We start from the raw sequence: 144,179 nt of genomic DNA on the forward strand, positions 1-144,179 counted from the left end.
ACCCAAATTTAAAAAGAAAGCCACATACATAATTTTGCATGTGCATACAGATTTGGTACTATGGGTTACTAACTTTAGGCACAGCCTTAAAGAAGGGGTAGTGGTTAAACTGCATTAACAGAGAATTTTGACTCAGACACGTCCCTTGTTGATTTTATCCATGCTTCTGGAGGGTAGTAATATATTCCGAGCCCATGTTATCAGTAACCTACTATTCTTTCCAACCACTACACTTTCCAACTACTGTACTGACCCCTAACCATTTGAGTTGCTCTTCTCTATACTTTTTTCCAATTCTAACGTATCTTTTTTGAGATGTTATCAGAACTCCACACAGTATTCAAGGTATGGGCATACCATAGATTTATATAGAGGCATTATGATATTTTGAATTATTTCTTATCTATATTCTAATGCTTCCTAACATTCTGTTACCTTTTTGACTGCTGCTGCACATTGAGCAGATGTTATCAGAGAACTATCCATAAGGACTCCAAGATCTCTGAGTGGCAACAGCTAATTTAGACATAATCATTTTACATGTAAAGTTGGGATTATTTTTTCCCTGAACATACATAACTTTATATTTATCAACATTGACTTTCATCTTACATTTTCTTGCCTACTCCTCCAGTTTTATGAGATCCCTTTGTAACTCTTCACAGTCAATTTTGGACTTGACTATCTTAAATAATTTTGTATCATCTGCAAACTTTGCCACCTCACTGTTTACCCTTTTTGCAGAGCATTTGTGAATATGTTGAACAGCACCAGTCCTAGTACTGCTCCTTGGTGGACCCATCTATTTATCTCTCTCCACTGTGAAAACTGACCATTTATTTCTACCCCTTGTTTCCTATCTTTTAACCAATTACTGAACCATAAGAGGACTTTCTTCTTATCCCAGGGCTCCTTACTTTGCTTAAGAGCCTTTGGTAAAAGACCTTGTCAAAGGCTTTCTGAAAGTCCAACTACACTATTTCCACAGGAACACACTTGTCCACATGTTTGTTGACCTCCTCAAAGAATTCTGATAGATTGGTGAGACATGATTTCCTTTTGCAAAGGCTTAGTTGATTCCTCCCCAACAAAGCATGTTCAACTATGTCTCTGATAATTCTGTTCTTTTCTATAGTTGCAACCAGTTTGCCTGGTACTGAAGTTAGGTTTACTAGCCTATAATTGCCAGGATCATCTTTGGAGCCTTTAAAAAAAAAAAGGTGTTGCATTAGCTATCCTCCAGATATTGGATACAGAAGCAATTTATGTGACAGTTTACATACCACAGGTAGTAGTTCTGCAATTTCATAGTTGAGTTCTTTTAGAACTATTGGGTGAGTAACATCTGGTGCTGGTGACTGATGACTGTTTAATTTATCAACTTGTTTCAAAACCTCTTTTACTTGACATCTCAGTTTGGGAGTTTCTAAGATTTGTCATCTAAAAGGAATGATTCAGGTATGGAATCTCCTTCACATCCTTCGCAATAAAGATCCATACAAAGAATTAATTTAGCTTTTCCAGAATGGCCTTGTCTTCCTTGAGTGTTCCTTTAGCACCTTGATCAACCAGTGGTCCCACTGATTGTTTGGTAGGCTTCCTGATTCTGATTTACTTTAAAAAATTGTTGTAAGTTTGTGTATGTTTTTGCTATTCAAATTCATTTTTGGCCTGCCTACTTGCACTTGACTTGGCAGAGTTTATGCTTTTTATTTTCCTCAGTATGATTTGACTTCCAATTTTTAAAGGATGTCTTTTTGCTTCTAACCACCTTTGTTACTCTGTTGTTTGACCATGATGGCATTTTGATCCTCTTACAATTTTTTATTTGGGGGTATACATTTAGTTTGAGCCTCTATTGTAGTGCTTTTAAATAGTTTCCATGCAGTTTGCAGGCATTTCATTCTTGTGACTGTTCTTTTTCATTTCTGCTTAACTAGCTTCCACATGTTTGTGTAGTTCTCCTTTTTGAAGTTAAATGCTACTGTGGTGGGTCTCTTTGGGATTTCCTCCCTACAAGACTGCTAAATTTAATGATATTGTCATCACTATAACCAGCAGTTCAACTATATTCACCTTTTGGACTGGATCCTGTGTGCCACTTAGAACTAAAGCAAAAATTGCCTCTCCCCCTGTGGGTTCCAGGACTAGCTGCTCCAAAAAGCATATTCCTATGCACCCAGACCTAATATGTGATTAGTCTTAGTAGGGGTGAAAGGGAAGCTCTTATTCCCCTGTACCAAAATCCCAATCAACTCCAGCAACTTGCACATAATAATTATAGATTGAAAAGAGCGCACATTTAGTACAAATATGGGCTAACAGGGTTTGTGCATATCCATCCACATCCTTTGTATGCACAGATGATGGAACATATTTTGCATATCAGTGATAACTGTCATATTCAAGGTGTTCAAGTAGTGGGGAAGATGGCAAGTAGGTTTTGAAATCTAAGGTTTAAATGCATTTCTGTAAATGGACTACACTATATCAGTGTTATTCTTTCCCCTTCAGAAACTTGAGCTTTGTTTTAGCATTTGATCTTTTCATACACAGCATGAACTGTTTTTTAAAAAAATGTTCTTGTAATTTTTGAAAATTACCCTTTCCACCTCCTTTTCTCCCTCCCTCGTCTAGAGAGAGAGAGAGAGAGAGAGCGCGCGCGCATATACTCAGATGCAAATTCTGCTTTCATATAATTCACATATGTAACTCTACTGGAGTCAAAGAAGTTGCACATGTGTAACCAAGAGCTAAATTTGATCTCATGTCTATAGCAGGTGCACATGGCCCTACAAGAATAAACTTTATTCTTTGATTCTCCTTTCAAAGGTGAACATAAACAACAAAGTAAATTTAAGTCCTGAGGCAACTTCATTGTGCTAGGTAGGAATGTAGTTGTGTAATGCTCATAAAAATTGAATGTGATATATCAGTCTCGCTTTGAGTGTCTTTTCCTCCCCTAGCCCTCTATTTGCACTTTTAATCGCCTTAAATAGGAAGGGACATGTTTCATTCCAAAGGTTTTCACATATGGTAGAAACTAATTAATTAGTCATGATATATGAATTCTGCACTGCATTGTCAGTGCAATCACCCAGATGGAAAAAAAGAAGTGTTGATGAAGCTGAAGGTTTTATTTGGATCTTTCCTTCCTGCAAAGTTCAGAGGGCTGATATTTTCATCAGTTTAACCAGACATATCATGGATAAAATATATCCTCTCTGATGATCTAGGATTCAACACGGTCATATTCATCCTCATACAATCATGCTGTTGATTTTATTTATGAGATGCACTTGCAAATATCTGGATTTATTATTACATGTCTTTTCAATTTTAACGGAGCTAAAGCCCAAACCACCATGACCAAGTACTCCCATTGACATGATCTGACAATGTAATTAGCAGTTTTAGAAATTCATTCAAAGCTCCCCTTAGTCTCTCTAGTCTTTAAATAGATTGTTGCAAGGGGGGTAAAATGGTGATACTTTAGACCAACACAGCCTGAATTGCAGGGTTCATGCCATGTAGGGAGCCAAGAGAGACTAGCCAGAGGTTGCAGATAAACTGTCAATTGTTCTCCAGAATCTCAACTTTCATTTTAAAAGAATTTAGCTGCCATAGCTATGAAGAAAACACTGAATATAGGACTTCAGTTTAACAGATGCAGTGATGCCTGACAGAAGTAGGCGAGAGCCTGACACAATACCTGTAAGGTAAAAACTGCCTATTCATTTCAATAGATATTAATGTGGATGCCGGTGTTGATATTTTTAATTATTGGGGTTACTTTGTATTCTAAGCCACTAGGGTGCCAGCAGCATGCCAGAGATTAAGCACTGGAATAAATTGCTTAGAGAGGTTGTGGAATCTCCATCATTGGAGATTTTTAAGAGCAGTTTGACAAACACCTGTCAGGGATGGTCTAGATAATACTTAGTCCTACCATGAGTGCAGGGGACTGGACTAGTTTTGAGGTCTCTTCCAGTCCTATAATTCTATGTATCACACTTTGGAGGCAAGCACTGTAGGTGTTTCCATAGCTAGATCTTGTCAGTTCTAGGCAGTTATTTTACAAGCTTCTGAGAGGAAAGAGAAAGGTTGCAAATACACTAGATACAGAGACATAGTTACAGTTCAACCTGAGAAATAATGTTTCTTCTTTGGCTCCTTGCAACAGCCCAGTTGAGAGTTCAGGGGTTGTCTTCAGATCTATTGTCTGGGGGGCCCTTTCCAGTCAAGTCTTTATTTAAGCTCTTAGAGGCTTGCAGGATTCCAAGCCAGGCTCAGTTAGCGTCTCCTAGTGGGGCCCCTCTGCACTGGCTCCATGCCCAGCTGCTGCTGCTCACTCATAAGTCCCACACTGACTTGCACTTGGCTATAATATCCAGCAGTCCCAGCCTTTTCCATTTGCGGCTCTAAATCCACTCCTGCCTGCAGCTTCTCTCCCGCTCTGCTTGCCACTGCTTCAGCTTCCCTGCAGCTCCTGGTTTACCATGCAGCTGCCAGTCCCAAACAGATTCCAGCCACTTGCTGGTTTGGGAGCTTTCCTCTTCTATAGGTACAGGAAAGCGTCGTGAAGTGGAGGCTCATGGGAGTTGTAGTCCCCTGTTTTTGCAGAGCCAACACACATTAACTATTTCACTGATCAAAGAATGTAAGGACAGGATCAGATTATGTAGCTCTACACAAACTACTTTGGTTAGGCCTTTAACATTAGTACTTTTAAGCTAGTGTTGCAGTAACATCCACAAGGCAACCAGCTCTAGGTCTGATTGTGCTAGGTTCTGTACAGACACAATAAATTACAATTCGTTCCCTAAAAAGGTTACAATGTGAAATCTAGACTGTAGGCTGGGACCTATCACCAGCCATGGCAAAACAATTGACCACACCTAGTTCATTTTATAGCCCTTATGCCAGGTTCCTGTTTATTCTTCAGCACACAAAAAGGAAACATGGAACAACAACAACAACATAAATTAAATGCCATTCCCAACCAAGACTATGGGGCCCTCTGACCTCCAGTAGTTGATTGGTCATAATATTCCCCAGATGGCGGGGGAAGAGGTAGTCTACAAAGCCTGCTCAAACTCTTAGTTTTCCACTGTAGTCACAGGAGACTAATCCCAGCATTCTCTAGGTCTGGCCCAGGCTCCCTTGTGGAACTGGGACACTCATTTAATATCCACTAGATGGGAATCATATGATCCAATAACTTGATGGTATCCAGTTCAGTCAGATGACTCCTGGCACTGTTCTGCTGCACATCTCTCCAGAACAGGGCTGGCTGCTCCACAGCCCTCATTGCCCCTAAAAGGGGCAGATCACCCTATTGCAGAGACAAATGGAGGAGACAAATAGGTGCATTGGGCAGGAGCAAAGAAGAAGTTGGGTTGTGCACAATTCATAGCTACTTAGAAGCAATAAGAATATGACAAGGCTGGGGGGAGTGTGTTCGGTTTCAATGTTCTGAAATGGATCTCAATTTTCAAGAGATTGGAAAAAATGGTATATACATAAAGATTGTTTGCACATCACTTATCAAAGAATTAGATATAAAGGGATGGACTAGTTGTTGGTAATCGTGGTGGCATTTCTTGGTCTAATCAAATCTAATCTACCATCATCATATCTTAAAACCTATGGCCTGTATCATTTTGAGAATGACAATAATTGAGAATGATTGATTTCAGTTTCTTTACCCAAATAGAATTTTACACATCGGGGATTATCCTACTCAATACAATGCTCTCCACACATTTCCTGACTCTTGGATGAAAAGGCCATACAGTTCCTGCCAAGTTTGCATGCCTCACTGTGCAGATTTTAGCTTTTACTCTATTTCTTTTGGCATGTGTCCATTATACTACCCCACAACATCTTCAATTGCCATTAAATCAATAAAAGTAAGGAAATGTTTAAAATACATCATGTGCCTTTTCAATATAACCTGTAAATTTTTAGTCTGTTCATAGTTCTTGTCCTTTCCCAGATATTAAAGTACAAACAATTCACTGTTAATGTGATTTCCTAGAATTTGAAAAAAGATAACCAGCTCTTCCGGGGGGTGGGGGGTAAGGGGGGAGAGAGCCACAAGGAAGCAAATTGCAAACTGATACAGCAAAAGCAACAACAGAAGTAATTTCTGTTTAATAAGCATTGGTAACATTTTTCAAGCAAAGTATGTTTCCAGTAAGGGGGTGGGGAAATCAGCACATGAACCAGCTTGACACTAGTTTCTTTCTGGTGTGTATTTCCTCCCCTCCCTCCCACACACTTTCCAATCACACGCTCAGATTCAAAAGTTTGGAGCTGTTCAGAGTTTTTTGGATTGGCCCATTTTTAAATTAGGGATCAAATGCATATGTTTCAGATTTTTAAAATCAATTCAGATTTATTTCTTCATTTAGAACTATTAAAGGTATGAGAAACATAACAGGATGTTACTTATGCGTGGTAAAAAACAGTAAAATATTTCACAAAAATTTGAAATTTCAATGAAAGATTTAGAGGGCAGGTGCTAGTTCCATCAACATTTGAATTTTCAATGAACAACTTCAGCAAAAAAAGTCATAATTGGAAAAATTGACAAGATTTACCTATGATATTTACAGTCAAAGTTAAGTAAAAAAAAAATACAGCAAAAAGCACTTATATGTTGGAAAATTCAAACACCTCTTAAGTGTTTAGATTCTCAGATAACTAAGCAGAGAAGAGGAATGCCAGGTAAAAATATATATGTTGGGGAAAAATCAACACCAATTTTAAATCATAGAGCAGGTCCTCAAAAGCTCTAACTGCTGACACAGATTGATATTCCTTGTGGCACTCCAAAGATCCTTGAGAAGTGAGGGTGGCTAGTTTGAGAGAAGACTAATTTCGCTGGGTAAAACATCTTGTTGGGAGGAGAAAGATCTGTCTGTATAAAGGACTGATGAAAACAGCTAGGTATGGAAAAATTGAATACATCAAAGAAATGAGACGGAAGAGGTTTGGATCAGTTCTGTTTCATCCCTGATTCAAATTTATTCATTCCTGATTCAGTATACTCTTTATTATACTATATATTATATATGATATGATATATTATTGTTACATTCCCCTCTGGTGTTATCTGGACCAGTGATCTGCTAGGCCATTCCAATCCTTGACTCTGGGAGCCAGGCTCACCCTGCTCTGCTGTGAGAACCCCCCCTCCTGAGCTGTTCACACACAGCCTCTAGCATGTGAGCTGCTCCCAGCTACCTGCAAGCAAATGACACTAGCCAATATCTCCTGTCCCAGAAACAACCCTAGGAACCTCTGTCTTGCAGTGTCCAGTTATGCCTGCTGGACACTGCAAGCTTACATAAGTTCATCAATTTAACAAAGAAATTGATATAGAATGTACCAGACTTGTTATCCCAAGGGGAGCCTCTGACACATTTCAAACCAAACACACTGCTTCAGGTAGAATAAACAAATTTCTTAACTATAAAGGTAGATTTTTAATTGATTATAAGTCAAAGCATAACACGTCAGATTTGGTTGAATGCAATAAAAGCAAATCACATTCTAAGCTGATCTTACCACTTTCAATGTCCTTACAAACTTAGACATTTCTCACCACAGACTGGCTGGTTACTTTTCAGTCAGGCTCTCCCCTTTGATCAGAGCTTCAATCGCTTGGTGGTGGTATTGTCTGTAGATGTAGGTGGACGAGAGGGAGCATGGCAAAATGTCTCTCCTTTTTATCATGTCCTTTCTTTCCTCTTGGCTTCCCCCCCACCCCCACGCCTTCAGAGTCAGGTGAGCATTACTTCATCACAGTCTCAAACTGACCAAAGGAAGGGGCTGACTCCCTCAAGGGTCTAACAGATCCTTTGTTGCTTCCTAAGCCAGTGTCCATTGTTCCTGTGAGGCTGGGCTGGGCTTGTCCCATCCATTCCCTGATGAGGTGTGAACTGCCTCTCTGTTCTTGGAGAGTTTTTGCATTGGCTTGCTTTAAGTCATGAGGATACATTTTCAGCCTCATAACTATATACATGAAATTATAACCTCTAAACTTACTATAACATTACTGTACAAATTACTATGACATCACTGGGCAGCACAGCATGGGGAGGAGGTGACCAGCCCTCTGTAGAGAAAGAAGTGGTTCGGGACTATTTAGAAAAGCTGGACGAGCACAAGTCCATGGGGCCGGATGTGCTGCATCTGAGAGTGCTGAAGGAGTTGGCGGATGTGATTGCAGAGCCATTGGCCATAATCTTTGAAAACTCATGGCAATCAGGGGAGGTCCTGGATGACTGGAAAAAGGCTAATGTAGTGCCCATCTTTAAAAAAAGGGATGAAGAAGGATCCTGGGAACTACAGGCCAGTCAGCCTCACCTCAGTCCCTGGAAAAATCATGGAGCAGGTCCTCAAGGAATCAATTCTGAAGCACTTAGAGGAGAGGAAAGTGATCAGGAACAGTCAGCATGGATTCACCAAGGGCAAGTCATGCCTGGCTAATCTAATTGCCTTCTATGACGAGATAACTGGCTCTGTGGATGAGGGGAAAGCGGTGGACGTGTTGTTCCTTGACTTTAGCAAAGCTTTTGACACGGTCTCCCACAGTATTCTTGCCAGCAAGTTAAAGAAGTATGGGCTGGAAGAATGGACTGTACGGTGGATAGAAAGCTGGCTAGATTGTCAGGCTCAACGGGTAGTGATCAATGGCTCCATGTCTAGCTGAAAGCAGGTATCAAGCGGAGTGCCTCAAGGGTCGGTCCTGGGGCCAGTTTTGTTCAATATCTTCATTAATGATCTGGAGGATGGCATGGATTGCACCCTCAGCAAGTTTGCAGATGACACTAAACTGGGAGGAGAGGTAGATATGGTGGCAGGTAGGGATAGGATACAGAGGGACCTAGACAAATTAGAGGATTGGGCCAAAAGAAATCTGATGAGGTCCAACAAGGACAAGTGCAGAGTCCTCCCCTTAGGACGGAAGAACCCCATGCACCGCTACAGACTAGGGACCGAATGGCTCGGCAGCAGTTCTGCGGAAAAGGACCTATGGGTTACAGTGGACGAGAAGCTGGATACAAGTTAACAGTGTGCCCTTGTTGCCAAGAAGGCCAATGGCATTTTGGGCTGTATAAGTAGGGGCATTGCCAGCAGATTGAGGGACATAATCGTTCCCCTCTATTTGACATTGGTGAGGCCTCATCTGGAGTACTGTGTCCAGTTTTGTCTCCACAGTATAAGAAGGCTGTGAAAAAATTGAAACATGTCCAGCAGAGGGCAACAAAAAATGATTAGGGGACTGGAACACATGACTTATGGGGAGAGGCTGAGGAAACTGTGATTGTTTAGTCTGCAGAAGAGAAGAATGAGGGAGGATTTGATAGCTGCTTTCAACTACCTGAAAGGGGGTTCCAAAGAGGATGGATCTAGACTGTTCTCAGTGGCAGCAGATGACAGAACGAGGAGTAATGGTCTCAAATTGTAGTGGGGGAGGTTTAGGTTGGATATTAGGAAAAACTTTTTCACTAGGAGGGTGGTGAAACACTGGAACGCGTTACCTAGGGAGGTGGTGGAATCTTCTTCCTTTCAAGTTTTTAAGGTCAGGCTTGACAAAGCCCTGGCTGGGATGATTTAGTTGGGGATTGGTCTTGCTTTGAGCAGGGGGTTGGACTTAGATGACCTCCTGAGGTCCCTTCCAACCCTGATATTCTATGATTCTATGTTCACTATAACAACCATGCTCAGTGCATTATGCGCCATCCAAAGACACCCAACATGACAAACTTTGCATTGGATACCACACAGTCATTTTATAAAGACGAACATGGGAGTGTAAGGTTTTCCCTGAGGTACAGAGCGTCACAACTATATATTATATACTATATAGTATAGTATTTGTTTATTATAGCTTTAGATCTGCGGTTTCTAGTCTATGCATGTGGAAACCAAAACTGTAGAATATGCCAGACTTGGTACATTCAAATTAGATTGAACTGACTCGTGTACCGAACCTCTTGACTTTCTAGAATGAATTAGATGAGTGAATACCGAATCTGTAATCAAACAGTTAAGAAATATGTAAAACTTGATTATGAAGGAATTCCCAATCCACCATTATATAAAAAATGAATGCTAAATGTTATGGCTCCAAGGAAGGGTGGCATCCTGTTACAATCTCAGCTGACTTCTGGTGCTAAAATCTAGTTTCCAGGATGACACTTTTTGGATAACACCCTCAGCAAAGCGATGTTGAAAGTCCCAGAATATGTTTGTGCTGAAATTAATGTTTAAAGGCAATCATTGCAGAACAAAGTCACTCATGAGAAACAGGGTATCTGAGTGTTAGCTGATAAAGAAGACTATGGGTTGTCAATCATACACACACAAAAAAAAGGACCTATGCCCTACTCCGATTGTGTGACCAAGCCAAGGCAATCTCCACACCCAACGCAAATACTTTCACATTCTACCCCTGATGAATCTGAGTGAACTTGCAAATCACCTCATGGTGCCCACTCTTTCCAGCTGCATCAGGAAGTTTTCCATACCTTAAGGTTGTTTGTCATGTACTTGATGGTATAAGCAAAACCATGAGATCTTCTGACCAACTGAGAATAGAAAGCCTAGGCAGGAGCAACAATTCTGCATGCTAGTTTCAGATGCCCCACTCAGTGATGGCAACTGGTGCTGTTTGGCTTTACACGTTTTGTATATATTTTAACTGTGACGGTAATTAACCATTGGAACAACTTATCTAGGTGTGATGGCTTCTCTATCACTTGGTCTTTAAATCACAATGGGATGTCTTTCAAAATGATCTGATTTAAAGTAGAGCATAAGTTTTGGGCTTGATGTAGAAATCAGTTTTCAAGTCATGTTGAAAATAGGCTAAAAGATACTTGATATGCTTCCTTAACTGAATAGCCCAGAGGGGAAAAATGTCAAAGGGACATAAGAATTGTCACCCAGCAACTGAACAGAGCTCAGACAAGTGTTGTAAGATGTTTCACAAAAAAACAAAACAAAAACAAAAACATTTACTGAACAAGAGATCTTTGAATGTTGAAATACTTTGAATTTAAACAGTCTCATTAGGGTTGCACCACAATGATGCATATGTATGTGAAAGCACCAGCAGTTGGCACAAGATTTAAATAATGTTTACCCTCTTACTATTCAAAGTAGTAGTATTAAATTTAAGGTAAATACACTTGCAACAGCAGAATATCTCAGAATCATAGTATTCAAGGAGCTAAAACAAGTGGTAGCACCAAAAGTGTGATATTAGATACAGAATATATGGGGACAGATACCATATGGACCCAGTCTGCAGTCATTAATCAACAAGACACACAAGGTGGGTGGGGTAATATCTTTTATTGGACCATGTTCTGTTGGTGAGAGAGACAAGATTTTAAGCTGTACAAAGCTCTTCTTCCCGTCTGGAAACTGTCAGTACCTTTCCCAGACCTGAAGAGCTTTGCGTAGCTCAAAAGCTGGTCTCTCTCACCAACAGTACTTAGTCCAATAAAAGATATTATCTCATCCTCCTCGTCTCTCTAATACCCTGGGACTGACACAGCTACAACACTGCATACTGAAATCAATAGACTGGGGCAAGGTCTGTCACACTGAGCCCCATGGAAGTTACTTGTCGTTAATGTCAGGTGACACAGATAAAGAATACAAAAAGTGTTATTTCTTCCTAACACAGAAAAAGGAACTTTATTCAAAGTAGGATAATATTACTCTCTTTAGCCTTTTACATACAGAAATTTGTGTAGTTATATGTTCAATTCTAGTACCTTTTTGTTGTTTCTGTTTTTTAGAAGTATTGCTGATTCTAATAGTATTCTCCATTTTAAATATAAGAATCCCTCATACTGGTGTTTTTTATAATGGAAGAGCTTTTAAAGTGCAACCACCGTGTAATACACATTCGTTATTCAAATACATTACACATACTGGTATTTTCAAAAAGTTAGAAGGGTGCAAATATAGGCTCACAATTGCACATCTAATTTAGGCACACAAACCACCCAGTGTGTACATGCACGTCAAGTGTTTCTGTGGTTGTACCACTCACTGCTTGTCTGGTGCCTCCTGCTGCTCACTCTGGCGATTAGATCTCAAGGTCAACAACCCTTCCCATGGTCACATGCTGTCACATCATCACTCTTTCAGGTCTGTATCTCCTTTCTTGTCCCAGGAACCACAACATCCTCTTCATGACTCAGCCCTCTAATTAGTGTTACCAACTGTCTAATCGCACAAACCCAAACACCCTTGCCCTGCCCCCTGTCCCTTTCCCAAGGCCACAACCCTGACCTGCCCCTTCTCTGAGACCCTGTCCCCCGCTCACTCCATCCCTCCTCTCTCTGTTGCTTGCTCTCCCCCACCCTCACTCACTTTCACCAGGCTGGGGCACGGAGTTGGGATGAAGGAGGGTGTGTGAGCTCTGGGCTGGAGTCAAGGGGGTTCAAAGAGAGGGAGGGAGCTCCAAGCTGAGCCTGGGGCAGGGGTTTGGGTGCAGGAGGCAGTGAGTGGTGCAGGATCTGGCCAGGCAGCGCTTACCTCGGGTGGCTCCCGGAAGCAACCAGCATGTCCCTTTGGCTCCTAGGTGGAAGGGCGGCCATGCAGTTCTGCGTGCTTCCCCTGCTTGCAGGCACCACCCCCGTAGCTCCTACTGGCCGCAGTTCCTGATCAATGAGAGCTGTGGAGCCGATGCTCGGGGCAGGTGCAGCGTGCAGAGCCCCCATGAACCTAGAAGGCAGAGGGACGTACCAGTTACTTCCAGGAGCTGTGCAGAGCCAGGGGAGATAGGGAGCCTGCCTTAGCCCTACTGCACCGCCAACCGGACTTTTTAGCAGCCTATTAAAATCTCCCAGATTGGTTTCAGTATCCACTGGGAGATCGATTCCAATTCTAGGAGACTCCCAGACAATCCAGGAGGGTTGGCAATCCTACTCTCGCTACATCACTCAGAGGTTCCCTCTTCTGGGGTACAGTGCTTTAACTATCTGTCACTCCCACAGTGACCCAGGCAGTCTTCCAGATCACTGCCCTGCTAGTCTACCTTGGTGGCTAGTAAAGGAACCCAGGCCAACTCACTACTCTGGATTGTAGTCCAGGGACCTTGCACCCAGCAGCTCTAGGCTTTCCTCTCCCAGTCCTCACTGCTCCTTCCCTAGACTGCTGCCTTCAAATTTTGTTTCCCCTCCTTGCTCTGGATAAACCAGCTCCACACCCTTCTCTGAGGAAGTGACTGCAGCCTACACAACTCTATTATCTCCAAACACTTCTCCCTCTTCCCAAGGAAAGACTATCCTTTCCCAGCAGCAGCCCTTATCTGTTGCCTGGTGTTATAGACCGTGCCTGTTCCTGCCCAGCTGAACCTGCTTGCACTTTGCTCTCTGGCTTTTCCTCCAGGTGCAGCCTGTGGAGTTAATCGGTCTACCTGGTCACCTTAACTCTTTCCAGTCCTGTGTGGGGTGGACACCTCATCATAGTGGGAACTTAGGGTCTGAGCCTAATGAAGTCAATGAGAGTCTTTGATAGACTTCAGTGGGCTATCGATCAGGCTCAGGGTTTGTTAGGCAACTAACTGGCCATGTGCACATATAAATATCCAGACTTTATGAGAAAATGAAGTATTTCCACACATAATTAGACATGCACAAATGCATACACACATACCTAACTGAAAATTGACTTCAATGGGGATAATATTTCACCCCAATGTGAATTTTGCCAGTAACTTCAGTGGGGATAGGATTTCACCCTGGTCCACAATCTGCAGCTACAGATCCTCTGAAATATCCTTTTAATTCAAAACAAATAAACAAAGAAAAACCCCTCAAAGTGAAACTATGGCTACAGAATGTGTATGCTTGCCCTATTTTGTTAAAGACTACATGCAGTTCCTGCCAACTTACACAACACTGAATCACACACAAGGATCTTGTCTTTCAAAGTAAATGGACATTTTCAATGCAAATAGCATAAATTGGGTATAGGATAATTTCAGATGTTCTCCAAAGCTACATCTCTAATGAACTCTGCTCATGTGTCCAAGAGGTTTTGGTGTCTTAGCAAAAGTGCAACCTAATACCTTTATCCTAGTTTTTCTGTTTGGGGAAATGGATGGTAAATGACAAGAAGATACTAAACCTTCATAACACAAAGTCATGATATTTATTAATTCACCTCAAAGCTGCTGGTGTTTCCATACATAAGAGCTTTCAAGTAATAGGGAGAGTACACTACATTACGCACATTAAGGTTGTTGTTTTTTATTAAAAATTCAATGAAATATTTGTAACTCAGTTACAAATCCCTGATGCTTAGATGAATGCAGCCAAAGCATAGTGATTATCTAATACAAGTTAAAAAGAAAAAAAAAAGTTCATGTTTTTTTTTTCCTGGCAACTGAATGGGTTTTAATTTCAGATATATCAAAATTCTCAGGCCATCAGTTCCAAAGGGGCTACTTGGCTATTCTCAAATGTCCGTCTCCTTCTAGTGAAGTATGAAATTGAATAGCAAGGGAATCTCCTTAAGGGTCTTTTTAATATTCCCCTGTGAATTTAGAAATAATTACATTATCTCTTATAATGCAGCAATTTATAATAAAAGGAAAGTGAGACCCTATTAGATTAAAGCTCGAGGTGAGCTCTTTGCTTCCTAGTTACTATGTTTTAGTGCAGCTTCATTGTATGTTTATAAAAGCAAATGGTGGTATTCACTTAGATATCTGTATTAGAAAGAATGGGAGGAGTTTTCACACACGGTAAAGACATATGCCATGTGAAAAGAGTTATAATTGTAATGTACACTTAGCAGTTTTCCCCTCTCAACAAGGCATAGTTGGCTAGTTTGAGTATAGTTTTTAAATTGTTTAAATGCCTGTATCTCCCAACAAGTGCCTGCAAAGAACTTAGAGTTTTCACATGAATAGCTTTAAGTCTCTATAAAAACTAGAATACAAAAGTATTTCCCACCAGTTTTATCTTACAAGGAAAGCTGCCTGTCTGCACTGTGCAGGTATTCATTGGTATTATTAGCAGCATTTTTACATCTAGCCTATTTTTTACAGTAGATCAAGAAGGAACCAATAATCTGAAGTTATTTTTTTCAGTTGCTATTTATTTCTTCTTGAAATTACTGTATGAACAGCAGGTGTCAGTTATTCAGGAGAGCACTACCAGTATGGAACCAGGAAAGGAAGGAACAAGCACTGGACAACCATATGTGTATATCTTATGTAGCTGGGTTGTCAGGCTTTTCAGGTTTTACACACACACAGTAATTTAGCTTGAGCCAAATTGATTCAATGCCTTAGTGTGAACACTCTTAAATCTGTTTAAGCTTGGCTTAAATTTAAGCTTGGCATTTTAGTAACTCTTTTTTCTCCATCTTACTTCTTGTTTTGTTCTTTTTTTTTTTTTGTTGGAGGGGTGGGACAGAGAGGAGAAATTGTCTTGCTTAATGTTAACTGTTAAACAGAGTTTGGGGAAAAAAATGTGTATCACAAATAGTGTATCACCAGAAAGGCAATTTTGGTCTACCCAAAAACTATTCACAAATTTCACCTGATTGTTCTGGCATTATATTTTTTTCCAGGACTTAACTGTGCAAGGGCTTGCCAGAGCTGAGGCCCAGCACCTCTAGGCTTGCTAAATCCCTTATGAATGTAAAAAAATTGCTTGAGCCCCAGCACCTCTTTCATGACAAATTAAGCACTGGTTTGTTCCCCCTTAATAATTTTTAGCCCAGTGCCTTAAAGGCGCTCACCTGGGATGTAGAAGACCCTGGTTTTAATTCCCATGCTAGAACAGGGACTTTAACCCCTGGCAACTGAGTATTCTGGGATGGATTGCTCTCAGTCTTCTGTTGAAACTGTTCCATTTGTATAAATACTTAAATATTCATTTTACCAAAGATAGAGTGAAAAAAATCAATCTGCTACTTGATGATTAAGACACTCATCTGGGAGGTAAAAGATGTGAATTCAAAGCCCTCCTCTGAATTAGGCAGATGGAAGATTTGAATCTTTGTCTTACCTCTCAGGTGAGTGCCTTATTCACCAGGCTATAGAGTCATTTTCTCGCTTTGGCCTAATGAATACTTAAATATTTACACAGAGTGAAAGCAACTGTCCCTGGAATAGTTTACAGTCTGCTAGTTAGGTAGCTTACCTTGGAGGAGGAAAGGTCTGAGTTCACATTTCAGCTCTAGTATAGGGATTCAAACCTGGGTCTCCCACATCCCAGGCAAGTGTCTGGGAAAAAGATTATAAAGCACGGGATGGACAGATCACCAGACACCCACAGTTTGTTAGCCTAAAATGGACTTTTCCAATTTGCTGACAATTTTTAAGCATTTCTGGAGCTGAACCAAATACTTTCCCTGATTTTTTGGTTTGCTGGCTGAACCAAAACCAAACACACAAAACACCAATTATTCACCTGGGTCTGCTCTTAAACAATACCAATTAGACTTTTCTATACATTGATAGAAGGGGCCATTGTAGTCATCTAGTTTGACCTCTTGTATAACACAGATGTGAAGGCAAATACACACCAACTGGTGCCATCTAGTGCAGGATGTGGCAGATCAGTTTCCTCATGGGTATTTCCCTTTCTTACTACCATTCTGCCGTGAGTGGTCTGTCATTCCAGTGACTCAGCCCTCCAGCCAAGTCCCATTTTCAAGCCCACCCCTTTCCAGAGTCTAATAAAAGGGAAGTCTTCATGATTAAGCAAGAGATTCAGGCCTTCTCCCCTGGTCAGGGTCTCATGGTTCAGATACTTGGCATCCAACTAGATTCCTCACCAAGGGATAGACTTTCATAGTTGTCCTTCTTTACAGGTTGCTAGGGCCCTCTCCACCAGACTCCATCCAGGACCCATTGGTAAGCAGCTAGGTCCTGTACTTTGTGGTGATATGAAGCTGCTTCCCTAGATCAGTTCCTGTTAGTGACCTCTCCTCCCACTGGCTAAAGAAATAGACACCAAGATAAAGTCTCCAACCTTCAGAGTGTCTCAGGTCCCTTCTTTGTAGAGGTGATCAGGTCTACCCCAGGTAGTAGGTGTCAGTGTATTGTATAGACCAGGTCGGCTTGCCTCTACTGTCTACCTTCCTTTCAGCTACTTTGCTCCATTTTTTAAGCTCCTCCAGCCTGTGTAGGCTTTGCAGATGCAGTGAGGCAGGGCTGTCTGGGCCCAGAGAGTCTCTTAACCCTTTCCTTTCCAGTATGGAATTTGTATTCCCCATCAAAATAGGCTGTAGAACTTACTCAAATTAATTCCTAGAGCAAATCTTTTAATAAAACATTCAATCTTGATTTTTAAATGATCAGTGACAGATAATCTACCACAACACAAATTGTACCAACAGTTAATTATCCTCTTTGTTCAAAAACTGTATCTTATTTCCCGTCTGAATTTGTGTAGCTTCAGTTTCCAGCCATTTGAGTGGGTTGTACCTTCCTTTGCTAGATTAAAAGGCCCATCATCAAATATTTGTTCCCTATTTCCATACTTATAGACTATAATCAAATCATCCCTTAAAATTATCTTTGTTAAGCTAAATAGATTGAAGCTCCTTGAGTCCATTACTAAAGCCAGATTTTCTAATTGTTTAATCATTTTTGTGGATCTTCTCTGAACCATCTCCAATTTATCATCATCCTTCTTCAGTACTGGATACCAGAACTGGACAAAGTATTCTAGCAGTAATCATACCAGTGCCAAACACAGAGGTAAAACAAAACTCTCTACCCCTACTCAAGAGTCCTGTTTATGCTTCCAAGGATTGCATTAGCTTTTGTCCACAGCATCACACTGGAAGCCCATGTACAGCTAATTATCCACCCCTATCCCCCAATCTTTTTCTGAGTCAATGATAGACTCCCCTATCCTGTAAAGATGGGCTACATTCTTTGTTTCTAGATGTATACATTTACATTTATATTGAAACACATATTGTTTGCTTGCTCCCGGCTTATCAAACCATCTGGATCGCTTAGTATCAGTGACTTGTCCTCTTCATTATCTACCACTCCCTCTTTTCATCTGCATACTTCATCACTGATGATTGAGGATACTATTCTGTCGCAAGATCATGCATTCTGTGACTTTCTGGAACCTCCATGACTTCTTCCATTGCAGGGCTGGAGCAGCTATCAGTCCAGGAGCCACTGGAACAGCAGCCCCAGGGCTGAAGCAGCAGCTGGGTTTGGATCAGCCTCCCTCAGGCTGGAACAGGGCTGGAGCAGCTGTCGGCAGTCAGCCCCAGGGCTCCTGGAGCAGCAACTGGCGGTCAGCCCCGGGGCTGCCAGAGCAGCAGCCAGTCCTGGGGCCTCGACAGTGGCATCCAGCCCAGGGCCACCGGAGCAGCTGTCTGGTGGTTGGCCCCAGGGCCACTGGAGCAGAAGTGGCCAAGCCCACCAGAGCAGCAGTCCCCGGGGATGCTAAAAATATTTTTTCCTGACTCACATTCTTGCCCTTCCCCCACCTCCCCCCCGACACAGAGAAAATATCTGGAAATTTTTCCTGGTGTTAAGACAGTTTTTATTGGAGGGCTTTACAATGTGTGGTTTAAGTCTGTGAGCTACAGTCTGTGACATGTAACTGACCAATCAGCAGGTTGAAAGCAGCAAGGCTTTGAGGTTGGGCAAGGAAAATATACAGCTTTTCCACCCCTTCTGTGACATCATTAGGTTTGGCTAAAATCCAAGCAGATGCCCAGTGAGCATTGTCAAATAATATTTTTCTATACTTATAACGGGCTTAATAGTTGTTTTCTTGGTGCAGTTTCATTTTATTTTTTTTCCTGCTTTCCACTTCCCCTTTCTCGCTGTCATGGAATACAAACTGCATTGTTTTTAAGAGGTTATGAGTACATGTGAGGCTGTCATGGAGCAGTCCATCACAGAGAGCATTGGGGCTTCATATATAAGTTTATAAAAAGATTACACTGGAAATATATCTTATTTATTTTTAATTTCTTTATGTAGTCCTGAGTAGAGATTAAAGGGTAGAATGCCACTGCAGGGTTACTTTGCCCTTTCCTCTTTCTAATTGCTTTTAACCTGATGTAATAAAGATGTAGGTATTTTTACCTCAGAGTAATATAGTGTTGGATTATTTTTTTTTTTCCAGCTGGGCAAAGCTGGTAGCTGTGAAACTCCAATTTGTGTCAGGTGGTGGAAGCCAATTGGTCAGAACACATCAAGGGTGCAGCTACAGGAATATAAAGCCTGTTTCTAGCCTCAGGGTTTCATTGAAGTTTAGGAGTACATTTTAGACAGAGGCCTGGTTTAGATTTTAGGAGTTGATTTCAGTTGGGGGGGGGGGGCTTGATTTAAGCAGGGCCTTGCTCCAACCTTTTGGAGTTCATTCTAGCTTGGAAACTTAATATAGCTCAGGAGCTAATTTCCATCTGGGAGGATAGCATAGCTCAGAAACTCATTTCACCTTAGAGGTGTGCTGTATCTCCTTTGTTTGTTTTAGCCTAGGTGTCTAGACAGCTCAGAAATACACTGTAGTGGTATGAGTTAACTCCAGACCTGAGATTAGGTAGATTTCCGTTAGAAACCTTCTTATCCCTAATGGGTGGAGAGGGGAAGGGGAATGAGTCTTATGAAGTTGCTAGTGGAACTCTGTAAATTACACTAACCTGATTTGCTTGGAATCTTAAATCTAAAAATCATTTATTTTTCTTCTTTCTTTTCACTGCACTGGCGTAAGTTGTAGGGCATAGAATGACTCAACACCTGCAGTATTACAGATGGGTAGCTCTATATCTGACTTTTTACCTGTAAATGACAGAATCAGATGTTCAGAAAGACACAGTGAGGGTATTTATTTCTTGTGATATATGCACCCCAAAGTATCTATCCAGTAACAACTCAGTTTTCTTTTGCTCTGTTTTTTCCTATGTACAAAATCAAAACACATTTTTCAGTGCAGTTTATTTTTCATAATCTAAAACAAAATAGAAAAGTACAACTATATAATATCTGTAAGAAAGAGAACATAGTGACTGGACTCTAACTGAAACATTCTGCATTTAAACTGGAATCCAAAATGGCACCTGTAAGAGACATAAGGCTGCTCAGTATTTAAAAGAACACTAAATAAACCAGAATGGAAATATCTCATTTTGGGTGCTAAACTACATATAGCACAATCCCCAGTCTATCACTGTACATTGTAAACTCCAGTTCAGGCCACACACTGGGTAATGCCGCAAACTATGCCAACACAGGGATTACCCCAAATAGGCATCTGAGATGAAATGGTGAGGATTAAAAACAGTTTTTTAAAGACTAAGTGCACTTTATTTGTCTGCAAATACTGTGATTCTGCCTGCAAAACAGATATTTGCACATCAGGTGTCCAAATGGTCATGTGAGCATGCAAAACCTCACTTTGTTCATACAATCATGGCAATGGGAGGAGAATTTCAAAGGCACAAATAGGATTTAGGTGATTTTCCCACTGATTTTCAATGGGAAGTAGGCTATTGTTTTTTTTATCATAGTACCTAGGAGCCCTAGTCATGGATCAGAATCCCATTGGGTGAGGTGCTATGCAAACACAGTACAAAAAGAAAGGCCCTGTCCCAAGGAGCTTACAATCTAAGTATAAGACAAGAGATGATAGATGAATACAGACCACTGTAGGAATACAAGTGAACAATGAGACAACACTGGTCAACATGACAGGCATGGGTATCTGACTGCTAGTAGCCTAATTGTTGTCAAGTTTTATGTAGGCATCATGACAAAGGAGAGTTTTGAGGGGGGATTAGAGGGTGGATAATGAGCTGGCTTCCCATTTTGCTTTTTGAAAAATCCCCCTCATCTACATTAGTTAGGCTTGTGGAATTTTTAATAATTTGTATAACTTTTTTATGAAGAACTATATGTGAACACATGAGAACAAGTGAGTTCCTCACGTAGTTTGTCTCAGAGCTGTGCTTCACTGTCATAAATGTTATTGTCCTAGGTGCTCACCGTCCCTGATCTTCTTTGATTCCACTACATTAATATAGTCATTCCTTCCCAAATTTACCTATTCACAGATTAGTTTTATACACAACAAATTAGTTAGAAAGTAAGATGGTCAAAACCAGTTTTGATGGAAATGGATTTGACTAAATGGAGTTTTGTCATGCAATTGTCTGCTTTCTGTAATATATGATATATATAAAACTTTAAATATTTCAGTTAAGATATGCTGCTGCACTTCAGGCTTGCTGCAGGGGGAGCATAATTAAAGGGAAAAGGAGTTCTGGAGAGCTGGCACTTTCCAAAAGAGATTAATTCTAAGGTACAACAGCAGACTATCCTGGTGGGGACGAAAGAGAGAAAGAATAACGAGAAACCAGTATGGCTCTTTAATTACTTAAAAATCAAAAATGAATTCTAGAAAAAGTGGAAACAAGGACAAATTGCTAAGGATGAGTATAAAAGAATAGCACAAGTATGAAGGAACAAAAACCGGCTGGGCACATAGTGTGTCATGACCAAGGGACATAAAAGATTATAAAAAGAGGTTCTATAAATACATTAGAAGTAAGAGAGCAAATAAAGGATGGCACAAAGAAGTCTAAGTTTTTAATGCCTTTTTTGTGTTAGTCTTCAAAAGGTTACTTGTGGCTAGATGCTTAACACAATTAATATTAACAAGGGAGAAGGATGGGGCCAAAATAGGGAAAGAATAGATTAAAGAATACTTAGATAAATTGGACGTAGTCACATCCACAGGACCTGATGAAATTCATCCCAGGGTATTTAAGGAATTAACAGAAGCAATCTCTGTTACCATTGGCAGTTATCTTTCAGAACACATGGAGGCCATGGAAAGTCCCAAGGACTGGAGAAGGGCAAACATAGCACCTATCTTCAAAAATGGGCAAAAGAAGACCTGTAGAATGATAGATTAATCAGCCTAACTTCAATGCCTGGTAAAATACTGGAACAAATTAATAAACAATCACTTTTCTCAAACCTAGAGTATAATGTGGTGATAAGGAATAGCCAACATGGATTTGTCAAGAACAAATCATGCCAAACCAACCTAATTTCTTATTTGACTGGATAACTCGCCTCCTGGATAGGTGTGTAAGGTCTGAGGCCTTTTTCTGCAACCACATTAAGAGAGCAGCAGCCAAGAAGCAGCAAGTCACATCCTCACATTCCATCTAAGTTACTTTAAAATAATGGAATATCGGGCTGTCCTAATAATACCCACCATCATCAGATAAAGAGACAGATCTTAAGATGTTTAAAGAAAAGTTTGTTTGACAGCATTCTATCTGGTAAGGAGTCACTTATCAACAGTTATGGGTACTTCTTTATTGTTTTGGGTGTATGGTCCGTACTTCTCTATTTATCAGTATGGTTTCTGCCTGGTTCTTTGATTGTTTCTGTCTGTTGCATAACTAATTTTACAAGATTTACATCAACTAAGGTGATGGGCTATGATTGGGTGAAGAATTGTTCTGCCATATGTTTGGATTGCTCCAAGAATTATTTTATAATACTTTAGTAAAATAATTGATTAAGGCACAACTAAGCAGTACTCCAGTTTCACTATATAAACTGGGATCCAAAAGGAAGTTCTTTGGAACAATCTCCAGGACACAGCCAAAGATTGGAGCTGCCAGACCTCAACACCTTGCCAACTATATTGTGCAGGTGCTGGAGACCCCAAACAACCTGATCCCCACTGGCCAGCAGGAAAAGTTCATCTCCCTTCTTGGGAGTGGTGAGCATTGCATGCTTAGTGTGTGCATTCTATTTTGGTGATTCTTAATAAATAGAGGTTAAGAATATTACTGTGTAAGGCTCTTTCACTGGTAAAAGACCCTGCAAACCTGCAGAGTGTAAGGTTACACCTTGAGCCCTAGGAACTGGGTAAAGGTGGGTGCCCCTAGAGTGTGCGGCTAACAGGGGGAAGCAATGGACATGATATATATGAACTTTAGCAAGGCTTCTGACACAGTTGTACATGATATTCTCATTAGCAAGCAAAGGAAAAATAGATTAAATTACTAGATGGGCACATAACTGCATGAAAGACCGTTCCCAGAGAATAGTACTCAAATGAGGTTCTGCAGCTGTCTGTCTATCTGTCTGTCCTGGGCTTGGTATCAGTCAATATTTTCATTAATGATTTGGTTGATAGAGTAGAAAGTGTGCTTTATAAAACTTGTAGATGTCACCAAGAGGGAAGGGGTTGCAAGCACTTTGAAGGACAGAATTAGAATTCAGAATGATTTTGATAAATTGGAGAACTGGTCTGAAATCAATAAGAAGAAATTCAATAAAGACAAGTACTATACTTAGGAAGGAAAAAAATCAAATGTTCAAATACAGAATGAGAAATAATTGGCTAAGCACCAGTGCTTCATAAAAGGATCTGGGAGCTATTGTCGATCATAAAACGAACAGTGTCAACAGTGGTGATAGTGTTGAGAAAAAGGCTAATAACATTCTTGGATGTACTAAGAAGAGTGTCATATACAAGATACAGGAGGTAATTGTTCCCCTTTATTTGGCACTGGTGAGGCATCAGCTGCAGTACTGCGTCCAGTTTTGGGAACCACACTTTAAGAAATATAGGAACAAATTGGAGAAAGTCTCTAGAGGAAAACAACAATGATAACATGACCAGTGAGGAAAAGAAAGGAATTGAGTATGTTTAGTCTAGAGAAAAGAAGGCTAAGGGGTATATAAATAAAAGGTTGCTCTAAAGATCTCCAATCTCTGTGTCCACCAAGGGAAGGATAAGAAATAATTGACTTAGTTTATAGCAAGGGAGAACTATGTTGGATATTTAGAAAACTTTCTAACTGTAGGGATAGTTAAGCACTGAAACAGATTACCTAGGGAGATTGTGGAATCCCAAACATGGGAGGTTTTTAAAAACATGTTAGGCAAACACTTGTCAGAGATGGTCTAGATCAGGGATCTCAAACTCAAATCACCACGAGGGCCACATGAGGACTAGTACATTGGTCTGAGGGCCGCATCACTGACACCCCCCCACTCTTCCCCCTGTCCCGCTCCCACTCTACCCCTTCCCTGCCCCCATTCCAACCCCTTCCCCAAAGTCCCCACCCCAACTCCGCCCCCTCCCTGCCCCTATTCCAGCCCCTTCCCCAAATCCTCGCCCCTGCCCCACCTCTTCTCCGCCTCCTCCCCTAAGCGCTCAGCTCCCCGCTCCTCCCTCCTGGAAAGCGCTAAGCACCACCAAAGAGCTGTTTGGGAGCGGGAAGTGCCTGGAGGTAGGCAGAGGAGTGGGGACATGGTGCGCTGGGGGGGCGGGGGAGGGGGGCTTGGCGGCCGAAGGAAATAACTCGGGGGGTGGGGGTGGGGAGAGCTTGGCAGGCTGCAGCAAATAACTCCACAGGCTGCATGTTAGAGACCCCTGGTCTAGATATACTTAATTCTACCTCAGGACAGGGAATGGATTAGATGACCTCTTGAGGTCTCTTCCAGCCCTACATTTCTATGATCTTATGACCTCCTCTCATCAAGAGGAGAAACTGGTGTCTCATGGGAGATGTAACCTGACCAGAGAGCTTGGCCTATGGAGGAGAATGGAAGCATGAGGTGTCCAAACTATATCTCTCATGAGGAAGGCTAAGACTTTCTCTCAGTTATTTTTAGTAAAAGTCTGGGACAGGGTCATGGGCAAGAAACAAAAATTCACGGGGCCAGTAACTTTTACTAAAAATAACCCTACAAGCTGCTGCAGAGGCGCACAGCCCCAGCTGCACCGCCTACCACAGGGCAGGGGCGCAGGGGTCCAGTAGCAGCCCCAGCTCCAAACTACAGGGCAGGCCACGGGGCCGGGGTACACAGCTCTGGCGGCAGCCCCCATTGCAGAACTACGTGTGGACCATAGCCCCGGCTCCAACCCCAGCCATGGCTTAAGCTGTTGACAGCTGAAGCTGAAGAAGTCAGGGAGGTCCAATGAAGTCACGGAATCCGTGACTGCTGTGACCTCCATGACTAAATCATAGCCTTACTGAATAGGTATCACAGTTCCATTTCCAAATCAAAATATTTTGCTTGTTAGCAAAAAGTTTAACTTTCTGTAGAAAGAAATCCTATTTTCTGACCAGCTCTGAGACCATCGGTATATACCATTGCCACAGCATCTGATTCCCTCATAATATTTCAATATGTTTATTCTCTCTCTCTCACACACTAACACATTCAGGAAAGGACTATTATCCCCATTTTAAAGGGGAAATTGAGTCACAGAGAGACTAAGTGACTTGCCCAAGTCACCAGTTATTTTGACCTAAGAAAAGAGGAAAATTCCCTCAAATATTAACTTTACTGAGTACTCCAGAAACTCTCAGATCTTTATAGTCTCAAACACTGAAATAATCAAGCATTAAATCACACTTTCCTGCACTTGAGATCTCATGGTTTCTTCAGTTTTCATTCTGTTCTATTCACTGTTTTGCTAATCACTGCCATAGGCTATAACATGTGTGTAGCTATTATTGTTTTGTTTCATTATGCAGCCTAATCCTGGTAATTTTCTGTACTTAACATTTTATCTTAAAGCTACAGCTACATTCAGATGGTAATTTAAAAACTTTATAGAAGCTGAACTTTTCCAATGCTCATTTACCACCTCTTTGAAAGTGAGTCTTCCAGAAATGATATTTCATTACTTAAAATGCCAGTTAATTGTCATTCAAATGATACTGAGACTTGATAGACAAAAGTGCACTGAATCCAGCTTCACTCAATAAGCTTTCACAAATGGCACCATCAGTTTCACGGCATGTGTTGAGAGTTTTCAGGATATTCATTCTTGACAGTGAACCAGAACTCTGGGAGTGAAAGTTGAGCATACGTTCCTCACAAGAACCAATCAAGGGTAACTTCGATGAGCTGTTTGATTTCAGCTGCTGGCAAATCCATAGCATCAGGCTTGAACTGAAAGGAGTTTGACACCCAGTCATACTTTCACATCCAAGTTGGGGGGGGGAGTTGAAAACTGTTCCTGCAGCCAGCTGAGATGCTCAGCCATCACCTGACAATTTCATTGTCAGGCAGGAACTTGAGAAGGATTCGTAGTTGGTCTTGAATAGATTGTTCTTTCAAAAAACTTTTTGTTTTTGCATGACTCCTATGCTTTGATCACTCAGCTGAAGGATGTGGGTGTTCTTTCCTTGCAGACCTACATCCAATTTATTGAATTTTCCAAATATGTCTCTGACATAAGCAAGAGGCACATCTTCCTCTGGTGACATAGAAAATCAATCAATTCATTTTTTGCAGTCCATTGAATAGGCACACAGCTCGTCTCTCTCAGATCACAAATCGTCCCAGTACTTTTGCTCTCAAGAGCCAGCAAGATTTAGTGTGGAACAAGACTTCATGATCGGACCATTTCCTCGCACAGTTTTGCAAACAGACATGTGTGAAGAGGGTAAGTTTTGATGCAGTTCACAATAGATTAAACCTCCTGCAAAACTTTACCTAGCTCTGGACTTTGAGCTTTAGATAACAGTTGTTCTATGAACCATGCCGTGAGTCCACACAGCGGATGGAGCAACTTTCTTTACTGAGGGATGCAGACCTGCTTTGTGGCCTGCCATAAATAGAGTGCCATCTGTGCAAAAGGCCACCATGCAATCACACTATATTTTTGTCTGGCAAGTAGCCATGTAGCACACTGAACGTTACTTGTGTCGTCTAGTATCTGGGAAGAGGGAGACAGAACAGAATGTCTTTGAGAACTGCCCCCTCCCATGTGTATTTCACAAAAGCCAAGAAATGTGCATCACAGCCCTCAGTGATCACATCAGCTGGAAGAGCAAAAACGTCTGTGGCTTTTCATACCCTCCACCAGTGTGTTTTACTAATATGCGATTGTCTCAATCCTTTGCTTCATTGAGGTATTGGAGAATGGTAAGGCTTTGCAGTTCTTTGCCACAGTTTCCCTACACATCATGTTCACCATACCAGTTTCAGCTGGCAAAATCAAAGTGTCTCTCCAATTGTGTGAGGCTTCTTGGCCTGTTTGTTCTGGTAACTCACCTCAAATTATTTCTTTTCAGGTTGGTCAGAGATGGACATGGCTTTCCTGAATTGCAGTTGTTGACATTAAAGTTCTTCTTTCCAAATCTGGAAAAGTGACCTTGGTTTTCCTATGTTTTCCATGTGAAGGGTTTCCAAGTGTCCTTTACGTTTGTAAGGCTTCATGCTTTCACTGAATAACATTGTATGACACAGCAAGCATTTTGGCTTTTCTTTGTTCTTGACCAAAACACTGCAAAGTCATATTCAAAGAAAGCCATGTCATAACTGCATGCATGTTTCTTGGAATCTCTGACATAGATGATCTCATTTGCATGAGCACACCCATGCCGCCTAGCATGATGGGACTGCTTGCCAAAATGGTCACTTTGTCTGCTGTGGGATCCCCAGTCTCTTTGTTATTGGGGGAGGAGTAATAAAGTGTTGTTATACTGGTTATGTGAATCAAGGACAGTAGAACAGTACCTGGCATTTTATGATGGAGGGCATTTTATGATGCCCTTAACTAAGTAGCACTAGGCAAGGGACCTGGGTTCTGGAACCCAGAGAGTTGAGAGAGAGGCTGGGGACAGGTATGTGTACCTAGCACCTTCTGAGGGTGCTAAACACCAATTTCACCCCCTTCTCTCCTACTCTCTCCACTGTGTAATATCAGAGCTAATTTTGATTCCATTAGGAGTCCGGTTACAGGCTGCTGAGCTGAATTGCTTTGAGCTAATGTTGCACCAGTACTGAGGCTCCCCTACTATGAGCTGAAATCACTGAAGAGCTAAAATTACTAAGAGCTAAAATCACTGAGTGCTATTAAGTAGTGGGGAGGCCTGAAGATATATTGGGAAGTCGCTAGCGGGATGTCTGCTGGAGATGAGCGGCTCTTGGGACAGTTGGTGAGGTGGAGCAGTGCGGCTTGCAGGACGGCTGGTGGAGCAGAGCGGCTTGTGGTGAAGGCTGCAGCAGACCCCTGCGGAAAGGCAGGGCAGTCACCCATTGACATGAGCAGCGGAGCACGTAAGGTGCCCCCATACCTCCCCCCTTTTTCACCCAGGCTGGGAGGTAAACTCTGCAGATGAACTTTTGAACTCTGGGGCTGCGCTGGACTTTTGGGACTCTGGGTGACTTTTGGGTTGCTGGGCTTTTGGGACTTTGAGTGACTTTTGAGTTGCTGGATTCAAGAACCAAAGGGAAAGACACAGCCCAATCTGCTTGGGGGTGAGTCTTCTGGTTCATGGTTTTTGTTTATGAACCCTAGTTGTGGTGTTTCCCCAACATAATGCCTCATTGTTTCCCTCCTTTATTAAAAGGTGTTGGGTTTTTTTTGCTACACTCAGACTCTGTGCTTGTGAGAGGGGAAGTATTGCCTCTTAGAGGCACCCAGGGGGGTGGTATGTAATTGTCCCAGGTCACTGGGTGGGGGCTCGAGCCTGTTTTGCATTGTGTTATTGAAACAGAACCCCTAGATACTGAACCCAGCCCTTGTTGCTGCCAACTCTGACGGGCAGAAGGGTTATGTAGCAAAGAAGGCACATTCATAACTGCATCACTAGACTCACTGCTGGAGGTTGAAGCATATATACTACATAAAAATGAGCCCATTGTACCTTTTATTACAAATCAGAAGGAGGAATTCACTGTTAGGCAAATGAGGCCAGGACTTAGGAAGGCCTTATGTGCTGATACTCAGCACAGAGCCAGTGACTTACAATGATTCTTTATCGAGTGCCAACAGAGCACTCAGGGTGGCATGAAAGAAGATGTGGGTTCTGCCTTAAGAAGTTTACAAGCTACAGCAGAGTCCAGTCTCAGAAAAGGGTATTACAGACTCATACGAGCTTCAACAGAGAGGATGTTCTGTTGATAAGGCTGAGGCCTACAGGAAAGGATCTTCTAGATTCAAGTCCCTCAACTGGATGCTTGTACATCTAGATTGTGCAAATGGACAAACTGGCATCTGCACAGCCACCTCGACACAGCCAACGTATCTGGACCTGCTCCACAAAGGCCATACCAGGAGGCCACTGTTTAGATCTACAAAGTGGCAGCCTCTCAGCATGATTTCACATGCACCACTCAGACCAGCAACAACAAGACAGTCCTCCAGAGGATTAGCAGGGCCAGCAGGAAATATTGACCTATCAAGAACCAGCAGGCCAGACAAGAAGGCTTTCCAGTGTTTGCTCAGGGGCAGAATTGGGTGAGACTGGGACAGAGAAGTTGTTCTTCAGAACCCAAGGCCTTGCCCTAAGCATTGCAACTAAGCACTTGCAGTTGAAGGTTTATTTGCTTGCTTGCTTCCCCTGCCCTTTGTTTAAAGGCACAGACAGCTGAGTTCTTGATTGTTTAGAGATTGATGCCAAGCTTAAAGCACAGACTACCTTGCACCATGCAGGTGGCCAAACCTTGCAGACTGAGACAGGGAGCCACTGCAGTACCACATGTGACCCTGAAGGGGCACTAATGAGCAGCCCAACTCCCACAAGTATAACAGATGCACAGGGACTATTTTAGGAAAATAAGAATTTTTTTGAAGGAAACAAAAGTATTCTTTTTTTAAATAAACTATACTGTCCATGTCCAGAACTTTCTATCTGAACATGACATTTTACAGTGATGTTTGTGCCAAAGGAGTATTTTTTTTTCCATTTGCAGAGTCAAAAAATTGGTTCAGTCCCTGTTCAGTTCAGACAAATTTTTGGAAAACAACAAAACAAAATTAGATATAGAAAGCATATTTTTAGCATGCAGTAACTCATTCAAAGAACAGATGTAAAAACTTCCAGGCAAAACAGAAGGCCATAAAGTAAGATTCCAGTATTCAGTGTTCCAGCATCATGGAGCAGTCACAGCAGCAACGATAGATAATCTATATTAAAAACCACTAAACAAAAAATAAATAACTTTATAACACAAAGCCACCTCTACATCTTATATGGTAAAACTTAAACCAAATATGTAAATCATTCCATAGGGAAACTTACATATTGATCCTTGAAGAATAGTGCAGAGCAAAGACTTAATGTCGAGTGCTGACAACAGCAGAGGAAATCAATAACAGCCAAGGAGCTGAATGCAAAAAGCTGCTAAAACAATGATACCGTTAAACCAACTATCATCAGCTAATGTTCACAATTTATTGATGAGGCCATAAGGAATAAATACCGTGTGGCTCTGGCTAACTTAGTTCCTGGTTTCTATATTATCTCCACCAATAAAACTCAAATGTGTCACAAGTAAAATATGCAAAATAGAAGCAAACAATGTGAGCATTTAACTTGAAAGATGTATGTCCTCCTTCCCAATTTACACTTCAGCAATACAAAACAAGATTGCATAGTCCCTGAGGAAGAGAGGATAGTTCATGAGTAATATTATGCCTTCAAACAATCTTTTTGTATACAAGCAGGGTTGAATAACCTCTTAAGAGAGTCAGTTCTCTCCAGGTAGAACCAGAGAATGAGCAGTGCTTGGTATGTCCTTAGGAAATGGTGTGGAGGAGGGGGGAACCAGTCAGTAGGATCACATGTTCTTGGCTCATGCACTTAGCTGAAATGACCTAACCCAAAAGGGTGCGGAGGGAAGTCTGTGAATCTAAAGAATGCAGACAGTTATTTACTCCTATCAGTAAGAGGTATTTGGCTTTGCATAGCCTAGAATGTATATAAAATATCTGTACATCACTGTAAGAAATTCATTGGCTTGAAAGGAATAGAGACTAGAACTGTGGGTGCGATGGGGAAAAATCTGAGACTGTGTCCCATTTTCAATTCCATAGCTCTTTCACATGGACCTTCTGTGAACACTTAAGGGTTGAGCTCTGCTAGTGTGAATACTCCTAGAAAGATTGTTGTGCCTCAGATGCTTTGTCAGTCACTGAAAGCAGTTTTTTGATGTTTGTTTACTTGTAATATTCAGAACTTGCAATCTGTGCTCTGACTGGAAAATTAACCAACCCACCACAAATTGCGAATATTACAGTCAAACTGAAATTTGAAATACACCGCATAGTTACATAATCTACTTCTGTGAGCTATGGTTAGACAAAATACTGATAATGGTATGTAAATTAGTTATGGCCAGCAGGATTCTGAAAATCTAAATTATGCAAATCAACTTAATTGTCCCTCTTCTGGGCCTACTTTCTTTTTCCTCTTACTCCCCACTTCCCAAGAAAAATGTTACTTTATGATGGAGCTGTTTTTACTCTGTGCTGGTTTCAGAATGAAGCCTCCAGAAAACATAGAGGATAAAGAGGGAAATACAAAAGGGCAATAATATATGTTAAATCTCATGTTCAGATGGGACTAGATCCAAAGCCCATTAAAGTCAATAGGATTTTTTTTTTCAGTTCACATAGTCTGACCAATGAAGAATACACACACTTGGCATACTGTACAAACAAAATTAAAGAACAAGGCCTAAACTGTGACAACTGAGCACTGCCCAATGTGGGGTTCAGTGCTGAGTTACACCATCTCTATAGGCAACTAGAGCAGGCTGCATGACCCTTTCGAGTTCTGAGTGTAGGAGTAGGGTAGAGTGGCACAAACAATAAGATACAATTTTTATTTTTGCAAAAATTGTCATGAGAATCTCATCCCTTTTTTCATCAGTTTAGATTTTTATAACTGATTGAAAAGCAAGATAAAATGTGTGCCCATCTTTCTTATCCAAATTTGAAATATAAATGAAACTTTCATTTAAATTGTGAATTTTAAAACATTTTTGTCCATTGATTTGTTCTTCCTTCTGGCCCAGGCAAAGACTAGGCACAAACTGTCCCCAACACCTAACAAGATAAATTTTGCACTTTCATCAGAATAAGTACATTTTCATTGCACTTCCTTGTTGGGGAGCGAGAATTGCAGCACAAAATTGTTCTGTTCACCAGTAAAAACTAATACTTTTAAACAGGAAAAAATTAAAAATAAAATATTGAGAATTAATTTTGCATGAATTATGATAAGGAAAAATCTAGAAGTTTTGGCATGTGCAACTGTTATAACTATCTTTTAAAAAGATAAGAGGAGAGCAACATCCTCATTATACCTCAGAAAAATTATTTCCTGTGATTTGGAATTCGGCTAGCTATCTCAAAGAAAGATTTAGCCAATAAAAATGATCTGTGGTACAGAACAGTAGCATTGACAAAAAACTGCACAAACCAAGACTAATAACAGCAGAGTTTTAAGTTAAGGCATGTTATATTTCCAGGAATGTTGTCCATTTTGATTTTATCCAGTGGCAAGCAACCCTACTTTTAAAAACTTTTTTGCATCACTAATATACGGGAAACCATATTTTAATGGGATTTTTGGTGCAAGCTACCTTGGACTACGGGTAGATAACTTAATATTCATTCTTTATCTAGCGTTGGCAAAGAAAATGCTTTTGTGACAAATTTCTGAGGTATGGTGCAGTGAGGTGTGGGCTGGGTGCCAGTGAGGTGAGGATACTCTAAATGTCCCCAGTAGAAATCATGGTGGCAGATTTTTTTTTTTTATGTCCACAGATCTACCTTAAAGAAAATATTGAGCTGTGCAGTACGCTTGTGCTAGTCAGTTCATTCTGCTTGAACTGCTGTTTTCTGCCACAGTAAAAGATACATTAGATGAGAATGTTTACACCCTATATTGCTCTGCTCCTTCATGTGATAAAACTATATCCCACCCTATCAGGCTATGCAACAGTTTAGTTGAACCAAGTGATCTTCTTCAATTTGTCTTGTGGCCCATTTCAATTGGAATAATATGAAGTCAAAAAGGTAGATGGTCCTTGCTGTTTTCAGTATCTCCTTTCTGAAGAGATGACCTTTCCATTAGACATGGTGTAGCGACCTGCACTGTGGGAAGCCTTTCAAAGACAGTTGGTTTGCGATTTACCAAATGGATTTGTTTGCCTGGAAACCAAATCATTAGCTGTCTATAAGTCAGTGCTGCTACATTCCTATCAAAAGCTTCAAGCTTCTTGAAATGTTGGAAATCAGCCAGCTAGGATTTTATGTTGGCATACAAATTCTATTTCAGAGCTGAGGCCTCAATTCTTTATGGAGGGGTTACGGATATCTCAAATTCTGTCTCTGTGGGGGTAAAACTCTAGTCTATTCCAAGGGAAGGGAGGGAGGAGGTGATCCTAACAGAGATTAACCATCTCATTTCATAATAAATTGGAGTCTTATATCACCATATTCACTTAAATGAGACCATTTTAACTGCCTCATAGCTTTATCACTCCTTGTCTTTAGTCTCTCTTTCAAGGTCCCTTTTTTAAACTGGATTCTAGATAATTATAAAGATTTTCTACATAAAATGCTTCAGGGTGTTTAATTTTTCCTGTTACCATTGATTTCCTGCCTTCCTCTTGCTCTTACACTGACTGAGAATTTTAATAACTTGTTAATTCCTCCTATTCATATTCTTAATTTCACAAAACTAAAAGGATCATTCGTGTGTAGAGAGGTGGGAAAGAGCCCCTGAAAAATTCACAGAGTGGCTGTAGAACTAATAATGGTAACGATTCACCATCCCTTTGCACTGGTGTATATGACTGCACACAGAGCATAGTGATGGATATTTTCAAAGTGCTATACAAACAAATAGTTACAATACCCCAGTGAGGTAAACTGATGGTGGCTAGCTGACTTTGTTTTGCCTAGCCCTGAGAAGTTAGAACAGCCTAGGGCCTGATAACTTAACTAGTTCTGTTCTGCTCCACCTCTTCTTCACTTCTGACACACACACCCTGTCATAGCCCCTGTTTCAGTGTGAGGGGAACTGTGAGCTTTACTCCAGTGGGAAGTTTCCCTCTGCAAGGAGAATTCTCCGCTGCCATTTACATCCGTGATCTGGCCATTTCCGGAACAGGGCAAAGTGGCTAGAATAGAACCAAGGATCTGGCCTTAGGAGATGTCTAATATTTAAGAACATAAGAATGTCCATACTGGGTCAGACCAAAGGTCCATCTAGATCAGTATCCTGTCTTCCGAAAGTGGCAAATGCTAGCTGCCCCAGAGGGAATGAACAGAACAGGTAATCATCAAGTGATCCATTTCCTGACACCCATTCCTAGCTTCTGGCAAACAGAGGCTAGGGACACCTTCCCTTCCCATCCTAGCTAATAGCCATTAATGGACCTAGCCTCTATGAATGTATCTAGTTCTTTTTTGAACCCTGTTATAGTCTTGGCCTTCAAAACATCCTCTGGCAAAGAGTTCCACAGGTTGACTGTGTGTTGTGTGAAGAAATACTTCCTTTTATTTGTTTTAAACCTGCTGCCTATTAATTTCATTTGGTGACCCCTAGTTCTTGTGGTATGAGAAGGAGTAAATAACACTTCCTTATTTAATTTCCCCATATCAGTCATGATTTTATAGACCTTTATCATATTCCCCCCTTACTCGTCTCTTTTCCAAGCTGAAAAGTCACAGTCTTATTAATCTCTTATCATATGGAAGTCGTTCCATACCCCTAATAATTTTTGTTGCCCTTTTCTGAACCTTTTCCAATTCCAATATACCTTTTTTGAGACGGGGCAACCACATCTGCACACATTATTCAAGAGGTGGGCGTTCCATGGATTTATATAGAGATAATATAATATTTTCTGTCTTATTGTCTATTCCTTTAATGATGCCCAACATTCTGTTTGCTTTTTAGACTGCCACAGCACATTGAGTGGATGTTTCAGAGAACTATTCACAATTACTCCAAGATCTTTCTTAAGTCGTAACAGCAAATTTAGACCCCATCATTTTATATCTATAGTTGGAATTATGTTTTCCAATGTGCACTACTTTGAATTATTCAACAATGAATTTCATCTGCCCTTTTGTTGCCCAGTCACGCAGTTTTGAGAGATCCTTTTGTAGCTCTTCACAGTCTGCCTGGGACTTAACTATCTTGAGTAGTTTTGTATCATCTGCCAATTTTGCCACCTCACTATTTGCCCCTTTTTCCAGATCATTTATGAGTGTGTTGAGTAGGACTGGTCCCAGAACAGACCCCTCTACTGGTCTAAATGGTATTCTAAAGGTCTAAATGGTATTCTTATATTTTAGGGAAAAATAAATAGATACATATCTCATTAATACACGTTACTGTACATGTGTCTCTCACTAACCTTAAAGGAAAAAGGGTTTACTGTATTCAGATGCAAAGGGTGGGATTATGTAATATTGCCACAAAATAAGTGTGAACAATATTGTATCTCCAACATGGAAATCAATTTGCTAAATCCATTCTTTTCATGTTCTTAAGTATTTTCACTTTTAGAAATACCAAGATTAATTAGCCTCATTTACCCTCCATGTGGCAGCATGCAGAACTTCAAATATATATACATTTTTCAGTTGGAGTACAATCATTTCTTCACAGTGAGTTTGGAACTCCTCCTGGCATTGAGGGTATATTCTTAAATAACAGAACTGTGCAAAAAAAATTTGTTTTAAAAAAAGAATGTAATAAAAGTAAGAGCATAAGGTTACATTCTTTATTTACTGAATTTAAAAACTTACATAATTATGTTAGCAGAATCCCTGTGATGTAGCTGCACTATGAAATTGTTCAGGCAACTTTGAAAGGTTTTGAGAATGATAGTATTTGCTTACAGTTCTGAAATTGAGATCACAGAATTTCTAAAATACCACAATGTATTGACTTTTCATTTGCAATCTGTGCAATAGTACGTGGATACTGGAACATAACTAGTAATGTGATTTTGCATTTTAGTTGTGTGGAAGTCTGTACAGTACGATAGTTCCCATGCACTGGGGATCCAGATATTTTGGTTCACTAACCTTTCACTTCTGGTGCTATGGGTTTAATTCTCTGTTAGCTCACATATAGAAATTATCATAGTGGTTTTATCTTACTGGATGTTTATCTTCCTAAAATGCCATTCATTTTAGCATCATTCTTAATCTCTGCTCTAAAAAAGACCTAGCACTGGAATATGTGGTATTACCAAAACCATCAATAGGGGCAAGAATGAAAGATCATTTAAAAAGTCAATATTTATGAAGTCATGATTATGATATCATCATTTTCCATCTCTGTCCTATTCATCAGCACTTCTAAATTATCAATCACCAGGCTATCTAGCAACCATATATCAGGCTACAGAGAGAGCTGTCCAGAAGAGACAGCCAATTCTTCATCCTACTCTTTTGTTTATTAGTTTCTTCTTCTGAGCTCACTGCTGTTTTTCGTTCTGCACAGGGTCTTTGGGAATAATTTGGCCAAGAAGTGTCTTACAATATGAAGTGAAGCATGTAAGGGTTTGGCTTTTCCTAATCAATTTTGAGAGCATTGTCCAAAGGTTTAAACCTGTTCAAAATATTCTACTTCCCACTCCATCACTATGCAAGGACTCTCATATTTGAGTGGGCTGGCTAATCATAGGTATTGTGGCACATTCTGGAAGAAGAATCAGTGTAAGATATATAATGGGTTGGTCCTCTTAATGACTTTTTAGAGTCCAGAGACTCGATCATCTGTAGATTCCTTGGTAATTTCTTATTGAGACTCAAAATGTATTGTAATAGCCCAGCATAGAGGTAAAGAATGCGTGAACTACTATACCCAGGTCATTGTGTGTGAGGACTGGACAGAGTTGTCCTGCTAGCCAGAAACAGAGGAATACACTTTGTCCCAGACACCACAAGAAGAAAGACAAGGAACCAGGAATGACTTAACTAGGCAGCAAATTTATTAAGTAACACATCAGTCCGTGAAGTATCCAGTAATAACTCATCCACTGCAGATCATCCTTCCTTTGCAATCCATACCACGTGGCATAAAGCTGCCTTTCAGGGGGAACTGACCACTTTCCTGTGGGCCACATGCCCAAATACTGTGATTATACATCAAGATGCCAACTCCTGTGACCCAGTCTCTTGATTCCAAAGGAACAGATAAAAGAAAAAGTTTAGCATAGGTACACCACTAAATTATCATCCCTGACAGGGGATCTCCATTCCCATGTATTCTGGATACCACTCTGACAGCCAGAACTTCTTGGGCTCCAATACCTAGCTATGCTGTTGATGTAGCCACTCAAATCCTGCAAAAATGGGAGCCAATTCACCAGAGGAACCTCAAGAATATGCACTCTTTGACATCACCATGAACTGAGATTCTCTATTTTTGAGGTACTCCCTTCCCCATGAAGAGTGCCCTGGCACCAACAGGCCTTCTCAGTACACCAGACTGGGCCAATCTCCCCACTCTTGTAGTACTAGGACTCACTTCTCAGAGAAAGGGTGACAGATCTCTCCCCCAAAACATATTGCAGATCCCTAAACTCCAAAGCCCTATCTGAAGCCTCTGTTGCTGATCCCTTAATAGCCCTGATCAAGACCACCCCTTCAGCAACCTAACTAAACCCTGCTGTCAAGGTTCTTTCTGATAACTTCTTATCCTCGTGCAAAATGTGTTGCTCAATAAGTGACCCAAAATAGCATATGATGCCAGCCCAGGGCATATCCATGACACCTGACTCTGAAATAAGTGAAGTTCTGAGAGGGCTCACCCCTGCCATAAACTGGAATTGAGCATATTCCTCAACACCACCAATATAAAACTGAACGTGCATGGCACTAGTCGATTTCTACTAAAACAAAATTGGTCAGGAACCAAGGTTCCAGAGGTCTAGCTGCACCTGAATGAGTTCTTCGCTGACTCCCAACACCCAGTCTCAAAATCTGCCCACCTTAAACTCAGCGCTTAAAGAACCTGCAGATATAAGCATTGATCACCACCTGGCTTTTACTTCAGAATCTTCTCTTTGTTGCTCTTAATCTCATCCCTGAGGTCATTGCCACTAGGATGGGAAAGAACTCCCAGAGACTTAGGTCTTTTACTATCCCCTTTGAGATCCATTCACCACTACCTGACTTGGTGGAAACCTCAGACGCAATGCCCCTCACCACTACCACCCCCCCACACACACATACACAATACATCCAAATTAGCTCAGATCTGACTCTGGCATCCAATCTTCCCTTCAGAAAGAAATACTATTGAACTCATTCAGGAACTGTCCCACACTCAACAAATACTTAATTTCTTGATTTGCCCTTAATAAAAATTGGTGCCTGCCTATCCTTGAGGAGGCAGCTGACTGCCAAGTGCAATATGTCCATCCCAAGTGGATCAAAGTAATCTTCCTGGATGCCCCAGACCTCCTAGTAAGTAGAGATACCTATCTCTGTATCTAATTCAGGCCCCAGCCTAGGGAGGAGGGCTTTTTGTTTTCTAACCTGCTAGCCAACCTTAAGTTGGTCCAGCAAGTTTGTGTACTATCTTGCTGAAAATATTTTTTTTATCCATGTGGCCCACCACCCGCAAGTCACAAACCTGATCTGTGCACCACTATCCACTCAGACACTGTACTGAACCTTAAAGACTGAGCACAATAATGAGCATCCATGGGGTTGGTCTGTGCACATGACTTGACTCTTGAGATAAAAACCCATAAATTAAAGTATAAGGCGTGTCGAGAATAGCCAGAAAGATTCTCAGTATTGCTCCTAATCTGTAAGCCCTCATCATGTTTACAGCAGGGTAAGGGGAGAATAAGAGATTGTTATTCTAGGTCTTTCCCATCATTCACTAAATTTTGCCACATCAAAGGCTCAAGTGATATTCCCCAGGGACCTCAGGCACCCACCTCAAAATACACATTTACAGGGTAGTTATCTTGAAATGCCCTGTTACTTTTATTGCTTATTATTAAATCTTAGCTCTTGCTCTATGATGTAAATCTTCTAAGGACTTAAATTTGGAAACAGTCTATCAAATCTACCCTTTTATATGATCACTTTAATCCTACTGAATACCTTTCCCCACTGCTCTACCTTCTCATGGGAATCCCACAGGAGAACCCTTATCCCTTTAAGTTCAACTGGGGATGAAGCCACCCGCATACTCCCACTGCTGATTCAGTACTTTTCTGGAGCAGCATCTCTTGTTTAAGCCTGTGTCACTGATAGATTGGGACTCAGTACACTGTATGTCCCCTGCAATGCACACCCTCTTTCAGTTGCATTCAAAGGTGTTTAATCTGTAACCTTCTTCCTGATTAAAGGACCCATGTCCTCAAAAGTTTATGGGCACCATAGCTTCAGGGCCATCCACCAAGTTCCCTGAGAAGGAGCCTCCTGCTCTGTAACAGATCAGTGTTTTCATCCCATGGGAAATCCCTTCCTCTCCTCCATATCACCTTCCTGCCCCTCACAGCACTGAGGAAAGTGGGTGAAGAGCACAGCCAGCATATGCAACCACCCTGCTCCACCAAGGCCCACTCTCCCACCCTTGGCTAAAGAGAGAGCTCCACCAGAGGCAACACCCACGCTCACAGCCATTCTCCTCTGCATCTCCCTGGGAGGTTCATGTCACCACTCCCACAAAAGAAAAGTTCTGTGTCCTCCTGTGTGTTAGGTAACCAGCCACTGTGCCAACACCCCCATAAATATTCTCCATTCCTGCTTCTCCTGCACCCCAGGTGTGATTTCAAGCCTGTCCTTGCTGGAAATTCACTGGTCACTGATGCTCCTGGGGATCCCCTTCCCATAAGGGTGGGGAAGCCCCATAACCATGTGTTACCATAATAGGTTCCACTGCAGCTTACCTGTGTTGTCTGATCTATTGGTTGATTATTAATTTAGTGCCCCCAGTTAACAATCTGAAATTTGGTTGGTTCTTCATCCAAGATCAGGCCCAGTATTATCAGAGTTACTGCTTTGGGAACCCCATGGGGCATGGCAGTGACAAACAACACTTAACCTCAGGGAAGACCTTCTGTAACTAAAAGTTTTATTATGACAGTGATTAGTCCAATTAAGCAAAGCAATCCAAACAAGTAAAATGATATAACACTGTAAGAGTAACAGACACCATTACATCTATATACTCTCTCTGTCCTTGGGGAGAGTTCTAAAAGTTGACACAGATCCTAATCCAACTCTGTCATGCCAGTGAAGAACTCCAATGGGTGTACCTGAGACCAGATGTTTTATAGGTCTCAATGTTCCCCTTGCATATGTATTCATAGCTCTTCCCTCCTTTACCATATCTTAACTTCCTTTCCCTCATAATGTTAGTGTGTCCTTATCCTATAAGTTAGTATATCAATTACTTTAAACTCATTAATATATACATCAATTGAATTACTATGGTTACCTGCAATTAGACGTCTGTTGATGTTCCCTTCCACAAATACTCTAACTGGTACAAACTGCTTTCTTGCAACACTTGTGCTTTTTGCAAAATAATAAACAAAGCCTTGTGCCATCTTGTGACTTTAAGGTCACTATTAGTTTATTTACTTATGCTAACTTATTGAGCAACTACTCCTATAAGGCTATAATGCCTTATACTTAAGCTATTCTTATAGGTCTAGGCTTATAGTTCTCTTGCATTTCAGGATCAGTTTCTTACCCCTTACGGTTTTTACATGGCTACATCTGCTAGCCCCAGCTTTTCCTCAAAATGTGGAATGGCACCACAGGCAGAAGGAAGGGTTTATAAACTCTCTCTTGGGTATGTGGGAGCCAATAGGCTTATGTTTCACCCTTCTGTCCAGTCAATCAGCCATAGAGCCTCCTTCCTCAAGTCTATAAGGAGGCTGATTGCCCATGAGGAGGGAAAGGGGGAGACTCCTTAAAGAAGCCAACAGTTTGCTTTTCCCTCCTGGCCCATTGTGAGGCAAAGTATGCCCACCTGTGAGACTCGGGGAGATATGGGAATGCATTTTGTTACTGACATTATTTGAGAATCAAGAATGAATGGTGAATCCAGCATGACCCTAAGATAACAAAAATTCCTTGCACAATGCACGTACATGATCTATCACTAATCCTACTGCATCTCTACTGCAAAATTTGGAAAAGATTTGAACTCTGGCAAAATGCAATTAATAAGCTATTTAATACGTTAATCTTATTCATTCATCTCATGGAGCTACTCAACTGAGAAACTGGCACATTCATAAGTTATGTTTTAGTAATTAAATAATTCACTTGAGTATATGTGTAAATCAAATTAACTATAGCAAATTTATAGGATATCATGTATTTCTTTGCCTAATAATAGCTGTATTAAAATGAATATCTTGTGATATGAAAATAATGGGTCACATTTGAGTTCTTATTGTACACTGAAGGGAAGTTACCTTTCAGGTGACTTAACTGCATGGCAAGTTCTTCCATACCAGATAGTCTAGTGGGCATTCAAAGATGACCATTAATATTATACACTGAATATTTCAAATGTATATAAATTATATGATTCATAAATAGATCTGATCAGCCCAGATTTATTTCACCTTTTAACCACTGAAGGTTTTGAAGGCTAGGCAGTCAGAGAGGGTCATTTATTTTGGACTATATTATGAGAGAACTCCTCAACGGTGACAAAGAAATGGATTCTGCATTACCAGTGTCTCTCCCCGTGATATAAAAAATGTGTAGAGATACATGGAGATGCTGTAAAATTTAAAAACTATGTACTGACTTTTTGGGAACATGTGAATTAAAAAACAAACAAAAAACCCAACCAAACCTCTGACCTATGGAATGTAATAAAAAGACCTAAAGTGTGTAGGGAATTCAACTGCAAGTGGATGCATGTTACTGCTGCTTAGAGTGACCAGAGAGCAAGTGTGAAAAATTGGGATGGAGGTGCAGGGTAATAGGCACCTATATAAGACAAAAGTCCTGAATATCAGGACTGTCCCTATAAAATCGGGACATCCAATCACCCTACTGTTGCTTCTTTTCCAGATTTACTGTTCATCAAAGCAGGTAGCATATTAACACTAATGGATAGACATGTAGGCTGCAGGAGAGATAAAGTGCTCAGTGTTTCCTGGCCTGCTGCCTAGGCACTTGTTACACGTCCTGACTCTATCTAGAGTTTTTCTTTTTATGTCCCACATGCAAAATTCAAATAAGACTAAATTTCTTCTTGTCTTCCTGTGGAAAATACATGTTTCTTAACATTTAATGCACCTCAACTTATCCAACTGATGGCTTGTTTCTTTAATTGTCAGTACATGTATGTTTTGTACAAATGGGAAGTTTCAATATTCCTTTAACAGAACAGGGCAATTTCAAGTGATCCATCCCCTGTTGCCCAGTTCCAGCTTCTGGCAAACAGAGGCTAGGGACACCATCCCTGCCCATCCAGGCTAATCAGCCATTGATGGGCCTATCCTCCATGAACTTATCTAGTTCTTTTTTGAACCCGTTATCGTCTTGGCCTTCAGAACTTTCTTTAGCAAATAGTTCCACAGGTTGACTATGTGTAGTGTGAAGAAATACTTCCTTTTGTTTGTTTTAAACCTGCTTCCTATTAATTTCATTTGGTGACCCCTCATTCTTGTGTTATGAGAAGGAGTAAATAACACTTCCTTATTTACTTTCTCCACACCAGTCATGATTTTATAGACCTCTATCATATCCCCGCTTAGTCCTCTTTTTTCCAAGCTGAGACGTCCCAGTCTCATACGGAAGCCACTCCATACCCCTAATAATTTTTGTTGCCCTTTTCTGAACCTTTTCCAATTCCAATATATCTTTTTTTAAGAGGGGGCAACCACAACTGCATGCATTATTCAAGAGGTGGGTGTACCATGGATTTATATAGAGGAAATATATGATATTTTCTGTCCTCTTATCTATCCCTTGCTTAATGATTCCCAAACTTCTGTTTGATTTTGTGACTGCTGCTGCACATCGAGTGGATGTTTTAAAAGAATTATCCACAATGACTCCAAGATCTCTTTCTTGAGTGGTAACAGCTAATTTAGACCCCCATCATTTTATATGTATGTTTGGGATTATGTTTTCCCATGGGCATTACTTTGCATTTATCAACAATACATTTCATCTGCCATTTTGTTGCCCAGTCACCCAGTTTTGCGAGATCCTTTTGTAGCTCCTCGCAGTCTGCTTGGGACTTATCTATCTTGAATAGTTTTGTCTGATCTGCAAATTGTACCACCTCACTGTTTACCCCTTTTTCCAGATCATTTATGAATGTGTTGAATAGGAATGGTCCCAGTACAGACCCCTGGAGGATACCACTATTTACCTCTCTCCATTCTGAAAACTGACCATTTATTCCTACCCTTTGTGTCCTATCTTTTAAACAGTTATCGATCCATGAAAGGACCTTCCCTCTTATCCCATGACAGCTTACTTTGCTTAAGAGCCTTTGGTGAAAATCTAAGTACACTAGATCCACTGGATCTCCCTTGTCCACATGCTTGTTGACCCCCTCAAAGAATTCTAGTAGATTGGTGTGGCATGATTTCCCTTTACAAAAAACATGTTGACTCCTCTCCAACAAATTATGTTCATCTCTGTGTCTGACAATTTTGTTCTTTCCTATAGTTTCAACCAGTTTGCCCAGTACTGAAGTCAGGCTTACCGCCTTTTAATTGCCAGGATCACCTCTGGAGCTCTTTTTCAAAATTGGCGTCACATTAGCTATCCTCCAGTCATTTGGTACAGAAGCTGATTTAAATGATAGGTTACAGACTACGGTTAGTAGTTCGGCAATTTCACAAAACTCTTGGGTGAATACCATCTGGTCCTGGTGACTTATTACTATTTAGTTTATCAATTTGTTCCAAAACCTCCTCTAATAACACCTGAATCTGGGACAGTTCCTCAGATTTGTCACCTAAAAAGAATGGCTCAGGTTTGGGAATCTCCCTCACATCCTCATCTATGAAGACCAATGCAAAAAATTAATTTACTTTCTCTGCAATGGCCTTAGCATGCTTGCGTGCTCCTTTAACATCTTGATTGTCCAGTGGCTCCATTGGTTGTTTAGCAGGCTTCCTGCTTCCGATGTACTTAAAAACAAAATTTGCTATTACTTTGTGAGTCTTTGGCTAGCTGTTCTTAAATTGTTTTGTTTTTTTTGGGGGGGGGCCTTCCTAATTATATTTTTACACTTCATTTGCCAGAGTTCATGCTCCTTTCTATTTTTCTCACTAGGATTTAACTTCCACTTTTTAAAGGATGCCCTTTTGTCTCTCACTGCTTCTTTTACTTTGTTGTTTAGCCACGGTGGCACTTTTTTGGATGTGTTACTATGTTTTTTAATTTGGGGTATACATTTAAGTTGAGTGTCTATTATTGTGTCTTTAAAAAGTTTCCATGCAGTTTGCAGGGATTTCACTTTTGGCACTATATCTTTTAATTTCTGTTTAACTAACTTCCTCATTTTTGTGTAGTCCCCCTTTCTGAAATTAAATGCTACAGTGTTGGACTGCTGTGGTTTTCCCTGCCACAGGGATGTTAAATTTAATTATATTGTGGTCACTATTACCAAGCAGTCATCAATATTCACCTCTTGGACCAGATCCTGTGCTCCACTTAGGACTAAATCAAGAATTGCCTCTCCTCTTGTGAGTTCCGGGTCTACCTGCTCCAAGAAGCAGTCATTTAATGTGTCAAGAAACTTTATCTCTGCCTCCTGTCCTGAGGTAATGTGTACCCAGTAAATATGGTGATAGTTGAAATCCCCCATTATTATTGAGGGTTTTTTTTTATTTTTATAGCCTCTCTAATCTCCCTGAGCATTTCACAGTCACTATCACCATCCTGGTCAGGAGGTTGGTAATATATCCCCAGCGCTATATTCTTATTATTAGAGTATTATTACATACAGAGTATAATAATACTGTTATTATTATTATATTAGACATCATATTATTATGATGTCCCATGAAAAAGCCTCATGCAGTCCTAGAATGCATCAAGTGAGGTATTTCCAGTAGAACAGGGAAGTGTTAGTACCATTATACAGGCACTGGTGAGATCTCATCTGGAATACTATGTGCAATTCAAACCGGAACAGGTGCAGCGAAGGGCAACTAGAATGATCCAAGGAATTGAAAACCTACTGTATGAAAGGAGACTCAAAGAGCTTGCCTTGTTTAGCCTAACCAAAAGAAGGCTATGTGGAGATGTGATTGCTCTGTATGATCAGAGGGATAAATACAAGGGGGGAGAGGAGTTATTTAAATTAAGCATCAATGTGGACACATGAACAAATGGGTATAAATTGGCCATCAACAAGTTTAGGCTTGAAATTAGGTGAAGGTTTGTAACCGTTAGAAGAGTGAAGTTCTGGAACAGCCTTCCAAGGGGAGCAGTGGGGGGCAAAAAACCTAACTGGCTTCAAGACTGAGATTGATAAGTTTATGGAGGGGCTGGTATGATGAGATTGCCTACAATGGCATGTGGCCCATTGGTGACTGCCAGTAGCAAAAATCCCCGACTTCTGGAGATGGGACACTAGATGGGGGTTGGAGAGCTCTGAGTTATTACAGAGAGATCTTTCCCAGGTATCTGCCTGGTGGTTCTTGTCTACATGCTAAGGATCTAACTGATCACCATACTAGGGGTAAGGAAGGAATTTTCCCCCGGGTCAGATTGGCAGAGACTCTGGGATTTTTTTTTGCCTTCCTCTGCAGCACGAGGCATGGGTCACTTGCAAGTTTAAACTCGTGTAAATGGTGAATTCTCTGTAATGTGAACTCTTTAAACTATGATTTGAGGACTTCAGGAAATTAAGGCAGAAGTTAGGGGTCTATTTCATGAGTGGGTGGGTGATGTTCTGTGGCCTGCAATGTGCATGAGGTCAGACTAGATGATCACTATGGTCCCTCCTGACCTTAAAGTCTATGAGTCTTAAGCATTGGCACTATAGTCATCCTTATAGCTATATATCTATATAGATATCTATGAACTAAGAAGTGGACTGAGACTACAAATTCCCTTTTCACACAGGCCACTGAATAGCTATCAGATGGTAAGTACTTCTGGTTACTATCAATTCAGACTACCTTTTAGTGTGAGTGTTTTAAATCTATACAGGATTAGTGAAACTGAGAGTAAGATCCTTCAAATAAAAATGTCCCTGATGATAAGCCTCTTCAAAAAACAAAACATGTTTGGTGTCTGTGCTATTTTTGTTATTGTCTTATTCTGGCACTAGAAAGCCCTTTTAGCTGAGAAAACATTAGGGAATTAAAAAGAAAGGGAAGACACTGTAACATAAATAATACAATGTCTCTGATTATGACTGTTGAAAAATGGGCACCATATTGACTTGAATGACCTGCAAAGAAAATGCAATCTCCCTAGCAATCAGTTTTGTAAATACTTGCAGATTAGAAACTGTAATTTCAAAAAAATAATTTGGCTCTTATCTTATTCCCAAGAAACCTGTCTCAGTATCCTAGTTGAAATGTAGTTACAGTTCAGCTGTATATTAATATGGCCTCAAATTCAGCTCAAACTTTATTAGATTTGAAAAAAACAAATGGAGACATAGGCACAAAACCATTTTTATCCCCTAAAGAATGGCATAACAGGTAATGAAAACATCATAGCACAATCAAATGTGTCTCTGACTTAAAGTTCTTTGTATTTTTGGTCACTACAAGTCATAGGGACTCCTGTCAAGAAGTGGATAGATAGCTTATCAAAATCTAATTAGATATTAAATGTGACTGCTCACATCACACAGGTCAGGGTAAGTGATGTCAGGCAGGGGTCTGTTGCCCTTATCCCTCTAAATTGTCCATTTACTCTACCCTTGCATTTGGATCACAACCAAAACGTTAGAGACAAGACAGACCGTAGCCTAAATTCTAATACCTGTTCAACTATTGTAAATTCAGAATAACTCCCAAGACTTCATTCATTCAACTAAGATCAAGATCTGACCCATTGAGTTTGTCTGTATTAGTACGCTAGTCAACTGGTATTACAAAAACAGTTTTAATAAAAGCACAAACATGTTGAGAACAGCAGACATCAAAATTACTCATCAGTGGATAAAGTCATCTCACTTCAATGTCAGCCATTTAATACATGTACCCAAACAGGTTAGACATTTTAAGTAAGATACAAATTATCCTAAATTAAATGGTAGGATTTTCAAGAGTGACCAGTGATGACCTTACTCTTATTTTTGAGGTCTGTGCTCCCAATTAACTTAATTGAGAGCAAACCTAACAGAATGCTGCACAGTTATGAAAATCCCATCAACAAAGGCTGGGAATGTCAAGCAGTAGGAGATGACAGGGGCCTTGCATATTGGTTTCAGTGGAGGAGAGATCAGTAATGTGGAGTCTGGTTATAGTCAAAGTGTCATTTATTTTATTTACTCATGTACACCAGTCCTGGAACAGAGGTGGTCACAAACAGAATGGAGGGCTGCCTCTTCTTTCAAAAATCACAGCTCTACACCAATGCCCAGGGTCTAAGGAGCACTCTATCTGAAGAATTGATTCCAATCAAAGAACCCAAGTCAGAGAGCAAACTCTACAGCTGATTGAATCACTCCCTCCATGCAGAACTTTGCATAACAACACTAACAACACCAGTGTGCCTTTCCCAGGCTAAAAATTTGCGTGCACATTAAGAAAAAGAACTTGAACAACAACATGTAATAGCAACACCTGGTGATTTCTTCCTTAACAATACTTCTAATAACAAATTGTGTAATATGTTATCCTTTTATTTACTATAATCTATTATTATATATTTAGTATAATTAGGCATCCCACCTTTCCTCTTCCCTCTTATTTGAATCACATAAATACTCAATAAAACATTTTAAAATTTAAGTACTAGTATGATTATCGTATTGATCTGAAGTAGAAGATACAGCCCATCCAGATTTAATTTCAAGTGAGCAGAAAAGTTTATCTGAGGCCATCATAAATGCAATTCATTTAACTTAGCTTTATTAACTTACTTATTTATCCATAGCCATGTTTATGTCCCTAGCTTTTGAGTGCTGTAATTTGTTAATAAAGGGCCCCATCATGCAAAGTGCTGAGTGCTCTCAATTCCCACTTAACACCTTGCAAGATCAAGACCAAATGTTGAATTTGTAGTGATGAGTAGTGAGTTAAAGGTGGTAATTATTTGACATAAGCATGGCAAACAGCATTTGATTTCTGGGTTGAATTCTGAAATGGACTTTGGGAACCAAGGTAACCAGTAAGAAAGCATGTGGAGTCTAAAGGAAGGACAGTATATTCTCCAGTGATCCCTAAAATCCAGCAGGATCCAGCAATCTCTAACAATGTATCACTGCAGGTCCTCCAGCCCGTCAGTAGAAAAGACCTCACCTCAACTTGGATGATTTGGTCCGCAGTGGAGATGTGTTCATTCTACCTCAAATATTCATTCACATACTGTCTCCACTGGCATATGAGTAGAACCAGAAACCACCTGACAGAGGCCCATGGCTCTCATGTGGGCTGTGAAGCTCTGGGCCAATGAACTAGGCTCATCTACATGTATGTTGCAGTTTCCCAAGATAGTCAGTTTTAATTCCAGTACCATCCCAGCTATCTCAGTCAGGATATCTATGGAGTACTAATATGGCTAGTAAACCACTGAGATTCAGATATTAGCTTTACCCAAGGGCTCACATGGTAGGTTGAGATACTCAAAGGAATTAATTTTTTGGAATAGGCATCTACATTTGTGGTCAAATGCAAAAAAGCCTGGCCTCTTTCCCTCTTCAACCTCCCTAGGCTCACTCTGCACCAAGCAGCTAGCTGGAAACAGCTGAATTAACACCAGTCCACTGGACTCATCCTGACACATCCACAGTGATGCAAACAAGACTAGGTCCCTTGTACGCAGTCAAATCACAGATATATTGCTGTTCTAAAGAATGACTGACCTGGTATTCATCAACCTGAACCAGAGTTTGAATATATGCAGTTTACAAAAGAAATAGACATTTATCCAAGTAAAAATAATTCTAGAATGAGTATGTTTAATAATATACAAACATATTAGGCAGATGATTACAAATGTTATACACAGGCTATAAAAATGTAGGCTTTATGGATGAAACACACTCCCTGAGTGGCATATCTCACATTATCAGATTCATGAAATGAAATTTACAGGAAAAAACATTTTACCTTTAATTAACTCTAATTTCTTTAATTGAGTTGCCAGTTAGTGTTGAAAAAGCATAGATTAACAGCACAATATTATTTCATTTATCTTAAAATCATTCTCCCTCTAGGCAGCTTACATGAAAGTGATCATGAAATGGTAGAGTTAATGATTCTAAGGAATGGTAAGAGCAAAAACAGCACAATAAAGATAATGGATTTCAAGAAGGCAGACTTTAGCAAACTTAGGGAGCTAGAAGGTAAGATCCTATGAGAAGCAATTCTGAGGAGTATAACAATTCAAGAGAGTTGGCAGTTTTCCAAAGAGACATTATTCAGATCACAAGAGCAAACTATCCCACTGGAAATGCAGAAGTGCTAAATGACTTTTTTGTTTTGGTTTTCACCAAAAACCTTAGTACCAATTGCACGTTTAACATAGTGAATGCCAATGAAAATGAGGTAGGATCAGAGACTAAATTAGGGAAAGAAGAAGTTAAAAATTACTTAGACAAGTTTGATGTCTTCAGGTCACCAGGGCCTGATGAAATACATCCTAGAATATTCAAGGAGCTGACTGAGGAGATCTGAGCCACTAGCAAATATCTTTTAAAAGTCATGGAAGATGGGAGAGACTGCAGAGGACTGAAAAAGGGCAATTATAGTGCCAATCTATAAAAAGGGAAATAAGGACAACCCCGGAAATTACAAACCAGTCAGTTTAACTTCAGTACCCGTAAAGATAATGGAGCAAATAATTAAGCAATCAATTTGAGAACAACTAGAAGAGAATAAGGTGATAAGTAACAGTCAGCATAGATTTGTTAAAAACAAATCATGTCAAACTAACCTGATAGCTTTCTTTGACAAGGTAACAAGACTTGTGGATAAGGGGGAAGTGGTAGATGTGGCATATCTTGACTTTTGTAAGGCTTTTGATGCTGTCTTGCATAACCGTCTCATAAACAAACTAGGGAAATATAACCTAGATGGAGCTACTATAAGGTGGGTACAGGACTTGTTGGAGAACGATTCCCAGAGAGTAGTTATCAGTGGTTCATAGTCAAGTTGGAAGGACATATCATGTGGGGCCCTGCAGGGATCAGTTCTGGGTCTGGTTCTGTTTAATATCTTCATCAGTGATTTAAATAATGGCATAGAGAGTACATTTATAAAGTTTGCAAACAATACCAAGCTGGGAGGGGTTGCAAGTGCTTTTGAGGATAGAAATAAAATTCAAAATGACCTGGACAAACTGGAGAAATGGTCTGAAATAAATAGGATGAAATTCAATAAGGACAAATGCAAAGTACTCCACTTAGGAAGGAACAATTAATTAGTTACACAATTACAAAATAGGAAATGACTGCATAGGAAGCAGTACTACAGAAAGGAATCTGGGGGTCATAGTGGATCACAAGCTAAATATGAGTCAACAGTGTAACAATATTGCAAAAAAAGCGAACATCATTCTGGGATGTATTAGCAGGAGTGTTGTAAGCAAGACATAAGTAATAATTATTCTAGTCTACTCCATGCTGATTAGGCCTCCACTGGAGTACTCTGTCAAGTTCTGGGCACCACATTTCAGGAAAGATGTGAACAAGCTGGAGAAAGTCTGGAGAAGATCAGCAAAAATGATTAAAGGTCTAGAAAACATGGCCTATGAGAGAAGATTGAAAAAAATGGGTTTGTTTAGTCTGGAAAAGAGAAGAGTGAGAGGAGACACAATTAAGGCTATGTTTATGTCACAGAGGTCATGGAAGTCACAGAATCCATGACTTCCAGAGACCTGCATGACATTCTTTGCTTCAGCCCCAGGGATTGCGGGACTCTGGAGCTGTCAGCCAGCGGGGCCCTGGCAGGGTTCTGGCTACAGCAGTGACAGGAGACCCCATGCAAGGTTCCAGAGGTTGGTGATAGATTCCTGAGGGAGCCCTCCTCAGGGTTCCAGCAAGAGGTGACAGCCTCATGCAGGGGGGTGAGGGGAATGTCTCGGGAGAGCGGCTGCGGGTGTCCCATTTTCTCTTTGGGAAATATGGTCACCCTGCAGCTCCCATCCGCCATAGGGGAACCCAGTCACAGAGGGGGAACCCCACAGCTCCCAGCCACCACAGTGGGAGGAGGAACCATGGAGTCACAGCAGCAAAAGTCATAGACAGGTCACGGATTCCATGAATTTTTGTTTATTGCCTGTGACCTCTCTGTGACTTTTACTGAAAATAACCATGACAAAATCTTAGCCTTAGGCATAACAGTTTTCAAGTACATAAAAGGCTGTTACAAGAACTAGCAAGAAAAATTGTTTTTCTTAACCTCTGAGGATAGGTCAAGAAGCAATGGGCTTAAATTGCAGCAAGGGCAGTTTAGGCTGGACATTAGGAAAAACTTCTTGTCAGGGTGGTTAAGCATTGGAATAAATTGCCTAGGGAGGTTGTGGATCTCCACCATTGGCAATTTTTAAGAGCAGGTTAGACAAATGCCTGTCAGGGATGGTCTAGATAATATTTAGTCCTGCCATAAGTGCAGGGGATTGGACTGGATGGATCTAGTCCTATGATTTTATGACTCTAATATAGTATGAGGAACTAATTTATATACTGAGTGGTTTTTTAATATTTTTTATCTGCAGAGACAATGTAAATAATCCTAATACCTTCCAGGTTTTTTTGGTTCCCCTCATGTCCACAGTAAACCTTACTAGCCCTTCTGTATTACTTTTTGCAGAGGGTGCTTACAGTGTCCTTCATACCCTACATTCAGCAGTTCTAAATCCAAGGCAGAGCTGTGGTGCTACCTCCTTCCTCTAAAGCAAGTCCTTGCCCCGAGTCCTGACTTGGCATTTGCCCATTGCAAGGTTTTGTAAGCCAAGAAGAGCATCATGTTGTCATCTGTTGCTTTCCTTGTTGTCCAACTTCAGCAAAATATTGGATCCCTAACAGTGCCTTATTGAAGTTCAGCTGCCAAAGACAAGTATAGTTTCCTTCCAAACCCACTTCAATAACCCTCAAAAGAATATAAAATAAAAGCAACCTATCAGTGCAATCCGATCTCAAGCAGGAGTCCAAAGATCTCTCCTTCACGCACAAGCAGGCTATGGGGTAATTCTCTTCAGTGACTGACTCCTCTCTCATTTCCAACATGTCTTGTTTAAGGTAAAATATTTTGCCATCCTGGAAAGCTGAGGGCCTGGATAAGGCAAATCATCACCAAACAAAGAAAATTTTGGGATACACTCCTCACTAAATTCTTTATCAGTACTACTCCTATGTAAATCCCATGCCAATTTGATCATCTTACTTCTAGTGTCATTTGAAATTCCGGTGAGAAAGATCATAACTTCATACAAATTACTCTATTAAAATATATTTTATGGGTATTTAGAGTATGTTAACACCGCATATTTTCTGGCAAGCCGTGGAATGTCTGATGCATGCCAATTATAATTTGCTAGCCAAAGTGGTTTGAAATAGTGTCATTAATTTCTTCATCGTTAAAGTAAATTATTAACAAGGTTTTCAAATGCTCAAAATGTATTTAATATGATTACTCCGAACAGTTTTGTGTGAACTACAGTTTAATACTGTTGCCCTTACAAAGATAATCTTTATTATAAGAATAATCTGCCTACCCTTCTTTGTTGATTAAACTATCCTGAGTTCATATTTCCTATATTATTAACAGTGCATCTCAGTGGGAGCTAAATTGGCAGACACAAACAACACAAGTGTTTCTTGACTAATTTCCTTCCCCTTCCCAGAACCATTTGTGTGTCTTTTATTTAGATACTTAGATATTTAGGTAAAGCTTTTTTTTTTAAGTTAGGCAAATGTGAAAGTTAATTCTCTGCTGCAATGTTACTACTGGAACATTCCAGCTAACTCCTAACCAATGGTGACATTAGCAATGAGAAAGCTATGGCAAAGATATGAGACTTGTGTTTTGTCTTGAAGATGTCATCTCTTTGTTAAAGGATTTCCAGAGGTGTGGAGAAGATGCTAAGAAAGCTGTGCTCATGCTTTGCTGTTTTTATTTAGATGTACTAAAAAGGGACCCAGAGAATCAAAGGTATTAACATAACTGAGTCACTGTTCAACATCAAGCAGTGTTAACAGGGTTTGGGGTTTCGGATACAGAGACATCCGCCTGCTTAGTACCATGGAAAGTACACCATTGAACATCATTTTAACCTTTTATTAAAGATACAGAAAGAAGGAAAAACAGTTAAAGCATTTGAAATGTGAAGTATTAATTAAGGCTTTCATTTGAACAACATCCCTTGTACCCTTTCCCTTTAGCTGTAGAGTTTTCTTAGATGGAAACCTCTCACCCCTTGTTTGACAGTCTCCTTGACGATATTAAAGATGGTAATAACTGTCCTTTCTGGAGAAAAGAGAAGTTAGTTGAAATGGGCTGGGGCTATCATTGCTGCTGCTGTTAAAATCTGATTCTGTTTCACAGAAGACAAGACAAGTTGAATACATACACAAGCTGTGCCAGCACTAGGCATAATTGCTTAGGGCCCTGAGCAGCTCAAGGGAACCCTCATTTGCTTTTTTAGTATGTGTTGTGTGGAGGGGGGTGGCCTCAAAAATATTCCTGCATAGGGCCCCCAGTAGGCTATACCACCTCTGTGTGACACAAGGGAACAGAAAAGAACAGCAAAGACAGAAAATGCAGTGCCTATCTTTGATGTTGACTCTCAGTTGCAACCTCTCTGTTGGAAAAACACAGTCATGGCAGATGATCTTATCAGTCACTCCAAGACCTGTCAAACTTGTACAAGCACCACAGTCTTTAGGGCATTGCATTTAGCTGCCTCCTTCTGGTCACAGGCTTATAACAGCATTACAAAAGATATAGTCTTAACTGGCTAAGCCAGACTCTTTCTAGACAGATGGCAAAAAGAGAGAGAGAGAAAAGCAAAGAAATAACATGAGGAAGGAAAAGGACCCATGGTGGTAGTTGCAACAGGAGGGCCAACAAGAAAGTCTCACATCCCAGGTGGTGTTGGGATTAAGACAGAGCTGGCAGAGGTGTCAGTGTCCCTCTCTCTGGCCCAGTCTGGTTAGAAAATCTCTCAGAATCATGATAGAGAAGGTCTGTGGTCCCAGGAGATGGTCAGGGTGGCAGCCATGATGGTGAAGTTTGCTCCAGTAGTAATTTTTTCTCTCCAAATCTCTTTCTTGAAAGACCCCAAAAGGGAATTATGGCTGGAATATCCCATCACCTCATTATGTTGTCCACCAATCAGCCTAATTTCTGACACACCCATTTTGGTTCATTGATTTTTGATCTCACACTATTCTTGTTTACCAGGGATGATCTTATCATAGTCCTGGAATTATATCAATAGGCCTTTTTTGTTTGGACTAATTCAGTCTGTCTGTCTCTCCCTGTCATGCCCTTTTCTCAACAACATTTTTTATAGATTATTGTGATATTTTATGAACTTCCACTCGCTCCTTACAGTTAAACTCACTATTAGGGTAAAATTGTAGGCCCAGTTATCACAACAGCTCTCATGAGTCTCACCCTTGAAGTTTATAATTTCATAATCTCTGAGGAGTACAAGTGTCTGGAAAAGTTCCCTCATACTGAGAGGCAGTCCAAGAGAGCCTCAGGGCCATTTTTTGAGAGCTTTGAAGTTTAAGACTATGACAGTGAATTTGATGCATTATGCAAGAGGGGAAGCAGTCTAGTGTATGGAGCACTATCGTGCTGAACCCTCCAAAAGGTTTTTTGGATATGCTGAATATGGAGGAAGAGAGGAAAGTGATCAGGAACAGCCAGCATGGATTCACCAAGGGAAGGTCATGCCTGACTAATCTAATTGCCTTTTATGATGAGATTACTGGTTCTGTGGATGAAGGGAAAGCAGTGGATGTATTGTATCTTGACTTTAGCAAAGCTTTTGACACGGTCTCCCACAGTATTCTTGTCAGCAAGTTAAGGAAGTATGGGCTGGATGAATGCACTATAAGGTGGGTAGAAAGCTGGCTAGATTGTCAGGCTCAACAGGTAGTGATCAATGGCTCCATGTCTAGTTGGCAGCCGATATCAAGTGGAGTGCCCCAATGGTCGGTCCTGGGGCCGGTTTTGTTCAATATCTTCATAAATGATCTGGAGGATGGTGTGGATTGCACTCTCAGCAAATTTGCGGATGATACTAAACTGGGAGGAGTGGTAGATATGCTGGAGGGGAGGGATAGGATACAGAAGGACCTAGACAAATTGGAGGATTGGGCCAAAAGAAATCTGATGAGGTTCAATAAGGGTAAGTGCAGGGTCCTGCACTTAGGATGGAAGAATCCAATGCACCGCTACAGACTAGGGACCGAATGGCTAGGCAGCAGTTCTGCGGAAAAGGACCTAGGGGTGACAGTGGACGAGAAGCTGGATATGAGTCAGCAGTGTGCCCTTGTTGCCAAGAAGGCCAATGGCATTTTGGGATGTATAAGTAGGGGCATAGCGAGCAGATCGAGGGACGTGATCGTTCCCCTCTATTCGACATTGGTGAGGCCTCATCTGGAGTACTGTGTCCAGTTTTGGGCCCCACACTACAAGAAGGATGTGGATAAATTGGAGAGAGTCCAGCGAAGGGCAACAAAAATGATTAGGGGTCTAGAACACATGACTTATGAGGAGAGGCTGAGGGAGCTGGGATTGTTTAGTCTGCAGAAGAGAAGAATGAGGGGGGATTTGATAGCTGCTTTCAACTACCTGAAAGGGGGTTCCAAAGAGGATGGCTCTAGACTGTTCTCCATGGTAGCAGATGACAGAACGAGGAGTAATGGTCTCAAGTTGCAGTGGGGGAGGTTTAGATTGGATATTAGGAAAAACTTTTTCACTAAGAGGGTGGTGAAACACTGGAATGCGTTACCTAGGGAGGTGGTAGAATCTCCTTCCTTAGAGGTTTTTAAGGTCAGGCTTGACAAAGCCCTGGCTGGGATGATTTAACTGGGAATTGGTCCTGCTTCGAGCAGGGGGTTGGACTAGATGACCTTCAGGGGTCCCTTCCAACCCTGATATTCTATGATTCTATGAGGATAGAGCATTGAGAAACTCTCTGTGACTACTTCATGAAGTAGAGGTTCAGTCGCCCAACAAGACTCTCTGGGATCATTCCTAAAGGAAGGATCTGAACCAACTCATTGCAGTTCCACTCTCACCTGCCACATCTATGAGGCATGATAACATATTATGGCTGAATCATACTGAGGAATCCAGCAGTAAAAATATGTGTGTTTGCCCATTGTCCATTGCCAGAAATGAATTATCCATTAGTGTGACCAGACCATGAGATGTTTCATCTCTGTGAAACATCCCGTCCTAAAACTCGGGAGGCATGAGTGCAAAACACTGACAGATGTCAATTGTAGTTGGAGAGAGTTCTTTGTCAATTATTCGATCATCTTACTTTAGACATTAGAAGGTACATTTCAAGGTTGGTTGCACTAAATAATGTTTTCCTAACTATTTGTCAGATTATTGCATACTGTAGGGGGGCGGGGGGGGGGGGGGGGAAGACTGTTTTCCTAAAAGGAAGTGTTAACAGAGATGTGATAAAGTGAGTTTAGATGAGATATATGTGCTTGGTCAGCAATCTAACTGCTCCTGGGAGTCAATTTTAAGTCATATCTGAAAGGATTCCAGCAATATAATTGAATTTTTTGGATTAATATATGTTAAACAAGAGTACAAGACACTTGTAGAACAACAGGCCACCCACTTTTAGCTTCATGGAAAGCAAAGGAATTGGATTATCAGCATTATACTCTTTAGTTGGTTTTGTCTGCAAAGTCTTCCTGTGTTCAAAAAACTATTTGTCTTCATATGTTAGCTGTACAAAGCAGCATTGGCTAGCTTTTTATGTTCATTATATTTATTTTCTTTATGCTTGGCTGCTCTATACAATGCCATTCCCTATAATACAGAGCAATCTGGCTTGCAATTCTAAAAAACATCATTCACTGTAAATAAATGTATCTGTCAGATCTGAGAAATACAAATGTGCTATGTTCTCTATGAAAGATATAGTATAGAAAAACTCCCCAAAGTAACTTTCCCTCAAGTCCATCATATACACATATCTAACAGGCTTTTTGGCCAAGATTATTGTAGTTGGGGTTCGAATTTTTGTAATACTAGTTCCACTTGGTGTATATAGGAAATAAATTTGTCAGGTCAATGGTATGAACTTTGCATCAAAATATACTGTGTACCTGGCATGCACATGCAATGTCTTTCCTTTGCAGCACAAATTCCAAATCTCCCTGACCACACTTTTAAAGCAAGTGCACAAAAGTGACTTAGTTCCATGTACACAATGCCCTTTATATGTACTGTACCAATTTGAGTCCTTTGTTCCTGCCTGCAAACGACTGTAGGGGAAAAACCCCTACAATTATAGGTTCATTATTTATTAAAACAGGCATAAAGTAGAATTCAAGTTATCTCTATCTTCCTCCCTCCTTCACCTACCACCAAGTGAAAAGGGAACATTAGTTTAAAGTGAATTATATACTTTCAGTAAGAAAGTCCCCTAACATGAAAAATGCCCACATAGCAGGGCAGGACATTCTGGGCTGCATTGTGCCATTGATTGTTAATCAGAAATCTTCACTGATTTCAACAGGGAAATTTGGTTTAAAAACTGATAGCAAATATTGTCCTTTGGCAGTCCCCATTCATGGACTTTCCACCATATTGTTCCGCTGAGTGAGCTGGGCTTTGCTCCTGTGAAACAGGCTGGGGATTCAACACCAAAATCTCATGGCAGTTTATGTGGAGGCTGGACTCTGGCTTCTACTTTTCCCTGACCACTGCCTCAAGCAGAGGGAAACAGCAAGTAGGTTTATACTTCCTTTGTGTTACTGGAGGGGATGGAAAGTAGCTCTCCCCAAAGCATTCCCATACCCATTCACAGAGCTCAGTTCACCCAGAAAACTGACAGACATGATTCTGTCAATCCAAGGGAAAAGGTGGTACTTCTTTCCTCACCCTCTACTCTAGATCTTCTATATATGACAGGATGCACATGCTGCCTTCAGAGAGGGTGCAGGGTACTCCTCACTTTGCATCAAGCCAATGCTGCAGACCAGATACAGAAGTAAGCCCTGTTTTCACCCTTCTCAGGCCCTTTTTTGGATAACTGGTATCCTCAGTGTGCTAGGAGTGTTCAGGGACTGCTTTCCCCCATCAGATTCTGGCCAATCCCTGCAGAGGAGCAGACATCACATTGTGTCCTCTCCCATTATCTGTCTAGTTGCTCACTTGACTTGTATCATCATAGTACCTGAACACCTTGCAAAGGGTAATGGATTTAGTCTCACAACACCCTTCTGAGGCTGGGATTGGAAGTAGTATTATCCCTGTTTTACAGATGGGGCTGTGACCCACAGAGAGATGAAAGCCCAGATTTAGTGAACCACTGAAGCACATATTCAGCTTTAACCATGTGAGTAGTCCCACTGACAAGCTTAATGTAAAGCAAATGCTGTGCAGGATCTGTGTGGAAATTACTTGCTGAGGGTCGTGCAAAATTTGTGGCAGAGCTAAGAGCTGAAACCAAAGCTCATAAATTTTGGTGAAGTGCCTTAACCACAAGATCATCACCCTCTCTTTGCATATCTGTATAGAAAGGGCCAGGATGTGGCTCTATAAGACTGAAACTTTATCCTAAAACTCTTTTAATGTCCATTGACTAGATTGTTTGTGGGGAGAGGATCATTTTTATGTTCTAAGTGAATAGCCTCATTGCTATTTTAAGCCAAATCTAAAATTACCTGGCTGAGACTAATCATTAAAGACTATTGCTTAGAGCAATGCCCTCCTGGTTGGCAGTGTTCACATTTACAAGTACAATGCCTACACCTTTCATTGTTTCCAGTGTTAGGGAGTGTGTATTCAGCCTGTATGTTAACAGAAAGGACTTTCTCAAGATCATTTTCCCTTTATTCTTTTTTTATAAAAAAATTAAATTCTGCAGAAGAATAAAAAGAAATTATTCTCTTCATTTTTAAATAAAACATCAGAGTAAAGGTAAAACCTGCAGGGATTCAAATGTACTTGAAAGGCTACTTTTAACCACATTTGATCTAAGCAATCTAAGGGGATTTGGAGAATTAATGAATAGTGGATTTCAGACTGGGTCAGATAAGGTAGTTCTGTCCCTCTTCCCTTCATACCCAATGCCAAATAAATAAATATAAATCCAACCTAAGTTACAAATTAATCATTTTTTAAAAAAACTTAGTCCCAAATTGTTTAGTTTTAATACATTTGTTATAAATGTTTGTTTTCTATTTATTACAATCTATATTAAAATAAGGAAATGTGTAAAAATAAAGTAGTTCTTAGTTAAAGCAATAAATCTATTATTTGTTTTGAGCACAGGCCTAGTTTCTTATTCAGGCAAAACTCCCACTGGACCAAACTCTAGCCTAGCAACCTCCATTGCTAACAGGACCTCCAAGTAGCTTCCATTGATCCTGACTGAATCACTACCACTGTTGCCCCTCTGCCAAGAGGTCACAGATATCAGAGATATCTCCTCCTTCCCACTGGAGGAGAAATCCATAATATGGAATTTGGGTATATTCTTACTACAACTTGTTTTATATACACCAGTCCTTGAACAGAGGTGCTCACAAACAGCACAAAGGCAATCCCCCCTTTCAGTGATCTTAGCCCAAATACCAATGTCCTAGTCTCAAAAGATAGTTGTTCAAGAATTAACTCTGTATAGGTTAAGGCAAAGAACAAATTCCCTTGCTGCTTACTACAGCATTCCCATAGAAAGGACATCAGAAAACCATGCACACAGTATTTCCTTGTAAGACTAAAAACATGCTCATACTTAGAAAAAAAACTTGTAAGACTATGTATAAGAGTGTCATCTGATGACTCCTGTTATTATCATACCTATACCACTTGTCCTATCCTTTCTAATTTGTTCATACACACATTTTTCTATTTTTGACTGTTATACTACACCTTTCACCATGGTATCTGGGCACCAGCCATCTCAAAATCCCCTAGCAGAGCATGAGTTTGTGGATGATTTGCACTGTTGTGATCCACACTACAGACTGCCTTTCTGCTGCTGAGATCCTCTCAAGCCAGGCTCCACCATTGGAGCAATGAACCCAGGGTTTGTAGAAATATATATTTTATGTTCTTTGCTCTTAAAGTTTAACCAAATATATCAAAACAATAATGACTGGAGAAAATATTTACTTATTTTCTGAAATGTAAAGGTGTTAGTGATTTTTACATGTAAGTGTCGAGAGAGTTACAGAGATTTTTTTTTCTTATTTTGGGACATTTTTATTAAGACGAAATATTTAACAAAAAAAACTTATTAAAATTCACAGTAACATGAGCTGTAAAGTGTTTTCTTTTGCTGGGGAATATTAGAAGTTGAACTACTGAATATAATAAGCTGTGTATAAAGAGAGACTGTTAAATATAGTAGTTTAGGCCAAAAAGTGTGACCTAGTTTAAGAAATGTCAAAATCTGATAGGAATTTTGCAGTAGATTCTAAATATCCAATTCCATGCTTTACACTTTTTCTTTTAAGTACTTTGCAAGAGGCAGAGCAACAGAAAGTCCAATAAACATCCATCACCATTGAAATCCATTGAAATCTCTGTGGATTGCAAGGTGGTTAGCCCCATAGATTGTTTCCTCTGAGGGTTTCTTGGAGTTCCCCCACCACTGTTGCCTGGCACCAGTGCAATTTCCACTGGTTCTAGCAAAGCTTGGAATAGCAGTGTAGACTTCCACAGATATTCTTGCCTGCTCTTAACAGGTTGGACCAACAACATGAGAGTTCCCTAAGGTGAGAATTTATCCATACTGAGGATTTTAGGCAATTCTTTAGCATTGACCTAGCACTGGTATTAGCAATAGTGCATTCTCACAGTAGGTACAAATGACGCTGGAGTAAAAACACCTGCAGACAGTCTACACCAATGTTCCAACCAGTTGTACGAGAGTACTGGTGTTACAAGGGTGCTATACTGGTGCTTGACCATGGCAGGTGGTGAGGAGAATTTCTTACAATGCGTAGTGTCAGTGTAGCCTGTTGGGAAGGTTTATGGCAGTGAGGAGGAGTGAAGGGTAGCTCAGTGATCTATGGAGAAATTGGTCTCTGATACTATGGCTCTTGAGCTCTCTGAAAGGACAGCCAATTTTCTACAGTGCTACCCCCCAACCCACCTCTATGAAGGGTTGACCAAAAGGGGATAAAAACCATGGAGAAAGACAGTCACTATTACTTCCAAAAATCACTGATGTCTGAGGGGACCATACTTCTGCATGCCTGTTCCCTGTCTGCACTTGCCTTAGCTGCTTTTCTTTGCATGGAGATGTGTTGTGGGCCCTGGAGGAGTGAAACCGCACTGCAGAAACTTTGCTTCTGCCACCCCTTCCACTGCTTTTCTGACACTTCCATTTTAATGTCATTTGTTCCCCTCTGCCATGGAGCAGAGGGCCCAATGTGTACACATTATGAGCTGGGTATGCAGAAACATTTAACTGCTTAACTTCAAGCCAATGCCCAGCCCCTGCGTGGTGACAGTGATGTTCATTACATTTGCACTTCCAAATGAGATACCAAGTATGTGACATATCTTATTCATTATGCAGCATGGAATTTATTAATATAATAATGCTCTGATCCTGCAACAAGCTCCGTTTGTGTACCGGGATCTTAAAGAAGTAGGGTAAGATGCATTTTTCCCAGAACTATATTCCTGCTGCACAGACCCAGATGCCTCTGTTTTTTAATTTTAAAAAAAGAGAGTGGACGAGGAGATAAACATTAGTTTGCTACAGTAAATGAAATACATATAATCAGAGGCAAAAACATTCTGGTATGAAGAGGCTATAAACAATGGGTAAAATAAGCATATTGTACATATACCCAGTATATAAATAATAGTTGACATGCAATCTTAAGAAGTTATTTGTACTTCAAACTGACCTACAGTAAAACGGTTGCAGTAAATTTAAGAAATGATGAAGAAGTACAGTTGTAAAGAGTTACAAACAGTCAGCAAATAGAACTGAGTCAACATTCATATCCACTTGTAATTTTGGTGGATCGGATGCAACTAACACCATGTTTCAATCTGACTTCTTTATCATTTCCATATTTTTCAGAAGTTTACCCTTCATGATGCTTCACCACATTATATTACACATTCCCCTGTCACAGAAGATTTAATTCTCATTTATACCACCCTGGTAGGGCATAGGAGCCTTAAATTTGAGTAAATTCAATATACACCCACTTTAAGGGTCCACTACCAGTGCAGGTCTCAGGGCAAAAGGGCCCATTGTAAATGAGAAATAACAATAATTACCTAGAAATAATGCTAAAACTGGAGCTAATAACGTTCTGCCATCACAGATGATAAAAAAATGTGTTATGGTATTTCTTTAAGGTGATCATATAGAATCAAAGAAAACAATATATATTATATCTGTGTGTAATATAGTTGTAATATACTATATGCAGGAAACAGCTAATAACAAAATTGTGTCCCAGGTTTTTTTAGAGAAACATAGGGCCTGCCTTTGTTATTCTACTCCTGTGCTTGGCTCAGGGATACAGGGAGAAGAGAGCTAAGCTGGTTTTAAATTGCCCTTGCACTTCACGAGGTTGTGCAGTCCCCAGTGTACATGAGAGCAGACATGCTCTAATTATACTCTGCTTCCCGCAGCCCTGGAAAAATGTGAATAACTGTAGTTACAGTGCACTCTATCAATGTTCCCAGCGTACCTTGGCACGTCCTTGTCTGCACTTATGCCAGAGGCAGGGATCAGGGACAGTGTAGAGCCCTTAAGATAGTGCTGCACAAGTCAGCATGGCCCTGTGCACCCAGAAGGGTGTAAAGGGACCTTAGTATAATTGAGAAGCAAACCAAAATGAAAAAACAGCTATTTCAGACACGAGGACCCATCCTGGAAAAACGTAAAGGTTTTTTTCTAGCCCCTTCCTACAAGTACCTTTCTACATGTATCTGTTCACTACTGAAACTCCTGTGTGTAGGGGTAATTCTTTGTGGTAACCTTTTCCCCAGCATACTTTTCTGCTCTCTGCCTCTATACATTTGGCAGAAGCAGCTGCACCCCTAAAGAGGCTATTTGGCAGCTGGCTTTTGCTTTGTACCACTTGCTCCCTTTCAGCTAGTAAATATTTCTACTATGTTTTCCCCTTCATCATCACTGTGGAAGTGACACAGGCTTACCTTTTGGAAACCATTATTAGGTGCATTTCTATAGCACTTCTCACTATAGTAGCTCTTGCTGAAGAGCCAATTACTATTCTGTATTTGTGCCATCCTCTGTCTGGTAGCTGGCAATCTAGAAACAGTAAAATATCTAATGGATATTTAATTTATAATCTGTGTGTTCCAAAGGTGCCCTTGTTTATGCATAGTGTGATATGTTATCATAGTTATTATGTCATTACATTGGCTATGTCTTTTGTTTCCCCTCAGACTACGCAGAGAAATTATCCAAATGAGATAGCACAGCTTTGATTCAAAGGTGAATGATTAGTGAAAAGTGTGAAAAGATGATAATGCAAAATAATTACCGTTAAAAAATTAACATCTGTCCTGCAGCACAGCAGTAAAACCATGTGCAGCATCATGACATGGTGGATGTTGGCTACTCATGGTCATGACATATTTTGAGCAGCTCACATGCTACTATTAGTCTCTAGGGATTTCCTTCACTTCCAAAAAAAAAAAAAAGTTTCCATTTGTGGCCTGGGAGCTATCATATAATGCAGCATGAAAAGACAACAAGATTGCTATATTCAGACTGATCTCAAAGATCTTTGTTTTTATCTGGAGGCAAATTGTATGTCTGTTGCATGGGGTTTGTAATTTTTTCATCTTAAACCAAAATGACATCATTAGCTTTAGTGCTCCCAAACACAATCGTTCAAGTCACAATCCTTACCCAAGTGTACTTAAACCATGGAGTTGCACGAATCATAAAGTGGAACAATTTACCAGTTCATTTAAATAAAAACTATTAATATGAATATAAATTATTTTGTAGCAAAACACCCAGTCTTTTGGTAGAATTCCAAAGGAGTCCAGTGCAAGAACTTTCTTGTCTACAAGCTGTATTTAATAAGTAAAAGTAGATGCAAACAAGCAAGTCTGTGGAGCCCCAGTAGATCCTCTCTCATTATCTGAATGTCTTGGACAGCATCTGTAACTTCCCGGTAACTGGTATGAATTTGACATAATCTGGGCTCAGAAAATCTGCCTTTATGTGTATAGCTTAAACATTCCTGAAGAGTATTGAGCCAAATGCCAGCACGGATCCATTGTATATTAAGACCCAAAAGTTCCTCAGGTTTAGTGGGCTAGAGTGCTACAGTAAATCTGCAGTGGGACTAAAACCCTGTCATTTTCAGTATTTTGTACGTAATAGTGATTAATTTTAGATTTAACCCAATTAACCCACACGTCACAGGGCAGCACAAGTTTCCTTCCCCTCGTCCCTGCGCCCTGTGCTTGGGCTGGCAAAAGAAAGGGTCTCAGATGCCTCTTGCAAGTGCTTCACTTGTGTTTTTTTTATTTACAGTAGCTGTACAGTCCCAATTCCCCCAACACCGGTCCCTGCTCCAACCCCTAACGGGGTCCTCTGGCCTTTGAGGCTTGTATCAGCCGGCAGAGACAGAGCTACAACCCTCCTATCCTCCTGCCTGGCTAGCCTCCCCACACTGAGCTCCTCCCTAAGTTTATATTTCTTCCCAGTCATCAGCCCAGCTGGTTCTACTTGGCTCAGCAGATTACACTGAGCCTGCCCTCGTTAGGGCCTGCAGCTGGGCTCCCGGCTAAGGGTCTTGGCCCATGTACACGGCCACCCTACAGGGAAGCTGGGTCTTTAGCATGGCAGCCAAAGGTGTTATACCTCTGTCCTGCGACACCACATTAACCCCAAAAGCAGTCAAATTAATATGTCAAAAGCTAAAAATCTATAGACTAGTTCAGCCCTGGTGTAAATGGGTGAAACTCCACTGAAGATAGTAGAACTACACCTGCTTACACCAGGTATGAATTTGGCACCTAGTTTATAAACAAAGGGACTGATTTACATTGGTATAAATGAGAGCAGAATCAGGCCAGGCCAAGGTCTTATGTTCTGTTTTGTGCAGGAAGTCAGACAGGTAGTCATATTGGTTTCTTCTGATCTTGAAATCTGTGAATCTATCTTTCAGCCTTACCAGCTAAATTGCATTATTGTTCTTATGTAAATATTGTGTTAAATTCCATGGAAATGTATTCATATTTTTTCGACAGACTAGATGGCCACAATTATTAAGAGAAAGTGTACTCAGATACAGCTGAATATTTCATCCATCTTGGTGGGAAAATTTGATTCAGCTCAAGCTCTAAACTCTACTTTAATAGAGACGCATGGGATGAAATCCCAGCCCCAATGAAATCAATGGCAAAATTTCTATTGATTTCACTGGTTCAGGACTTCACCTGTGTTAATATTGAACCTAATTCATGGTTTAAAGCTTGGAACTACCTTTCCTCTCTATTCTTCTGATAAAAAATTTCATCTCTTTGGCTTGTTTTAGGGGATAAAGTTCACTGAGGCAAACCTATGACAATATTTGTTCCAAAAGGGCTATAAGAAAGAGCAGGGAATATGTTCTCCATTGGAATTCAGGCAAGCATCTATGCAGTAAAGATGGTCCTTGTTTCACCTACTACCCTAGCAGAGATTGCTACAAATGCTGAGGACTTAGCACACATCAGCAAGGCTACAGGGATTTGAGGAGGAAAAGGAAGCATGAGGGAACCAAATTATGACAGGAATCACCAGGTTCAATCTGCATCGCTTGTCCTATATTTGGAAGAAGTTGGGGAGGATAGGAATTAGGATACAAAAGGAAAATAGGGGTCAATGGTACACTATGAAAAAGGTGCAGGGGAGAACTGAGATTTGAATCACCCCGTTTTTCCTGTCTAGTTAATTCATCCATTGTTGGAAGTCTGATATGAACCTAACAGAACAATGCATCCTCCCAAATGCCTGGTTCAAAGACACAAAATAATTTTTTACTGTGATACTATTAATGCCCACAAACCATTTCAGCTATACTTCCTCCTTTATTCCTAGGTTATTTCTAAATTTCTCTCTTGATAAGAGCCAGCTTACCAAGGAGATTTCCTACTCATATTGTTAAATCTTTCCTGGTAATTCTATAGACCATTAAGTGTCCCACAGTTATTTTCTCAGATTTTTTTTTTTTCAGTTCCAGGCTACTTAAACTTATTTCTACCTAAATCCAAGCTCAGTCATTCAGCCCATTGACAAGATAAGGATGTGGAGCAAATAATCCGAGCTAATGATCCCAAAGAGCAAGTGAACAGCTTGGAATACATCTCAATAAGCTACTGTTTTGTATTTTAGATATTTCTTTGCAAGATATCTTTATAGCTGATCATAAATTTGAAATAAATTATAACAAAAATATTGTCTGTTTTCCAACTGGCTGTATTAGTTATATATATTAGTGACACTCCATAGTAGTTGCTATTGTATGAGTATACATTGTATGTATCTGGGCAAGTGTGTGTATACCCTTTGAGTATTATGAGAATTTTCTGCCCCTTGTGATTCATGTGAAGTGTCATATTCTGAATTCCCATAAAGGTGTGCACTGAGGTTTTAGCTCATGCAAATGGCAAGAAGTCACAGCAACAGGGATATAGTAAAAGCTTAGTGCCAGAATGCTCTGCTGAGCTTTGGCTTGTTTACGTAACACTGAGTTTCCTTCAAAGAACTCAGATGTATAAACAAGGAAGCTCTTAATATATAATTCATTTGTTTTCTAATTAAATAGTAATCAAATATGTTGTCACATTTCAATTAGGAGAATGGAAAATAACAAATTATCTAAATAGTTCATGTGAGCATGTCAATTAACCTGCAGCTTCAACAACTGAAAAATGGTTCTGGACCAGATTCTGAGTGCACACCATTTTTTACATTGGTATAACTCCATTTGTTTCAATGCAGTTTTCCTGATTTACACAGCAGTAACTGAGAGAAGAATTTAGACCAGTTGTTTCCAACTAATTTTGCAAACTAATTTTGTATAGCCCATTTTATTTCAATCTGTAATAGTTCTGTCTGTAAAAAGCTTGGCTGTTTTATTTTCAGACCCATATGGCAAAAGACTCTACGGCATAAAACCCTGTTATTAAATATAACTTTTCTGGCATTAAGTTTTCATATTAAACTATATGATCTGGGCATGTAATTAACACATCCCAGATTTCTGAGCTAAATAGAGCCCTGAAATTAGTAGGCACAATTTTTTGAAATCTTGGAATTGAACTTTCTGATTCCAGACCTGATTTTTAGCTTTCTAAGACTCAGTCCTCTATGGACTTTGGACACTTTATGCACTCAGGACAGTTGTGAGCCACGCCACCAGGAGAAGTGGGAAGCATGCTCGTGGAGCTCAGCCACTGCTGTATGCCTTCACTGCACCTGGTCATTGCACTTCTGGTTTGCTAGAAAAACATCCTGGCCTTTCCCTATCTTGGGTGTTAATAGAGAGCACTTCCTACCTTCCTGAGAGAATGGAGATGGCAGTTGTGGCTACCCCTGAATGGAAGCCCAGGAAAAGAAGGATGGGAAGCGTGAAGTCTACTTGCACCTCTTTTCTCTGAACATCTATGCCAAACACAATCTAACCCTCTTTATGAAAATAGGTCTGAATTTTGTTCCTTGAAAATTGGTATTCCTAGACAGATGTGACTGCCTGCCCTTTCCTGGTTACTGTGTACAGCCAGTCAGCAGCCAGATTAGTAAAGTTAAAATAGAACATCCAAATACAGTTAAAAGAATATATATATTCTTTTTGTGTGTGTGTATATATATACAAACACACACACAAAAAAAACTATAAAACAATAGATAAATGAATAAAATATTGGATGGAAATAGAAATAACCATTAGAGACAAAAAGTACAGTCAGCTAATGCTCCATGGATTTTTTTTAAAAAAACAAGATAAGATATGGAGTAAAAAGCAGTCACTACGAATGGAAGAACCAACAGAATGAGGTTCCACAAATTCTATGTGTCACTAAAAATAACCGTCATGTCAGACGTGGATTACAGAGCCACTGAACATAGATTTTTGTCTTTAAATTTTTTAGCTCTTTCCATAGCCAAAAGTTTCAGTAATTCATCATTTTCCTTCACTTCATTTTACCTGAGACCTAAGTACAAAGCCATGATAGGAGACAATGTTACATCCAGAGATCTTTATCTCCTCCTCCAGTTCAAAGTAGTAATCCACCTTTTCCCTATGGGATGCCTCTCTACTCCCAGCATTGTTTTAAACTGGGAGTGCTAAATCCTGATCGAGTGTGGAAGGCTAACCACATAGGACTCAGATAAAATCTTTCTGTGATCTGGATATCTCCTTGGGGAAGCACTGGGGGAGATGGCATGCAGCAGAACTGTGGAAATAGGAATGCTTACAATATTTGCTACATATGACCCTTATGGCTGTACTTTTATGTATAATGGTAATGTGCTTTGCCCGTTTCTTTCTATGGGATATTTTAAATAAAATAGTCTACCCTTATATGAGCTGCTGTTTTGTGGGTTTTCCTCAGAATTCAGTACAGCAGATGTAAAATTATTTGTATAACCAGTCTCAAACACATATGGATCCTCAAACATATCTAAATACTTTACATAAAAGCTGAATTTAGTTGCATCCAACTGTTTAAAAAAAAAACTTTGCCACTACTGATATAACCCTGATCCTTCATTAAGTTTCCTCATCTCAATATAAGAGATCATATTCCTTCATCTTGACCACCTCACTCTAGAAGAAGTTCCTCATGGAAGGGACCTGAAACCACAGTACTCCCCAACATATTTTACACTGTCAGCTGAGACATCAGAGACAGCAGCGGAGGCATTTCTGAACAACTCCAGCACCAATCTGGTATAAATAAAATTATTATTCAAATCTCCAAGAAACTGAAAGATGTAATCCTTACTGGGGAAAGCTATCCATTGCCGGGGGAAACACCCAGACCTGGAAGAGGCTACTCTTGCCAGGGGGACAGATGCATGGACCTGCCCCTCTCAATTCCACCCCAAACTAGGTGGGGTTCGTCCTCCACACTCAGCCCAGCAATCAACACCAGTTACCAACTCTTACAATGAGGATATGGCGGTAGGACTTGCCACACAGAGGCTTTCCTCACAGAAGGGTCCTTGCCAGCTATCTGTCAAGTCTTAATGAGAAGGTGGAAGAGGGCTTGCATCATCGGAGGAGTGCCCCTATTTGGCCAGCCTTCCGCCTCACCCTTCCACACCAATTACCTAGTCCACCATGCTCTGCAGCAAATTATGAGGGGAAAAGTGACCTTTGGATGTCCCGCTCATTGCATGTTAAGGTATCAAAGTGTTTCCTTCAGTAAAATACATGGACTCTGCAATATTTTCACAATGCAACATAGATTGTATAATGAGCTAGAAGAAGGGAACAGGGATCAGTGGAAGCTCCCCTTGTGAATCTCTGAAAACAGAGGTACAGTAGTTGTAGTTTGAAGTCATCAGCCTCTGAAATCTGAAATTGTAGGCGGAGGATTTCATAAAAGCTGAGCTTAGGCTACTATACCTATTCCCCATTTACTATGTATAACAAGTGTTAACAGTTTATGGCTTGATAATATCTACTTTAAAATCATTATAGAAAAATTCTTTGGGACCAGGACAGATAAGCGTTTTCCCAACACATAAAGTCTAACAATATTAATTATAAATGCCACCTTAAATAATAGTCATAATAATGGTAAACAGACTAGTATATAATATGGTTTTGTGCTTTAACTGAGCATAATATCTTAGTAAATAAGTTACAGCCTTTCATAGTCACTTAATATTGAGCAAGGTTTAAAAGTGTTCTGAAACTAAAGTAATTACCCCCAATTTTAGTGCAGCCACAGTAACTGAATTTACACAATAGTTTAAAGTTGATATATTATGAACTGTCCAGCCCTCCTTTTATGTCATACCAATTTACTATAGAAAAACCTACATCCAAGAGTGGCTGAGTGCATGTGGGATTTTTCTGCATATCGTACAAGTCTTATTTCCCAGTGCGTAATACTGATCAGTGTAGCACAAGACATAACCTGTTATGCTTGACTTCCTCTACAAGTTTTTTTAGCTTTTCATTGCATGACTGGATAGAATGTGAAAATTATAACTTGCAACAGATTGTTCTCAGGGAATAAAATTCCTATTGCAGCATGTAGTTAAACAGTAGACGTAATGTAGATAATGCCATTGAACCTCCTGCCATTATAGAATTCATGCATCACCTGGTGTCATGTTGTAGTGGAGGATGGTGTGATAGAAGGTTTGGAAGAAGGAGGAATAGTTCTTTAACTACACCTGCAAGAATTACTATTATGAAGGCCTGAGTACACACTTTGTTCTCAGGGGGAGTAAAAATGTCCAGCATCTTATGGTAAGAAGCTCTTTGCCTTTGAGTGCATAAGCCAAGCTCCAACCACAAAGTTTCCTTGTGGTAGGGTATTCCATAGCTCACTATTGCAGGGTCAGCCACTGTCAGAGACAAGATACTGGACTAGGTAGATCAGCAGTCTGTCACAGTATGAAAACTCCTATCTTCCTAATATTACTTTAATTCAATTATTAAACATGGATCTGTCATATCTCATTGCAAAGATGACAGCACTTAGTTTCAATGAATCTAAAGGGAATCTTTTAATTTGGGCACCAGATACCAATACTGCCCTCTATAGTCTCAGTGCCTGTCAACTAGTGTCTTGGGGCCAGATTTTTAAGTACCTAAAAGCATCTAAGCACCTAACTCCCATTAATTGTACCTAGATGCTTTGGAAAATCTCACTAGGTGTCTATCTCCATCTTTAGGCACCTAAATATCTTTTTAAAAACAAAAGCAGTCATGGAAGGGACTTTCTGGCTGTACTACATGATCAAGAAAGTTTGTAAGAAACTGACAATTCCTCAGTATAGCTGAGAGTATGGAAAGCCTGGTGAAAAGAATCTGAAGAGATTCTGAAGGGTTTATCATTTTAAATTCATTTAGCATTCATTGTAAAATCACTAATACATCTTTATTGTTCTCATGGATCTTGTTCAATGTTCAGTTATAGTACAATAGGCTAAATGGCACCAGTGTGTGATTACTACTTATCCCTACACATTAGAAACTGTTAAGCTTTATATCCAGGAAATGAACAAGATTTAATGTAAACTTTTTACAGTATGTAAAACGACAGCATCTTCTCTTTCTAACCAATTTCTTTCATAAAGTTGGAAAAGAAAAATGAAGGCAGGAGGTTAACTTTCACCTCAAGAGAAGCAGCATGACTTTGTCACACCCCTGCCAGGAGTAATTATGAGTGTACTTAATTCTTAGATGTTCAGCCCTTTGAACTGTTATTCAGTCTACAAGGTTAGTGCTCAGAAGGTGGGAAAAAAAATCAATGAACAACATTTTACAGAGTACTTAAAACTTGATATTTACTTGCCATTTTTATGCCATTGTCAGGAAGGTCCACTCGAATATTTAAAGCCAAAACTTTCCTATCATGCGACAGCATGCTTTGGGGAAGGATGCAGGTGGGGGGAGGAGGAGGGGAGGAGAGAGCTGATATTGTCCACCTTCCTGTTGGCAACAACTTGTAAGATCTAAGGATATGTTTCAAAATGATTACTGTTCACTTTTTATCAGCATGCTCTGTTTCATCTGTATCATATATAATTTATAAAATCTCCTATATCTGCATAATCTACTACATTGATCTGACCATACCAGGTGAGAGGTAATATAATCGGAGTGTGGTTGTATCCTGACCCCTACGTTGAGGGTATTGGGAGGAGGGGAGGTAGCATGGAGGGTAAAAGTTCCTTGAATCCTCCCCTCTCCCTCGCATACCCACACAGATCCCAGATGCAATCTGGCCCTCTCTATGAATACTAAATTCTCAAACGAGGCTAATTTTTGGCTCATTTCACTACAGTAATTGGGGTCCACTTGGCACACTGACCACATAATCTTGTAATTCATTTCTGTTGTGTCTATAAAACAGTAATTGGATAACCCTTCCCCCCACCATACTCTCCCACCTCCTTCATTAACATGCAGCAGTTAGCCCAGCAAATCCTTTGGCCTTTTCATATACTCTTACTCTCCTGTCAAGAACTTTTTTTAAAAAATATATTGCATTTAACATTATAATACACTTTCAGTTTATTTTTAGTTTCAAGTTACTTCAGAATAACACTTTATCCACTACCATATAGGAACTTTGATATCATAACTCAAAAAGCTTGGCACTCAACTAAATATTAACCTGTCTATGATTCAACAATGTATGTTCTACTTCAGTAAACATACCTTTTCAGTAGTGCTGAATGTACCCAGTATCACGATGTCTCATATGTTCAAACAGACAATCCACAGGGTACTGCCAATACAACACAGGAGCTTTCTAATAGCAGTAAGAAACCCTTTATAAATAAACTTTAAGTAGTAAACAATCTGGGAAAGGAATTTATTTCACTCCCTAGGCCAGTTCCTCTGTTGGTATGAATAGGTCAGTTTACACCAGATGAGGATCTGGCTTACTGTGTTTATTTTGAAGTTTGTATCATATGTACTTAGTGTTATATCTGCATATACATACAAATATTAGAAACAATGGGAAAGAGAGAGGCCCATCCTCATCATTACCAGACCCTGCCCACATACCTTCCTAGCCATTGACCCTAATAGGAAAAGCTAGATAAAACGTACTCCTAAGGGTTACAGAATTCAGCCTCTAGTTTATTCCTACAAGAAGGAGTGAATCCTAGAGCAAATAATCATCCTTGAGATTGATCTCCAGCCCAACCTCCAGGAAATCAACTTGAGATAGCAAGATTTGTTAACAAGAGAATTCAAGCAAATCACAACAGCATATAGGATGCAGTCAGTATACCTGAGACAGCCAGATTTGGTCCTACTTAAGGTTTTATAGATGGTACTCAACAGCTGGAAGTGAAATTAGAGCACTGTTGTTGTGTGCACAGATCAGCTTCTCCTATTTAAAGGGCCATGAGAAGTTATTACAATTAAGTCTGAAAACAATGCTACATGTTTTCAAACTAGTGAAATATTCAAATAAGTGGACTGTAAGATTTTTAAGGGGCTCACTATGGTGAAATACAGTCTTCAGCTATCCATCCATTTAGCTGATCTCCTGGTTACCTAAGTGATCTATGGAATCAATCTTCAGGTTTGATATTAATAGTTGAGTACTGAGAATCTGGACCAAATCTACTGAAACAATAAAAATATCAAAGTCCTTCTGTAGCTTGGAGCTGAATGAAAGGATAATCCAGATTATTGTCCAGATTATTTTTAGTACCTCTCTTTTCCACAGCTAAATGCTGTCCACCTGCCTTCTCATTTTCCACATTAAAATCACAGTTCTCTTCACTCTGTTCCATCTTCAGCAATAAGCAACCAATTAACCAAATCCCAAAGGATAGTAACACAGTCCCTTTTATTTGCTTGTATCTGGAGTACAATTATAGCCTAGCCTAGCCTGTTATTTTTCTCTTCCCTTTGTGCTCGCATATGTGGAAGGACTGGGACTGTAGTCATGAAGACTCTGAAGCAAGGTTTGTCTTTCCTCCTGAGCTTGTTTTCTCTCTGTTTACTACATTACTAGTTAGCTTTTTCTCGATTACTTTATTTCCAGTTTTTGAAGAAACCAAGTTTGCAGAATCATTAAGTGCTCTTTAGGACACACATTTGTGAACGAGCTAGTGTAGGAAAAAACTGTTCTATCCTAAAGACTTCCTGATACCTGAATGCTGAGGGTACTTCAGACTAGTGTATTGAAAGTAAAAAGTGTATTGAGATCCTTAACCTTTCAACTAAAAGGGCACAATGAAACTAAATTGCTGGGGGTACTACCAATGTATCATCACAGTCACATACTTCTGAACTGGGCTGTCTATCAGCATAGAAATTCAGGAGTACTGGCATAGCCAATTATAGGGACCTGGATAATGATGCCCATCCAAATGGCTAGTGGCAGACCAGAACAACCATCTTCAAGACTTGTGAAAAACATGAAGTTATGAGCAGGAGGGCCTTTTAGGTAGAGACGTTTTGTGCTTGTGCAAATGTTCTTGGGCAAACACAGCAGGATGCAGAACTGTTCAGTGCACTATAAGGTGGGTAGAAAGCTGGCTAGATTGTCGGGCTCAACGGGTAGTGATCAATGGCTCCATGTCTAGTTGGCAGCCGGTATCAAGTGGAGTGCCCCAAGGGTCGGTCCTGGGGCCGGTTTTATTCAATATCTTCATAAATGATCTGGAGGATGGTGTGGATTGCACTCTCAGCAAATTTGCGGATGATACTAAACTGGGAGGAGTGGTAGATACGCTGGAGGGGAGGGATAGGATACAGAAGGACCTAGACCAATTGGAAGATTGGGCCAAAAGGAATCTGATGAGGTTCAATAAGGATAAGTGCAGGGTCCTGCACTTAGGACGGAAGAACCCAATGCACAGCTACAGACTAGGGACCGAATGGCTAGGCAGCAGTTCTGCGGAAAAGGACCTAGGGGTGACAGTGGACGAGAAGCTGGATATGAGTCAGCAGTGTGCCCTTGTTGTCAAGAAGGCCAATGGCATTTTGGGATGTATAAGTAGGGGCATAGCGAGCAGATCGAGGGACGTGATCGTTCCCCTCTATTCGACATTGGTGAGGCCTCATCTGGAGTACTGTGTCCAGTTTTGGGCCCCACACTTCAAGAAGGATGTGGATAAATTGGAGAGAGTCCAGCGAAGGGCAACAAAAATGATTAGGGGACTGGAACACATGAGTTATGAGGAGAGGCTGAGGGAGCTGGGATTGTTTAGTCTGCAGAAGAGAAGAATGAGGGGGGATTTGATAGCTGCTTTCAACTACCTGAAAGGAGGTTCCAAAGAGGATGGCTCTAGACTGTTCTCAATGGTAGCAGATGACAGAACGAGGAGTAATGGTCTCAAGTTGCAGTGGGGGAGGTTTAGATTGGATATTAGGAAAAACTTTTTCACTAAGAGGATGGTGAAACACTGGAATGCGTTACCTAAGGAGGTGGTAGAATCTCCTTCCTTAGAGGTTTTTAAGGTCATGCTTGATAAAGCCCTGGCTGGGATTATTTAACTGGGAATTGGTCCTGCTTTGAGCAGGGGGTTGGACTAGATGACCTTCTGGGGTCCCTTCCAACCCTGATATTCTATGATTCTATGATTCTATATCTGGAGAAGAGAATTCCTCTGAGGATGATGACTAGAGCTGGTCAGGATGTTTTCATCAAAAGGTTTTTTGTGTCAGAAAATGCTAATTCATTCAAATTGAAATTGTTCACAGGAGCTAGACAGTTTTAACAAAATCCTGGTTCATATATTTTTTGTGAAAAAAGTTTGGGAGTTGTTTAAAAGTCAGATTTTCATTTCTGAAATTTTGCTTTGGTTCAAAATGACATTTTGTTTAGAAAACTAAGCTAATCATATTGTAGCCTTCCTACCTCACAGGGTCAGCATGCCCCCTCAAATGGTACTGGGGAGTTGATATACCTGGAGGACATTTTGTTGGGGCCACCTAGCACGCAGCTGTGCCATTGTCCAAATAGCAGTTCAAACTTCCAAAGGAGCATTAAACAAACAACCAGTCAGCCGGTAGCCCAGATCTGCTGGATGGGGTGAACAGTAATAGGGTGGCCTAAGCAATTAAACAGTCCCTGGCCTCAGCTTCCTGGCTGGGGCAAATAGCAATAAGCTACAGCTCAGGCTTCTGGACAATGGCCAAGCAAATAAATAGTCTATATTGCTGGCCTTCTGGCCTAAATGTTAGCACACAACAAGTGGTGGGTGATCTCCTGATGGGGTTGCGGGGAAAATGTGCAGTCACTGCCTCGCACCCCCGCAGCACAACCACACCAAAGTCTTGTTTCCCTGGGCAACTTCCTACTGGGTTCCTGCTGGCACTGTTCAGTTGCCATTGGGACCTGGATCTCAGTCTTGCAGTCAGTCGACACTGTCTCTCCTTGGGGCCATCCGTCTTCTGGAGCAGTTGTTTGCCTTTTTTCCCCTGCTTCTGGTCACGGACTCAGCTGAGCGCTCAGTTTCCTGCCTCCTTCCCTGGTCCAGCCACAACTGAGCTGCAGGGCCCTGTTCTTATACTTCCTGCTTCACCTCTGCACTTCTTGTGGAGGGGCTGGGGTGCAGTTAGCTGTGCCTACCAGGGAGAATTAACCCCTTCTGTACTGGAGGGAGGCCACTCTGCTTCACTGCAATAGCTTAACAAAACATTTAATAATGTTTAAATGAAATATTTCAATTGACCTGAACTGTTTTTGGGGCGGGGGGGTTGTTTGTTTGTTTTCTTGGATTGTCGGTTCATGAAAAATTTCAAGATTTCAACTCTTGGTCATGATTCAGAATGGGTACATTTTTCAAAATCTTGAAAATTATCCCAGGAGAAGAAAACCACTTCCTGCTCAGCTCTGATCATCATAGAATCATAGGACTGGAAGACTTGAGAGGTCTCCTAGTCCAGTTCCCTGCATTCATGGCAGGATTAAATATTATCTTGACCATTCCTGGCAGGTGTTTAACTAGCCTGCTCTTTAAAATCTCTAGTGATGGAGATAGTGAAATCATGACCAATCATGACAAAATTTTCAAAGTTGTGATGTTGAGAATTCCATTTAACCTAAAGTTTTATGTTACCCAACAACAATGATCAAAATGTCCTTGCCTTGTCCCCTACCACCACTATTAAACCTTGCTGAGATTTTAACTTTCTATTTCAGAATGCCTCGGTGATGCAAATCTGAAATTTAGACCACTAAGTTTTGCTCTTCCAAAGTAACATACCAAATGCAGTTTCAGAATGAAGATTCCTCTGGGCTTTATGCTTTCTTCAATGAGGAACACCAGTTGTTCACATGGCTGCTACATTCTACTGCTGCTGTACATAATGTACTTCATGTAGAGATCATTTCGTTTTTTAGGAGCCAGTTATAGATTTTCTGTACCTCCTCACGCTTTTCTTGAATAAAATTCACAGTGGAATCATTCACCTTTGCATGTGTCTTCTTACACTAACCCTTTCTCCTCAATCAGCAGGTATCATTGGTAGCTCTCCACATGCATCTTCTGCAGCACTAAGCTGATACCAAAGAATAATACAGTACAATGCCTAATCACTAAGGCTGTCCTGAGATGGCCTAACTTTTCAGCTTTAAATCCTATTATCTCTCCCGCTCTGGCTCTCTCATTCACACACTTTAAAAATCCCTGTGAGATACATCTCTGTGGCCATGTGAAGAATACTCAAAAATGTGCACCTCTTCTCCACTCCATCTAAGTCTGTTCTGTTCTGTTCATCATTCTGTTATGTTCAGGGTTTTATATTACGCCTATCACCCTGGTATCTGATCACCTACAAATGTTTAAATTCATTTAATTAGGCATATATTTTCATATTTATCCACCTATAAAGCTCTGAAGATCCCAGCCGTTTTTTTTCTTTTTAACTAAAATTAAACACAAGCCTTAGCTATAGTTACATGCAGAACTATTTGGAAATAATTTGGTTTGTTGGCCATCTTGCACCCAACAATAAAATGGTAATTCTCCAATGCTATATATTAGAAATGAATGACAAAACAAAGATTATTTCATAGACAGTGTGCAGTTACTTTAATTATTCAGAAATGTATTAACTTTGACCACTTCACAGCTGGTCTGGGTTAAGACTAATACCATAACAAACCCCACATTGGCTTAAAGTTAAGTGGACCACCCATATGTCTGTTCCCTTTCTTAATCAGAGATTAAGGAGTTGCTGAAACTGGCTCATTCAAACAAAGACTCTGGGGCAGAGCTAAGAATAAAAGCTCTGAATTATTTACATGGAATAATATTACATTGTTAATTTTGTACAATTAAAATAACATCAGTTATGAGACCAAATGTAGTACATGAAAAAATAGCTTATTCTTAATATATGTAGAATTCTAACCTCTATTAGAATCCATATGAAGCAAATTATATTTTTCTTTCCTGGACTTTTGATTTGTTCCCCACACCATATTAGATTCAAATGAAGTTGGTGCATGTCCTCTTATGTAGTTTTAACAGAGAAACTATGCTATTTAAAAATATATATATTGGTACTATTTTTTAAATATCCAATTGCCTGAAAAGCCAGGCTCCACCAGTATCATAAGCCCAGATGGTCAGACTTTGAAAAGCCAGGAAAACCTCTAAACATTATTAAATTATCTTATTTTCAAAATGTCATAATATTAAAGTCCAATATCTTTGAATCTACACATGCTGATAATAAATGACTATCCCACTGGAAAGGGATGGATCGCTTTCTAATGGTGTAAAGAACACTCTTTTCGTGTTTAGATGTCTCAAGCTCTTGGACCTTTTACTTACTAGACCTCAGTATAATAGTGGAGGGAAAAAGATGGGATATTCCATATTTCTATTTGGTTTTTATGTGATGGCTGATTGAAGCTGCTTAGTGGTATGGAATGTTAGAAGAAGTCTCAGAGATTGATCAGGGTGTAAAGTGTAAACGAGGTGATCAAAGATACATGAAATATATAATGTACCACAAGGGTCTGTGGTGCATCACATGGATATCAACACCAGATATGCATATACAGCAAAATGTATATCGAGAATAATGCATGTTATGCTTTCCATAATCACAGTACTAACACATACTTTCTCTGAAATTCAGAATTCTTTCTAAAAAAAAATACACAGTTGTATGTTGATAACTTAATTTTCCTATATTTTTAGAGCCCAGTCTTTATAACAATTATGATAATTATTCCAGCCTTAAAAAACTCCATAGGAGAAAGGACGTGTTTGATGCAAAGGAAAGCTGACATGTCTGATGTGTACTGCCATTTGGACTTTGCTGTTGGGAAACACAGGCAAAGGGGACTTGGAGGGCTGATAAGAAAAAAGAAAATTTGAATCATTTGGATGCATTTCTCACTTTCAGCATGCAAACTTTCTATCACTCTAGCTCTGACTTGTAGAAAGGGCACATAGAATTTCATTGTATAGAGCGCAGTCTGAACTTTCCGTTCAGCATCCAGTTTTTATGAACCGTACTTCCTGAGTCAATTATTGTTTAAAATCCATACATTTTGAGATGTGATGTTAAATGATATACCACCTCCCGTATAGGGAAAATGCTAGTGTACAATCCAGAAATGGGAACGCTAATTTTTCAACTAATTACTTTTCCTCCTTCTCTAGATCTCTCAGCATGATTACTTTATGACTAAGTCCCATTTTACAGCAAGACGCCTTGCTAGAAATTCATGTCACCTGCACTCTGGCAGCTTGACTCAGAAGCTTGGTGCTACCATTGCTGATATCCTTAGATATTTTTAAGGTCAGGCTTGACAAAGCCCTGGCTGGGATGATTTAGTTGGGGATTGGTCCTGCTTTGAGCAGGGGGTTGCACTAGATGACCTCCTGAGGTCCCTTCCAACCCTGATATTCTATGATTCTATGATGAAGGCCATCTCTGAAGAAATAGCAATACTGTATGTGTGATAGGGCTTGATTCAGAAAAAAATATGAACAGGACCAAATCCAGCTGTCGCCCAAGAAGACACAGCTTCTTCTGATTTCAATGGGAGTTGTACCATCATATGTGAAGGCTGAATTTCTAGCATATAAGAATATCTTCCTGGTTCTTTGGCATGGTGAACCTTGAATTCTTGACAGACAATATTATTTAAGAGCCCGATCCAGAATACACTTACGTAACTACTCACAGGAGTGAAGTGCCTCATGCATAATTATTTGTAGAATCACATCCTAAAGACACACTGGGTGAAATCCTGACCCCGCTCAAGTCAGTGGCAAAACTCCTATTGACTTCCATTGGGGCAAGATTTCACCTACTCAGTTTATGATTTAAATGAAAATGCCTTTTAGATTTCTATCCTGCAAGGTGCTGAGTGTCCATGACTCCAGCTAAAATCAGCATGTGACAGGAGTGCTCAGCACCTTTCAGGATCAAGCCCTTACTGCAGAATTCACACATAGGTTTGGTGAAAAACACACTTTGTTCACAGAAGAAGTCTGAGAGCTAGAAAATGCCCTATGTAAAGCTAAACCAGTGACACTTATCTTTCTATTTTCAAAGAATGGAGGGAGTAAAAATGAAAAGGAATTCCCTTACATCTTTCCATGATTTAGCTATAAAATCTAAAGCAGTTTTTGACAATTAACATGATCTTTCATTAGCAGTCTGGACTGTGGGTAGAAAGAGGGAGGAAGAAGATAGTCAAAGTTCAAACTGTTCATTGTGTCACTTGGTCTGAAAGTTTCTCACATGATCATTAGCCTTAAGCTGATGGCTATACACATGATTAACACCAATCTTTTAAAATAGGTTGACCCTTATGAGGGAGGAAGGTGTCAAAGCGTTCAATGAAATCTCAGAATCAAATTGCTTTCTTATCGTTCAGTCTTCCCCTCCTCCCCCCACCATCATTTGATTGGTTGCTGAGACTCAGTGCACTGCTCCCCAGGATAAATGAAATTTGCTTTCACCATGGACAATCATATGACACTTGGCTCATGGAAAACATATAAAGAACATATTGATCACAGGCAATAGACTTAAGGCCTGATTTTCAGCTTAGAACTACTCCAATTCACACCACTTGTGAATCTAACACTTTTTGTCTGCCTATGTTAACTCATTTAATACAAGGAGATACATTTGGAATAGAGTGATCTTTCAACCTACATAATTCACTAGTGTACAAAGCATTCACTAGTAATTCCTATGTAGGATTTGTTTATTTGAACAGTACCCATCTGAGTTTGCCCAGGACCAAACTTAAAATTCACAAGACTGAATTAATCTCATTCCAATGCTTATTTCCACCACTCACTGCCTTGCAGTTATAATGTAAGTGCCCCAAACTTTTATCCTAATATAACAACAAATAATCCCTTTAAAGATCAGCCAGCTCCCTCTCCAAATGCATAAGGAAAAAAAATCTTTATAGTGTGGTTGAAAAGTTATCTAATCAGGGATCTGATGGACCAATAGGAGCACCTTATTCCAGGGTTCAAAGACTTTTCACCAAGAACAGTCTGCTGGCAGCCCCCGCTCTTACAGAAAGATCTGCAGTTTGAGCCATCTGCTGATATCAAATGGGGTTGCCACAAGAAGAGGTGGATTCAAAGGTAATCCAGAGTCAAAGTCTTTAGGACTTTAAAAGGTTAATACCTTGAATTCCACTCTGAAGCCACTTGGAGTCTTGCCTGAGAATGGGCTGACTGCTATTTTCAGCCCAACTTTATTTCACAGTGTTCCAACTCCTTGCTTCTCTACTCTAACACCAAAGAGAATAATCAATTCATTATCTACCTTTTAAAAGATAAAATTGCTTAGAGATTTTCTTTTGTGATTACACTAGGCATTTTGCTGGATGAAAAGGTAAAGATGTAGGATTTAATCCAAAGAAAATACATAAGGAGAGGGGAACAATTTCTAGAATAATTAAAAGGAGAAATGGGGGAATTGAACACCAAATTGCTTAATGCAAAGCCCCAAAATTTCAGATTAGGAGGATAGGGAAAGTTGCAAAAATAGGGTTATATTCTGATCTTACTTAAACTAGTATAAATCTAAATGAATTCCACTGACTTTAATGGAATTGATCCAGATATACACTAACGTGAATGAGATCAGAATTTGGATCATAGCATCATTGTGGCAGCAACTCTGCCATGATGAATCCATGATTTAACTAGTCGATATGGACACAACTTGTCACCATGTGGAAGTTATCATGTTCTCTCGCAGCACCTTCAGTAGTAAATAGTTTCACTGATACAGCATAGGTGTGCAAAGAGGTACAGCCAAAAAATAAAGAGAACCAGTTGTTGTTTTACTAATGGCCTGATTCTGAATATACTTAGCAGTCAGAATTTAGCAGAACAGCACTGAGGTTTTTTGTTAAGTATCTCCATTGATTAGTTTTAGGTGGCCTGAGGGAAGGCATGCTTTTAGCCCATTACAAATTGTGGCTATAAAGTACCAATTTACACCAGCTGACGAGATGGCACTTTATCTTCAATGACTCAGCTCCCAGGGGGAGGATCACCTTGCACCCTCTCAATCCTGGGCTGTGCTGGGGGGGCAGAGAGGCCTTAGAAGTAACTTAGATGGCTCTTTACAGCATGCCACAAACACCCCTAGCCCCACTCCTGGCACATCCCCGATGCCAGGGCTTATAATAGGGTTTTAGATAGGCATCTTCATGGCTGTCTCCATACTTCTTGCACTAGGGGAATCTACCTTCAACCTAAACCAAGGCTTTTAGAGCCCTTTAGGTGTAGCTAGAGACCTGTTATGTTGTATAAAGGGCCTTGGAGTGGAAATGAGGATCTTAGCCCATAGCTTTCCTTCAGATAAGAAAGATTTACATGACCATAGTTTTATTTCAAGTGCTGTTGGTGTTGATGTGTGTCCACACAGTATAAAGAAAAGGAGTACTTGTGGCACCTTAGAGACTAACCAATTTATTTGAGCATAAGCTTTCGTGAGCTACAGCTCACTTCATCGGATGCATACTGTGGAAACTGATTAGTTTCCACAGTATGCATCCGATGAAGTGAGCTGTAGCTCACGAAAGCTTATGCTCAAATAAATTGGTTAGTCTCTAAGGTGCCACAAGTACTCCTTTTCTTTTTGAGAATACAGACTAACACGGCTGTTACTCTGAAACACATAGTATAAGCAACTCCATGTCCCTAACATATTGGAGGAATAGAGCTTTGTTTTTTATAGAATTGTTCCTACAGTGCTTTAAAGTTAAGTACAAGGCAATGCTCTTCTATAAAGCTTTGAAACTAGACACAATCCTTATCGCATTCCACTCTTGTATATTTTACTGTGCCTTTTGCTTTTCTCCTAATGTAATGAGGTACAGATGGAGGAATATATTCTCATCACAATGTAAATGGAGTTCAGTTCACATCTCTACACCTCAAGATAAGAATGTATCCCAGAGAATCAGCTTTTGGTTTGAATTTCTTGGCTTTTGTTGATTTGTCTCACAACCTTAACCTTATTCCAGTGTCTTTTCTTCTGTGTAGCTTCCAGTCTGATTTCTGTCATTTCAAGTTTGATTTCCATGGTGCTGTAGTTTAAAAAAAAGAGAGAAAAATATTTCATAGTTTATTAAATGCATAGGGACGTGTATCCCTGAATAAATATGCAGTAAATTGTTTCAATACAGCAGTCAGCATTTTCAGACTTGCCTAAAATAAAATTAGGCACCTAAATAAAAAGAAATGAACTGATTTTTCAGAGCTGAGTATCAATAAGTCATGCTAACTTCAGTATATCCTTCACATTTATTATGCAGTTGGAGTTGTGGGCACTCAGCACCTCTAAAACCGGGCACTTTTATATAGGTGGTTAAATATGATCTGTTGTGGTGTGGTAGGAGTGTAATTTGAAGTTTGACAATTTTGGCCAGGAATGTTTTTCACTAATGAAATTGAATTTCAGTTAGTGATATTAAAGAGAAATTCTAAAATGTATATAGTAAACCCATAGAGGCATATGTGCATGTAAAAATAATGTCTAAAGTCATCATGTATTTTGATTGTTAATGACCCAGTAGACCATAAGTATACTACACTCTAGCATGTTGATGCATAGTCTTGCACAAGTACTAATGCTGACAGTACAGATTTTTACCCATTCAACTAAAAGCTTTCATGCCAGCAGTTACTCTAAGGCCCTGATCATGCAAATAATTATACATGTGAATACATTTACATACCTGGTCTGGTACCTACTGAAATCAATGAGGGCCTTTCAGTATACTTCAATCAGTGTTGGATAAATTATCCCATTGACTTTAATGGCATTACTCAGTTGAGCAAAGTCACTCATGCACATAAGTATTTCAGGATCAGGGCCTAAGTAAGGAGTATCACATTCTGGTGCATGATGAAAGGCAAGATTTTAACCAAATACACTGAAACAACATCTTTAGATGATGAAAGGCAGGAAGGCACTAAATAATTAGCTACCTTTTTTTCTTTCTTGGACCATAATTCCTAGAATCATAGTGTTAAGGCCAGAAGGGACAACCAGATCATCTAGCCTGACCTCCTGCACATTGTTGTCCACTAAACACCTCCTTTTACCCCTTCACTGAACCCAACTTTCTAAGGAAAGAAGACCTTTCTTCCTCTAGTGAAGAGTAGAACATTTGGTGACAGTGAGACTACTGAACAGACTTGAACACATTCCAAATAGATAAAAACAAAAAAATTGGTGTTAAAAATGTTTAGTGCCCTACACTTCATGGCATTTCAGTATTTTAAGACATAAAAGATCATGTTGGCTTTTAAGTACAATTCTCAAATATCAGCCTAAAAGATTTTGTCATAACTTGAAATATGGTCTGATAAAAGTACACTGAGTAACTTGGACAAGGGAGGTGTTTCTCTACTATGTGGAAAGAGAATTGGGTAAAAAGGATTTTTTGGTCCTGGTACAACTTGAATGAATGATTGGTAAGTCTGGCCCATCAAGGATGATTGATTCTAGTTTAAGTAAGAAAGGAACTATTCCCTGCCATTTCTTAGTATTCACAAGCTTTAATTTTTGCACTCAGGTGTCTCTCTATGGGGGACTAAGGGCATTGTTCTGACTCTTATCCCTCATTCAGCAAAGCAGGTAAGCATGTGCTTAAGGTCCTGTAGACTTCAGTAGTTAAGTGCTTAAAGTTAAACAAATGCTTTGTTGAATAGGGATGAAGTTATAAACATATACTTGTGGGTTTTTTTTCTTTAGAAATGAGGCTTAAACGGAATGCTGTAGCCCACCTCACTTTCTGATAGCAAATTGTGGGGGGAGGGGGGAAAGGATGGGGTTGTGTGTGGCTACAGTTCCAACAGCTTTCTTCCCTCATTTCTCTTGCAAAAGCTACCCTAGTATTTTCAAGCACTTGCCTTTTGTACAGTATCTTCCAGTGATGGACTTGTGTTTTTATCCATCAAAGTTGGAGACTACAATTTATCTAGAAACCAAATACAACATTGACTTTTAAATCTGATATCCTGAAATGAGCTTTTCATCATTAGTGTTTTTTGGTCATATTCCAACTACATAGGACAATAATTCATAGAAGGTTTTGTGGTCTGAACAAAATAATGTTTTATTAACAATTAGCCATTTAAATTCTTGTAAGATAGGAGATACCCACAGGCCAAACTCTGCTTCCTTTATAGCCTCTTTCCTAGGATGATATGACCTTTCCTTACTTTTCAGTGCTATGGATCTTGATGATTAAGAACATTAAATCCCAACTACTACACATTACTGCAGCTTGAAACATTAATCCTGTCTCAGTTCAGCCATTCACCAATGAAACAGCATAGCAAAAAAGTAATGATTTATTAAGAATTATCTATTTTGTTTTCCTTTGAGTACAGTACCTTATGCATTAGTGGGCTACAAATCCAAAATAACTCTTCCTTCAAGGAATAGTGCCCTCAATAAACATGCAAACTCGCTTGACTCTACTTTCTTCCACACACATGAATAGGCATTGGATGTAGATTGGGCATAGTGGATTATGCTGGACTGGGACTCAAGACCTGGGTTCTATTCCTAGCTCTACAACTAATTGCTGGGTGATTTGGGGCAAGACATTTAATCTTTCTGTGTATCGTTTTCCCAATCAGCAAAACAGGAGGAAAGATACTGACTCCCTTTGTACAGCGCTTTGAGATCTACTGAGGAAAAGTGCTATATATAACAGCTACATATTATATTAAGTCATAAATAGGAATGTTAACAATGGCATTAAGCTATAACTGTCCTCCTCCTTAACTATTACTCTTAATTTTCCTTTACCCATTCAAAACTTATCATTTCCTCAGGGGCTCCAACTACAATTGCAGCCCCATTGTGCTAAAGTAAGAATTAGGTATATACATAGTAAGGGATAGTCCATGCATCTATGATCTTACAATTTACATAAATAAGGCAGTGGAACGATGGAAGACAGCTGATGTAATTATTTCTATTTTGCAGATGGGGAACTAAAACATTAATTGATTTGGCCAAGAGTGCACAGGCAGTCTCTGACAGAGACAGGAATGGGGTCTAGATCTCAGTAGGCCTCTATCTTAGCCATAGGACCGTTCTTCCTCTGGACTAGTCACCTATCTCTTTCTCCAGGGACATACAATACCTTTTGTCCAGCAACAGCTGGAACCCACTATTCTAGTATCTCCCCTGTCTTAAGAAATGAGGTGACAGGATTCTTAATTATGTAACACTAAAAGCTTCAGTGATTTAATCCACACCAGTCATTTTATTTACCAGCTAGAGGACAAAATGGTGGTATGAACAATAACCCTATGGAGGGGAAAGACTGATGTTGCAACCAATTTGATGGACAATACACTAGCAACTTTGAAAGGAGATTTTTGGAGAAAATATATTAAGGAATCAGGTGAATTTACTGCCTTCCAACTGCAACTCAAATACTATTTCTGTCTCTTTTCCTGTGGCCATGAGGCTATTGTTGGACATCACACACACCTTCACATTGACATAGATGCCAATTGCATATCATTTATAATTAGTGGGAAGCAACAGAACCTCCAAGGGGAGGTAGAAGAAGACAACTGAAAGTTGTAAAAGACCTTCAGCAGGGGGAACTTTTGTCCAGCATGCAACTCTACCACAGCTTCTCCTCAGTTTGGACAGTCTGTTGATCTGTCATAACATCTAAATTTGCTATGTAATAAAACCAGTTATGTTTCTATTAACAACCAATTTCTTATTTTTGCACATCCGGTTGGATATTTTGCTAACTTCTGTAATTTTTTGAGAGGAAGAAATTGAAAGATCCTTTTATACAAATATTATCCTACTTTGCTTGCATTAAGCACCAGCCATCAGTTATCGTATTTACCCATTTTTTGTAATATTTGCCACACTGATTACTACTGCCAGCTTTCTGGCCATTACAAAATGGTCTGAGTGCTTCGTCTTTGACTTTCAGTGTTCTCCCAACCAATCACACATCTTACAGTGAATAAATAAATATAAATGAAGAGAGAAAAAGCTTTGTTTACTCTTGATTTGCATGTATATGATTCAGACACAATTGCAACAGTTATTGTGGTACTAAACTGATACGCATGCGACTTTCAAGTCCTTGCTTGGCCACAGATTTCCTGTGTGACTTCAGGCAATTCATTTAATCTCTCCATACTTCATGTTCCTGTCTATAAAATTGAGATGATAGCACTTCTCTACCTCTGAGGTATTGTGAAGATAAATATATTAAAGACTCATAGGGGCTGATATACAGTGGTAATAGGGTTGATAGATACTTTAGATATTTTTCACTTATATCATGCTGCTAAAGTTCCTCCAACTTTTTCAGTTACATTTTTTCCAACTTTCCCTTATACCTTAGTATCATCACCAAGTCCACAGTGAACTGACTCTGAGTTTGTTGTCCATTAGGCCAAACTTTGGCAACCTGCTCTTAGCTTTACCTATTCCTTGCAACAGAGAGAATGTGAAAGTTTAATTGAAATTTACAGCTGATGCTCACCTGTTTCATTTGAATTCCTATGAATCCTCAACAATCAAGGATAAGCTTTGTCTAAGTAGGGCACGGCACTATTTAAGGCACGGCTGAATCTATAGGCAGATCGCTTTCCCTTTAATAAATGAATGATAGGTACACTTGAGCAGGTCTAACTGTCGCCCTCAAGTAGCTGGCCTACTAAGCCGAATTATTGCTGCAGTTAAGAGCAATTTTCCATTAGTTCAAGTGATAGAGACTTATGTTTTAGAAACTGACGATCCTGGGTTCTCTCCCAGATGTCCCATGTGTGGAGACTAGCTGACAACTTTGTTATCTGGATATCTGCAGTTCATATGTATGTTGGGGGGAGGGGTGCTGTTATAAGGACACATATCTCACTTTTTGAAGTGTTTAGTAGACCTAACCAGACCTTTCTATCCTCCCTTAAACTCTGAGTAGCACCTCTCATTACTACTCAATACAACTTTTTTTTTTTTTTTTTTGGCTGGGATCCTCCAGCTCTCTTGGTTTCCAGAAATATCTGACTTTCTCAGTTTTACTCATCTTTTCCCTGGCCACAGAATATGGCTCTCAGCTGCTCTTAGTTGTTGTTATGCCTCCTTGTCCTGCAAGATAAGATCCTTTCCTAGTGCTTCTTGGATGTAGCCTGAAGGGGCTTTTTTCTTCTACTAGTAACATATAAATGGAATGAACTCAGGACACTAACCAGTACTGTGCCCTATGGCTCTTCTCATGTTCATGCTCCCTGGAGGAGAGGAAAAGGTGAAAAATCCACCCCACACAACATAAATGGTCCAAAACACTACTTAAAAGAAGGCTTCCTTCCTTTATGAGATGCTGGGACTGCTTTAAACTTATATGTATTGAATACAAGCCCAAAACTGTTACCACATTGCATTTGTCCCACTCCTCTGCATGCTTAAACTTTACACATTTCACCTTCTTGGAAGAAACCACATTGAAAGTTTCTTTATATCCCCAAATTCCTTAATCTTTAATCTCATCTGGAATCAGGACCTTAATCTAGTTTAGTAGTGACAAGGATCCTGGGGATATAACAGAAAGATTATAGGGCAGGAAAAAGAACCTAATCATAGAAGCAATTCTGCAGTAAATAAGGGAGGAAGTACTGAATTCAGACAACTGCTAGGGACTGATAAGATCCAAATCTTCTACATACCAAAAACAAAGGAATTATACTCTGTGCATTATGACTGGATTAGCATCAGAGGAATTCTGCTGTGATATAAAGTGAAAATGCTAGTTGACCTATAGTAGGGTGAGTGACCTAAATCAAATCTAATTGTATGCACTTAGAAAAGCTTGACTCTAAATTATCTATGCTGCACTGCACCAAAAGGCATTTAAAATGGGTCAGAAGCATTTAGTTTTATTCTCCAACATTTTAAAACTACAGTTTGCATGTAAACCATTGCTGTGCATAATATCAGACAAGTGCAGCACTAAGTAGGAAGAAAAGAAAAAGGAATACATGGTTGTCTTATCATCTCACATAGGTGCTGTTAAATTAGGCTGAAACAGACACAAATGGCATTCTGTGATGACTAGCGGGTGATTTCCTATAACATTCTTGGTTGCTGTTGTAGTTATTAAATTGAATAATAGTTCACAAGTGTCCTAGCACTTGGTTTAATTTAATCATCACAGAACACAGACTATAGACTCTAGAATGCTGTCATTGAGGGCATAATTCTAAATAATTTTTAAGTTTTTTTTAAATCAGTGAGCCTATGTGCATGGATAATGCTACTCCCATGGAAAGTGTTTGTAGGATCCGGGCCTTCAGCGGCACTGCAGCCTCCCAGCCCGGGTTGGCAGACTTGCACTAGGTCAGCTTGAGACAGAGTGCTAAAAATAGCAGTGTGGACTTTGTGACAGTGGCAGAGGCTTGGGCTAGCCACGCAAGCTTGGCCCCAGGTTCTGAGGTGGATCTGAACTCAAATGGCTACCCCAAGCATCCACCAGTAGCATAATATCCACACTTCTATTTTTAACACGTTAACTCGAGCTGACCTAGCATAAATTTGTCTACCCAAACTCGGTGGCATGCTCCCAGCTGCAGTGTACTTCTTCTTTCATATGTGTCACCAATGGATATCTAGGTACAGTATTTCAGCTATCTAACTGCTGCATCATCCGGGGTAGCAAGTCATTGTATTCCACCTTCCAATCTTCTAATTGCAAGCTCCTCCACCATATGTTTGACAATCTGCATTGCTGCCCTACAATCACACTGTGAAGATTGGACTAAGACAAATTTCTGCACTGTGGCAGCTGCTCTGGCCATTTCCTTCAGCAGCTTGTTCAGCCTAGTTCAGGGTCTGCATCCCACATTGCAAACAGGTGGATATAAGTTAGGGCTTCTGAAACGCTCCAGTATGCCTGTCTCTCTATCTCAGAGTTGCTCCCACTCTGCAAGGATACAGCTGTTGGCCCTAATATGCCATTGTTCAGCTAAGATTTGCTTTGGGCTGGCAACACTGGGAATAAGTGCACGAATAGCTCCTGAAAGAGAATGTTGTGAAGCCATTTGCGGCAAGTCAGCAGGAACTGGAGGTGAAGGCGTTTTCTTCTGGAACCATGCAGATCTTCTTATAAGGAGAATGCTTTGCTTATTTGCACCTGTTGGAACCATTGTGTACTGCAGGTTGTTTTCCTCCATCATAGCCCTCCATGCAGTTTTAAGGGTGATGGCATCTCATCAAGTTTTGGGGTAGCTATGTGAGACATCACATATAAATTGGATGTTGATGTGTGGGTAATGCAACCAGTAGTGATGCAGGTGGCTGTTTTCAGCTCCGAATCAATGAGATGAGTATACCAACTTTTGCCCCAAACTGCTGCACATGGTTCCACTGGAGCAAATACCAGTACCAGGACTGAGGTTCATAAAACACTTGCCTCTGGTCTCCAGGAATGTCCTGCTAGCCTCTGGATGAAGGCAGTGCAGGAGAAGATTTTTTTCTGTGTGTTCTAGATGGGACTAGTATCTTAGACTACAGTCCAGTTTGACTCCTAAATAAGTGACAACTGATTGGAAAGAGAGTGTAGGATCCTCAGTACAGACTGTAATGGATTAATCAGCCAGGAGACTGTTGAGATAGAAGGTTATGGCCAACATTTTACTAATTTAAGGTAAGTATCTGCTGACAAAGGTAAGTGGTCAAAGTATTCATGTCCTGACTGAGTGACCCTTCAATATTGTGTAGATCAGTGGTTCTCAGACTGTGGGTTGGGACCCCAAAGTGGTTCATGACCCCATTTGAATGGGGTTGCCAGGGCTGGTGTTAGACTTGCTGGGGCCCAGGGCCAAAACTGAAGCCTGAGCCCCACTGCCCAGGGCCAAAGTCTGAGCCCCAGGGACCAAAACCAAAGCCCAAGCCCCACTGCCTGGGGCCAAAGCCCATAGGCTTCAGCTTTGGGTGGCAGGGCTCAGGTTACAGGTCCCCCACCTGGGACTGAAGCCCTTGGGCTTTGGCTTTGCCCCATTGCCCCCCCAACCATCTGGGGCAGGCTCAGGCTTTGGTCCCCCCTTTTGAGGTTGTGTGGTAATTTTTGTTGGCAGAAGAGGGTCTCAATGCAATGAAGTTTGAGAACCCCTATTATAGATTATTACCCCATTGAGACAAATGTCATCTGTGTATATTTATTTATCAACCTTAGTTGTTTGTCAGTTATAAGTATACATGTTGAAAAGAAGAGGACTAGAATGGATCTTTGTGGGAGTCAGTTACAAAGATGTCTAAAGCCAGCTGACTGTCTCCAGCTTTAAAGATGAAGCTCTGATTAATCATTTCCACATGAACTGCACCATGGGCTTACAGGGAATACTCTGTGGCAACTTGGTGGCTAGCACACCTGCCAGACGAGTATCACATCCACCTGACAGATTCATCAGAACAGCACCAATTTTCTTCCCTCTTGAAGGCATCTTTAATGTTTTGTGTTAGGTGAATAACTTGAACCTGGGGACACCATCCTCATCTGAAGCAAGCCTGAGCAAAGGAAAGCTGTGGTTTGATTGATGCACATTGAGGCACATCAAAATCTGTCTCTACATAAACTCAGATGTGACACAAAGGAGAGAGATGGGTCAGTAGCTCTTGGGATCATCTAGCAGTTTTTCTGGTTTCAGAATGGCTATGAAATTTGTCCTGTGACAGATTTTTGGTATGCAGTTATCCTGGAGACATCCGATGAGGAACTGAAGTATCCAGTTTTTGGCTTTTGGAGCTAAGTGAAGTAGAAAATCCATATTGATATAATCCAGGCCTGGAGCCTTTCTTGTTTCATAAACTTTATGGCCTGATCCAGCTCTTTGTCTGAAAAAAAAAAGTGATCAAATTTGACTGTACACTAGAATCCTGCCAGCTCTTTGTAACCTAACTATGACCACAAGGCTGAAAGACTTATCCAAGTTCTGTGTACAGCCATTAGCTACTAGCTGGGGTGCGATAACATTTTCAGTGACTGGAAACTTTTTTTTTGCTGTTGCTGGAATCTCCATAAAGTCTTTTTTGTTGGTCTGCCAAGATTCCTGGCTAGAATGTGTAAAATCTATCTTTGTAAATGTCTCACTCCATCGATCGTGCTTGGTTTGGTCCAGCAGTTGAATAAGTTCCTTGCTCTTATTAGTGGTCTCCTCTTTGTTACCAGAAAATTTGAAGCTCTTCCTGGTACAGCTTAAGACAATCCAGGCATATCCTGTTGTTGGTAACCTCTAGGGTTCAGTTTCTTAGCAGCTGCCTGAACTAAGTTGCAGAAAGTTTGGTAGAAATCATTTATATGGATGGACATGTCAAGTCCAGTTCAACCAGTTTGCTGAAAGACATCTCTAGTTCTGCTTGAAAGACAGTTGATATCCACAGGCTCATGGTGATCAAAGATGGCCAATGCTGAGATTTCAGGAAAATTCAAGCACCTTCTGTTCTATGACCATTAGCACTAGTTGCATGGAAGATGAAAAGGTAATAGCAGTGAAATGCTGGTTGCCCACCTGCTTCTGTGAAAGCTTTGTTTGCTTTTCATCATAGAGGTGTTATTGGTTAGCAACTGATGCCCAGTGCATTAGATTTTCTCTCCATCTATGTTGTTGTCCACTGCATTAAACCCTCTCCTTCTGTGTCGGGGCATCAGCATGTCCCCAATTAACACGGTGGGAACTGAAGTCACCCGGGGGCATGGAAGGACCTGAAAAGGTGGGCAGAGTGGGGATTGGCCAGTTAACTGATGGAGGCTGGTAGACATTAATCAGCTTAAACTCTTTCACCTATATTGCCTCCCATTCTGTGATGTCATTTGGACCAGATGTGCCAGCAGAGAGCCCTTCTGTAATTTAAGAAGCCATTCTATACTGCTTGTGATGGTGATGAACTATGATAGCATAGCCTGGAACTGAAAGTTGTTAAATTGCCCATTATTAAAAAGAGTAAATGAGATGACCCAGGTAATTATAAGCCTGTCAGCCCAATATCGATCCACGGAAAGATAATGAAGCAGCTGATATACGACTCGATTAATGAAGAATTAAAGGAGGGCAATGTAGTTAATTCAAACCAACATGGATTTATGGAAAATAGATCCTGTCAAACTAACTTGATCTCTCTTTTTTAATGCAATTACCAGTATGGTAGATAAAGGTAATAGTGCTGATGTAATATACTAGACTTCTGTAAGGCATTTGATTTGATACCACATTTCAATAAAAAAAACTAGAACAATATAAAATTAACATGGCACACATTAAGTGGATTAAAAACTGGCTAACTGATAGGTCTCAAAATGTTACTGCAAATGGGAAATCATCACTGATGTGTTTCCAGTGGGCCCCTCAAGCAATTAGTTCTTGACCCTTAGCTATTTAATATTTTTATCAATGACTTGGAAGAAAACAGAAAATCATCACTGATAAAGTTTGCAGATGACACAAAAAATGGGGAGTGGTAAACAATGAAGAGGACAGGTCACTGATTCACAGAGCTCTGGATAGCTTGATAAACTGGGTGCAAGCAAACAATATGGGTTTTAATACTGCTAAATATATATAACCCTTCTGCCAGGTGGACCTAGCAGCAGCCAGGGCTGGGTTCAATATCTAGGGGTTCCTTTCCATTGATACAACACAGAACAAGCTCAAGCCCCAACCCAGTAACCTGGGAAATTTACACACCACCCCTGGGTGCCTCTGAGAGGCTATACTTCCCCACTCACAAGCAGAGTCTGAGTGTAGAAAAGAAACTTTTAATAAAAAGAGGGAAGTAACTTGGCATTAATTTGGGAAAACACCGCAAACAGGGTTCATAAACATAACCCCTGAGTAAAAGACTCACCCCAAGTAGGTTGGGCAGTGTCCTTTTCCTCTCAGGTTCTTAAGTCCAGCAACCCAAAAGTCCCCTTCACATGCCCGACCCTTCTCTACACCCCACTCACAGTTGCTGTCCTTGGTCAGTGCAGACCCAGAGTTCAGAGGTGCCTCTGCAGAGTTCACCTCTCACCCTGGGTGGCGGGTAAAGTGGGGGTAAAAGGCATCTTACTTGCTCATCATGCCTCTCCACTGCTGCCCTGCTGGCCCACTGGCCGCCTGCTCTCTGCTCCCACCAGCCGCCCCTGCCGGTCAGCCTCTTAGTGATTTTATCTCTGTGCAGGAAACACAGTCCTGCCACAAGTGATTTCAGTTCTCAGTGATTTCCAGCTCTGGGCAGGCAGGGAAGAAAAATAGTCCTATCACAACTGGTTTCAGCTCTGATGGAGCAATTAAAATAACAAAAGAGGTTCCTAATGAAGCCCATTTAGCTTTATTTTTGAACAGTGTGTGGGTCGGGGGAAACATGTTAAACCAGCCTAGGGAGGACCCTTGAGGGTGTGCAGCTCCTGGCTGGTATTCCTGCCCCCACCCCTTTTACTTTCACAAGGCTCGGACATTCGAGCCCTTGTTTCACCAAGGTTCTTTTAACTGAAAGTGACTCCTTCCTTTGGGACAGGTTAATCACAGTCCTTCTTTTCTGTATTCCCACAATAATTACAAACATTGGTAAACATATTTCACTACCCCTGCATTCAGTACTAACATAATTTGTGACCCAACACCAGCCAAGTTGATTACAATGAGCAAAAACTGCTCCATCAGCTGAATATCTAGCAAATCTAAGCAAAGCAAGAGAAAACTGTATTCAGATGCTTCTTACATATAAATGTATCCATCTAGGAACAAAGAATGTAGGCCTTCAGAAAGATTTGGGAGTCCTGGTGGATAATCCGCTGAACATGAGCTCCCAGTGGGGTGCTGTGGCCAAAAGAGCTAATGTGATCATGGGAGGCATGAACAGGGAATCTCAAGGAGGAGTAGAGAGTTATTTTACCTCTGCATTTGGCACTGGTGTGACTGATACTGGAATATTTTGTTCTGGTGCCCAAAATTCAAGAAGGATGTTGATAAATTGGAAAGTGTTCAGAGAAGAGTCACAAGTAAAAGATTAGAAAACATGCCTTACAGTGATAGATTCAAGGAGCTTGATTTATTTAGCTTAACAAAGAGAAAGCTAAGGGTGAGTTGATTACACTTTATAAGTATTTGCATGGGGAAAAATATTTAATAATGGTCTCCCCAGTTTAGCAGAGAAAGGTATAAAACAATCCAATTGCTGAAAGTAAAAGCTAGACAAATTCAGTTGGGAAATAAGGTGCAAATTTTTAATGGTAAGAGTAATTAACCATTGCAACAATTTACCAAGGGTTGAGGTAGATTCTCCATCGCTAACAGTTTTTAAATCAGTTGGATGTTTTTCTAAAAGATATCCTCTAGGAATTATTTTGCGTAAATTCTATGGCCTGTAATACAGGAGGTCATAGTAGATAATCAGAAAGGTCCCTTGTGGCCTTGGAATCTATGAAGTTGCTCATCAGTGGTACAGTGCATTTCCTGAAGAAACATTAGTTAGATTTGTAACTAGATGGAGGATTCCCTTTTCACTGACAATAGACGCTCAATGTTGAAATTCAGCATCTTGAGGACAAGACAGGATTTTTGGGCTGATTGTCACTTAGAATGCAAGTACGTGTTTCATATTTTGTGTAGTTTCATTTCACTTTACATTACAGGTAAAACCAGCTACAGAACAGACAAACCCTCAGAAAGTCCCTGAGAAACTTTAACACAACCTGTGAGTTGGTTGAGTTCAGGATCCTGACACAGGGAAGAAAGATAAGCAGCAGGATACGGACCCTGGACTTCAGGAAAGCAGACTTCGACTCCCTCAGGGAACGGATGGTAGGATCCCCTGGGGGACTAACATGAAGGGGAAAAGAGTCCAGGAGAGCTGGCTGTATTTCAAGGAATCCCTGTTGAGGTTACAGGGACAAACCATCCCGATGTGTCGAAAGAATAGTAAATATGGCAGGCGACCAGCTTGGCTTAACGGTGAAATCCTAGCGGATCTTAAACATAAAAAAGAAGCTTACAAGAAGTGGAAGGTTGGACATATGACCAGGGAAGAGTATAAAAATATTGCTCGGGCATGTAGGAATGAAATCAGGAGGGCCAAATCGCACCTGGAGCTAGCGAGAGATGTCAAGAGTAACAAGAAAGGTTTCTTCATGTATATTGGCAACAAGAAGAAAGCCAAGGAAAGTGTGGGCCCCTTACTGAATGAGGGAGGCAACCTAGTGACAGAGGATGTGGAAAAAGCTAATGTACTCAATCCTTTTTTTGCCTCTGTCTTCACGAACAAGGTCAGCTCCCAGACTGCTGCGCTGGCATCACAACACGGGGAATAGATGTCCAGCCCTCTGTGGAGAAAGAGGTGGTTAGGGACTATTTAGAAAAGCTGGACGTGCACAAGTCCATGGGGCTGGACGAGTTGCATCCGAGAGTGCTAAAGGAATTGGCGGCTGTGATCGCAGAGCCATTGGCCATTATCTTTGAAAACTCGTGGCGAATGGGGGAAGTCCCAGATGACTGGAAAAAGGCTAATGTAGTGCCAATCTTTAAAAAAGGGAAGAAGGAGGATCCTGGGAACTACAGGCCAGTCAGCCTCACCTCAGTCCCCGGAAAAATCATGGAGCAGGTCCTCAAAGAATCAATCCTGAAGCACTTACATGAGAGGAAAGTGATCAGGAACAGTCAGCCTGGATTCACCAAGGGAAGGTCATGCCTGACTAATCTAATCGCCTTTTATGATGAGATTACTGGTTCTGTGGATGAAGGGAAAGCAGTGGATGTATTGTTTCTTGACTTTAGCAAAGCTTTTGACACGGTCTCCCACAGTATTCTTGTCAGCAAGTTAAGGAAGTATGGGCTGGATGAATGCACTATAAGGTGGGTAGAAAGTTGGCTAGATTGTCGGGCTCAACGGGTAGTGATCAATGGCTCCATGTCTAGTTGGCAGCCGGTGTCAAGTGGAGTGCCCCAGGGGTCGGTCCTGGGGCCTGTTTTGTTCAATATCTTCATAAATGATCTGGAGGATGGTGTGGATTGCACTCTCAGCAAATTTGCGGATGATACTAAACTGGGAGGAGTGGTAGATACGCTGGAGGGGAGGGATAGGATACAGAGGGACCTAGACAAATTGGAGGATTGGGCCAAAAGAAATCTGATGAGGTTCAATAAGGATAAGTGCAGGGTCCTGCACTTAGGACGGAAGAACCCAATGTACAGCTACAGACTAGGGACCGAATGGCTAGGCAGCAGTTCTGCGGAAAAGGACCTAGGGGTGACAGTGGACAAGAAGCTGGATATGAGTCAGCAGTGTGCCCTTGTTGCCAAGAAGGCCAATGGCATTTTGGGATGTATAAGTAGGGGCATAGCGAGCAGATCGAGGGACGTGATCGTCCCCCTCTATTCGACATTGGTGAGCCTCATCTGGAGTACTGTGTCCAGTTTTGGGCCCCACACTACAAGAAGGATGTGAATACATTGGAGAGAGTCCAGCGAAGGGCAACAAAAATGATTAGGGGTCTGGAACACATGATTTATGAGGAGAGGCTGAGGGAACTGGGATTGTTTAGTCTGCAGAAGAGAAGAATGAGGGGGATTTGATAGCTGCTTTCAACTACCTGAGAGGTGGTTCCAAAGATGATGGTTCTAGACTATTCTCAGTGGTGGCAGATGACAGAACAAGGAGTAATGGTCTCAAGTTGCAGTGGGGGAGATTTAGGTTGGATATTAGGAAAAACTTTTTCACCAGGAGGGTGGTGAAACACTGGAATGCGTTACCTAGGGAGGTGGTAGAATCTCCTTCCTTAGAAGTTTTTAAGGTCAGGCTTGACAAAGCCCTGGCTGGGATGATTTAATTGGGGATTGGTCCTGCTTTGAGCAGGAGGTTGGACTAGATGACCTCCTGAGGTCCCTTCCAACCCTGATATTCTATGATTCTATGAAACAGGCTACTTGTGTGCCAGAATTTCGTTAGCCTCATAAAGTCCCCCTTGCTTAGGAAGTGCTTCTGAGTTTGCTTCCTCCAGGCACCTACAGGGGCACAAATCATGGCAAACAGGAAAGGAATACCTGGGCACTGTAGCCTGCACCTTTCTTCACTGGGCTGTTCAGGGAAGGACTTGCACCCCTGAGACATAGACCCTTCTTCAGGTTCATCTTGAGGCAGTACCACTCCATCTTTCCCTCAGATAAGAGCAGTGTCTGAATGGTACAGTCTTGTTTACATTTCCCAGGAGTATCCACGGTTGTGAGGCACCTTACTACCACTTGCCACTAGTGTAAGGAAGTCTGCCAAGGTCAGGTCCCTATCTCCACTGTCCCCAGGCAACACAAGCACTCCCATCTAGGCTTACACAGGCTCCACTGTCCCTTTGCAGGTAAGCTATAGGTACACTCCAACCCCCAAGCTCTCTGAGCATCCCCCAGGAGTCTCCAAGCCCTGTGTCACTGGACACTGTCAGAATTCACACATCCACCACCCTCAAAGGAATAGGACACACCTGTTTCCCCTCGGGATCACTGTTCCAGTTAACACAGCACTTGTTTTCACTGTAAACATATCCAAGTTTGTTATCAAAGAACAGAGATTCAAACTATAGCAAGTAGGTAGAAATATTGAGAACAACTGGTTACATGTAAAATAAAAACGTAGCATGCTTTCTAGAGCCCAGGCTTACGTAACAAGACTCTTTTCTGTGTAATGAAGCTTGGCTCACACAAAGTCTGCAGCGTTTTCCAACCCAGCAGGCTGGGATACAACAAGCTGGCAGTTTGTCTCCTCCATGAACGATGTCTCTTGGTATCCTTAGATTGCCAGGACAGTTCTTTGTTCTTTTTCATAAAACAGCACCCCCCTACCGATTGTTCTTTCCTGTGGTCTCCTTCTCTTGTCAGCCTTGCAATCTGTTAATCAGCATCAGGCTCCACATGTAGACATGCTTAGACTGTGAGACACACAAGGCACAATACACACCTGACCAGACCAAAAAAGTTGAGTGTCTTCTACTCACTGCCTGGAAAAAATCTGGCGGCCTGCTTTTAACTTCACGGCATTAAGAACATAATTTCCAGTCCAGGTACATAACTTCTTAAATATCATCCATACATACATCTTGCAATGTTTAGGAAGACCAGTGTTACACTGGTTGTTGGTAGAGACCTCACATGCCAGTCTTTGGTGCACTATTATGTAGACATCAGACCCAAGAGATCTCTGTAAACCCTTTGCATTCCTTATGGCCTCTGCCGGTTGGCACCAAGGGGTCCCTGGGTTACAGTCTAGTCCAAAAGGACCAATAGGAGTTACTGTACAGACACAAATAAATGAAAAATTAAATTGATGAGCACTTACACAAAGAAAATATTATAGGGTACAAACATTAGAACTACAGGGAAAGTAAAATGGATCAAGGTCAGTCAAAGAGCCCTTTCTTGTCCTGAAACATTGGGAATGTTGCTATAATGGAATAATCTGAATTTGTGATGTTGTCATATGGAATTCTAATGCCCAGAGTATTTAAAAATGAAGGGTTTGTATGTGAACCAAAACCCACCCCATTTCTTCCAGAGGTTGGGTGGAGGGATTATTCCTGCTTATCATTTTAATTTTTTTTAGGTATGCTGTGTCTGCCTTCAGAAGATAATAGTGTTTGTCACCACCACTATTTATAATAAGCTAATCATATTCATAAACATTTCAGAACACTTGTTATTTAATTGTAACACAAGAAAACATTTGATAGTTGCAATTAAAAACAGAGGCCCTACATTATTGTTTTGTGATTGCACAATGCAGCGTATCAAATAAAAGGTTGTAACATAATTATAGCTATGCAAACCTTTTTTTCTATGGATTACATCTACTCATAATCACATCGCCTGTGGAAAGTCCTTAATATGCACTTTAAGTGTGCAGGTCATTTGCTCCAGGATGAGTTTCATCCTAATTTATTTGCAGTGTTTTTTTCTAGTTTCCTATCTAAAAAAATAGCCAGGCCTATACACAGGAATGAATTTCACCCAGAGAGTGCAAAGTACATGTAAAACACTGCCATTTTAATCTGGTACTATTGTACACCCTTATTGCAGAGCTGTAAATGACTATGCAAGGTGCAGTGGAAAATTAAGCCCATTTTCTCTGATTCAGGATTATTAGCACTTGTGTACATTATAAAATTGCAAGGGGTTAACATAAATGTGTTTAATAATGTAATTAGTTTAACTGGTACAAAATCATGTGCAGATGCTCTTATTTCAGCTGAAGAGTAGTTTCTTTTAGTTTACTGTAAATCAGTCCGGCATCAACACAGTCTCTATAGGCTTTTACACCAGTTTAATTAAATCAGTTTAAACATGCCTTTAGTTAAACGGGTGAAAGTTTGTGTCTAGAAAAGACCTTACTTTCTAAGGGTAATTAAGTGAATGTCTACATGTGCAGAGTGCTTGCACCGTAAGTTTCACCGGTGATAGGGAACCGGTGAAAGTAAAGTAGTAGTTTGTACTCACTTAATTCCTCAGAAAGAAAAGGAGTACTTGTGGCACCTTAGAGACTAACCAATTTATTTGAGCATAAGCTTAAGATGCATCCGATGAAGTGAGCTGTAGCTCACGAAAGCTCATGCTCAAATAAATTGGTTAGTCTCTAAGGTGCCACAAGTCCTCCTTTTCTTTTTGCGAATCCAGACTAACACGGCTGTTACTCTAAAACCTTAATTCCTCAGGCATCAGAAAGTGTTTACATTAGCAGCACTTCCATCACCCACTGATGAGAGCAGCACTCTATGGCAGCTATCCCACAGTGCAGCTCTCTTCACTTGGACAATGGGTCTTGTGGGAAGGGGGAGGGGGTGATCGCAGGTGATCCAGGGTCCCTGCACAGCACCCTCTCCCCAAACACTGATCAGCTCCAGTAGCTCAGTATTGCTCCAAGCAGGGGATCGTTGGATCCCTGGAGCAGCCGTTGTTACCTGGCCAGATGATCAGTGAGCACTTGCCAAGAAAACAGGAAGGGGAGTTTCAAAGTTCCCGGGGCTTTATAGGGAGAGGGGTGGATGTCTCTTACCTGGCGTCAGAGCAGCAGAGCTGCTGGCCAGAGTGGTCACCTAGTCACTGTGGGATATCCTCCAGAGGCTAAAAGCTCTGTAAACAGGGAGAATATCTTCACTTGCACATCACTGCAAAAGCATCACCAGTAAGAGTTCTATGCCTCTCGTGGAGGTGGTTTTCTCTTTGCAGTGAAACTTCTGACTTTCACCGCAAAAAGACATTGGCAAATGTAGACGCTCCCATGGTTTTTGCACATAAAAGGGACTTTTTCTGCTTTAAATGGCAAGTGTAGACATGCCCTAAGATATGTTTCTGGATCCAAAAAGGTAACCAGTTGCATGTTTATGATTACTTTCTTGTAGAAGTAATAGATCACAAGTATCTGATCGTATTTACAGGAGGCATGCAAATTATGCAGTGAAACTGTGGCCAAACTGAATGTCATGACTATGGTATCACTAATAATCACTCACACTCTGGCCAGGAATGCAAGATTGCCAGGAAAAGTATCTAAATAGATAGCATTACTTGTTGGTCTGCAACATAATTGGATTTGATTGCTTCTCAGGATTTGATTTGATTTGATTTGAGTAATGCATTAAGTAAGCCATTACTTAACAGTTAATTGATTACATGCATCTATTAGTTAATCTTGGTATAGTATTCTGAGGATTTGGAGTACTATGGCCACTAACTGGCAGGTGTCAGTCATTAGTAATTATTCTAATGGTTTACTTTAACACTCATCAATCTGAGCAATCATCATGCCCTTATAACAACGACTCTCTACCACATACTTTAAAGAGAGACCTTCTGGAACCCACCACACAGGCTGAGGGTGACCTCTAACTTTGTGGGACATTCCCAGATTGACATACAATTGTAGGATCTACTGTCGTGGATTGGCACCCCACCAAACCATATACAAACAGAGATGGCTGGAAAGGGATGAGAGAAAGGAGGAAACAAAGACTGAAAAGATTGTGTTTGGAGAAATGAGTGAAAAGTAATCAGAGAATGGGAGAGAGGGAGAGGTTATGGGGATAAGTCACCCTCCCAGTAATATCTTTCCTAGGGACTCCCCGATCCTAAAGCTATCCTTGCATTTATAATAAACTCCATAACGAAAGGAATCACTTCAGATTTACAGCTTTTGTTCAAATCAGCCTGTTCAGAATCTTAGGCTCAGTAAAATATCTGTCCTGCATCCCTCATATTTTCAACAGGCAGTATTTTGTTGAGAAGCAGTAATGATTTACGAAAGGCTTTACTTTTTTAGAATTTTCTTTCTTGAGATCCTTTGAATTCTTCCTTTCAACAGGCTTCAAAATGAAGAGCTAGTAAAGAAGGATCAAGGTAGTTTAACAAAGTGAAAAACTAATTGAATCATTAACTGGCCATTCAGATTCAAATATCTTCATTCCAACTGCACCCACTGTTTACACTTCTACTTTACTCCTCCACATACCTCCTTATTTTGCCTTGTTTGTAAAACTTCTTAAGTTTTAGTCCTCACCCTGAAAAGGTCATGTGAAAATGCACATCAAACATGTCAGTGAAAGTCAAGGCTTTCTATGTTATTAGCTCTATAAATTTTTTTCACGAGGACTTTTGCTTTTGGTGATTGAAAACACACACCACCGGAAGGAACAAATAAATAAATAAATAATCCCATTGGAGATTTTACAACTCTATTAATTCAGCCAACTTTTTCCTCCACACTTTCAATTAATAATGTGCCAATGCTGAGCAAAATGTATGATTAAACACAACATTCATTAGTACCAAACAAGCACATGATTGCGGTGTTGCAAATTAAAATTGTTCACTTTCAGTGTAAATTGGGTTCTTATCAGTCATTTCAGTTTCTGTGATGATAAATTGCAGGGACTTTTTTTCTCTTTTTATTCCCCATCACTGCCTACCAAAATAGAAATTATATATACAGTTAGAGGGCCATGTTGTCAGAGTTGCAGTATGGATAGACAAGCATTTGGCTGTGTTTAAGGGCTGGACAACTTTTGAATCAAAAAGAAAAGGAGGACTTGTGGCACCTTAGAGACTAACCAATTTATTAGAGCATAAGCTTTCGTGAGCTACAGCTCACTTCTTCAGATGCTTTTGAATCAAGTTTCAGTACTCCTGTTTGGATACCAACACCTGAAAAAAAGAAGCTTCCAGAGGTCCTATGCCATCTACATTTGTGTTTTGAAAGCCTGTGGTCAAAGACAAATTAGGTGGGATTTGCCAAACCCCACATTAAGGCTTGTTATACATGTAATACATGTATATTAATAGCAAATGTTGTGGCTAGAGATTAATGCTGAAGTAATGTGACCTTTATCAACTGTATATGCATAGGTTTCAGAGGGGTAGCCGTGTTAGTCTGTATCAGCAAAAACAAGCAAAAAAAAATTCTATCAGGGTGGATGCAGCCCATTCCCAACAGTTGACGAGAATGTATTTATTATTTATTTATTTATTAATAAATGGATACAAATCAGAAATCAAGAATTGTAACATTCAAAAACCAGCAGGAGAGCACTACAATCTCCCTGGACACTCAATAACAGATTTAAAAGTGGCCATTCTTCTGAAAAAAAACTTCAAAAACAGACTTCAACGAGAAACCGCAGAACTTGCAAACTTGACACCATCAAATTAGGCCTGAATAAAGACTGGGAGTGGCTGGGTCACTACAAAAAGTAATTTTTCCTCTGCTGATACTCACATCTTCTTGTCAACTGTTGGGAATGGGCCACATCCACCATGATTGAATTGGCCTGGTTAGCACTGACCCCCCACTTTTTAAGGCAACTCCCATCTTTTCATGTGCTGTATATTTATACCTGCCTACTGTATATTTCACTCCATGCATCTGAGGAAGCGGGTTATAGCCCATGAAAACTTATGCCCAAATAAATGTGTTAGTCTCAAAGGTGCACAAGGACTCCTTGTTGTTTTTGTATATGCATAGTCTAGTTGCCTATATTTTGTAAAGTACATCTGCCGTATCCCACAAAAATAATGATTTTTGGTTATTTATAGCATAGACATAAAAAGAGATACCAGTCTTTCACCAGCTCATTGTTTTATATTGTGAATAAATTCTCATAAAATCATAGTATCATGATATCTTTTCAGTTTAACTTGAAATTTTCCCCTTCAGCTCTGGTAAGATTTCAGAACCTCACATGTAACTGTTAAAACAAAAATATATTCCTTTCACAATGATGAGCGTACAGCTGTGTCATTAGTTGGCTGTGCTTTCATCTCAATATACTACTGAGATCTTTTGTTATTCCCCAAACATAACACTCAAAATTGAAGTCGACCATTACTTCTACCATTATTATAATGTTGAATTCTGTGTCATGGAGTATGGAATAATCCATCAGAACGTTCGTCTGACCCATTTTCTGGGTGTTATTTGTGGGGTACATTTCCTCCAACATAACAGATGTGTGAAGAATCATGACTGTAGCCTTAGCCTGGTAAGATATTACTCTTAAGCACTGGCAATGTGTCACATTTCATACATATTTTCAGCTATGCTCATCCTTACTCCTGGGACTGGGTAGTATTTGGCATTGGTTCTTTTAGCTGTCAGTGTTTTATAGGCAGGATCAGGCTCTTTACATAGTAGTGGTGCAGATTTGGAAATTCCACAGCCAGACTTAACCCAAATTCACAATTTTTTAAGTTAATACCTAGCAGCAAGCTCTGCATCCTTGATTTGTGTGGACGTGTGCCATATTTTTACTTTGTTATGTTTTATTTTCCTTTTTAAACAAAAGTCATGTTTTTTTATTCATAACAAAGCATGAGAAACTGCAACCCACTTTTATCAGGAGGGCCGATTTCTATCATTTATCTGGAAATCAACATATTCCTATTAACAAAATGATATAGCCATTAATAAAATGCAAATTCCATTTTACTCTATCAACATCAACAGTAATTAGTTATTTTTACCCAAGAAGAATGACCTTCGTCTATTGAATAAGTATTATTTAAATCAAAAGGAAACTTTTATTCCTACAACTAATTTCAATAATTAACTTCCCTCCTCTGTTGTTGGATTAACCTGCAATTAAAATTTGCTGTCCGCTCTTGTATGTAATTCAGATACATTCGTGCTGGGATTCACATGTTGATTTTTAGTTCCCCTTATAAAACTAGGTGATGGACAAGAAACCTTTATAGGGGAAATATTTTTTGTGGCAGTCTGAGATTGACAGCTGAGCATGTTAGAATTGTGGCCATGGTTAACACAAATGACTATGTGGAACTTGTAAGATATCTATCCTTCACAAGCAATTGAAACATGTTTTCAGTGCAGTACATGGCTCTCTGAGCTTGATTCTCAGTTACTATTGCAGGGATCCACACAGGTACTTCCATATCTATCTCCCAGATTGTTTTTTAAGCACCCTTGCAATTCACAAAACACTGGCTCAGCTGCTGCTAACCCTAGAGGCACCTAAACTTGCTCAGCACCTAAGTTTTTGCAGTAAAAGTTCTCAATGAGCCTACATTTTAGCCTATGGACAAGCTGCCTCACTCTAGGCATCTGGATGCCTATCTCCCACCTAACCCTCAGAGCAATCTGCAAACTGGAGGAAGTTAGCCTCCTCCTAATTTGGGAGGCTTGATGTGGTAGGTGAGCTCAGAGGCTGCCTAAGTCCACACAAAATGGACTTCTGCCAGTGGGCAAATTGTTAAAAAGTAGGCCCTTTCCCACCCCCCAGCTCTGTTTTTTTTTTTGTGTGTGTGGAGCTAGGCGGCCTCTGGGCACGCCTACCAGATTGGGTTCCACACAAGGATTAGAGGAATACCTATGTTTCCCAGTTTGTGGATTGCTAGCAAAGATAGGCGCCTTCCTGTACCTCAGTTTTAAGTGACTATCTCCATGAGAGTGGTGGGGCTTAGGACACACCCGCTTGTCAGCATCTCCTATTGGCTAGCTTAAACCAGGAGCTACCTACATGCTGGCCTTTTGTGGATCACATTCTTAAGGCACCTATCTCTCCCCATTCGTTGTATAGGAGCCTAGGTGCCTAACTCAGGCTTTGTGAACTGCAGTGTTCTTCCTGTGATTTTCTAGGTGCCTAAGCATTTGGCATTGCAAATCCTCAGTATTTGGGAGCAGAAAAGAAAGTGGAAAAGGGTGGGGAGCAGAGCTGGTCTGAAATTCGTTTTCTCCATGGAAATTTTTGGCTGAAATATTTTGATGAAGAACTGACATTTTTCAAGGAAAGCAGACACTTTCAATTAAAAATTTTGTTTCATTGAAACCCCAATTTTCTGTCAAAAAAACAATTACATGAAAATTTTTGACCAGCCTTATTGGTAGTATTAGGCAGCAAAATAAATGTTTTTCTTTCTCTGTTGCTCTCACTATCCCTCCTCATTTACCTAGCACAACAGAAAAATGGCAAAGATAATCACTATACTGATTCTGCTTGAAAATTTGTCAGTCACAAGTTGAAAGTGTTCTTCCGTACTTTATACATTTGGAAGCTAAAATTAACTATTTCCTATCATTTCAATTAAGAGATAAGATTTCAGGGATCTGAAAATTATTTTATATGACCAACATTTTCAAGTGAAGCTTTCAGGAAAATATTTCACTATTTTCCACACTGAAAGCTGTGCAGAAAGAGATAATATTCTACTGAAGTCAATGGGAGTTTTTCTTAAGTAAGGACTGCAAGATTGTTGCTATATTTTCAGTGCAGAAGCATCTAGAGGCCCCAGCCCCATTGTGCTAAGCCCTATATAGACATATAACAAAGAAACAGCTCCTGCCCCAAAAAGCTTACCTTCTCATAAGACTATAGACAGTAGATGGATATACGAACAGATGGGAGAGAATAAGGTAGCAATGAAATTATTATAATTATCATGATAAGCAGTGGTGCATACCAGCACACTGGCAGCCTAACCATTATCTATGTGTATGTGTGCATATGAAATTAGCATAAATAACATTTTTAATTATATTTACTAATTCAGAATATCTGATCTTGTTCATTTAGAACAATAAGAAACCCCACTTAATGTAGTGACTTCAGTGACCTTCCAGAGGCAATGCAAAATAATTCTGTTTAGGTTTTTGGGGAGGGCTGAAGGTATACTCCCTTGGCACTGAAGAGATGGAAAGGAATTCTTTTAGATGAGCTTCTGCAGAATTGATCATTTCACTGCTTCTGAGGCTTAAATTGTATTTTGTGTTAGGGCAGCTAGAGCTTTTAAAAAAATAAAAATAAATACATAATAAATATTTAAATTGGTATCTAGAATATGAGTCATACAATGAAGCACAGTTGAGAGAGCTTTTAGTTCACATTTGAGGGCAAATTCTGTTCTGTTACACAAGGGTATCAATAGAACAATTCTACTGAAGCCAACAGTGTTACCTTGGAAGACAGCAGAATATCTCTGGACAGAATTTGACCCATATTCTCTCTCATTAGCATTTCAAACATTGATTTCTACAAATATTCAGAAGGTGAACACAGGTGCTAAATAATATATGCCTCATTCACGTTGGTGGATAGGCACATGTCCAAGGTACCTAAAATATAAAACCAATAACACTACATACTTGTTTACTTTGCCCTTGTTACATATAAATAACAGAAGCAATGACTTGCAGCCACCTTTAATCTCGTGACAGCTTTACTATCATTGGTTGGCTGAGCTTCAAGTAGAGTTATGACAGTGGCAAAGTTCGGCAAACTGCAGCACATATTTCTGTAATTAAGTAACTGATGGGAAACTACTTAGAAAAAGCATTAGTGAAATTATTTGCAAAACACCTCTGATGCAGAAGTAGATCATGTTCTTCCCAGTGCAGTATTTGAGGTATGATTTAAAGAGTATTCCGTTTACTGTTTTACCAATTCCCCCTCTCCCTCCTTCATGAAAAGCAATAGTTCTGGCTTGAAACAGATCTTATGATGAAGACACTGTATCTGCAATTTCAAGGGATGGGAGTGGGCAACGGGGGGGAGTTGTATTTTTAATTTTTTAACCCATTTTAAATCTGATTGCTTAAACAAGTGCATATCTCTTGTGGGAGCTTTTTGGCTGAGAGTATTAATGTATTGTATTAATTCATTCCTTTTCTTATATTAAGACCAGGTTTTCATTTTAAAAAAGAGGCTAAAAGGAAATTTATTCCTAATCCAACACAAACAAATTAACAGTTAACTTTTCAAAAAGGTTATGAATATTCTGCTGGTAATAGAATTCTAGTACTAAGACAGTATCATCCTCAAGATTCTTTATCCCAAAATATCATTTCTTTCAAAGTGCCTCTCATTAGTTCTGAAATTTAGGGATTGCTGCATTTATTAAAGTTACCCTTATCACTAAGAAAAATAATCATTTCATCCCAAAAAATGTTGTTTAAAAGAAGTTTAATTTTAATAAGTAAAGAAGTCTCTATGACCGAATGTGATGAGAACATGTGAAATTCAATCCTGATTGAAGAAACAAGCATGTAAAAGGACCTGAATGTAAATGGCACGATCTTTCCTCTTTACAAAGGCAGATTAGAGTGTCTAGATTTCCTGCCAGCAATATTTGGCCACACTCTGCAAGGAAGTGGAGATCCTCATTTCTGTGACTTCTCCACAGACTCTTCATAGCAGCCACTTGAGGGAGGGTATTTTGGAAATGGTGTGACAGGGTGTATCAACAGCATACTGGAGAGGCAAGGGGTAAAGAGCAACTCTGGGTCCAAGAGGCCATGCCCCCTCACCTCTGCTGGGCATACTCCCAGTGGAGGGAGCATTTAAAAGGTAGCAACTCAATTTAGTCTGGGTTGACCGAGGAGGAGAGCAGTCGGGTGCAGCAGCTTTGTGCTGGGAAGCCGCCAGAGCTCCACACAGCCAGGATTGAGCTTTATAGCCAAGCTACTAGAAGTTCATAGACTGCAGGACCCCAAGGTCATGACTCACTGTGACGAGTGGAAGAGACTCAGGAGATTAATCAGAGGGGAACACAGGATGGATCCCAAGTCCAACCCATGATGGTGTCATAGGGACTGGAACAAGGATAGGGAGTCATCCAGGGAGCATGCTAAGGAGTATCCTGCCCTGAGCTCTGTGCAAGGGCTACTGATTTGGAGGGCCCTGCTTCAGAACCCAGTGGAGTAGGGTGGGCATGGGTTCCCCTACCGCCCCCCTTGCCAGTAGGCAACATTACCCTGAACTATAGCTGCTAGGCAAAGCAGCTTTTGGACTCATGCCAGTGGATGACATTACCCTGAACTAGCCAACCCTGACAAGTGGACAAAAGATACTGTCATATTTGAACATTGTGATGCATAGCTTAATTTGGGTCAGAAGTCAGATCCACAATCTTCTGTAGTCTTCCATGGCATAGCAACCTTCTGTGTAGTCAGAGGTTAATGAAAAAAGTGTTACCCAAAGCACCCAGGTATTCACATCCTCCGCAGTATTGTGATAATCTTTGTACAAAATATGCTTTGTGAGGTATCATTTAAAAACAAATAATTCACTGGTCAACAATGTCATGGTGAAATGTATGTAGGAACATGAAATGTAAAGTTATGAAATACCCCTGTATGACATTACCAGACCATGTTCAAGAACAGACAGCCTTACCTAGGTAAAGGTGTTAAATAGCTCTGTCCTAAACAAAGGAATGTGGGTTTACCTCAATACATCTAAACAGTAAACAGAACCATCAAGACAGCAGTGGAAAGAGATTGCAGGAAATGGAACAATTTGCATTTTAGCAAACACTAGCAGGAGGAGGAGAGAACATGGAGGGTCAGCCACCACCTTGCTGGAAGACTGAAGGTGAGAAAAGCCATGCTGAACAAAGCCTGGACCTGGCTAGATTAAGTTTGAGACTTTTAGATGTGTTGTTTTATTTGTTTGTAACCCTTTCTAACTTCATCTCTTATACTTGATCTTACTTAAAATCCCATATTATTTTGTTAATAAACTTGTTTCACTTTGAATTTAAATCAACAGTGCTCAGTTTGAATTAAAGTGTTAGTTAATTCCAATTAAAGTAGCATGCTGGTTTTTTTTTTTTGTGTCTTTAGAGGAGTAAACGGACCTTATAATTTCTTTGGGTGGTCCAGGAAAGGGTTGGACATTGCAGAGCACATGGTTGGGAGAAATTTAGGACTGGGAGTGTGTTGGGGTCCCTTTCTGGTTGTAACTAAGGCTTGTGGAAGCCAGAGTGGGGCTGTAGACAGGCTGCTGAGGTGAGAGTTGCTAAACCAGGGTAGGCTGCGTAGCACACAGCCATTCAGGGTATGAGCAGCGTGTTTGCTGCTGACTGTGAGCATCCCAGGCAGAGGGCTACAGTAGCAAAGCATTGTGAGGCACTCAGAGTTACAGGGTAAGAGGTGAAACAAATCCTCACTGGTCTGGATTGCACCCCAAAGTGTGACACCAGGGTCTCTACTGCAGTCTGCAATGTCATACATGATATATGTACCTTCCCATTACATTTATGAATGGTGCTTTAAGATTTTCACATTACTCATACCATAGGGGAATGAATTGGCCATTAGCAATATTGAAGTGAAAAGGGTATTAACTGGACCCATTTTCATAATACTTTGGCTGCTCTTTCACAGAAGTTAAATATTTATTCTTTCTGAGGTGCAACAGGCAAGCTCTCCAGGCTGATTTCTCAAATTTTGTAGGCCTGCACTAATTGCTTGTTGATTTTTAAAAAGGTCATCATTTATTTATGAATTAAAATGTACCCTTGTTCCTTAGTATTGCTTTGAAAATTTGCTCACCTAATTTTCCAGGCACTCTGCCCATTAATGACAGGTTATAATAATACTGAGATTTTAGCATCAGTAGATCTCAAAGAGCTTTACAGAGGAGGGCAGTATTATCAACATATTACAGCTTGGGAAACTGAGGCACAGAGCAGGGAAATGACTTGCCCAAGATCACTCAGGAGGCCAGTGTCAGAGCCAGGAGCCCATATCTCCTGTGTCCCTGATATAGTATTTTCTCCTCTAAACCAAGCTACCTTAGGATGGAAGTACCCAATCCAAATCAGAAGTATGAGTTGCCAACAGAATTCTCACCGAATGAGGTGGCCTTGGCCATTATTGCCTCAGTAATTAATACCACAGCTAAAGCATGGCAAAGAATGTGAACAGAAGAAAGAGCAAAGAGGCTGGCCTAAAATGCTTCAGTGTATATATTTTTCCAGGGATGATATATGCAAAAGATAACAGTAGAGTGCCACCATTTCACTTCCAGCATGTGTTCCACCAATTTATTAATACTCATTGCTCAGAAAGATTGTTGCCCATCTATATACAAGAAAGTAAGGGAAAGTAAGGCACTGTGTCATACCTCTGGTTCCAGAGTGCAGGGACTAGGAGTCTCTGCAGAGCAGCTATTTCCTCGCCAGTGCGGATGGCTGGAGCGGGCAGGAAGAGAGCACATTCTTGACACCACCTCCCTTAGGGTTGCTGGAAGTGTAGCCATACCAGCATATTGGGGAGTGTACACTGCAACAGATATAGGACCCATTGCATCATACTCACCCCTGAAGCAGCAGGGAGATTGGGAAGAAAGCTGTGGCTGGGGAATTCATAATCTACCTCCTGTGCAGCACAACAATAGATTGTACTTAACAGTGGGTAGATCTTAATGTCACAATCTAACCTTTGGAAAGTGTGCAAAAGAATGGTATGCATACACAGCCGATGCTCCCTTCCTTTACTCCTTGCAGTATGCTTTTTGCTATTCTTTGATGCTGGTTACTGCTTTTTCAAGTTGCTGCATAGAGATTTAGCCTCTTGGTTCCTATTGGCTTTAATGGAAGTCAAACAGTGAAGTGCCTACATGCTGCTTTGTTTCCTAACAGTGCTATGGACTTTCTAAAATAAGCAGAACACAATGAATAATTCAGGTGCATACTTGTCAGGTAATTCATATGACAAATTTCACATTTTAAAATGAAAAATATTTTAATTATTATTTTATTATGCACCCACATCTAATAGCAAAAGTAGTCAAATCAAATTTCAGTTGCTATTTCACACTTTTTGAAACATTCCAATTAGCTCTATCGTTCAACAAAAAGCAAGGGGAAAATGTTGTCTTAAAAATCTTATCAAAATGTTTCCAAAATTTTTCTGCGTTGTTTTTTTTTTTTTAAGCGTTGTTTGATTTTGTTTGTTTGTGGTTTTATTTTGCTTTGTTTTCTTTTTCAAATTTTGGAACATGACTTAAATGTTATCAAAAATTCAAAATTCAACAAAGTTTGACCAGTTCTACTCATCAGAAATTCCATGCTTTTTTTTAGTAGACACATGTACATACTATCTTTCTGTTTCCCATTTGCATGTGTCAGAGTAACAGCCGTGTTAGTCTGTATTCTCAAAAAGAAAAGGAGTACTTGTGGCACCTTAGAGACTAACCAATTTATTTGAGCATAAGTTTTTGTGAGCTACAGCTCACTTAATCGGATCCACACAGTATGCATCCGATGAAGTCCACAGTATGCATCCGATGAAGTGAGCTGTAGCTCACGGAAGCTTATGCTCAAATAAATTGGTTAGTCTCTAAGGTGCCACAAGTACTCATTTTCTATTTGCATGTGTGTAATTCTTAAAACCAGATTTCAGTTTAAATACTCTTGATTTTTAATTTTGAATGTGTTTTCTGTGTATCATTGCAATTTAGTGAATGTTTTAGTAAAATCCTTTGCTAGAGTATTTATAGAAATCAAAGGTTTCCAGAAGCAGTCAGAATGCATAGTTTTAAAAATTCAAATAAAGATTAGTGATTGTTCCCCCCAAAATTCATCCAGTTCTATTCAATAGTAGGTTTCTTTTTCTTTTTTAATCAGCACTAACTTTGCTGAGAGGTATCCTTTTGATCAACACTTGCCTTAGTGATGTAAGCCAGCGCAACAGTAGGGTTGGTAGCATGTTTCTCGAACACAGATTGGGCTGATAAGCCATTTTACAGACACTGTTAGAAGGAGCCCAGATGAGTACTTCTGAACATTGCATTTTCTCATGGTTTTTTCCCCCTTTTTCTTTTTCAGATTGACAAAATCACAGTGTGCAATAGACATACTTGATGGTATTGTGAATAGAGGTCAAAGACTGAATGGGCTGAGTCGCTCTCACCATGAAGGCTGAACTGTCCAGAGCAAGGTTGAAACACGCTGTCAGGAGTACTGCCTCTGCTCTATTAGTTCTATAATAGATGAAATTGGTTTCCAGGACTTTCAATTTAGCTTCTTTCACAAGGACTAAATTCACAATGCATATGCTTGGCTGGTGTAAATAGGTACCAGCTAAGGATCCAGCCCTACATTAAAAAAAAAAAGGAATGAGGAAATTGTTGTTACAAAATAGTGGGCTATAGCAGTGAGATGGGGCCATGAGATGTCATAAATTGCATTGTGATCATTTGGAACAACCCATCTGGCAAACAACTATAATATTTGTGTCCGATGTTTTCTGCTTTTCTTCCCAGTTCATCATCTCCTGTTACTGTATCCTGCAGTAATGTCAGAGATCTCATTTTTTCTCTCTTCTTGTTAAGTCAGGAAGAATTTTATTCATGAATCAGAATTTAATCTGGTATAAGAGTTGAATTTGGCCTGTAATGCTAAATTGGTGACACCATATTCCTTTCCGTGGCTACACACTGCACTGGCAGGCATGTGATTATAACTAGATCTGGATGAATTAGTACAGAGCAAGGCAGCAATTAAAGCTACATTAGACCTGTCATCCACTCTCTACACTGACTTCCCATAGGATACACGTAAAAATTCAAGGCCTTATCTTTAAGGTCTTAAATGGGCTGGATCCAGGGTAGATAAAAGATCACCTAAGCTCCCAGACAAAGATAATTTTTGACAACTCCATTCCTCATGCGCAGTAGAACTGTCTGCCACAGTGATAAAACTCATCTGTGCAGAAGACAACTTTCTCGGGGCTGGTCTTATACTGGGGAACGAAGTCCCATATCAACTAAAACCACTTCAAAACTTTGGTCCCAGTTGCAAGGTGCTCTTCTTCAACCTTTCCTTTCCTTTGCAAATATAAATGCAGAGCAAGGCATAGGTATAATATACTTCATAAATGAAAAAAAAATATTCCCATGTAACTTGCACACATACAAAATGGGAAATGACTACCCAGTATGAAGTATTGTGGAAAGGGATCTGGGGGTCATAGTGGATCACAAGCTAAATATAAGTCAACAGTGTAACTCTTTGCAAAAAAGGCAAACACCATTCTGGGATGTATTAGCAGAAGGGTTGTAAGTAAGACTTGAGAAGTAATCCTTCTGTTCTACTCTGCACTGATTAGGCCTCAATTGGAGTTCTGTATCCAATTCTCAGCGCCACATTTGATGTGGACAAATTGGAGAAAATCCAGAGAAGAGCAACAAAAATTATTAAAGGTCTAGAAAACGTGACCTACGAGGGAAGATTGAAAAAAATGGGTCTGTTTAGTCTGAAGAAGAGAAGACTGAGAGGGGACATGATAACACTTTTCAAGTTCACAAAAGGTTGCTACAAAGAGGAGGGAGAAAAATTGTTCTTAAATGGCTTAAATTGCAGTAAGGGTGGTTTTGGTTGGATATTAGGAAAAACTTCCTAACTGAAAGGGTGGTTAAGCACTGGAATAAATTGCCAAGGGAGGTTATGGAATCTCTGTCATTGGAGATTTTTAAGAGCATTTTTAGACAAACACCTGTCAGAGATGGTCTACGTAATACTTAGTCCTGCCATGAGTGCAGGGGACTGGACCAAACCTTTTGAGGTCTCTTCCAGTCCTGTAATTCTATGATTTCTCGAGAGACGGATGGGGAAACAAAGAACCACACAAGATGTATGTTAGTGATATTGCTCAGTGCGCTAGTGGAAGGCGCTCAGATTCTATGTTGATGATGGCTGCATAAGAACCTGAATAGAACAGAGAAGAAGAGAAGAGTATAGTTCCATTAAAATATCCAAATATCTGTGAACATCATCTATTTCTGAAGCAAACCCACTGTATTATATTTACCTGGATATTATCAAGTACAGCGACATAGAGAAAGAGCTCCTTTTGGGAGCTGGGACAATGTTTGGGGCTGGGATTAGGAGGAAGGGTAGGCCGTTCTCCTTCTGTCATAGAATCATAGAATCATAGAATATCAGGGTTGGAAGGGACCCCAGAAGGTCATCTAGTCCAACCCCCTGCTTAAAGCAGGACCAATTCCCAGTTAAATCATCCCAGCCAGGGCTTTGTCAAGCCTGACCTTAAAAACCTCTAAGGAAGGAGATTCTACCACCTCCCTAGGTAACTCATTCCAGTGTTTCACCACCCTTTTAGTGAAAAAGTTTTTCCTAATATCCAATCTAAACCTCCCCCACTGCAACTTGAGACCATTACTCCTCGTTCTGTCATCTGCTACCATTGAGAACAGTCTAGAGCCATCCTCTTTGGAACCCCCTTTCAGGTAGTTGAAAGCAGCTATCAAATCCCCCCTCATTCTTCTCTTCTGCAGGCTAAACAATCCCAGCTCCCTCAGCCTCTCCTCATAAGTCATGTGTTCCAGTCCCCTAATCATTTTTGTTGCCCTTCGCTGGACTCTCTCCAATTTATCCACATCCTTCTTGAAGTGTGGGGCCCAAAACTGGACACAGTACTCCAGATGAGGCCTCACCAATGTCAAATAGAGGGGAACGATCACGTCCCTCGATCTGCTCGCTATGCCCCTACTTATACATCCCAAAATGCCATTGGCCTTCTTGGCAACAAGGGCACACTGCTGACTCATATCCAGCTTCTCGTCCACTGTAACCCCTAGGTCCTTTTCCGCAGAACTGCTGCCTAGCCATTCGGTCCCTAGTCTGTAGCTGTGCATTGGGTTCTTCCGTCCTAAGTGCAGGACCCTGCACTTATCCTTATTGAACCTCATCAGATTCCTTTTGGCCCAATCTTCCAATTGGTCTAGGTCCTTCTGTATCCTATCCCTCCCCTCCAGCGTATCTACCACTCCTCCCAGTTTAGTATCATCCGCAAATTTGCTGAGAGTGCAATCCACACCATCCTCCAGATCATTTATGAAGATATTGAATAAAACCGGCCCCAGGACCGACCCTTGGGGCACTCCACTTGATACCGGCTGCCAACTAGACATGGAGCCATTGATCACTACCCGTTGAGCCCGACAATCTAGCCAGCTTTCTACCCACCTTATAGTGCATTCATCCAGCCCATACTTCCTTAACTTGCTGACAAGAATACTATGGGAGACCGTGTCAAAAGCTTTGCTAAAGTCAAGAAACAATACATCCACTGCTTTCCCTTCATCCACAGAACCAGTAATCTCATCATAAAAGGCGATTAGATTAGTCAGGCATGACCTTCCCTTGGTGAATCCATGCTGGCTGTTCCTGATCACTTTCCTCTCATGCAAGTGCTTCAGGATTGATTCTTTGAGGACCTGCTCCATGATTTTTCCAGGGACTGAGGTGAGGCTGACTGGCCTGTAGTTCCCAGGATCTTCCTTCTTCCCTTTTTTAAAGATCAGCTTCTGTCAGCTTCTGTGTTCCATTTATAGTGTGCAATCTTCAAAACAGATGTCAAAAGTTTAGGAGTTTCAGTCCAGATAAGAACCAAAAATGTCCTCTGAGAGCCTTTGGAAGGCAGCAGGGCGCCAGCACCCTGTAAGGTGGGCCCACTGTGATCCTGTCCGATTGGGATGGTGGAAGCCAGAAGTCAGAGCAGTAGCTCTGGGAACAGAGGGGGGAACTGTCAGCTGGGAAAGGGAGAAAACCTGAAGAGGTTCTGATAAATCCTTTGAAAAATATCCAGACTTTTCAGTTTCTGAACCAAAACTTCAAGGCTTTTAATGTTTTCTCATTAGCTATTTTGACTGCAGCTTAGGATCTGGCAGAAGGTGATTCAGAGCTGTAAGTGCCAGTGATATTATTTGAGACATTTGTTTGACTAAAAGCTAAGGGAATATATATAAAATAGTATGTTACTTCTTGTATAACTTAGTTATTTTTGCCCAGTGCAAAAGCTCTTCATTATGCAGTCTCCCCTCTAATCTATCTCAGCATTCTCTGGCAATCAGTTTGAGGTAGCCTTTAGGGGAGGGTGTATTTCTCTGTTCTTTAACATATCTTTCACCCTCCCTAAAATCAATATAAAACACACAAATCAAAGGGCTAAATAGTACTTAAAATATAGAAAGGAATTTTTTCATGGCAATAAACTGAATTTCTAAAGACACATTGCACATTAAGAATGCTAGTGTGCAGAAGCTCATTGAGAAGCAGGGTGCTAAGAAGCTTTGTGATCAACTCTATGCAGCTCTGGAGGATAGATGGTTCTCCACAGAATACATTGACCCCTTCCAGGCTCCAGAAGCTCATTCAAAAGTCTTAAGCATGTCTGTTTGGAAGTTCCTTCCCATAAATATAGCCTAGGAACTGAGGGGAAAAGGCAAGACCTCTTTGTCTCAGGCTTCAATGCACTTAGACTTACCACAATTATCCTACTATTTAGTTTGTTTGGTTCTTGGGTAGCTCAGTAGGTAAAGCCTTGGATTAAAAAGCAAGAAGGAAAATGAGAGGTGGTCTGAGTTAACTGAGCTGTAGTCTAAACAAGGAGAGAGTGACTGTGTATTATCTTCATGTGAATGGAGATTCCTGGGATAATGCTTATAGCTCTTAACAGGAAAAAAAAAAAAAAAAAAGACTTTGCCAATAGCCATCCATTGTTCTGCTTTTGTCAGGACTGAAATAAGAGGAGTCTTGCTTTTCAGGTTCAGTCTGTGAGGATGGCGGAGTGGAATGCAGTTGGATTCCAGCTGAGTGTTTGAAGTCTTCATTTTTGAGGCCTCTTCTGAAAGAGACCTGGCAGGAAAGTGTGGCCTTACATAGAGAAAGGGCAAGTCCTGAAGCAAGTAGCTTCCTTAGTAATGAGTAGACAGGCAAGTCTATTATAATAATTTGCTTTTATTGCCATGGTAGAGCTAATAGAGTTGTGGCGACTTCACACCTGCTGCAGCCTGGCAAAAAAAGAGAGAGAGAGAGAAAAAAAGTCACCATGAAATCTCCCAGAGGGCTATTGCTGTCTACAGGCAAGAGTGCAACTGACAGATAAAGTGCCTGACAATGACATATTGCTTTAGGACAACAATGAAATGACTAGAATTTTAAACTATAATCTCTACTCTCTCTCTCTCTTTCCAAAATAAGAAAATAGCATTGAACAGAGGCAGACAATTAAAAGGCTACCATTTATTTTACTGATTATTTGGGGGAATGCTAGTATTCCACCTGACAGGCATGTGAGACTCATCCATCTCTTCATAATTGTACATGCCAATGCCACTAAACACGTTTTTATTACAAAGGAACAGTTATGGTACTGTAGTTTATGATAGCTTTCACATGATCTTTTGTTTAAGAAAATGTTAAGATAAAGAAAAATCTTTCAGATAGCACAAGATCACTCTGTTCCTTTTCTTCAGATTCCACTGATAAACACAAGCTGGATTTCTTAAACAGCAAGATGCCATCTTTTTGACAGATACAATATGTAGTTATGTCACAGCATTATGCTAAACCTTATAGGGAAGACACAGCAGGGGCCAGAGAGATTCTACAGTCTCAGCACAGTTTCCATGAAAGGAATGTTTACATGACCCACAGCGCAAAGTTTAAATATATGCAGCAGTTTTGCTGTTAACTCCCTGAACTTGCTTGCTGGGCAAACTGTGGCCAGGAAAATTCTGCTTGACTTGTTGTTACATTGTTACTGTTAACATTTTCCTGTCCTGTCATCTGTTTGGACATCGGCTGTGCTCTATAAAATGTCTGCACAGGGTGGGTGGGTTTTTGTTTGGGCTGTCTGAGGGGGCTGAGGAACATAAATATTAGCCTGTCCTTCTATTTGTGTTGGTTGAGGGTGGATGAGAGAAGGGGGGAAATTCTGGACACCAAGCCAATGAAAATGAATAAGATTCTTGCCTGTCAGAGCTGTGTTTGGCTTTTGTGACTCCTTTTTCAAGTCTATAACATACATGTAAACTAAAGTCTGGCGTTCATATGACCTAATGTTTTGTTAGCAGGCAGTTTAACAAGACTGTTTCAGAACTCATTTTGGTAACTCAGGGTTTTCATAATCACACTCAGTACATTTTGGCTTATATGCAATTGCTTTATCCAACAGGAACCTAATATATACTAGAGAAATTAAAATGGTTACAATCCCTATAAGGTTTGTAGAACACTTTGCATCCACACACAAAAATTCCACAAACACCCATAAATATTCTAATAACTCGTTCAAACAGACTACCTTTATTCAGTTTTAGTCATTAGTTAAAGTTTAATTGGTTCATTCTTACCAGTTCATTGACATTTTGGAGGAAGATAAGTTGGAACTGTTTGACTCATTCTCCCATTTTTGTCCAACAGTGCATAAGTAGGCCTTTGAAATCTCCCAGAATGCACTGCTTCTGGGAACTGACCCAGGAATTGTGGGACAGTTACCCAGAGGGCACTGCAGTTGAAATGGTTTAGCACAGTCTTAGCGTACTTTCAGGACAATGCTTAAAACAAGCAAACAAGAGTAGTATAGCAAGGCTCGTATAGCAAAGCTAGTATATGTGCAATTAATGGTTTGTGCTTTAACTGGTTCAGTACAATTGGGTTCATTTACAAACAGTTCAGTTCAGCTGTGAAGACAAGGCCTGAAGTTCAGCAAGTAAAGTTCTTGAAGACCAGCAAAAATATAGGAGAATCTACCAGAAAAGTAACGCTTTACAGAATTGAGCTGCAGAAAGTGACCAGGGATAGAACATCAGAGTCCTGACTCTGGCCTCTGCCGTCGCCAATAGAGAGTATGTCCTTTCTAGGAATGATTAAAAACAAAACTGATTGCTTTCCTCTGGTGGTGGGCACTAAGTACACTCAATTATATGTACATTGGGCAACAATGAAAGATAAATATAGTAATCTAGAGCAAGTCCCTTTTATCCAGAACTTACTTCATTTTCCCAGTGTGGTTCTGGTTGAAGCTAGGACCCTAGAACAGACATCCCAGTAACCAGAGACTAATTCTGCACAACAGGTTAGACCTGAGGCTGAAAATAAACTACAAACAGTTTTGTTTGTCCCTGAACTTCAGATAATTTGATTTTTCTATGGACTAATTTTCAGCAATTGTTTTAAAAATTATTCTTAGTATTTTTCATGCATAAATCTCAAATCACATTTGAAAGAAGGTATCATTATCCCCATTTTACAGATGGGGAAACTGAGGCACAGAGCGATGACGTGATCACCCCAACGTCAACCACTAGGCTAGTGACAGAGCCTGGAATAGAATCTGAGTTTCTATCTCTCAGTACTCATTCAAGCATGCTATCTCCATAAAATCATTCTTCACAGTTGACATACGAAGGGTGCAAGTTTTTAAAGGTTTTCTGAACAAAACTCTCAGCTCTGGGGAACAGTTCCCCATAGCTCTAACTTTCTCATTGTTCAAGACTTTTAAGGTGAACTGAAAGAAAAACCCAGTAAAGATCACAAATAATAAACAGGATGTATTTGTAGATTAAAATACAATGGCCCTGATTTTTAAAAGGGGAATATAGATGTGCCCTTGTTTTGCCTGGGGGTGTTCTTTAATATTATTTATTTATTTATTTATTTATTTATTGCCTTGCAATTCATTTCAAGCATCTCATAGCATTTAAACAGCTACTGAGATGGTTGTGCCTGAAAGTACAGTATTTAGATGCCTAAATGCCATGCATTGCGTCTGCAAAAATCAGGGCTGCTTTTCAAAATTTGGCTTCATTTACAGTTGAAAACGCAATGGTTTTTAGATCAATTTTTCCCCTGCACACTTATCTACAGCAGTCCAGGTTTCCTTCTGTCATTGTGGGCTGTATTTGAGATGGCTGGGATGTCATCATCTGCTGGATGAAAACTAAAATCCTTAACTCCAAACTAAGCTGTTCAGTGACGAAGAAAGTTATTTTTAAGGATTATTTTTTGTCTGCACATATATTCTGCCATTGATTTAGGGCCTTAAATGGTTTAAATAAAACAAAACTGTAATGACACACCTTTAACAAAAATATGGACTAACTCCAAATCTGAGGACATGAAAATTAAACAAATATTCATCCATCTGAATTCCAATTCTAAATTAATATCAATATGCATATTCATCCCCATAGTAAAAGTTTAAAGAGGACAAGATGTTTTGAAGAATTCAGCTGTCAAATCTGAGGTAAATGATGCAAGGGAAAATCTGTGTGATATATGCTGCAAGAATCAATTTATCAACGCAAGGGAGTGACTGGGTTTTCTTTATGACAAAAACACCAGAGATGGTCAAAGAACTGGTGTCAACAAAGGCTCTTATGGATAACACAACACAACACAACAGAAGTGACACCAAAAACTACTGATTTTCCAGTTGCTGAAGGTAAATATAAATACTGAGATATAAATCACTTGCTCAGTCAGAAATCCTGCAATATTTCATGCTATAAACTTGACTGCCAAATTACCTGGATTCATTGTGTGCTTGTGGGACCTATAATCCTGGAAACCCACCAGGAATCTCAGGTTGTGATCCTTGCACCATTTGAGAATGTCCCACAGATGGATATGACAGCTGTTCACATCTGACAGATTAAATCTGGTAAGTGAACTTGCTGTGTGTGCATTCAGCGGGTCCTTGAATCAGAATCCTTGGGGTATATAGAAAGCTGGTTTACCAAGTGAGTCAAAAAGGAAGTCTTCCATTCACCAAACTAATAGCTGTTCCTATGCGTGTCTCAGTTGAAAGTCAGTTATTTCAAATATTACAGCAGTTCTTTGACAAGTAGTTTTTGTTTTGATTTGTTTTATTTTTTCAGCTTTACTAAACAAGAAATGGAGCTGATACTCTGAGGAGAGATCCTATACTTGGTTACATTCAAATAATGGGTCTATATATTTTATTACAACTGCTCATTGCCATGAGTGATGTCATTAGTGCCTAAATTTAGAAGTATAACTTGTAACAGTTTTTTTTCTCTTAATCAAATGGCCTCAATGGTTCAGGAGTCTAATAATGGGGCAAAGAATTGCTCTCTTTTTCATCAGATAAAATCACAGCCAGACTGGTAGAGACCCAAACTTTTCATGGGTGCATGTCATAAATGAAATGGATTGATGGACTCTATCCAGTTAAGGGCAAGTGTCGGGATCACAATTAATACGCTTATTTTCACTGGCACTGGGGCTAACAAGAAATGGATATTCATGAAGACTGAGCCTCCTGCTGATTCTTTGACATGGTCCCTCTGGGTCAGGTTTGAGGCATGCTGGCTGGATTGTAAGAGGAACCTGGCACTTCTGTTGCATGTTTTAGGCGGATAAGTGCAGATATATTGATCCAACACATTCTGTGGTGTATGCTGCTGGAGTCCCCATTCTGTTCTATGGAAAGGTTACTCCATTTTGTGTACATTCAGGCAGCTGATAAATCTAATAATATGAGCATGGAGACATGATTGTCCCTGTACTTTCATCTTATGGATGTAGCTGAACGTGATTGTAGGGTGAGCAAGATCACTGTCCCTCATCATCCCAATGAAGAGTCCTCTGGAATAAAGAGGGAAATTGGGAACTGATATTTTTAACAGAAAGTATGAGCAGAATAAAAAACAAATTAGGGGAAAATATCTTTGAAGCTACCTTTATCTAGTTTGAAGGTGTAATGCAGTGCAATATTTTTATGCTTTATAGTTCACTGACACAGGAGGTCCTGATCAGATGTAGCTGGATAGGGCATGGAGGCATAAAAAGATATTGCCCTGCAGAGAACGAGACAGAGATAATATACAGTGTATTTAGAAGAACAAACAGTTGGGTCAGACCTTTATCACTGATTGTATATAATCTAAAATCTAATTTAAGTACTTCGTTTGAGAAACAAAATATTTCTCTTACGATTGTGCTGTAAAATTTTCAAAAGAGCCTAAATGCCTTAAAAGCCTAAATCACTGGCTTCTAAACGATTTCAGCACTTGTGAAAATGTTTCCCAGAGATATACATAGGTGCCATTTCTATATGTATTATATGTGTTTGTGCAGCCTCTTTATAGTGCCTCATTGGGAGCCAAGTACTTAATAGTATAAACCTTTCCTTATTGAGAGGGCAATTATAGTGGGAACTGAATAGTACCTAGAAGCCAATATTTATATGTATGGAAGCATTAGAGAACATAGCTTTAGAGCAAAGGCAGCATGCTTTACATAATATATAAATCAAAAAAATTGTTGAGGCTTGAAGGGAAACTTTCTTTTGGCCATACAGTAAATTAAGCCTTCTTCTGAATCAGAAACAACAGTTAACAGTTCTCCTTCAGTAGCCTCCTGGTCACTTTTAAATACACCAACTTCTTGTCAGCACTTCAGCTGAACACCTTAATAATATCTGAAAATAGACCTAGTGATAAATGGTTGCTTACATGTCCTATCAAGGGGAAAATACCAACCACTTCTCAGCATCTGGGGTGAGGGACACAGAGGAATAATATGACTGTTGCCTGTTAATCATACTGGGCTGGAACTGGTGATAATAGATAGGTTCTTCTTCTGGTGTCTGTTTGGTTTTTCCCCTGATGATTTTGTTTGAAGGGATATTTCTTGTGAGGGGCATTGACTTAAGGGAATACACAGAAGTAATGTGACATTTTTCCTTCCTCCCTCCTGTAGAGGCACTGCCAGAAGTGTTGTGTCCTGCTTATGTCTCATACATGGACAACCGTTGACAACATACAGCAACATGTTTCTCTGCTACTTCTGATCCATGGTCATCACTGCACAAATGAATCGACAGATTCAGCTCGTATAAACCAAGAGAGTGCTATGGACACACAAAAAAATAATAATCATGGGCTAGAGAAAAGTTAAAGGCCAGTTCCTCAACTCATATAAGTTTGGGTACATCTATTGACTTCACTGGAGCATCTTCAAATTATAGCAGCTGTGGATCTGGCCCATACACTGTACTTTCATCTCCAAAATGGACTGATCTCATTTCCAGTATTTCAAGTGCGAGTGTGGATGAATTCCAGCCCTGGAAGGAAGTACATTTGAACTGGCAAAGAGTAAATGGCTGCCATCATGCTTAAGCACTTGTTATATCAAGGCTTTGGCACATTATTTAGGGAAGACGTATTCTAATGAATTCTATCCACACCTACCAGATGTGCAGTCCCGGGGTATGCCAGCTGAATACGTGATGTCCAATGCTATCATCAGTATAAAATTATATTCACTTTTAATGTTGCTAAATAAGGAATCTTTGTCTTAATCTTCTTGTGGGGACAGTGTTACATTAGACAATGAAAAAAGCAAGGTTTCACATGCCCTGCTGAAATGTTAGTGGAATATAAGTTGGTGAAGCCCTTATGCAAATACATGCCCTGCTACACACACAGCCAATGTGCATCTGCATAAATCCCTCTATTACTCATAATAATTAAAGCCACACACAGGAAATTAACAACACAATAGAGCACTTAACAAATGGTAAGGAAATCTGATTAGCTAGACAGAATGGAATCTTGTCTGTCTATCTAAAGATATTTGCAGAAACAAAAGGCCAGATTCTGATATTCTTAGTCACAATGACTACCGCACTACTCCATGAGTGATCCCATTAAAATCAATGGTCTCATTCGTGGAATAAGGTGCTTCTCAATAGGAGTAATAGTAGCAGAATCTATTACTAAGTAGTCTATTTTATTAGACCAAGGAAAACAGATTTTTTGTGGGACTCTGTCATCCTGGATTTAGGGCTTAATCATTCCTCACTTAAATCAATGACAGTTATTGTTATTGGCTTCACTGGAAGCAGGATTCTGCCTTTAGTTAGAGTGTGTTTCATTATTTCAGAGTTCATTGGTTTCATAGATCTGAGTATTTTAAAAAAGAGCTGGTAGGAAATTTTCAGACAAAATGTTTTCTCCATTGGAAAATGCTGATTCATTGAAACCCAAACTGTTCATGAGAAAGAGTCAGTTTTGATGACTCTCCTGATTTGAAAAATGTCTGTGGAGAAAAAAGTTTTGACATTGTTAAAATATCTCATTTTGGCATTTTCAGACTGAAAAGTTTTGTTTTTCCATTTCAAGCAATTTTTCACTTTGAAACTTTAGCTATTTATACCCAAAAAGATAAAATATAAAGGTCAATATTCAAGTGAAATATTTTGAGATTATTGAAATAATGCAATTGATCAAATCCCAACGTAGGGGGTTATCAATTCATGAATATTTTCAAAATTTTTGTCTCAGTTCGGGATGAGGAAAATGTTAAAATCTCAAACTCTGGAAGGACAGGAAAACCATTTCCCACTAAGTTCTGTTCATAAATCAGTCATTTGCTGGTGAAAAATATATCCCATTCTTTTAGGATATATTTAATGCTGGGAGAACACCAAAATAATGGGCAGGAAGGAAAGCTAGAGATATTTCTTGAGAGGGATACACATTCTGCACTTACAAATCTTTGTGATAATCTCTTTTGGTTATATATCAAGTGACCCTTCACAAAGTCAGACACTGATATATCAGACTAGAAAGAGATGCATCAGCCTGGTAACAACTTTAATATATGTCTCTTTTTAAAGATTCCCAATAGTTTCTTGCAAAAAAATAGTTTGTTCTGTATGACTCTGGATAAGGAAAAAATGCAACCAACTCCCACAAGAATTTGTGTTGCATCAGAGAAAAGTAAGAACATGACATCAGTTCATTGTAATTTGAGAATCACAGAATTGTTCACTGTAGTAAAAGAGTTTTCTTTTTAAATGATCTGCCAAGCCTTTTAAATATCCCAGTACCTCCAAATCACCCAGCAAGTTAGGACCTCGATCCAGGAAAGCACATGGGCATGTGTATAACTTCAAGCATATGGCTGTTTTTTTTATTGGTTAGGTGAATATTCCAATACAGCTTTACCTGCATGCATGATATGTCATGGTCAGTATTCTTCCTGAGCATGTACTGCTAATAAGAAAGGGTTATTCTACCGCTGACACTACTGCACTGAAAATTCTAGTTGCTAAATCTACAGCATGTTATTCCTGGAAGTACAATATCACTCTGTGATGTAACAATAGGGCAGAGTGCCAGATACACATGTATTTTGGTCATTCACAGAATTATTCAGACAGTTATAAAATATTCATATTTCTACTTGTAGGCCATGTTTTGAATCGTATTTATTTTCTTAGTGGTCCTGATTCTGCATAAAGGGTTTAGTATGGGACCTTACATTTGCTGAATTTCTTCAGATTTAACACTGTGTGTTAATAAACAAAAACCTATAAAGTCTGTGAATACATATGTGTAAAAATGAGTACAGTATTGTCATATGAAAATTCCATCCATTGTCAAACTGAAACTTCTAATGCCTCTTTGAATGGGCTTACTCTATATTTGTTGACCTTTTCCCATTGCACTATGGCCCTGATCCAAACCGCATTGAAGTTAGTGGACTTTGGATCAGAGCCTATGACCAAAACCTTGCTAGTACAAGGATTGTGATAAAAGGATTTTTAACTATAAAAACTATGATTATAAGCAAACTTAATAACATAACTGATTCATTCATCTGAAAATTTAAACTACTGTATCACAATTTCTAGATGGAAAAAATTCGCATAATGTCCCCTTGTGCAGCACAAAGGTAGCTCCATTTCTGTGGTGATTAAATTGTTCCATTTGTACAATTTTTTGTAAAGCACTTTTGGGTTGAAATAAGGCATCAGTGATTGTAAGTCAGATAAGGATGTATACTGACCCTCCCTGCATAGGTGAGCAAGACACAGAAATCTTTTCTTTGCATTCCCTCAGGAAGCATCCAGAAATCCTGATGCTTGTAATAATTATTTCAAGATAATTGTAATTCTTGAAATGGTTTAATATTTTAAAACAATGTATTTAGCACTTAATATAGATATTGTTGTTTTAACGTGTATTGGAGTGATAGTTATATTTCCATTAATGGGAGCTGTCCCTTTAAGAACAGGAAGGGGCACTTGATTGTACAGTTCAAAGGAGGCCCAGAGGAGTATGTAAGGAAATTCTTGTTTGTGTTTTCAGAGACTGGAAAACTGCGGTACTGGGTGGAACGCCTACTGCCCTTCAAAACACAAAACAAAACAAAAAGGTGTAAGAGCCACTTCTCAGCAATACTAGACCCTGCAGCCACAGGGCCAATTTGACCTAGCTCCATCCACTGCGGGCCCAATGCACCTGAGAATTGCCACTGATGCAGTGCCTTTATACAAAGAGAAAGAGAGCATGCTCTGGCTTATAAAGTTACAATAAAATCCCATAATATTTTATTTATAACATTCTCTTCCCTTGTCCCTTGCCCTGTTCCTGCATACAGTAGCACACAAAGAATGGGCACAGGCACTGTAAATGTTTTATACAGACTTAAGGGAGACTCTGCCTTCCATAAAATGAAAGGAAAATTTGATAGAGAATGCATCCCTGTTGCCACTTAATACTTTCAATGCACAATTTATTATATAATGGCTCTGTAGCAGAGACAATACCTTGTATTTTTTGTATATCCTTTTATCATATTATGTGAGTGGGTTTTGGCTTTTTACAGGAAAAAATCTAGTATGGCAATTTATTTTTGTGATACTAAAGTTATACCTCCACTGTCTGTAATACAGACATATACACATTCATGGTCCTACAGTTATAGTACTGCCAGGGAGCTCAGTGTATAGAGACATGTAACTTTTTCTTAGTAATCAAACACGTATTTGAATTACCCTTAGACCCAGGGCAAAAGTAAATTAGAATTAGAGCTGGGCCAGCATTTTTCCATGAAAAGTTTTTTTCATTGAAACCAAAACTTTTCTCAGGAACATATCAACTAAAGTTTTGTCAGGAAAGGGTGTGGGTGTGCATCGGGTTGTGTGGGGGTAAGTCCAGAATAGCCAATATTCCTGTGGCTCTCACATGGGAGAGCCAGATTCAAGCCCTAGCTCTGAATAAAACAAAAACGGGAACTTGAAGCTGGGTCTCCCACTTCCCAGCTGAGTTCCCTATCCTACTGGTAGGATGGGTGGATCTCTTTGCTTTTTTTGTGAACAATTTAGAAAGGTCGATTTCATCTTGATGCGGGATGGGATTTTTTTTTAAAAAATCTCAAATTTTTGAAGGACAGGAAAACCATTTCCACCTAATTCTATTGAAGAGCCCTGTTCCCACTAAAAATCAATAGGACATAAGCGCTTTTGAAAATTTGACCCTCTGCCACAAGAGGAAAATATATTTTTGTCCTTAACTCTAATATCTTTATATAATGCAAATATTAACTAAAGGATGTTGCCTAGTTTAGAATTTGAGCCCTGCAAACCTGTCTTTTATTAATGAAACATTTCCCCCCTTCATTTCAAATCACTTACTATTTAGCTCATAGTTAAATGGGGTAGCTGATTTTGACACATGCTTATATGAAAATGTTGTTGAGCCACTCCAGTTTTGACTGGAAATTGCCACTGAAAATTATTATGAAGACACGCCTAGAGAGAGAGTTGAATTACTTGAAACACAGAATTCAGTTTAGCAGTTAATATATTAATGTGCAAATGCATTTGATGAAAAGCATTTTTGCCTTTTCTGAAAGAAAAATGAATTATTCCAAATCTGCAGTCATTGAAAAGACCTCGATTCAATTTAATGCACTTAGTTTCAGAGTTAAAGAACTAGACAGATTCCTTTGGAAAGGATCTATTCAGAGTTAAAAAACCTGTTTAGATTTAAAAAAAAAAAAACATGAGCTTCCCTTTACAGGGAAAAAAGAGCCTGTGAAAAAGCCCAGACATACTACGGCATTATTCACCATTGTCTTAACACCAAAAAAGTAACCTCTGAATCCATTGAAGGATTCTATCCTGCACCACAAAAACTTGTTCACCAATCACCAGACATTGAAATGGAGGAAAACTAGCCCTTGTAATATCAGCTAAAAGGGTGTGAATCATTCCTCTTTTCATCTAACAGGTTTGTCTTGGACACAGACTGCAGAGATGGATCTCTCCTCTGGTTATTGAAAAATGGCACTGACCTGTGCCTTTACCTTTGGTACTGTTGCAAAAATGAGGGAAGTGAAGTCTGATCAGGTATCACACAGAACTGTCATCATTTCACCTCTTCCTGGATATTGCTGTGTGCATTGGATTTTGGAGAGCTCCAGCAATAATCAGTGCTTTTCTCTTAGGGCTTGTCTATATGGGGATGCTCAAGAAGGTTAGTAAAAGCTAATTAATTTAAGGTGTGAAGTTAAGATAAGAACCCAACTTCTCATACTTTTATGTATATGATAAAGTCTAGTTTCTTATAACATTTTTATTTACTCATCTAGTGTGAAATAGCATACACCAATTTACCTCAACTGAGGCTCTGGCCCTGAGTGTCTAGTTTAATTATTATATTGTCTATATACCACTAATCTGCATAAGGAGCAGCATTAAACTGTAGCATCCCAGGAGCGGGTAAGGAATTTCGCCCTTGCCCTTGAAGGTAGTATACCAGCCTCCTCCTCAGCATTGGCTCAGGTGTGCCGGCCAGCACACTGGAGGCTCAGAGCCAAGGCTACATCATTCCTCACCCATTTCTGGCCACTTCTCACCCACAGAGTGTTTGTGAGGGAAGTGCTAGGTGCACAGCTCCTGCTTTCTACCACACTACTGCAGCAGAAAAGCAGGGAGGCCAAGCAGGGATGTAAAGGGGGCGTGTCTACTCCACCTTATGCCCCTTTGTAGGCTGTACCACAATCTGGCCCTATGTCATTAGAATAAGTGAGTTCCATATGTCTACAAGTACACCATTATAATTGGCAAGAGAAGAAAAAACTGCCTGATGCCAGTAGATGGGATATGGGGTGGGGGGGTTATACTGTATATTATCTTGGCCTTAGTTCAGTTCCCTGCTGTTAAATTTCATCTCCTCTTCTTGAATGCTGAATGCATGTTTTCAGATAAAGACTGCTGTTGGCTCATTATCTGTCGCATTTTAGTTTAATCTTAAACTCAAGATTAGTCGCCCACACAAGCAGTCAAAAGCTCAATAAGGTCAAAGAATGAGGACAGAACAAAGGAATGATCATGCCCAGCATGTTACCTATTCATTTTGGTGTGTTGCAGTATCTTTTATGTGTCTTTTTCAAGTGTTCCAAAGTTGATTCTATAGTTAAAGATTATTCATAAACACATCCAGACTTCAAAATACTTCTCAGGTGTATGGGCACAGTTAATGAAACCTGTTGAGCCTGGAAGCATATGTTTTTTTCTCTGCCAGCTTCTTGTGTTAGGAAAGGAAAATCTGAGAGGAAAATCTTCTAAGCTTTGACCAGAGTAGCCAATTTTGGGGTTTGGGTGAATAAAAGTATAAACTGAACACTATGTTTGCAATTAGATCTCTCATTTCAGCTGGAACTTTGACTGTGGGACCAATAAGGCCAATAAACAACTCCCTGTTACTAATCCAAGTTCTAATGATGTGGGTGCTTATTTTAAGTATAAAAAATTGTTTTCCTTCTTTATTTGATTTCCTTTTGCTTGCATGGTTTTGACATTCTCTGTTGGGGAAGAGGACAAAAACTGTTTTATTCAAGTCTTAGAAAAGATCATTTTGTTGTACTTCCTGGTCCTTCACCCCACAGGATTTATGGCCTAAATTACACTTTCATTCCCTATTCGAATAACAGAAGTAATAAAACAAATCTTAGTGTTAACCTTAAATTTACCATTAGTAAGATCCCCACAGGAAAAACACTCAGATGTCATGTTTTCTACAGATGTGAGTGCAGAGTTGGAAAAATCTTTAAAAATAGAAGCAAAAGGCAAGGGATAGATTTTGAGGAGGAGGGATAGAAATCGTGACAAAGTGAGAGACAGGGGGGAGAATATTTCTCTGTTGCTAGTTGCAGAGTCTCTATTTAGGTTAGAGAAGGACATGGTAACTAGGAGCCGGCAACTCCTAAGTTCCAATCGCGGATCTGAAATTATCTGCACTACAAAATGGAGCAAATTCACTTAGAGAGGTTAAGTTTCCTCATCTGTAACATGGAGATAAATGTTTCCTTGCCTCAGATAGGTGGCCTTAGAAAATAATAATAAATATATATATATACAAAACTTTGAAGATGAAATGTTAGGTATTTTTATTTTTAAATAGGATTTGTTTATTTTGTCGTCTTCTTCAGCGTCATACTGTAATTCGTATAAACATGGTTGTCCTGTCAGAATCTGATCCATAACTCTCTTATGAGAACTTTTAAATTAGCCATATGGGGATCAAACATTGTTTTCTGAAATACAGGAAAGTAATTAAAAAGCTGAATATAAGGGCTACACACCAGCTTCCCAGTTCATACCTGCATGCAACATTTCATGCAAATCAGATTATATTGTTTCACTTACATGTACTGGACCAGATTCTCAGCTGACAGAAGTCAATGGAGTGGACCTGATTTACACCAGATGTGGATCTGGTCCAGTACATTTGTTGAACTTATTCAATTTTTTAATAAAAGAAAAAAGAAATAGAATTTCCCCACGTTTCTCCAGAAGCCAGGTCCCGTCTGTGTTTCTTTGTAAGTGATGTTAGCTGATGAGATCTATGCAAAATTACAAAAGGCTGGATTTTGACTTTAGGCACAACCCCGAGTAAGGAGTAGGCTGTAAGCTGCCCCACTCCTGAAGTAGGGACTGTGACACAGAATCACAATTCTTTTCCTGCTTCCTTCTTGCTCCAGGGGAGGTAGTGATTTATTACTGGCCTATAGCAGCAGTAAATACCTATTCTGCAACTGCTTGCTGGCTCTGCTATTCTGCCAGGGAGGAGTGAAGACAGCCAGGGCACTGCCAACTCCCCAATCTTCCCTGTCCACTCTTCCAGATGCTCTGGGGAGGAATAAATAGGAAAGCAGCATCACTTTCACACCTTTCCCCAAGGACAGTTTAGCCTGAGGATGAATATAAGGGGAATTCTTACTCCTTCTCACTTCTTTGCAAAGAAACACACTGTAAGTCTGCGTGTAGCCCATTTGCTTAGATACCATGGTGATAGGTGAAAATTCTAAGCTGCTATAAATTAGTGTTGTTTCATTTACTTCAGTTGAACTATGCTGATTTACACTAGCTGAGAATCAGGCCCAAGTGGTGATAAAGTGTTATTGACTGGTATTTACCAGCTCCCCAGCAAGTGCTTCATCTAGCATTCCTTGTGCATCTCAAAATCCTATTGAATTCAATGGAAATTTGATCATGGGATTTTGGTATGAAATAGAAATGCAGAATCAAGATTCCAATTTGCATCTGTAATGGTAATTCTGTTTCTATCTTGTCTCGCATCATTATCTTGCCATTTAATTATCCAGATTTTTTGTTGGGAGGAGGGAATGAGATTAATATTATTCAGTTATGTGACGGAGGTAGCAAAATATCAGACCTTGGCTCCTGGCAAATAAATAAAATATATGTAGTTAGCTGTTCATGAATTCTTAATTGACTACATGTAATATTGTGGGTTTGTTTGCTTTATTTTGCAGTGGGAGATTTTAATTATTAAATATTGTTCTTACTAAAATGTTTGTCAACCAAGTGTTCTTTTTTCCGCCAGGAATGCAATATGGTGTCTTTTTATCCATGAATGTATATTCTTGTAGTTAGTGGGTAGGTATTGGCCCAATGAGCAATGATTGTCTTGTAGAACACTATGCAAGAGTGTTCTGGTTTTACTTCTATATATGCACCTGTCACAGATCCACAGGATGTGTGATACCCCCAAGCTTTTAAACAGTCCTTTGGTGGAACCCCTTCTCTGCCACAGATCTCCAAGGAGTCTCACTCTTGTATATGAGTGGGCCACACAGCCTCAAAACCTCTGAGGCTGAACCTCTGATCTCCAGTGCTCCTGCTTCACACTGTGAGCTCTGTCCAGTGAGTCCAATAGAGATAGAGACCAATGCACTTCAGCAAGTATTTGCAGTGATACCAAGAAGCCTTTTCAAAACAGAATAGGGTTTATTAGTCAATTAGAACTCAGCACGGGGAAGCCCTTAGGTTAACACAGAGATATAAAGGTTAAGTCACAGTCCATTCTGGCCAAGCCAGCATTCCATCCAACTATGCTGTTGTGGACTCTGCCACACTATCTGTTTCTGGCTCTGTCACTTTGTCAGTCCAAGGTGGGAGCACTGTGTTTCTCCAAAGAGAGTGCTTATCCCATCCACCTGACACCTTTTCCCTTGTTCTCCAGATAAGGCCTGTGCTCTGCTTCCTTGACTAGGGATGCGGGGTAATATAGGAACTGACTTTCAACTTTCCCCAGGGGCACTCCACCCCTGCTCCACCCTGAGGCCCCGCCCCCATTCCACCCCTTCCTGCCCTCGCTCCAGCTCTTTCCACCTCCACTCCACCCTCTCCCTTGAGGCCCCACCCCCATTCCACCTCTTCCCACCCCCACTCCGCCCCCTCCGTGATGCCCCTGCCCTCCCACTGGTCATTGCTCTCCACCCTCCGCGAGCCGCCAAACAGCTGTTGGGTGGCACCACCAATCATTTGTGGCTGGTGGATGCTGAGAACCCATCTATTTTTTCCCTGGGTTCTTCAGCCCCAGCACCCATGGGGGAAAATCATCTTCCTCTTGGTTGTTGGTTGGTAGGTGTGAATGTCCTGGCCACTGAGGTTCCCACTGTCTCTTTGGATTCAGGTCAGTTTCAGCCATTCCACTGCAGACAGCTAAATGACACAAACTCCTCCGGAATCTTGCTCTGCTCTGGGAGTAATTTTAACCCTTTTGCCCCTACTGTGTAGCAATGCAAAATACAGAGGGAAACTGAGGCATGCATAGGAATCAAAAATATAACAGAAAATTCCCACTTCATCACAACATCATAATAAAGACTTGTTTAAATTGCAGTGGTAAAAGTACACTTTCAGCCAAATCAGAGAACAGTGAAAAGTGAGAGGCTTGGCAAGACTATTTTTTTCAATAAATGACGAATAAAATGTTTATGGCACTGAACGTGCAGAAGGGCCTTATCAGGCTGCAAACCCACTGAAAGGGGATGCCAAGTGAAATAGAAACTGCTCTTTCAGGGATGAAGTGTGGTCTAGTGAGCTGAACATCAAATTGGGAGCCAGGAACTCCTTAATTCTAATCTGTGTTAACTTCAAGACACATGGCAGGAAATTCAAGGGACAAGTATCTGGCTAGATCCAAATACCAACTATGTTTCAGCTATGAAACTATGTTTCAGTCATACCAACTATGTATGGTCTCCTACAGTCCACCTGCCAGACTCAGATTAAAATCTCTCCAGCAGTGGCTAAGTAATATCTATTGTCCTCAACTAGACAACATCACATCTCCAGTAACCATGCCGCAAGATGCCCAGGATGCCTTTATATTCAGTTCCAGACAATTGTCTGTGAGGAAGTACTTTTTGCTTGTTGTCCTCTATCAAAAGGGATTGTGTTGACCGTGGACACTTCAGATATGTATGAGGCATTCTACATGAGCACTAGAATGGACAGCAATTTGCTTGCCCTTTAAGTAATTTTCCTCACATTGAAAATTGTGAAGTATAAATACTAACATAAAATACCACTGCTGTATAACTGAACACAACAAATTGAATTTGCTCATGATTTCTGGGTCAAGTGGTGATTGAACTTTGAGTGGTGCACCAAGAATCAGGCATCAACTGTAGCAATTCAGACGCAGCACTCAACATGAATGGTCTCTGAAGGACTCCATCGTTGCTTTGATAATTTTTAGGTGAGGGAAAAAACTAACAGACTGAGAGGCAAAATGGTCTTTTGATTAGGGTCTTGGATTGGGATGCAGAAAATGTGAGCCTAATTCCTGGTCCTGCTACACATTTCCTGTGAGCTGTTGGGCAAATCTCTTAATCTCTCTGTGCTTCAGTTCCCCATCTGTAAAATAGGGATAATATCTTTCTCTCGCTCTTTTTTTTTTCTGTTTAACTTGTAATCTTTTAGTGTCTTACTATGCATATGCATAAATTTTAACACAATGGAGTCATAATCTCACAGGAGGCGTATAAATGCTGCTATAATGCAAATAAATAATAATCTCAGTGTGATGAAGCTTGGATTGTAAATTTTCCGGAGTTCTCACTTAGACGGCTCTGAGAAGTTTAACAGAAGCCTACTGTAGAGTCTCTGGGTTTCTCCAAGGAAAGCTTATGTTTTGAAATGGAAAATATTTTTGTATGGATATCTGCTAAAGTTGTACTTTCTTTTTCTCCTACAGTCCATGTTCTGTCACAGTATTTGCAGTCCTGCAAAAACTCAAGGTTGTCTTTAAGCAGAGAATTCATCAGACAGATGAATCATATGCCCCCAGTACACTCTGTTTTCACTCATCCAGTTGCTAAAATGTTTCTGCAACATTCCTGCTCTACACATTTGTGAGCCTCCATTTTGATGGAACCTGTATTTGGTTCTGACAAAGATGATAAAAACTCTATTTAAACCTCTTGCACATCATGTTTAAGTCTCTTGTCCTTTCAGAGGAACAGCCGTGTTAGTCTGTATTCGCAAAAAGAAAAGGAGTACTTGTGGCACCTTAGAGACTAACCAATTTATTTGAGCATGAGCTTTCGTGAGCTACAGCTCACTTCATCAGATGTTTACCGTGGAAACTGCAGCAGACTTTATATACACACAGAAATCATGAAACAATACCTCCTCCCACCCCACTGTCCTGCTGGTAATAGCTTATCTAAAGTGATCAACAGGTGGGCCATTTCCAGCACAAATCCAGGTTTTCTCACCCTCCACCCCCCCACACAAATTCACTCTCCTGCTGGTGCTAGCCCATCCAAAGTGACAACTCTTTACATAATCAAGTCGGGCTATTTCCTGCATAGATCAAGGTTTTCTCACATCCCCCCCACCCCCATACACACACAAACTCACTCTCCTGCTGGTAATAGCTCATCTAAACTGACCATTCTCCAGGTTTAAATCCAAGTTAAACCAGAACATCTGGGGGGGGGGGGGTAGGAAAAAACAAGAGGAAACAGGCTACCTTGCATAATGACTTAGCCACTCCCAGTCTCTATTTAAGCCTAAATTAATAGTATCCAATTTGCAAATGAATTCCAATTCAGCAGTTTCTCGCTGGAGTCTGGATTTGAAGTTTTTTTGTTTTAAGATAGCGACCTTCATGTCTGTGATTGCGTGACCAGAGAGATTGAAGTGTTCTCCGACTGGTTTATGAATGTTATAATTCTTGACATCTGATTTGTGTCCATTTATTCTTTTACGTAGAGACTGTCCAGTTTGACCAATGTACATGGCAGAGGGGCATTGCTGGCACATGATGGCATAGATCACATTGGTGGATGTGCAGGTGAACGAGCCTCTGATAGTGTGGCTGATGTTATTAGGCCCTGTGATGGTGTCCCCTGAATAGATATGTGGGCACAATTGGCAACGGGCTTTGTTGCAAGGATAAGTTCCTGGGTTAGTGGTTCTGTTGTGTGGTATGTGGTTGTTGGTGAGTATTTGCTTCAGGTTGCGGGGCTGTCTGTAGGCAAGGACTGGCCTGTCTCCCAAGACTTGTGAGAGTGTTGGGTCATCCTTTAGGATAGGTTGTAGATCCTTAATAATGCGTTGGAGGGGTTTTAGTTGGGGGCTGAAGGTGACGGCTAGTGGCGTTCTGTTATTTTCTTTGTTAGGCCTGTCCTGTAGTAGGTAACTTCTGGGAACTCTTCTGGCTCTATCAATCTGTTTCTTTACTTCTGCAGGTGGGTATTGTAGTTGTAAGAAAGCTTGACAGAGATCTTGTAGGTGTTTGTCTCTGTCTGAGGGGTTGGAGCAAATGCGGTTGTATCGCAGAGCTTGGCTGTAGACGATGGATCGTGTGGTGTGGTCAGGGTGAAAGCTGGAGGCATGCAGGTAGGAATAGCGGTCAGTAGGTTTACGGTATAGGGTGGTGTTTATGTGGCCATTGTTTATTAGCACTGTAGTGTCCAGGAAGTGGATCTCTTGTGTGGACTGGACCAGGCTGAGGTTGGTGGTGGGATGGAAATTGTTGAAATCATGGTGGAATTCCTCAAGGGCTTCTTTTCCATGGGTCCAGATGATGAAGATGTCATCAATATAGCGCAAGTAGAGTAGGGGCTTTAGGGGACGAGAGCTGAGGAAGCGTTGTTCTAAATCAGCCATAAAAATGTTGGCATACTGTGGGGCCATGCGGGTACCCATAGCAGTGCCGCTGATCTGAAGGTATACATTGTCCCCAAATGTGAAATAGTTATGGGTAAGGACAAAGTCACAAAGTTCAGCCACCAGGTTAGCCGTGACATTATCGGGGATAGTGTTCTTGACGGCTTGTAGTCCATCTTTGTGTGGAATGTTGGTGTAGAGGGCTTCTACATCCATAGTAGCCACCCCCCCCAGATGTTCTGGTTTAACTTGGATTTAAACCTGGAGAATGGTCAGTTTAGATGAGCTATTACCAGCAGGAGAGTGAGTTTGTGTGTGTATGGGGGTGGGGGGGATGTGAGAAAACCTTGATCTATGCAGGAAATAGCCCGACTTGATTATGTAAAGAGTTGTCACTTTGGATGGGCTAGCACCAGCAGGAGAGTGAATTTGTGTGGGGGGGTGGAGGGTGAGAAAACCTGGATTTGTGCTGGAAATGGCCCACCTGTTGATCACTTTAGATAAGCTATTACCAGCAGGACAGTGGGGTGGGAGGAGGTATTGTTTCATGATTTCTGTGTGTATATAAAGTCTGCTGCAGTTTCCACGGTAAACATCTGATGAAGTGAGCTGTAGCTCACGAAAGCTCATGCTCAAATAAATTGGTTAGTCTCTAAGGTGCCACAAGTACTCCTTTTCTCTTGTCCTTGAAGACGGTTTTCTTGTTGACAATCCCATCTACAAGAATAGTCAATGAGATGCCCTAATGCCTTATCCATCATATAAGGAGCGTCATATGTTAAGTCTTTCTTTGAATTCACATCTGAACATATAGATCTGTGAGGGCACAACTTTTCTGCAGGGTCTGAGCTAGCAGATGCATGTAAGGAATTCCCAGATCCCAGGAGGGCTGATCTATGCAGGCAGTCACTTTTAAGACTCACAATTACAATACACTAGCTTTCTCATTCAGGGTTGACAAACTAGTACTTTTCATCAGTACCACATTTTTAATTTTAATTAAGATGTTTTAAAATATGAAATCTCAGTGTCCTCATCCTTCCTATTTCTGTGTTATAATAATTGCATTTGCCTCCTTTGTCCCCATTTGTGTAGCATGCACAATATATTTTGTTAGTAATATAGAAAAGCTGGCTGGTTGATCCAGCTGCTACATCATGTCTACAATGTATCATAAACAGCCAAGAGATATAAAGCAAGAATCTAATTGACCTGTACTTGTACAGTGCGTGACATTATATAAGTGTTTTAGCTGGCTTTCTAACATCGCACAAATCTATAACTTCATACTTCATGAGTCAGAATCAATAAACCTGCCGCCACATGTCTACAAAATCAATCATGGCCCTACATACTCACACCACTTTTTAATGTCTTCCTCCGTACCTCCTACTTTTCAGCAAAATAAAGTAAACAATTTTGAGAGTTTTATAGGTTTGTGTGCTAATTTTAAAAAGCAGTTGAATTAAGCATGTTAATTCTTTGGACAAAATCACTTACTACTCATTTAGGCCTACGCACAGCAGTCAAATCCTTCGCACACAGATTCAAATTTGGAACCTTCATTTAGATCCCACTATAATAAGCATAATCCCTTATCTCTCCCTGCAGCCCAGATTTTTCCAGGTTAGTGTAACATGAGCTGCACTGTTTTATTTCATCACAGAAAAAGTGAAGAAGGAAAAAAAGTCGACCCTAACCACATGTCTCTGTGATAAATTACCAAAATGGTGGACAAACCTGCCCATAAATTAATTCCCTTGCTTAGTTATTAAAAGAAAACCCATCTAATCTTTTAGACAGTAGTTTGCCTTGTTGTCAGGACTTTCAAGGGTTAGTCTTCAAGATAATATGCAAATGTTAAGGTAAATAATAAAATAGAGGACAGCCAAATTCTCAGTTGTAGATTCTCAGTCTGGGGTAAGAGGGAAGGTCCTCTTACGGATCTGTAACTAGTTAAAAGACAGGTTTCAGAGTAGCAGCCGTTTTAATCTGTATCCATAAAAAGAAAAGGAGTACTTGTGGCACCTTAGAGACTAACCAATTTATTAGAACATAAGCTTTTGTGAGCTACAGCTCACTTCATCAGATGCATACAGTGGAAAATATAGTGGGGAGATTTTATATACACAGAGAACATGAAACAATACATACAGACTGTAACAAGAGTGATCAAGTGATTATCACTACAAAAGCCCCCCCCCCCCCCCCCCATGCCCCGACCCACTCTCCTGCTGGTAATAACTCACCTTTCCTGGTCACTCTTGTTACAGTCTGTATAGTAACACCCATTGTTTCATGTTCTCTGTTTATATAAGATTTCCCCACTATATTTTCCACTGTATGCATCCGATGAAGTGAGCTGTAGCTCAGGAAAGCTTATGCTCTAATAAATTGGTTAGTCTCTGTCAAGGTTCCTCCCCCACTCTGAACTCTAGGATACAGATGGGGGGACCTGCATGAAAACCTCCTAAGCTTACTTTTAACAGCTTAGGTTAAAACTTCTGCAAGGTACAAATTAATTTTATCTTTTGTCCTTGGAATATCCACTGCCACCACCAAACTCTAACTGGGTTTACTGGGAAATGTAGTTTGGACACGTCTTTGCCCCCCAAAATCCCCCCAACCCTTGCACTCCACTTCCTGGGAAAGGTTTGGTAAAAATCCTCACCAATTTGCATAGCTGACCACAGACCCAAACCCTTGGATCTGAGAACAATGAAAAAGAATTCAGTTTTCTTACAAGAAGACTTTTAATAAAAATAGAAGTAAATAGAGGTAAAGGAATCACCCCTGTAAAATCAGGATGGTAGATACCTTACAGGGTAATTAGATTCTAAACACAGAGAATCCCTCTAGGCAAAACCTTAAGTTACAAAAAAGACACACAGACAGAAATAGTCATTCTATTCAGCACAATTCTTTTCTCAGCCATTTAAAGAAGTCATAATGTAACGCATACCTAGCCAGATTACTTACTAAAAGTTCTAAGACTCCATTCCTGGTCTATCCCCGGCAAAAGCATCATACAGACAGACACAGACCCTTTGTTTCTCTCCCTCCTCCTAGCTTTTGAAAGTATCTTGTCTCCTCATTGGTCATTTTGGTCAGGTGCCAGTGAGGTTACCTTTAGCTTCTTAACCCTTTACAGGTGAGAGGATTTTTCCTCTGGCCAGGAGGGATTTTAAAGGGGTTTACCCTTCCCTTTATATTTATGACAGTCTCTAAGGTGCCACAAGTACTCCTTTAGTTAAAAGACAGGAAACAAAGGGTAGGAATAAATGGTCAGTTTTCACAATGGAGAGAGGTATATAGTGGGATCCCCCAAGAATCTGTATTGGGATTTGTGCTGTTCAACATATTCATAAATGATGAAAAAAAAGGGGGATGAACTGTGAGAGGGCAAAGTTTGCAGACAGTACAAAATTACTCCAGATAGTTCAGTCCAGGGCAGACTTTGAAGAATTACAAAGGGATCTCGCTAAATGGCTGATGAGGTAAAAAAATGGCAGATGAAATTCAGTGTTGATACATGTAAAGGAATACACAAATACACATTGGAAAAAATAATTCCAGCTATACATACAAAATGACGGGTTCAAACTTAGCTATTACCTCTCAAAAAAGAGATCTTGGAGTTATTGTGGATAGTTCTTTGAAAATATCCGTGCAATGTGCACAACAGTCAAAAAAGCTAATAGAATGTTAGAAACCTTTAGGAAATGGATAGATAGTAAAACAGAAGATACCATAATGACATTATATAAATCTCTGGTTCTCCCACACTTTGAATACTTCATGCAGTTCTGGTCACCTTATCTCAAAAAAGATACATTAAAATCGGAAAAGGTGCAGACAAGGACAATGGAAATTATTAGGTTACAAATGAGGAGAGATTAAAAAGACTGGGACTTTCCATCTTAGAAAAGAGCCAATTTGTGGGGTGGGGGATATGATAGAGGTCTATACAATCATGAATGGTGTGAAGAAAGTGAATAGGGAAAAATTTTTTACCCCTTCACATAGCACAAAAACTAAAGGTCACCCATAGAAATTAATAGGCAGTCCAAGTTTAAAACAAACAAAAGGAAGTACTTCTTCACAGAACACAGAGTCAATCTGTGGAACTCATTGCCAGTGGATGTCGTGAAGGCCAAAAGTATAACTGGGTTCAAAAAAGAATTAGATAAGTCCATCGCCATTGGATGGACCTATCCTCTATCAACCAAGATGGTCAGGGATGCAACCCCATGCTCCGGGTGCCCCTAAGCCTCCAGCTGCCATAAGCTGGCACTGGATGGCAGGAGACAGATCACTCACAATTACCATTCTTATGTTCCAATAAGAGAGATAATAATAATCACGTCTTGTTTCCAAAACACATTGTTTCAGTATTTTATGCTGAGGCAATTCTACCAGTAGTGCGAGGACTTCACCTTGTAATATGAATACACAAGTCTTGTATACTCATTGCTTCATTATCATGTCCTAAAATTTTAAATAAAAATCTATTATGACTACACAATCAATTTAATTTATTTATATTTCCTAATAACCCTTACAACCCTTAGGATGTTGTTGAATGCCCCTGCTTTCTGTGGTTGAGCTACTACTTCTTTTATAGCAACTTTTGACATTTTTTTTTTGCAGTGTGAACCCACATTGTTTTAGGGGAGTTTAGAGGCTGGCATATGACGTTTTTGGGAGGGGAAAGAGACTAGTTAGCAGGTATCAAAAACTTGCATAGATTTTTAAAAGTTTAGTTTGAGGACAATGTTGGTTTAAAATGACAGACAACAATACTGAAAACAGATTTTTTTTCTGTTATTTTCCCCCAGGCTCTGGCATTTATTTGAGTCTGTATAGTGGAAGGGCAGAGCTGTTCCTGTACATAGGATGCCATTTCATCCTCTAACTGGCTTCTCTGATCTTTCTGTAAAGTGTATATGGATCTTTCCCAAGATTAATAACTGTACATCTCTTAGTTTAACAGTGAAGCAGATTTATGATCAATAGACCTACATGTATATATGAAATGATCAGTGGCTCTGTAAGAGTCTAACCCTGTAATTACAGAAATTGGGCCTTTTTACAAGTCATTTGTGTGTCTGTGTTTTGATGACATTTGATTCTGCTGCAATATTTTGAGTGTTCCAAAGTATACACCATGGCTGCCTATTTTAATGACCTCCTGGTTAACCATTTATCAGCTAGAATGAAAGACCACTATAAAGACCATACACAACTCATACTCCACAACAGCATAGCAAGCAATGATAATTGAGATAAATTAGCACAAGGGTACACAAACCTTTTCATACTGGACCACATGTTAATAGACAGATTTTCTTGGGAATGACTTTTCCCATTCATGATCCAACTCCCTTGCTTATAGTGAATAAATAACATAGAAAAGCATTATTAGGAAATGGACTTGCTCAATTTTAGCTTCTTTTAATGTGACAACAGCTGGCAACAAGGGAGTGACCCAGCCTCATGAGTCTCATCCAAGCACATCAAAGTGAATGGGTAGACACCAACTGATTTCAACTGGATTTGGATTAAGTCCCATGGGATCAACAAACCCTTTACACTACCAGCAAGAGCTCTGTGAGCCACAGTTTGGGAGCTACTGAGTTAGTGGAGAATTTTTCTTTTGGGGGGGATCAGTCCTATTATTTTTACATGGAAGTGAATGGGCTAGTAGATCTTAGTTTACCTCTCCATCACCCAAATAACAAAGCAAAACCCCCAAACCAGCACAAGTGCCAAGAACTTGTAATAACTTACAGGTCCCCTACAAACAGTCTGAAGCTTATGATTGGAATAGCCCCTGAAAGCACATCTCTGGCATAAAATATGTTGTTCAGTGGAGGCAGTGAGGTAACAGAGCCAAGCAGCAGACCCTTGCCTCCTGAAGATCTCAGAAGATCCAAAGGTTTTGAGGAGGGAGGGCCAAACCCTCACCTTACATGGGAGAGAAGAGTGATACTATCTTTCAGTGCAACAGTGCAACAGAAATTTCCTATACGTAAATTGTAAGTTTCTACTTCCTTATCTGGGCTGCTTCTGCCCTGAAAAAGCACATCAGGATTTGGGCCCAATACAAATACACATATGCACTTATGTGACTTCACCTCTAGGCAAGAACACAAGAACATTACACATCAGTTTAGGGAGGGCAGTGAAGAATAATGCATCCAATTAGGACTTCAAGAGCAATTGCTATTACTTTATTTGTTATTTATTATTATTAATTATTATTTTTATTATTATTAAACACCAGATATAAGCAGGATGTAATTGCCAAATTAGAGTCCAGTTGAGAAACTAAGATCATACCCATACTTTTGTGAAAAGGACTATGGGATAACTAGTACTGACTTATATGTCTTTTCTCAATAATATACAGGATGATTTTCCAGTAAGGGCTCATCTTTTATTGTACAACACTGAGGAATCTTTTGTTTTTATACCAGCTCTGCTTCTACCTTTTACTCAAGTTTGATAAAGCTTTAATTGCTTTTAAAAAACAGCAGTATTTTGTCTCTAATACTGTT

Source organism: Lepidochelys kempii, chromosome 3, assembly GCF_965140285.1.
Source record: "Lepidochelys kempii isolate rLepKem1 chromosome 3, rLepKem1.hap1, whole genome shotgun sequence".
NCBI lineage: Eukaryota > Metazoa > Chordata > Testudines > Cheloniidae > Lepidochelys > Lepidochelys kempii.